This window comes from Embiotoca jacksoni, unplaced genomic scaffold (genome assembly GCF_022577435.1).
Source record: "Embiotoca jacksoni isolate LCO1_2020_lvr unplaced genomic scaffold, fEmbJac1.0.p SCAF_5, whole genome shotgun sequence".
Taxonomy (NCBI): Eukaryota; Metazoa; Chordata; class Actinopteri; family Embiotocidae; genus Embiotoca; species Embiotoca jacksoni.
In genome coordinates, this window is record NW_027185403.1 from 15,437,923 (window position 1) to 15,582,101 (window position 144,179).

Sequence of the window (144,179 nt, forward strand, 5' to 3'; positions counted from 1 at the left end):
TTATCCTCTCCATTGTCTCGGAACCTTGTCGTAGATATGATCTCTCACACTGTTTTTCATTATTCAGATGGTCGTTATTCAAAAGTTTTCTCTCCCACATGTCTCCTAACTTGCTGTCATCCTTTCTTTCAGCAGAAATGTCTGTCTTTTGCTTTTTCTCTGTGACCCCGCTCTGACTTGTTCTCTGTTTTCTTGCACCGCAGGACTTAAAAGCTTCCGTTAGTTGTTAACAAGGAATGTGGTGGAATACTTAAATATTTAAAAATTATTTTGAACACAACACGACTCAAAAATGTGAACAATTGCTTTAAGCATCTGACATGCAGTTTTCACGTTTATTCCCTTGAAGATCGGGCCAGCAGAACAAGCTGTGAACACAACATTCATTCATTCAGTTAGCCAGTTGCTAACTGTCTGATGTCGCTGCTTGGCAGGTAGCATCGAGTTGGTTTTTAAAGTGAATCCTTTCAACAAATCCTTTCTGATAAACTGATTCTAATGATTCAAGACTGAAAAAACCTGCTTTGCTCATCACTCTGTGACACAACTTTCCAGGTATGCATCTTTTCTGTGCAAACCCACTCAATTAAAACTCACCTTGGAGAAAACAGCTGTTCCTGGACACACAGACTCCAAACATCTATTCACACAATACCAAAGGAGAATCAATAATGCACACTCGCGTTGCTACTATTTCCAACTGTTTCCGGGACAGTTTGGCTGTCCTTGTATAACATACACATAGACTGCTTCATACAACTGTGAGGACCTAAAAAAGCAGCCCACAGCCAGGTGTGTCTCTGCAGGCAGTAACTCACAAATCAGTGAGCCAGTTGCATGACATCATGTCTCTCGCCGCGGCCCCCTGCTGCCTGTTTCTCTTGTCCTTCATCTGCCAGCAGGTGATCTTGATCTGCTCCATTTGTTTTTCTATCTTTTTTTTTTCTCCAAGAAATCACCAGAATATAAAGAACAAACTTGTTTTTTACCCCCTGACCCACTTAATGTGCGTCAGAGAGATTTAGTGGAGCTCTAATCCATCTCTTTTTGACGTGATAAACTGTCAATCTTACAACATGGAAGGTCATGTTCTTTTGTTCCCCTCACAAATCACAAGTTTAAGGCTTGAATCATCAAGTGTCTTCTTTGGGGGGGAAAGAAAGAGCTTTGAGAGGAAGACATGAAAGAGTTTTGTTGCTTAATCTGGTAACACAATGCTCCTTTCTGCGCTGGGTCTCGCACTCTTTTTATGCTGTTTTGTTTTTGGGGATTTCTTGTGTGTCTTCATATCAAAGTATTTTATGATGTATGCTAACAGAGGCAGGTGGCCAATATGTTTACCTTGGCTCTCAGAAGCACTGACACACAAGAGCACACTCTTGGGTTTATCATCGTGTTGACACCCAAGGGGATTATACAAAGACAGAACAAGCAAAGTGTATCAGCTTCAGACCCACAAGAGAATGCACACGCATACAGACACGCACAGAAAAAAACTCTAATCTCTAGAAAAAGAGTGGCGTTGAGCACTGCAGAAAACACACACACACACACACACACACACACACACACACACACACACACACACACACACACACACACACACACACACACACAGATTTGGCAACTTGAGCTCTCCCACTATCTCACTCTCCCCTTCACTCTGCTTCAATTCACCACACTTATATCTGCGGGAATTAGCTCCCTGTGTGTTGTCTTTCATGCAGAGTAAGGTAAACAAAATGCTTTTCACTTCAAAGACAAAGTTTCTCAATTTCCTAATTGATAATCTTGCTCTTGACAATGAGGTTTGCCAGACTGGATTTTGTTCCTATGACAACAGAGCTGCATCCATCCTCCGCTGCTCTCTGTGGCTCATTTGCTGTTGTTCTATATTGCACACAGAGCATTCAAGTCTATTTTAGTGGAAGCCCCGGTGAGTTGTTCCATAATTATTGAGGATAATTATTAAGGATTCACACACATACACACACTCATTTGTATGAATATGCTTTTCAGGACTGAAGCCAGTCATCTTAATTTTAGTTCTCTATGCTGTATTGCTCATTGACCCTCAGCTAACATAAATCCTAAACCTAAACTCTCTATAAACTAACCAAATATCAGCTATAAGTGGAGGATTTTCTTCATCTTTCTATCCCTGGGAGGAAATGTGGTCCTCTTAACAGCAGAAATAGAAGAACACACATACACAGAGCCACAGCCGGTTCCCCCTTTGCAATAACTCCTACAAAACGCCTGTCATCCTTACTCAGTCATACACAAGCAGGGAGTCAGCGCAAGCCGATGGATCAATTTAGTACAGAAAAGCTGTGGCATTCTTCAAATGTAATGGGCTTTGATGTAGACGCTGAGCTGCATTACAGAACCCCACTGAAGCCAGTGAAACCTCTTTTTATCTGCCTGCTTCCTATGCAGAGGACGTTGGCGGGAAATTACACCTCACTTCTGATACAGGTTTTTTTTTTTTCTTGATCAAAGAGACATGCAGCTCATGAACACCTACACTCACACGTCCTACTTTACTTTCACCTATTTATTTATTCATGTATTTTATTTCTCTGGCACCCGAAATATTACTGTTGACCCTATTTTGGGACATTAACACAATCGGTTTAAGCCTGAGTAAATGGGAAAAACACTGTTATGAAATTTCCATCTGTGCTGTCACCCTTCCATAGCTATAGACTGCCCCCTGGTGGAAATACTGTTCATAGCATGTGTTTGAGGCCTCTTGCCATTTTTTAGAAAGGTTTGTTCAGTTATTGCTTTTTTGTGCTGTAGTGAAGATCACACATTATAATGGCTTCCTGCCAGATTACATTTTTTCTGGATTAGATAAGTATCAACTGTTACCTCAGAAAGATTCTGTTGTTGGCCTGAGAAATATATTATGAAGGTTGTGAATAATAAGCCAGTGCCATTTGTTTTATGGCTAAGTCTAGGAAGTTTGTCTTAAGGTATCATCCAATTGGGCATTCACTGGGGATACCCATTCTATCTCCTCTGATTCAAATTTCAATCCATACGAGCAAACCGGAGGCTTCTTTCACTCTGCTGCAGCTGCAGCACTTCACAGTTCTCCCAGTAATTATAACTATTTCCATGCCAAAGTGTCTTGTTATCAGTATGAGGCATATTTCACTCCCATCACCCCTCCTATGTACCAGTTTCTGTCATGCTGTGAATTGTAATAGATCCTGCCGCTTCCTTTTCCACGTGTAATGTCACCTTATTAAACCCCCCAAAATTGGAAGCATAATATTCAAATCACACAAGACACACATTAAATGAGGATGATGCAGAGTTTGCTTTGAAAATCTTTTATTTGTAATAACATTGAAAAAGTCATCCAGGGGGCAAGCAAATAAACAATAATCAGATCAAGATCGTTTTCTACTCTTGGCTTGGAGGTGGAGGGATGAATGCAAATCTGCTTCACTTCCAGTGGGTTTAAATGTACTTGTTGCTTACAAAGAGGTATTCAAACACTGTGCAGAGAATAACAGGCATGTCTTTACTTCACACAGCCCACTGACCATCAGACCACAGTCTTTCCTGCAAAGCTGCAGCACATAGCAGGAACACGTCACCATGGTGCTTTTGTGTAAGTGTAAGACTCGCTCTCATGGGGGAATTACTGCCAACAACAGGTCACTTATTATGCTTCACGTTCTGTGTTGGGAGACTGTGGATTCGGTGCAAATTGTGTTGGAGGACATTTTTCTGAGGCTCCAATAACACAGCAGCTGAAGTTAATGGACGTCTGCCAGGGTGTAAGAGGGGCACAAGCTGCAGTCTAAATGAGCTGAAATGAAGCTTGACTGCACTGCAAGGTGTTAGCACAATGTTTCAACCTACTAAATGATTACACGCAAATAATAAATGTAATTTTTTTGCCCCACGACACCACCTTGCTGTGGGTTCTAGTTCTGAGAGAAGTACTCAAGGATGAGGCGGAGGTGTCCCAAATATGTCTATTTTATTGTGGACAAAATCTTACATTTGGGGCAGAATTTATGTTCTCTTCTAACCAAAGTGAACTAAAATGAGACTGATGGCAGTGATCAACATACATCACCATTTTATTCAAAGAAAGGCGGCATCTTTCAGTAATGAACCTGACAAACAAATAGATGCATTATGTGCATAAGAGAGACAACGGTGTGAGGGACTAGAGCAGAAAAAAAAACTGTGTTGGTCTTGGATGTGGCTCAGGGAACTGGAAGTCACCTCATGGACTTGTTGTAGTCATGTACTGCCGTCATGTGTTTAACACAAAGGCTCATTGTCATCATTCAAAAAAATTATGAGAATCTCAGTCCCTTTTTGATTTGAGTTAGCTTTCATCATGTCTGCTGCCAGGAAACTGACCTTCATTTCTCAGTGACAATACGAGCTTTAGAGACGCGCTGTGATAACTGGCACATTTTTAATGTCACCTTTGTTCACTTTATCCCCAGATGGCTTCAAAAAGTGGATCAATGTATATTAAGAAATGGGGAAAACAGAGTCTCAAGTAAAGTGTTCACAGCACAGAGCTCAGAGATGAGCCTTTGCAAAGGAACCAATGCTGCCCCAGTGTCCATCAGTCCACTCATTAGTTTGTAATTTAGTGGGACATTGTGATTACCCCTTTTATTCTAAGCTAAGTCAACATTCTCATTCAAGCAGGGCTATTGCTGTGTCATACAAACTGGATCTATAAGTGTGTTTGTGGGACTAATTCCTATTGTTTAAAGTGATATGTTGGCCATGAAAAAGTGGTAGTAAACTGCCCACCGTACAAAAGGCATAAGAATAGAGGCCTAACTTCAGAGTCCATGATGTAGACAAACAAACACAGTGACAACATGGCTAACTTCCCATCAAGCATTTAACACAGAAAACTCTATGGCACGTTTATCAAAGAAAAAACAAAACCCATTAAGCCTGTGGTTGTTAGTAAATGAACTATAAAGAACTTTGCAGCTGTGACATTCCATGAAATGTAGAACAGTATGAGTACAAATCACACACTCCATCATCTAAGACTTGCAGTACTCCTGATGAGTTGGTCCAGGCACTCAAAGGCACCAAGACAGGTGGTAGAAGGGCCAGATGGACATGGAGATGGAGAGGGGCCCAGAGGTATGTGTCATGGCCTAGGTAGACGCCCCATAGGGGAGGGAGGGAGGGAGGTGGTTGGGGGTGGACTCAGCCCTCATTGGACCACAACCAAACTAATTTAGCCATGTTATTTTCCAGCTGTCCCTCCACACGAACTGTGAACACGGTGCCTTGCAACTCACCAGAGCAAACATTACATTAGCTGTTATCAGTGCTGACAACACGTCATAAAAGAAGAAAAAAACAGCTAGTGAAGATGGCATCTGACAAAAATGTCATTTACACACAACACACATACATACACACAGCGCTGTATAACTCTTGACCATTAACCTACATAATCAGAGGTTCATACTGCAAACACAAACCTCTTACACCTCCCACTGACCGACCCCCATCTTATCATTGTCAGGATTTCACAGAAGTCCACTGGATGGCAACAAACAGCATCCAGAGACAGAAGCTATTATTCATTCAAAGATCCTCTAATTGCCGCTATGTGGGACTATAAATGATTGCAATAGTTACTAATACTCAACAGGGGTTTTTAAGATTATTCAATAGTATAAAATGAGCAGTATTCAATGGATGCCAAGGCCAATAGATGTAACTAAACTGCAAGCGTTACAAGTAGCGCCCTGTAGGAAAGGACACTCAGAATATCCAAAATGGTGACCCACAACACACAAACTTTAGTCCTGAAAAAATATCTACAAATGATGTGCAGTTAATGTTTATTCTCACTCCAAACATAGCTAAGTCAATACAAATAGTCTGATCTTAACAGGCAGCACATGACAGGACAGTATACTGTACAAGCTTGGCTGATTCTATTCCATGTTCTTGCTGATAAAACAGTGACACCCAGTGTCTATTTTCAGCTATATTTTTTGAAAATGAACTGATTTCATTTATCCACAAATAATATTCACTTCTGATGACCCATAAGAAGCATCTTTGGTCAGCCCTGTAATTCTTAATGGTACAGCAAGTAAAATGTGTATTCAGAAAACTATTCTGGTGTAAGAAAAGATAACATTGTGCAAACTCAACAGTAAAAGCCCAACTCTGTACAAATTCATTGTTAAAAATCACCTTCTACTATATTGACCAGACGATCTGGTCTCGCTCTGTAACTTTAAGAGAGGCCCTCCATGACTCAAGGTTTCCCAAACCCGAACCCAAACCCAAACTCTGTGTTGTGTGCACATTAAAGGCTTCACTCCATTTGTCAGTGTGTGCGTATTATTTAACTTTCAGCTAGTTGTGGCCACGACACCTCTGTGCTGTGGGTTCTAGCTCTGAGAGAAGTACTCGAGGATGAGGCGGAGGTGTCCCAAGCGGTCTTTGAGGGAGGTCAGGGACAGGACAGTGGTCTGATAGGCAGGGTCCAGCTGGAGGACAGACAGCAGCCACCAGCACCACGCCGGACCGTTGGACGAGGCCTAAAAGAGGTTCATAAGGTTAGGACCGAGGCACACAGTAGAGCCTTCTTCATTCTGTCACTCCTTTTAGTCCAAGTATACTGTAATGTTTTACATTTCTAAATAGTTTGTTTTTTTCTCAGCTTCCAACCAGACAATGACTAAAACATGAAATATTACTACACCTACTGTAATACTTCTACTACATTGATGTGGTCAATAAGAAAACATTACATTCTACTACTACCACTACTACTACAGCTACTACCACTACTACTACTAGTACTACAGCTACCACCACTAGTACTTCTACAACTACTAAGCTGAATAAGAAAACATTACATTCTACTACCACCACTACTACTACAGCTACTACCACTACTACTACTAGTACTACAGCTACCACCACTAGTACTTCTACAACTACTAAGCTGAATAAGAAAACATTACATTCTACTACTACCACTACCTGAATGTTCTCCTCCTTATCAGGCATTGTGCCATACTGTCTGTTGATGTACTCGCGGCTGCGTCCCCCAAGGCGCTGGTACCAGTCCTGAGCCTGCTGGTACACACTGTCATGGAGACACTGTAAAAGCTCCAGCTCACTACCGTCAACCTGAGTGAGACAGGGTGCACAAACAGTTTGAGAGAGAAAGTGGACCAGTTGTAAAATCCTCAGTGTCTATTGGTATAGTTTGTGAGACCCTAACCTTGAGGTCCTCTAGGTACTCTATATCCGCCGTGTGGTAGCCATCCCTCTGACCTCTTTTCAGCACCCTGAACCTGTTGCCTCCCACTGTTTTCACATACGACCGTCCGTCAGGCAGCAGGTCCAAACCAAGGATCTCCAGCATACAGCCATAGTCTGCAAACCTGAGGCACACAAGACAACACATTAGTGTTAAAATTTTACATATTAAAATATTGAATATATCTTTATGTAATATTGAGAGAAATGTGGTTATTTTTAGTCGGTAATGTATTCAAACTTTGTTATATTTTGTGCCTTTTAAAGGCATCCTTAGTTTGATAATAATACATTAACCTACATTTATAGCTATAATCTTACAAATCTCTAATCTTATTCTTGGTATATTAATAGAATTTCATCATTTGTAAATATATATATATTTTTTAAAAACCTGCTTGCTTAGGGTTGGTCAAAAATGGGGCTGGCTCTACATCAGAATGACTGAGGTCATTGAAGTCCAACATCATCCAACATCATGAGGGAAGCAGGGCTACTTCTTCCATTTTGTTATCCACACTTATCAGAAAAAATACCTCATGTTGGTAGAGCTCATTAAAATTGTCTTGTCACTTACAGTTACTGTATTTGCAATTTTTTTTTTTTCATTTTGACTTAGTTTTGACATCCATAATCTTGCTGGGAAATGTAGTGACATTGCAGCCTGGTCAAAGTTCTAACAGTTTATTTAGTGGGAGCTGAAAATGCGCAGCAGATCTCATGGCAGACTGGTAACCATGCTGCTATTTTCCACCACCTCAGGGTCACAAATGACTGATTTGAACTTTGCCCACTCTTCTGTCTGCTTGCGCTGCCCTGCTGACTATTCCATCAGGCTCCACCTAGCCTGCTGCGAGCTTCACAGTGAGGGAAATGCCAAATTTGTTTTTTCTCCACAGCCACAACAGTCTGGTCATAATAACTGCAAACACCTATGCAAATGCACAGGGCCTGGACCTCAATTTCAATTGGCTTCATTATTATTTAATTGTTGTCTACGCAAACACACAATTAAAAATGTGTTTTTGTTGATAATATGATTTGATATATACTCCAGGTAGAAATATGAAGAGTGTGTAGCATACCTTTTGCCATGCTCATAGCTGCACATGCCAAACTTCTTGGTGCCAGTCTCCATGCAGCGACGCATCATGAGCCGATATCGAGGCTCAAAGATGTGCAGTGGGCAGGGGATTCCAGGGTAAGCCACCGTGCAAACGAATATAGGGATGTCCTTAGTAAGACTGGAGGAGAAAGAGAAGACCAAAACAAAGATGCAGAGAGTTACGACAAAAAGGCAAGACATAAGTTGCTACAGTAAAAAAGTGTGGACTGTTTGAGGTAGGTGTCTACTTGGAGAGCTCAGCCATCTCGGCATCGTGGATCTGCTTCCTGTCCGCCAACTGGGAGGGAAAAAGTCGGGTCATTATATCCTGAAGCAGAACTGTGGGGTTGTACTTCCTGTTTCTGAAGTACTGGGAAGACAGAAAAAAAGAGCAATCAGTTACTATAGCAACATTATGACATTTTTTTTTAAGCAATTATGCATAACTCCATCAGTATTCAAAATAAGCTTCAGTAAAAAATTTGCAGTATTGCAACAAAGAAAAAATTAAACAATTTTACACAATCTTACAATGTTTTAAAGGATATAGAAAATAGATTAATTAATACAGTATTTTATTTAAGCCTAGTATTAGCTGCATCTACATTCAAATAAATTGATACACACAGCTAATACCGCAATTCGTTTTTGTTTTTTTTCTTAGATGATATTAATTGTCACCAGCAAATTATAGAAATGAAGAACCAACACATTATTCTGTTCAGTATCCACATGTCAAATTGATGAGGGATGCATGAAACATCAATTATTATCAAAAGTAAATCCTTTTTACCACACTGTCCAAAGCTAATGTAGACAAATGGTGCATTTCACCCTGCCGGCACTAAACTTGGTGGCACAATGTGGTGGCAGTAACAAAGCTTTAATAAATAAGCAGCTCTTAAAGTGGAGAAGTCTGCGAAATTAAAAAAAAAAAAAGGGGCCTTTTTTATTTTAGACTTAAAAGAAATGTATTATTCACAGTGTCTGTAGGTGGTTACCTCTTGTAGTGGCTGCTTGCAGAGTGGACAGCGGAGGTTGTGGTCCAGACTCCTCTCTATGCAGTTTTTGCAGAAGGTGTGACCACAGGGAGTTGTGACTGGCTCGTAAAACAACCTTCAGAGGACAAAGACAGAGCAGAGACTTATTTTTCTAGTCTGGCTTTTAATTGAAAGTTGTAATTTTATTGTATTGTCTATTTATCCAAACATTCTTACTTATTTTTCTTCTTGGTATATTTACTTTAGTATTTTATTTAAATTTCAATTGAATTTTATGTATTTCATTATCTATTTTTATATTTTTGTTGGTTTTACCTCTTGCCCTTGTACTATTTCACTTTTAATTGAATTTGTATTGATTTATTGATCTATTTATACATTTTAGTTGGTTTTACTAGTTAGCACAACCTTCCAATTGATTTTAGTATTATATTTAACTCTACTTCCTGCCTCTGGTGTTTCCACTTGACAGATCAGTGTGATAGATAGCATTTCATGAGTTCCTCTGCTCCTGTGTTACCAAGTCTGTAATCTACAAAATGGTTGTAAGAGCCACAAGTGTATTTTTAGTTCATTTGAATTTCGGGAATATTAGTAATTTATTTTCTGAATTATGCTCATTGTGCAGGAACTAAGATATGTAAAATATATTGAAAGACGTTTATGCTAATGATTGACGCTCCCTTTTTTTTGTGATTTAATGACTTAATGACGGCAGCAGGTGCCAAACAGAGAGCTGCATTATGGGAGCATATAGTTTTTCTACCTTGTGACAGAGTATATTATTTTGTGTTTTCAGTTAACGCTTTGCTGTGTAAAGTAAAGATAAAAGGAAAAGAGTTCAAAGATCTCCTGTCATTCGGGTAAGAAAAGGAAGTCACTGTGTCTGCAGCTCATTTGCGCCTTAATAATGGACAACGCAGACAGAACGCCGCTTCATTACTAGAAAAACTTTGAGGATTTGGCAAGTGGATGTCGAATGCCAGTTGATCACCGGTGAATTCTGAAAAAAAGTTCGAATCACCTTTCCGAAGAAGCCCTCAGCGCTGCGCTGTGGTGCTTTAGACCGAGCGAAGACGTCAGACAAGGTAAAGAAAGGACCTGAAAACCGTTTACGGTGTCGGATTTATGAAGACGGATCGTCAGTTTCTTTGAAGTTATTAAGATTGACGTAAATGGTAACTGGTCTGTACTTGTATAGCGCTTTATCACCTTTCGGTCTCAAAGCGCTTTAAAATGGTTTTCCCATTCACCCATTCATGAGACAGATCACCATGCAGGGTGCTGCCATCAGGAGAACATTCACACACTGATGGTACACCATCGGGAGCAACTTAGGGTTCAGTGTCTTGCTCAAGGACGCTTGGGCGTGTGGACGGGAGGAGCTGGGGATCGAGCCAACAACCTTCCGATTGGTGTGCAACCCGCTCTGCCGTCTGAGCCACACCCTCCCTTAGACGTAGCTAATTTGATCCAAGATGCTCGCTTCTTTAAGGACTTCTCATGCAAAGCAGACAGCGTTCCTCATTAAAAGTCACTGAAGTCTGCGTGTTGAAGAAGTTGTGATGCACGCCAGATGAGAAAAGTGGAAATACTTTTTAAACGTTTGCACGCAATTTACGCATATCTTTATTGACATGATGGCTGAAGATAAAGAGGTAATTAATGCTGAAAACATGGAATCTAAGAGAACGAGAAAGTTAACAGAGAGCATTGGGGGAGAAGTTGCATAGGCTCATTGGAACCAGGAGAGGAGTATTAGATCAGATAACTGGAAAAAGAAAATCATTTGAAAGTTTGATGAATGATGCTGGCAATCTGCAAAAAGTGCAAGAGTTATTAATGCATAACGATTTCAACACTGGTGTCAGTGAGTTTAAAAAGCTCAGTGGACAAGTAGCAGATCTTCTGTCTGAAGAGGGAAAAGATGCGATGTTAATAACTGGTTGGACGTTTATCTGTCCTGCCCGTCAGATCATCAGTTTGTGCTACTGAAGAAGCAAAGTTAGCCGGATTAGTGGAACGTGCTGCAGCTTTACAGAAGAAGCAGGAGCTTCAATTGGAGGAAGCACGTATTAAAGCCAAGCTGGAAAGGCTGACTTTGGAAGCAGCAATTGCTGAAAAAAAGAGCTCAAGTAAAAGTATTGAAAGACCATGAGAGATCAGAGGGTGGCATGAACAGCTATGTTCGCTCACATTTAGGACGATTACAAGTGAAAGAAGAGGAGCAAAGACCTGTCCCACCCACTAACATGGCTGTACCAGGAGGTATAGTTCCAAACCGGCTAACGCAATTTACAGAACCACAAACTGTGAGGCCAAGACAGACAGACAACAGCATGACAGAAGCAGTGATGATATTTTTTTAAGTAATGCAAAAACAAAATCTGATCACAGAAATATTGGTTATATCATCAGAAACAAGCTCAGCTACCAGTTAAAGAAGTTACAGTTTTCAATGGTGATCCACTTACCTACAGATATTTTATCAGAGCTTTTGAACAAGCTATTGAACAGAAAACTGATAATAGTCAGGAAAAGCTGTTCTACTTGCAGCAGTACAGCAGGAGAACCGCAGGAACTCGTACGTAGCTGTGAGCACATGCCATCACACAGAGGGTTTTAGGAAGCAAAACGACTGCTTCAGAAGAACCATGGAGATGAGATGATGACAGCAAAGTGCTTCCATTGACAAAGCCTTAAAGTGGCCACAAATCAAGTCTGAAGATGGGAAAGCACTGAATGCTTATGCTGTATTTCTGACTGGATATCGTAACACAATGGAAGATGTGGAGTTTATGGATAAAATGGATAACCCCACAAATATGAGAATTGCGGTGTCCAAATTGCCATATAAAATGAGAGAGAGGTGGCGCAGTGTAGCATTTGACCTCAAGGAAAGTAGAGGACACAGAGCAAGATTTGCTGATCTTGTTAGCTTTATTGACCATCAAGGAAAGGTTGCTATGGACCCACTCTTTGGAGACCTCCAAGACAGACGCACATCTACAGTTGGCAAAGAAAAGGAGAAATCTTTCAAAGGTGGAATGAAGCAGCTTCGCAACAAATGTGTAGGTGGAGAGGAAAAAGCCGGATACAACGCCAAGGCAGCCCAACCCAGTTAAAATAGCTAATGCCTTCGAACCACCACGTCTTTTCTGTCAAAAGATTCACACATTGGAGTTTTGCATCAAAATGAAAGGGCTAGCACACAAGGATTGTGTAGAATTCCTGAAAGCAAAGGAAATATGCTTTGGTTGTTTAACACGAGGACATCTTGGCAAAACATGCAAGAAAAGGATGGTGTGCAAACAGTGCTCACAGGAACACCGAGCCATTCTTCACATAGAAAAGGAAGCCAATAATAATAATTAATCTATAGTGACGAGTGAGTACAGCACCTCAAATGAAGAGGTCTCAGGAGCTCAGAGCTTTGTTAAACAGGAAATAGTTGGCTATGCTGGGACAGGGAACACGGAGTGTATGCTATCGATTGGGAGGCACAGTGGTGCAGTGGTTAGCACTGTCACCTCACAGCAAAAAGGTTCCGGGTTCAAATCCGGTCCTGGGCCTTTCTGTGCGGAGTTTGCATGTTCTCCCTGTGCTTGCGTGGGTTCTCTCCGGGTTCTCCGGCTTCCTCCCATCATCCAAAAACATGCACCTCAGGTCAGGTTACCTGGCGCCGCGCTAGTGGCAGCCTGCTGCAGCAGCTCCCCCCTGAGAGCCCCCCTGCTGTAGTGAAGAAATTTCCCCTCGGGGATTAATAAAGTGAATAAAATCAAAATCAAAAATGAAAAAAAAATCGATTGTGCCAGTAAAAGTGCGATTCCGTAAAGGTGGAATGGTTATTTATTGCTTTGAGCTTGAATGGGTGGAGGTGGAGGGGAGAGGAAGGTGGAGGGCTGTGTTTGTGTACGTGTATGGATGGTGGGGGGTTATTGTAATACACCATGGGCCTGATTTACTAAAGGTTTGCATGTGTAAAATCACGCGCAAACTTGACACCACCCACAAAAAAAATGTCCAAGCTGACTTATTAACGACGTGCAGTGAGGATTGCGTCTTTCAAATGTGCAATTTAAACACACCTTGTCCATTTTGCGTGTTTGCCTGAATGTAAATGTAATATTGGCCGTTTCTACTTGAAGGTGCAAAATACTGGGAGGGAACATGCAAATAGATCAATTCAGCACCCGCAATGACATTTACGAAACCTGGAAGTAGAAACAGGAGAAGTGATCATAACAGAAAGATCTGGACCTGCTGGTCGGTGTTTGTTAGAGGATCTCAACCACCGTCCCTCCTCTTTTATTTGCCGACATTTTATTATTAAGCCTTTTTTTGTTTTTCCTACAGTATTGACTTTCTTGCTAATAATCTCCTATATAGCGTATTGTTCTTTATATATTTATATTTCTTAATTTCAATGGGATGAGATTTGCTTTTCCTTTTGAGGTCGCTCTGGTTTCCATTGCTGGAATCACTTTAACACACAAACTCTCATTTAAATACAGCGATTTGCACCTGATTTTAATGACGCAATTACTCTGTAAATCACCCGCATAACGGCTGCAAAAAAATGTGCAAACTTTTGGAAGGAACACGCAGTTTAGTACCCTTTATTTGAGATCTTAGTAAATCAGGCCCACTGTGTTGTATGGTATGCGTGTAAAAAAGTGCAGTCCAAATAAAGTGACTGATTGAGAGGCAGACATCAGTTCAAACAGCCTCGCAGAGGAAGGATATTCATTCTAGTTTTACTGCAGCTGTTAAGTCTGGAAGTGTTTGGGTACATTAACCAGAGAAAAGGTCAGAGAGAATAAAAATCCATCTGATGTACAACTCTGCTGCAGACAAGGAGCACATAGCAATGCATTATGGATCACAGCAGGTAGTCCAGCACACTGACCTGATGCAGAGAGGGCACTCGAAGTCTGATACCGTGAGAACACCCAGAGTTGTTTCCCCGTGGTGATTATTTTCACCTAAAATAGAACCAGAGGAGACAGTCACTTCAAGGATCTGTGAGGAGTTTGCCCTTCTGAGGAAGAAGTTGCAATTATTATGCAATTTCAAACCATCTGCTTGGTGGGTGTTAAGGGAAAGCTGTTTACTAGTGACAATGACAAATGCGATTCATGATGAGGACAATGATGAGGAAGATGACAGTCAAATCATAATAAATCTATGTGTCAGCCTACCCGTGCCATGCCCATCATCCTTCCTCATCATCATCTCCTCATCCTCTTCAGCAGCAGGGAGGAAGGAAACAGCTTGGCAGAGGCTGAGGCAGCACTCGGTGCCCGCATCGTGCTTCACCTTGGAGCCAAAAGTTATGCACTTTCATCAGTTAGGATTTATAGTTACACTCACGCACCTCCCAACCTACAACCCGAGCCTTTCAGTGCATGTTCCCAACCCTGTGTGTACCTGGTGTGCCTCTTTCCTCCTTTTCCCCTCTCCCTTATCTCCATGTGGATGTTTGAGGCCTTCCATATGAGTCGGACCCTGGGAGCCGCTGAGGGTGGTGATGGGGCAGGGCTCTTTCAAGTACTCGGACACCACCTGCAAAATGCAGGGCACCTCCTCTGGCACTGACATTCCCACCGTTTCCAGGATCTCCAATTTGGTGAAAAACACGTTTGTTTTCATAAGTGAAATGAAATTCGATGAAAAAGGTGGTAAAAAAAAAAAAACAATGCAGAAAATGTAGTTTATAACAAAACATACATCTAAACATTGAATACTTTTTTCATACATGTTATGTTGTTGAATCATTTTGCTACCACCGTTACCACTAATAGATCATACCCGTCAACAATAAGGTTTGAATTATGGGAGGTTTATTTTATTTCAGTGGTGAGGTAGGAGGATCAAATTATATTTATTTTATGATGTTACATCAACATGAAATTATCACAGTTCAACACTATGGTACAAAACACATATTGTAAAGTTTTTATGAACATTTATCATTCCAAGAACATAATATTGATAAGCAAGTCTATGTATGCATTTGCATCTGAGGTCACTGTATGTTTGTGTTGTTACTGTATATCAAATCAACCCTACAATCTTTGCAAAAGGTATGGCCACTATGCTGGTGACTAGTAAATATAAATGGAAATTGCTTCAATTTGCAGGTGTATTTGGGTTTCCTGCCCCAGCACTGTGACAACAGCTCAATTCACTTTCTCCTTTCAACCGGTCTACCTGTTCAGAAAGCAGCTGTTTGATTTGGGTTGCCAGGTTACAGTGACAGATGGGTTTAAATCATGTGAAGTGTGGGGATTGTGTTTGTAGCCACTGTTTCACAGATGATGTTGTAACTGGGTCAGAGATCAGACATAAAAAACTTGTTGCTGTATGATGATTATTCATAATCAGGTTTGAGGGCCATGCAAATTGTGGGAGTTTGCCAGGAGAAACCACACAACAGTAGGGTGCCCGGAGATGGCTTTGAAGTACGGGAAATACCCGGGAAAGACGCACGTGTTGACGAGTATGATCCATTAGGAATTAATAAAAAAAAAAAAAAAAAATTAAAATCAAAACTCGACACAAACTAAATCCAAGCTGCAATGAAAAAAAGGAAAAGGAAAGCAAAATATGTATTTATATTAATAATTCGCACCCAAACATACAGTGAAAAAATCTTTAATCAGGGCAAACAATCATGCAAAGTAAGTTCGGCTTCCGAACATATGATGTAACCTAGAATACAAAAATACATATATATAAAAATAAAAAACATTTATAAAATAGCTTCATCATCTCACAGGTCTCTAAGTGATCTTTGCAGCTCTGATACAGCAACCTCTATAAGGCCAAAGTCTTTCATATACCAAGCTGACTCTCTGCAATTTAAACATTTGATATAAATTCTCAGTATTGTGTTTTACCTGACAATCACATAAAACTTCCCTCTGGTGAGAGGTCAGAAATGAACTAACCTTCTTGATCTGGCTCTTTGCGGGAACAAAGTCAGCTTGAAGTTTTAGGCAACGGTGGAACTGGATTAGAGCTTCTTTCTGCTGACCCATTTCCAGCAGTACATTCCCTTTACGAAAGAAGCCCTGCGCAAACGGAAAAGCACAATCAGCACATCACTGTCTGAGCAACAAACTACACCGCATCTCACTGGAGAGAGCACACAACATGTAGGCTGAAACACAAAAGCATTAAAAAGTTAATATCAATGATGTTGTTTGATAATACCATTTATCATACTTTTACACTGACAGTCATTTACATCATGTAGCACTAACAAATACATTGTTAAAGGGTGAAATGTACTGTGGACTTTGAGGTGGAATAAAAAGTCTCTGGACATGAAATAAAACAATACGTAGAAATGATTATATATTGTGCTTTCCTACACTAGTGGTGAGTCACCCGCTGGCACAGAGTGATTAAATGACATTATGACATAAGTAGCTGTTTGCATAACATTGTGAATGACATAACATCAATAAAAGCAGAGGAAAAAAATGGGTCACCTTGGCACACTAAAGAGAAATATAAAAAGAGGCAGGCCCTTCTTAGTGGGGTTACGTGTGTGCCATTATATCGATGTTACAAAACTAACCAATGGCGTGCACGTGAGTTGAAATTCAGCAGTGACTTGCCCTGAAATAGTTTATATTTGGTGTTAAAGTGTATTTTGTGCTGAATAGACAGAAAAAAACAACATTTAAAAGCAAGACATAATTTGCCTGGCCAACGCCATCCGGTCTCTCACCTCTGTCCAGTTAGGACGAAGGCAGCAGAGGTAGTCGAGGTCCGTCAGAGCATCGGAGTAATGCATGAGGCTGCAGTTAGCTTCAGCTCTGTACACCTTCAAACTTTGATCATCTGGGACTGAGGATTCAAAAAACAGCGGAGAATTGGTCAAAAAAAAGGCGAAGGAGAGAGAGAATAACCTTGGAGCATTGTGCTAGTTAAGAAGTGCTGATGCTGTAATGCTTCGGCTCTGTTTACGCACATTTCTATGCAAAAACAAGCATCATGTAACTCGGGCATGAAACAACCTGCATAACAAGTGCTTTCCTTAAAACACAGAAGAAATCCATCCAAAAACTTGTGAAGCTCTGAGTCAGTAAAATTGATTACTTTTGGCACTAATACTGACCTCAAGTACTCCTCCATCATTATTTTCTTAAATGTTGCATAAGATCTGATTTGAAGATCTGAGTTCAAACTCCCAAAGTGAATAGTATGTTAAGTAAAAGTACTAATATCACATTGTGAAAATACTCCACCAAAAGTAAAACTCCAGCATTCAAAACCTTATTTTAATAATAGTATTCAAGTATTTTAGGGAAAATGTACATAAAGTAGCAAAAGTAAAAGTACTCATTGTGCAGAAAATGCTCCATGTAAGTGTTTTCCAGCTTATGTTTTTGGGATTAATGTTGCTGATGCCTTTTACACATACATTTAAGTAAGTACAAAGTTACATTCACATACAAGATATAACTTCCAAATTTCAGCCCATTTATTTAAACTGATGTTCAATATTAAAAACAAATTGAAGTAATTTTACTGGTTTCAAGTATCATCAAAGAAAAAGCTTTCAATACCATTGCTGCACAAACATGTGCATGTGTGCACTCTAACCTCTGTTACCTAAAGCGGTCAAAGTCATGTTTATTGAGAGAATATAAGCCTTTACAAACGCAGACTCAGTCCTTGCCAATGCACACGTCATTAAAAGACGGATACAAATGTCCAAGGCCCGACCACAACGCTCCAGTGAAGCAAAAGACAACACTGCAGAACACAACTCTGCAGCCAGAGGATCGTTACACAAGATCCTGCTGGAGCAAGAGAGGTAGCAGTATTTAATTGGATCATGGCAGGGCCAGCCAGCATGTAGGTAATTCAACGGCTGTGCTGATTCACTGTAACACAAACACTCCTACGACCCCTGAGACGCCTACTGACTAGATAAAATCATCTAGGGCAGGAGTTGTCCCTTTTACTTCCCACATAAAGAAAATTTGGTCAAGTGCACACACAAACGCAAGTGCAGAGGATTAGCAGCTGCACAGATAAGGTAGTAGGAAATATCTGTTTGCAAGGCTGTCTAGTAATTAAATACCTTTTTTTTTAAGCTTTGGACATATTACATAACATCCTCTTTGAATTCCCTCTCTTTTCTGCCCATGGGTTTGGACTGCCAGAACATATAGAAAGCTTGTTGCAAAACACAGAAGCCTGGTGCCCAATCAGTCGACAGCTGTCATTGCACCTCTTACTGGTTGCCATACTGCCTGTGACTGACTAAGACAGATGGGATTTTGTTTGTCTAACTAAATACTTACAGAAGAGGAAAACAAGATTCTTTCTATAAACCTACCACGGACGCATCTGGAGACTGTTTACTGACCCAGTTACACATCGATTTCATCAACAGGCTACAGTGGATGTAATGGCATCCAAATCTGTGCTTTAGACACAGAGAAACCCCCTCTCCTTTCTGTCACTGCACCTCCTGTATCTCACTGCTGTGCACATACTGACTGGGCAGAAGGGGATGCGCTCAGCGCCATCAACACCACTGCGCACCAGCCAAGACTGTGTGCAGTGCGTAAAAGTGGGACTCCAAAAAAAAAAAGTGCCCTTTTCCACACAATCATACCTGCAGGCGTATCTCAAAAGGAGAGGAACCTCTGCCTCTGCGGAGGCACACATGTCTTGCGTGGGTGCCTTACCTAAATGGAGCCCCTCATTTGCCACGCATAAAGCTTCCGTGAACTCGTTGGCTTTGAGCTTCTCCAGTATGTGGCACTTCATCCTCGTCTCGTCGGGGCAGCACTTTTCCACAACGCTGATGAGCAGGACGTTGTTCTTCATGCCTTTCACCTCCTTCTGTTTTAGCCTCTCTTTGCACGACGGGCATTTGGACGGGAGGTGGCCCCCGACGCACCTCCGGCAGAACGTGTGGCCGCACGACATGGTCACCGGCTCGCACATCAGGAAGAGACAGAGCGGACACTCCAGCAGATCCATTGTGAGCGTGTTATGTCACCAGAACAAAGTCCCGCAGAAAGAATTGTTACTTTGTTGGTTAAAGCAAAGCGGAGTGGCGCTTCTCTGTGGTCTCCCTGCTGTTATTAGTATTATTATTCTTGCTGCACGGAGCATTTAAATAACATACTGACAGCAAGCGGTGCGCTGAACGTGTCCCCACATCTGCTCGAACCAGACCTGCTTCTGTCCTGTTAGCTCACTGCTACTCGGAGCCCTCATATGCTCACCTCACACATGTCCTTTTCGTATAAAATGCATTCGGCAACATTGTTCGTCTTCAGCCCTAACTTAGTCTTTGGTTTGAGGCAAATTACATAGTCCCTTTTCAGACCGGTTAGATAAAGACACTCAGCTTCCAGTCCACCACGCCGCTTTCCTCGACGCTCCGGACTCCAGACAGGCCACACGAACCAGACCGGTGTACCGGCAACATTAATATTGTTTCTTTTTTCGCAGTCCCTTCTCGTGTTTAACCCCTGGAGCAACGTATCCACACCGTCACAAAGCCTGGCTGCTGTGTAACACCATTACATTACATTACGTAAATAAAGATCACATGACGCAGCAGCCCGCAATCTGATTGGGTAAAAGAGTGGCTTTCCGCCCTGTTGTGAAACACAAGGATGCCGAGTTTCATAACATCATTCCTGCGATTAAAGTTTTCTTTTTTTTCCTTCCCTTCGGTTTGATTTAAACACCCGGAGGATGAGTTGATAGGCCCTGTGTCTCGCAACATTAGTGGTGATATTTACTTTAGTATTAGGGTACGAAAAGGTCTCGTCACAGACAGTGTAGGGAATCCCAGCTGGGCATAAAAACAGCCAGGGGGGCGGGGTGGAAGGACCATGACATAAACCTCGGTTCATCCTCAGTTTTCAGTTACATACTCAAAATGTAGGCTGGATACGTTTCGAAAACAGCTACAAGTTCTGTGCGTCGGTGAAATATTAATGTAGACATGCACTTCAATGGGTTGCAGGGCAGGTCAGTGTATACCGCTATTCTGGGTCAATGAAATGAGGCTAGAGCAATGGGTTCAGGGGCACCCTCACACCGAGTGACCAACCATGCTTATACCCACGAGTTTTGAAATAAGGTAAAAGGCAGAGATCTCCTCAGCCGTATTTGCAATGGCAGTGTTACTGCAACAATTTGTTTGATGAAGTGTTAATCATCACACAGAAGTCTAAATAATGGACGGTTCACCGTTATCAAACTACAGTGTTGTCTAGTATTGCAGGCTTAATGGTCGTTGACAACAGAAGGATTGGACATTGGTCCAACAACTCTGGTCTCTGGTATGAAAGTATTAGATCGGCATTATTATAGCCAGTTGCCTCAAAGGACCATAAAGAATCCAAGACCCCTTAATGACGGAAAAGCGTGCTTTATATAGCACGTGCATTAACAAAGTAACAAATTAGAAAATAAATCATATTCACAAGTGCCACTCCACAGATGTTGGCACTTGTTTAGCCGTTTAACCTTTGTCAAATCACCCCCTAAAACATTATTTTTGTCACCGTTTTACATAAAAGATTGAGGAAACTCTCCACAATACAAGGACAAAACTTGCCCCAAACTCTGTTAAGTGTTTACTGGTGATTGCGGAGTACACCTACACTGAACCTGACGAGTGTTACAGAAGTAGACTTGGTATATTTCAATATTCAGATTTACCCCGAGGATTTAGCCGCATTCCAATCTGTTTAAGATGTGTGCGTTGAACTTTACATAACTGAACATGTGGATTTGCAGAAGCTTTAACAGGCAGCCTGGTGAAAAGGTTGCATTTCTTTCTCCGGCAGTGATGCCGGAAGAACACCTCTCCATGACCTCTCACTGGGTGATACAATCTGCAAGTCAGTGACAAGAGTTTAATGCTTTGCAGACATAAAGAGTCAATGTTTACACTGAATGTGATTTGACATTGATCGATTTACAACACCTCGGTGCTGTAACAGCCTTGGACTCTACAAATGGAAATGTCTTTATTGATTTTATTACAAAAACTAAGAGGTGACATCCCAGCCGATCTGTGTAATAATTCAACTCTTTGACCGTCTTCACAGGACCTGGGAATAATATATACACGATAGGTTTTAAATAAAACACCATTCAATGTCAAGTAGGATTTAAGCCCCATTGAAAACATAGCAAACATTCTGACTTACACCAAGTACAGCATTCAAAAACACAGTTCAGGTGCACAACAAATGAGACGAAACAACTCTACATATAATCTAAGCTATTTCATCAATAATACTGCACATGGCAGCATCTTTGTCCCATATTTTGTCCCTCTTTAAAGTAGGGATACTCTTGTCCTGGTGACCCGCTGCCATGCAGCTGGCACCTGCTTCCTCTACATCCATAGGTTCCATTTTCAGTCTGGGGGCCTGCCCAGAGGAACAACCAACACTAGCTGCTGCGGACACAGTCTTTGTCCCATCACAAGCACCATCTTGACCCTCCATTTGTGGTAAATCATCAGGTAGAGAGGCGAGGCACCCCTGGATCATCTCCACCACCCTCTCCAGATGTTTCTGGAACCTCTCTGCTGTCTCTAGCCTCTGTCTCTTCTGCACCTCCATCATCACCCTCAGTGTCTCCCTGGCTTGGTGTGGCCTGTACTCATTTATCAGATGGTGCATATGAACAAACAACAGCTTTATGTCCTCCAGCTTCTCTTCGCGCTTTAAACTGCCAGGACTCTTGATAAGGATGTCCAGCAGGTCCAGAAAGTTCACAAGGATGGACATGTTGAGTTTCTTGAGCTCCCGTTTATGGTCAAACTGCACAGGATGGAGCCTCTCGATGCCTTGGCTCTCCAGAGGCCGGATGATGAGGTCATCACACTGGAACTGGTTGCCAAACATCATGTAACTGTCTCTGATGGGTGGCGGTGGCTTGGGGGTCAGACCTTTGCGGATATTTTCATCCGTGTACTCCTTGATGTACTGCATAGGCGGAGGAGGCAGGGCACTGACCTGCTGTGGTTCACCCATGATGCAGACCTGAAAAACACAAGCATGCACAGCAATACATGAATAAAGGGTACAAGAACCCTTATACAGATGTGAAACGGTCAAGAGTTTAGAAAAACGCACTGTTGCAGTGATGCCTCAGTGCACTTTAATCGCTGTGGCCAAATTAAAGCAGCCCTGAGTATTTTAAATGCTTTGTGTGCTTCCAACATGTTTTTTACATATAAAGATATACATTTACAAAGTAACCTGGAATTACAAATATTACAAAACCAAACATAATATCATAAAAACAGTATATTTAACTAAAACATTACGGAGTAAAAGTATTACATAGAACCTGACTGTAAAAGATAGGCAAGATATCCCAATATAGTCATTTGAATTGTGTTTAAACTCGTCACTAATTTTAAAACAACATTTTACGGTTATATATTTTACACTACAAAGCATGTTGGGCCAAAGTTACCCTGCTGGTTGTTTGTACCGACAGTCCAATGTAACAGCAGGCATGTTGTTGAACAAACAGCATCATTATTATTAAAACCTCAAGTTTCTGTTGTCGAATATTTGATGAATTAACTCAGCAGCGTTTTAGGGAACAACCACGCTAACTAGCCGTGCCGCTGCTAACTTCTGTTTACTGGCTAAATCGGGACATCAAACTCGGAGCTAACTAATTCCACCGGGAAGTGAAAAGACAGTCGTGAAATGTCCACATACCTCTCAGATGGCTCTTTATTTGCTGGATGTAGACTTTAGATGTGAAATGTTACTGAGGGGGTGTCTTCGGACAATTAGCTCATGACTAGCTCAGCTCCTTCCCGACACGCTGACGAGACTGTGTCCAATTCTATTGGCTGAACTGTGCTCGTGACCGTTTTTCTTTGCGCGGATTGGACAGCAGCTGAAGCACAAGCTCAACGCTGATTGGCCGTCATTTTTGGACGTACGTATTCAATATATCAAGATTGTTTTAGGAGTATTTAATACAAAATACATAAATCATAAGTTTGTAATTGCAGCATAATTTGAAGATTGATGTCGAGGGAACATGTAAGTCCGCTGTAACAGTAAAAATGGCAGTCAAACACGAACATAAAAAGCGTCGCCGGTTCATAACATTCCGGAATCTCCAATATTATAACTAACTATTTTTTTTTTAAATTTGATTTTATACACTTTATTAATCCCCGAGGGGAAATTTCTTCACTACAGCAGGGGGGGCTCTCAGGGGGGAGCTGCTGCAGCAGGCTGCCACTAGCGCGGCGCCAGGTAACCTGACCTGAGGTATGAGGCAACATAAAGAGTTTAGTTAAAACCGTCTTCTCCTAAAAAAAAACAACTTATATTATTAGGCAAAATTGTAAAAAGGGCTTTTAACGGAACAAAATGTATTTATATTTCCCATTCCACATCAGACATGTTCTCTCATGAAAGTTTTGAGTTTATTTGACATTTTGTCAAAAATAAGAGTTTGATAATAGAAAAATGAGTAACAGATATTGAACATTTGCACAGTTTAAAATCTCAAAACGTTGTAGAAATATTTTTACCTCCACTCAGAGTGAATTAGTTACTTAAAATTGTTTTTTTTTTCTTTCTTTTGACTAAAAAGTGTTTTGCCATGAACTAAAAACCCACCTGCACCAGATGGTAGTCCAGTCTCATCCAAAAAATTTAATTCGGACTAAATTGTAGCAACACTTTTCCTGATGGTGGTGGTATAGTATCAAATAAATCATTTATGTTACGTGAGAATGAATTTTCAGATTTTAACTTGGACAGTCTAACCAACTTTAACCATTTCTGAACATGGCTACTAAAAGTTTAGTCACATTTTTTTTCTGCATGATTACTGCAACCTAACTCTGTTATTATTAGAAGCTAAAATTAACATTGTTTTTCTGACATTCCCAGCAAAATTACAAATGACTCTGTTTTGACTGTGATTATTGTGTGTGTAAGTAAGAGGAAGTCAAGAAAAACAGAAATCATCTCACAAGTATAAAAGCAAAGACAACAATTATGACAATGATTTATCAAAGAAAAAACAAGGCAAATCATAAAAGTATGGCATCATTTAAGTTGAACACAAAACACCCAAATCGGCATCACAACAGAAAAAAATGCATAAATTACTATGAATTCCCTGAAACTTCAGCTTCAGTACAACATACCAAAGTAATTTTAGGTTTTGTTTATGTTAATTATAGTACAGTTTTTGTTCTTACATTAATACACCTGTTTTATGTTTCCATTAATATCAAAACTTTGTGTCATTACAAGGATACAGCCACTTTAAAGGAGCATATTGTGATGGAAAATGTTTAAAAATGCCAAGATCACAGATCCTCCTACTACTGCACACCCCACATAGTGGCTTATTGCAACATTGTAAGTGAAAGTAGTTGAGCGCATGTGTGTGCGCGTGCAGCCATTTGTTGCCGTAAGGATGTGGTTTACTGTCTGCAATAACTTCATACCGGAAGCTCCACAGTATCTATCTCGTTTTCATCCACGGCTTTATTTTTTTTACAGTCACTTAGCCTCCCTCTGTAAAAAAAAAAAATCTAGTGTTTGTCAGTGCGTTGTTCATAGCTGTTACCATGTTCCCCAGGGTGATTCTGAAGGGGACTATGATCAAAAAATCTCAACAAAAGAAAAGAACATCACCATGCAACTACAAGGAGAGATTTTTTGTACTGGACACCAAAGACCTGAAGTATTCTGAACGCCGTCCCGGGGTAAGTGTACGCTTGCCTTTATTTTGAAGTCATAGAGCTCATTATGACATTTTACTTTAAAAATGTGTTCTGTTGGGTCCCAGCTACAATTAAAATCATATGTAAAATAGATTGTTTAACAAATATATAAGTTAAGATCACGTTCTTTCAGAAAAAGCCGATGCTGAAAGGATGTATCGAACTGTCCAGCATTAAGTGTGTGGAGACTGTGTGTTCTGATGTTTCCATACCATGCAACTATAAGTACCCTTTTCAGGTAAGAGTCACAATTTCTCAAATAATACATAGGCTACTTACTGTGAACAAAATTGCATAAATATTGTATTGTTTACTGTATGATTGAGTATGTAGTACAAGTTTGACATAAGACAAAAATAAAAAATAATCATTTCTCAAATACAAATGTCTCTACAGGTTTTCCATGCCAATTATTATCTCTACATTTTTGCCCCAGACAATGATTGTCGTCAGAGATGGGTCCGAGCTCTCAAAGAGGGTCAGCAATGTCAGAACATCGTCCAACAATGATAGCAGCAAAACAAGTAACTGCTAACTCCTGATGCCTGATATTTCAAACTAGATTTCCTTTATTTTGTCTGATACAGAGACGAAGCATAACAATCTGGTTGCCAAATACCACCCAAACTTCTGGATGGATGGTAAATGGAGATGTTGCCAACAAACAGAAAAACTGGCACTAGGCTGTCATGTATATGACTCAGTGTGCTATGGTTTGTATTATTTGTTATTATTTCTCTTTGTTGAAAACACATTTTCATCAAAGCTTTTCCCTCATTTATATATGCTGTTCAGTCTGTACCTGTCTAATCCAAAAAAATAATCTTACCTAAATTATATAGAGTAGTGGGAGTTTTCTAAGCTTTTTGAACATGTGGTTAAGAGTTTAATTGTATTGTGTAACTTTGCATTCTACCAAATCCAACATAAAATTGTTTCTGCTTTGTACGGCTGGATCTGTTAGAAATGTCACCAATATAATATTTCTGATTTCCCTCCAGCTTCTGAAAAGCCTCTTCCTCAACTCCCGGATGAAGAGGTACCACTTTCTAAAGCTTTATTAACATGATATGTGGTGGTCAAAATTACTTTTTATTGCATTTTTTTTTAGCTGCAAGTTGTTTTAAGCCAGTTTATCAAGTCTGCTTCTCGTGACATCTTCAATAGAAGGCTCTGCATTGGCTTTTAACCAATGTGCCTGTGGTTTGGGCGCAGATGAATTTGCGTGTTGGCTGCTCAGTTAACTTGAGTTGCTGGCATCATGTGATTGTAAGACCTCTTTTTTAGCAGAGTCTATGCTTGTTATAAAACATAAAACATACTTATAGTACACTCCAATATCATTCACATAGCATTGTGATGAAGTCTGTTGGGTTACATGTCTTTAAAATGCAATAAAAAAAAATTGACCACTTCTCAATTTAACTTCTGAAAAGACTTATTGAATCAATATTGTGTTTTAAAAAGTATGACACAGTTATTGCTTTCCTTGCATAATATGTTGCTGAAAAAGAAACGTCTTTGATTAAAATGTCTCGATAATGTCCCTGCTTCTGATTTTAGATAATATTTTGTTTTTTATCTCCGGCAGATAGGGCTGCAAGATATGGGACAGAAGATAGTTGTCGCTCTGCAAGACTACACACCACAAGGAGACAACGACTTGCCTCTTCAGAAAGATCTGGAGTATGTCCTAATTAATGGCTCTCAGTCTGACTGGTGGACTGTACAGAATGACAGAGGGTGAGGCACATCGAGGGGGACGATGATCTTCTTATTCTTACTTACTGCTTGCTGTTAAAAATATTAGCGATTTCTATCATTGTAAGAATGAAAAAAGTTAATTTTTTTTTGATGGCCCCTGATCAGGAACATGGGTTTTGTGCCCAGCACGTACGTAGCTGAAAAATCCGGCAACAACTTTGAACGATTTGAGTAAGTTTGACTGCATTTCTCTTCGAATTGTTAACATATGGATTTCTACGAATACAGTCATTTGTTCATTTTTGACCTGATTTAGCTGTTGTTAATTTGTCCTCTCACAGATGGTACAACAAAAACATTAACAGAGGGGAAGCAGAGGATTTGTTAATGAAAGAGGTAAAAACAACATCAGTGTTTAAGAATCCAATAATTATTTATTAATTTCTACTCATCCCCTTAGGTCTGTTTTTACAGAAAAAACAAAAATGCTCCAAACAACTTCTCTGATGATAATGTAAACACGATGTTGCCTCTTGTACAGTTCCATGCTGTCTGTGCCACCTCCAGCCATCTTTCATTTGCAAAATGAATGTACACCTGCACAACGAGAATTTGACATGAGATAGGAGATGAAGAATTTTTCACAACCACAATGTTTCCCCCAGTGTTGAATTTCCTGCTGCAAAGTGCTTTGCTAAAGTTTTGCAAGCAGGAGGGGGTGTGGCAGCTATCCATCATTATCATCTATTACTCAATATGACGACCAGACCTGTGCTAGTATCAGCTGCAGATTAAAGGAATACACTGTTGACATACTGAACATGGAATGTTTTTTAATCTACGCTATCTTATTTGGTTTCAACTCTCTACCTTTAGGGGAAAGAAGGTGCATTCATGGTGCGTGATTCAAGACAGGCAGGAGTCTACACAGTGTCAGTTTTCACCAAAGCGCCAGGGTAAAATTTCTCCTTCCTTTATACTGTTATTTAAACCTAATAAATTCAGTACACAGTTATGTATTTAAAATAATGTCAGCATTAGTAGATAAAATGGTGAAAACTATCTTTATACCTGATACGTCAGGAGATTTGGATATCTTTTTAAGTATAGATGCTGGCACAGTAACTAATGATAGCTTGGCTTGTCTGCTGTATAATTGCTGTATAATAGTGGCATTGTTTTCCTGTAATTTACTCTGTACATTTTATAGTAGGCAAACCTCTACTTTAAGGATGTATGACATTTGTTGCATTAAAAAAAAAGTTTTATAATCTGTAGATCAAACGGGGAGAAGAATCCAAGAGTGAAACATTACCAGATAAGACAGACAGAAAAAGGGCAGGACACATTTTACTTGGCAGAGAAGTACCTGTTCAGCACCATTCCTGAACTAATCCATTACCACCAGCACAATGCTGCCGGTAAGTGTTTCTTTCCGCATGCAGACAAATTTATTAAAAGAGATTAAAGGCAAAAAGGAAGTTCAGCTGAAAAAAACCCAGCTCATGCTTCACAAGGGAAAACACAATTTGCTGCTCTGTCATACTTTATATTTATATGTATTAATATGTGTGATATTTTTACTGGGCAGGTCTGATAACACGCCTGAGACACCCTGTCTCTCAAGATGGAGGCTGCTCCCAGGAAACTGCTGATCTCTCAAAAGGTTACTTTTGCATTAACAGCCTAGCTGGTTGAACTGGAGCTAAAAGTAATCAGAGCCTCATGATGAAAAACCTGTTTTCACTGACCTCTAGTGGTTTTCACAGAATATTCCTCTGGGTGTGTTCACGACTCTCATGCACCCTCATCTGTTTAGTGTGGTACAATAATTAGGAAAGAGAATGTTGTGATCTCTTTGCTAGGGGTTCACTTTGTTTTGAAATTATGTAAATTTAACTTGCATATTTGCATTTCTATATACAAACACTGAACAATATCATAGGTGTTGTTGTTCTCCAACTGTTTGCTGCTCAACAGATCAATGGGAAGTGCACCCCGAGGAGCTGACCCTGGGTCAGGAATTGGGCAGCGGCCAGTTTGGGCTGGTGCTGGAGGGGAGATGGAGGGAGAGGAAGGTGGCGGTGAAGATGATAAGAGAAGAGTGCATGTCAGACGAAGAGTTTAAAGAAGAGGCAACGGTTATGATGTAAGTACAATGAATGGTGAGTACAAGTGAAATTAATTAGAAGCCACTCATCTTTGGCATGTGTGTGTCTGAACAGGAGACTGTCTCACTGTAAGCTGGTACAGCTCTACGGTGTGTGCACCCAGCGCTCTCCCATGTGTCTGGTGTTTGAGTTCATGGAAAATGGCTGCCTATCCGACTACCTTCGAGCCAAGAAAGGCCGTTTGTCTCAGGACATGATGTTAGGAATGTGTCTGGATGTCAGTGAAGGGATGGCTTACCTGGAGACCTCCAACTTCATCCACAGAGATCTGGTAAACCAACATATATAACATTATATTACATTTTAAGGAACACTATTGTATCTCTGCTTTGTTAAGATACTTTATCTGTTTCTACTCCAGGCTGCCAGGAACTGCCTTGTCTCCAAGAACAATGAGGTGAAGGTGTCTGATTTCGGCATGACCAGGTATGCTTTTATAAAAAACTCAGAAAATCCTTTGACGTGTTGCGGTATATGTCTATTATATTGTTTATCTTACTTTTTAAATCATAATACATATTTCCATTGTGGTTAGAAGTCACTTATGTACATTGTTTGATGGCGTGTGGTTTGTGTCCACTGTAGATTTGTCCTCGATGACCAGTACACAAGCTCCCAGTGCTCCAAGTTCCCTGTCAAGTGGTCCGCCCCAGAGGTCATCAAATACTGCAAGTTCAGCAGCAAGTCTGACGTCTGGTCATTCGGTGTGTTCATCTATGTCTCTGCCTTTCAGTGGTTTTCTTTGTATGTCTTGATTCGCTGTCCCTCAAGTCATACAACATGTCTTTTTCAACCATCCAAGTCAGTTTGAAGTTTCATTCACAGCTCTAATAGAACAAGAGCATAGTGAGTTTTGCATGTTGGTTGACTACAAACCAAAATCCTGTGTTTTACTGACAGCATGCTCATTCTAGAGTTTACTCTGTCAGAAACCAAACTGGAAGTTAAATAAGACTGCAATGGTTTAGGATATTTCTTCCCTCTGATGATCACAGGACACATGTTACGTCAAACACGCAAATCAAAGGACTGGGTTATTTATCATGTATTGGAAGTACAGTTATAAAATCAATGTCAAGTCAACAATTTTTTTTTACTTTCTACAGAAAAGCAGTAATGTAAAAGGCTTTGGTTCTGATTAAGACTCTAAGGGCTCTAAGAAAGACCTGATTAACTAAAGGTTTGCGGATTTAAAATCACGTGCAAACTCCACACCACCCGAAGAAAAATGTCCAAGCTGACTTATTAACGACGTGCAGTGAGGATTGTGTCTTTCGAATGTGCAATTTAAACACACGTTGTCCATTTTGTGTGTTTGCCTGAATGCAAATGTAATATTGGGTGTTTCCACTTGAAGGTGCAAAATACTGGGAGGGAACATGCAAATAGATCCATTCAGCACCCGCAATGACATTTACTAAACCTGGAAGTAGAAATAGGAGAAGTGATTGCGGGTGAATTTTAGTTCAACTGAAAGGAACGTGTTAATCAGATGCTTCAGAACTTTTGAGATGACAGAGGGAAAAATTATTCAGACACGTCAACTGTCCAGCGATGACATTTCTGAGTCATTTAATGAACTGAATGATGATTGACAGCCAACAACAAGGAGGAGCCACGAAATACCAGCAATGTCAAAACATCTTATGGCTCAGCATCGTCCTGCCTCTGGGTCGTTCCAGCGTATCTCTGCTTGGATATCCCGCCCGGTCCCGTTATTCAGGTGTGCCGTCACAGGTACTGAACGTGTCCCGCAGAATTCACAGGTAGCTTCATCAGGTTCACGAGCACTCGCGAGGAACTGAATGAAAAGTCACCTGCTCATCACAGAAAGATCTGGACCTGCTGATCGGTGTTTGTTAGAGGATCTCATCCACCGTCCCTCCTCTTTTATTTGCCAACGTTTTAATATAAGCCTTTTTTTGTTTTCCGCTTAATATTTTGCCATCTTCTCATAATTGCATCTATTGATCTTTTTGTTATTCCCACAGCATTGACTTCCTCGCTGATAATCTCCTGCTCCTGCAGCCTGCTTTGGGAAAACAGAATAGAATCAGAATTTATTTATCCAATGAGTGAAACATACAGATGCATATAAATCCAGCTTGTCCCCCTGAGCTGTAACACAGGAGTAAAGCTGGACACCAGAGACAGCAGACAATGAGCTCTCCAACTACTTCTAACGCACCTGCATTACAACAGTGGAGATAACAAGAGCGGAGGAGTTGATTTAGTTCTGTAACGACTGTAACATGAACAACGCTGCATCACATCACATGTCAATTCATTATATTACGTCAATTCAAACTTTGAACCTGCTCAGGTTGAGCCGAAAGTCCCTTGTCCCATGTCCCATGTCCCATGTCCCTCCACCTCTATCTCCAGCTCCACCTCCACCTGCTCTCTGCAGCCTCCTACACATGTAGTCGGGCTCGTTTATCCGGACCGGTACCTGTACATGTAACCGAGAGGGTCGCTGATTGTAACGTTACACCGGAGTACAAAAACAACAACCCTCATTAATCGGGTCTGGTCCATGTTTACCATCACCCCGACATGTGAAATACAGTTACATCCATTATAGTTCCTTATCGTAGCTATATTGAGACGCATAAAAAAATCCGCGGTTATCGGAGCATTTTCCTCTGAACTCTGCTACGAGCTCAATATAAGCTAATTAGCACATTAGCTCCCATTTCATGAAAATAAAGTTATTCTACACCGAGTAAAATCACGTTAGTGGTTTGCACCGCGGACTAAATGTAGCAGAGTTACTGTGGAAAAGTTATCTAGTATAATTATAACAAGCACGCAGAACTTACGCTGAGTGGAAGTTGGTGAAACAATCCGCCGTGAAATGGTCCCTGCACAGGCGGCTGTTGTTGTTGATGCGAAGCTCTCCATCAGTGTGACTGTTGACAAAATCAATCCACCTCTTTTTCCTTTCTTCCTCAGTAGGACATTGAAATAGCGATGCAGCGCTAGTTTGGAGGTTTTTGCATCCAGGAAAGATGCACTTGCAGGTGGAGGGAGACGTCCTGTAGCAGCCAGCTGATGTACAATAACAATCTGACTACAGCAGGAGTAGAACTGAAGTCCAGTGGGATGACCTCTTATGCAAATGAGCTCCAGGCTTTTATAGCGTTTCACCGTGTGAGAGGAGGAGCCATGCAGAAGGTTATATAAACCGTCTGTGATCTGACGTAGATAGGTTGTTGTGACGTAGATAGGTTGGCTTTTAGCTCCGCCTAAACAAAACCTGAGCTGAAGACGGGTGAGAATCTGTTCAACGGTCTAACTCCACATTTCAGTGCGACAAAGTTTTCTAGCTTTGCACATGCTTTCAGCGACTCATTTCATACGTATATAATGTACTGAGAAGCAAATCATGGAATTTGCTTTATAGAATCTTTAAATTTTGGTAGCTATGTTCATGCTGCAATGACAACTAGTGGATTTACAGTAAACTCCAGGAAGTTAATACTGTCGGAACCACAGCCAAAACAGCAGATTAAACAATCAGTAACCTTTTATATTGACATGGACATGTTCCCGGGACGAGATTCTGCATTCAGAAGTTGTGACTTGATTGTGTCCCACAGATGCAGTAATATGGTAAAAATGAGTTGGTTATTACAACTTCTGCTGCAGATGTGGCACAATTTGTTCGTGAATAGTGTTAAAATTAAGAGCTCTTTCGTCATGCATACCTGCCTGCCTTTGGTTTGCCTTAGATTAAAAATAAGAAGCTTAGTTCAGTCTTATTGTAGGAAAATCCTCTGAAATGGCCTGGACAAAATAATTCATACTCCTTACCAGTGGTTAGTGAAGTAACATTTCAAGCATACTATTGACCTCAGTTACTATCACAAGTATCTTCGACCACTTAATCAGTCATTCAGCCTATTAAGGAGGAGAAGAGTGCTCACTGAGCTGTTTGGTATCATTTATCACACTGATTATGGACAAAAGAGAGAGAAGAGGAGAGTTGTCTGAGGAGATAGAGAAGAAAATAATTGCCAAACATGGTCAAGATGAAGACCACCATTTACAAGAAGCTTGAAGTTCTTGAAACCACAGCTGCTAATGTCATCAGGAAGTTGGTACATGAAGCTGCAGCCAACCTCCCTGGCTTTTGGAGGAAATTTGACTCCAAACTGATCAGAGGGACATGTGAATGCTGGAAAAAGAACCAAGGAAAACTTCAAAACAGATACAAGCTGACCCCCATATGGTGCAACAGTGTATGGCTGCACCATATGTCACTTTCTGAATGAAAGTGGGCTCTGTGGAAGTAGACGCAGGCAGAACCAAGTTTTTAAAGTAGGAACATAAAAAAAAGCACAGCTGGTGTTTGATAAAAACGCATATAGACAAGTCACAATGCTTCTGGGAGAACTGGACAGATGAAAGAAAATTAGAGCTTTACGGTGAACGGCTCTGCTCTCAGAACAAAAACTGAAGCTTTCAAAGAAAAGAATACTGACGATGATCAAAGCATTCTGGAGCAAAACATACACCCCAGTATCAGAGAGCTCCGTCTCCGCCGCAGGTCATATCTCCTCCAGAAGCTTGATGACCCAAAACACATCTATAAGCACCTAAGAATGGATGGGAAGACAGCACTGGACCACTCTGAGTGCTGTTCTTAATCCAATTGAATATCTAAAGAGCTGAAACTCAGGTGGGAGGGTACCCATCAAACCTGAGAGAACTGGAGCAGTTTGCTCAGGGAGAGTCAAACAACCAGCTGAGACGTGTAAAAGTCTCATTAAGAGCTTAAAAAAGTAGTTGATTACACTAATTACCTTGGAGGGGTGTACTACAAAATATAAGGTTTGAGGTCCAAATGCTTTTGTCCATGCCATTTTTAATTTTTATACGAGAGTGAAAGTATTATAACACAATGAAAATCAAAGTACCTGTTCTTTTGATTGTGGAACACCTGGTGCCGCTTACTTCTGTCACCACCAACAACAACTTTTTGGCTTTTTTTATTTGACCATGTGTGTCATTTCCATCAAAATCAGGATTACGAGTAAATACCCAAGAAGCATTTTACGCCAAAGTTATCATTCTTGCTTTGAATAATAGTTATCGTAACCATTCAAAACAGCACATGTAAAAGAGCTAACATCGATTAACCACAGACATGCAAATTGTTAACCAACTGTTGAATTTCTGTTTGTTATTATCAGTTAAAGGGATAACTGACCAACATCCTTGTTTATTCTATAATGATTGGTGTCTCCCTGTTCAGGTGTGCTCATGTGGGAGGTGTATAACGAGGGCCGTCTCCCCTATGAGAACCGTTCTAACACAGAGGTGGTGGAGTCCTTGAATGCAGGCATGAGGCTCCTGAAGCCACGCTCGGCCCCGGACTCTGTCCACCTGCTCATGGAGTGGAGCTGGAAGGAGGTGAGGACAGAAATTCAACATATTTCAAAATGAGCAGACAGCAAAGTGTCCTGTAGTAATTATTTTTTTCTCTCTCTCTTCTCATTCCCAGAAACCAGAAGATCGCCCATCTTTTGCTCTACTGCTACACGAGCTGGCCTCCCTCTCAGATCTGTGAGCCAACATAAGATTTGAGGATGACAATTTTAAACACAGCTTGCTTTATTTATTGTATTTATTGATTCAATCACCACAGTTGTTCCATGTGTGTATGAAGTTAATCGGATTACAAAACACAAGACAGTTTTATATGCCTGGATTTTGCACTTTACTCTCAACGCTCTGCTAACAATTCAGGCTCAGACAGTCCAATCACACTGCTTACTGCAGAATTATGCAAAGGTTTCAGTTCTTAAGGGTTTTTACATTAAACAGGTCAGATGGTTGTTGTTGGATCAGCTAATACCTCTGCAACAAGTTTATGTTTTCAGTTTATTTGTTTGTGTCACCAGGATTAAAAACTACTGTACCTTCCAAATTTTCATGAAACTTAATGGAAAGGTGTCGTTTAACATGGTTAATAATACTTCCACTTGCCATTGTATTACAGGTGTGAATATGTATTTTGGTAACGTGTTCTGTCACTTTAAAACACTTGGGTTCATCCCAGTTTAATCTGTCCATACAAGCGGTTGGTCAAATGTGGTACAGATTGTTTGTTCATTTTTGTACATACTGGAATTATTATATCAATGCATATGTACCAAGGAGAGTTTAGACATGGACAAAGACTTATACAACTGTAGTTTTGCATCCTTGTCATGTCTGTTCTACGAACAACGGCATATATACGCTGTGTTGTTGGCTAAGTTAGCCAACTACAAGATGTGCGTGGTAACACAAGTTTTTCTATATTTCTAGCATCATTTCTGGAGATACCTGTTCAAGAACCGTCCAGTTACTGCTCTGTCTGTCGATTATTAGGAACATATTTATGCTGTAAACAATATTGTTTGTCATATGGTCCAGTTTAACCTGTCCATGCAAGCTTATGATTACTAAATATCCATGATCAAGAACAGGCCAGTGACGGCACTGTCTGTCCATCATCATCATGCGTTGTAAATCGACTCTAAGAGGAAATCCTGGTGCCTTTATACAACACAGCACAAAATCCCATTTGTTATAGTAGCAGGGGACAATTAAATACCCAATACATTCAGGAGCGAATCCGAGTCACAGAGCAAATTCACAAATTATTTTTCACTTTCATTAATGTTGCGAGATGCGACATTTGTTTACTTAATGCCAGATACCTTAAAATCCAGCAGATGTTAGTAAAGTTCAGGAGTGGAAAAACATGGGCTGTTCTAGAAATACAGTACAACGATTGTATTTTACGATGCACATTCATGGGTGCCTGTCATCCTCTGGATATACACATGTACTCGCTCCAACCTAATAAACAAGCAGTTGTTATGGAGCGCTTGGGGAGGTGAGTGCTTTCGTAGGAGTGAACTGCAACAGCTAATTTGAGGATTGAGCTAGGTGCGAGGCCATTTTTACATCATTCATGTTTTTTTGAAATATTTCCAGACATATCGTATATGGTGGTTGCAGTTGCAGATTTGCATTTAAGAAGACACTATTAGCCCTGGCAGACATTTGCAATGTTTAAGTGAACTTTTATTTTCCTAAAATAATATCTTGGCTAACAATAAATGTGTCATATCGGCACTACAATAATGGAAGCTTGAGATAAACAAATCTAGGTAATATGTTTCCGTTTCAATAACGGAAAAGGTTACTCTGTTTGGCAGGAATAGAAAGATTTAATCCTTCTGATTAAAAATGTCCCACTATTGAGATAATTAGTTACTTCTATTCTTGAAAAACAACAGTTAAAAGCTTGTTGTTTGTTTCTTCATGGGAAACAGCTTCAATAGTGGCACGTTTTCAAAATGAATACTGGTAACAATAAAAAGAGGATGTTGACCACAGGCGAGTCATCATGCTCCTTCTCTCCTTGTCAGTCAGGAAATCAGTCACCCCACCAAGCTGTGCACTCTGCTCTGCAGGTATAGTGGCCAAAGTTGGAACTGCAGGACCAGCTGCTTGCCTCTCATGCTCCCAAACAACCTATAGTACTATCACGTTGAAAGGTAGGTAGGTAGGTATGGTAGGTAGGTAGGTATTTACTTTATTAATCCCCGAGGGGACATTTTTTTTTTCGCTACAGCAGCATACAGAAGCAATAAGATAATAACAGAAATAATAGAATAAAATAATAGAATAGAATAATATAAAAGCAATACAATAGCAGTAAATAGCAGTAGAAAATATAAATATAAAATATAAAACGCACAGTATATACAGTACATTATATATCTATATATATTATATACAAACAAACCAAGAAACACAGTCAACATATATATATGTATATATATATATATATATATATATATATACAGTACAGTATATATCTATATATATTATATACAACAAACCAAGAAACACAGTCAACAGTGTTATTGTTATGTGATGGATTTTGCCAGAGGTGAGTTATTGTACAGTCTTATTGCAGTGGGCAGGGATGATCTTCTGCATCTGTCCTTGTGACAGCGGAGCTGGAGGAATCTTTTAGAGAAAGTGCTCCGCTGTCCCTGCAGCAGGTGGTGGAGAGGGTGGACAGGATTATCCAATATGGACAATAGTTTGTTCAGCGTCCTCCTCTCCACTACCTTTTCCAGGCTGTCCAGTTTGTAGCCGATGATGGAGCCGGCCTTCTTAACCAGTTTGTTAAGTCTGTTGGTGTCACCGGCTCTAATGCTGCTCCCCCAGCAGACCCCAGCGAAGTACAATGCACTGGCCACAACAGATGGTAGAACATCTCCAACACCTCGCTGCACACATTGAAGGATCGAAGTTTCCTCAAGAAAAAGAGTCGACTCATCACCTTCTTGTAGACAGCATTGATGTTGGTCTTCCAGTTCAGTCTGTTGTCGATGGACACACCCAGGTACTTGTACTCCTCCACCATGTCCACCTCCTCTCCCAGAACTCTCAGCGGTTGTGGAGCCGTCGCCTTCCTCCTGAAGTCGACCACCATCTCTCTGGTCTTGGCCACGTTCAGGAGCAGGTGATTCCTTCCCGCCCACTCCACAAAGCCCTCCACTACTGCCCCGTACTCCTCCTCCCGTCCATCCCTTATACATCCTACCACTGCAGAGTCATCAGAGAACTTCTGCAGATGTCTTGACTCTGAGTTGTACTGGAAGTCAGTTGTGTGTCAGGTGAACAGGAAGGGAGACAGAACAGTTCCCTGAGGAGCTCCAGTACCACTGACCACCGTATCAGACAGCACACTGCCCAGACGGACAAACTGTGGTCTGCCTGTCAGGTAGTCAGTGATCCAGGAGACGGTGGACGCGTCCACCCCCACCACCCGCAGCTTCTCACTCAGCAGCAGTGGTTGGATGGTGTTGAATGCACTGGAGAAATCAAAGAAAGTGATTCTCACAGATTCACCGGTTCCATCCAGGTGAGACTGAGCTCATTGCAGCAGGTAGATGATGGTGTCGTCCACTCCCACACGAGGCTGGTACGCAATGAAAGTGCTAACTCAGGATCTTCATTGTTTAAAAGGGGAAAAAAATGGAAGACATTTTCACATATATCAAAGAGACTTATGACTTATCGAAATTAAACTCAATAAACACAACAAAGCGCGTCTTAAAAGCAGTTTCATGGGCCAGCTGGGGGAGCAATCATTCAGTCTCTGTCTCCTAGAATTTACCTGGCTTGCATAATATGACGACCTCCTTATTTACAATATATAGGCTACCATACATTTACTAGATAGGCTACATTTGAAATATTCAGCAACATAGTTTTAAAAATATACGAAATCCAATTCAGTGTATTTAATCCATGATTTTAATTCATAAATTATAATTATACAACATGTCATTCTGACCCAGCGATCTGATTGGTCAGCGGTGCATTTGGAACGTGCTCAAATCACCATAAAGCATCACATCCTGCTCATCACCAGAAATATCACTCCACCTTCACAATGGTAAAATATTATTGGAATTGAATTTCATATAATATGTAATATAATGTTGTTTTTACTTGTTATAGGCCTACTAATTTCAACCCCTTTGACGAAATCTGGTCAGTTTGAGAAAGGCTCTCTAGAAAGCAATAAAACAGACTAGATCTCCTTTCTGTTTTTACATCCTTACAAGCCCTCGGTCCTGACTGCTTCACTGTCGTGCCAATAATCACATTAAAGCACACCCTCTCCTGTAATATTACTTAAACAGGCCCACTAGAGAAAAGATAAGGTACCTCAATTTAATTGTGTGGAAATATTCACCTGTCTTTATCATGGTTCTTTAAAAGTCATATACAAATCTGAAAAATGAACAAAAAACAGACACATTGTAATTCCAATTGTAGCGATATATCAATGGTCTATTTTGATTCCTTTACCCCTTTTGGAGGAGTAGCCTATATCATTCAAATGTCAAAGATCACAAGATCACTCACTCCCTACACACACACACACACACACACACACACACACACACACACACACACACACACACACACACACACACACACACACAGACCTAGATCTTATATTATAATGTGACTAAATTAAAAGGCTAAAAAGCAGCGTCTATACTCGTACTTACACAAAGTTTGTTGAGAAATGAGCAGAATCAACATGTCGGGGGCCCTTCATCATCATCACCATCGCTCCAACTGTGACTGTCCCTTTAAGAAAATGCACTTGCAGCCATTTTCTGCTCTTTGTGTGGGGTGGATTAGCACTGGGTAGGTACTGGGCGAAACTAGAGCATCAATCGGCACAGAAGACCAGGAAAAAAAAAACAGGAACCACCGGATCGCCGTCGCAGACCGCGACACCGTCCGCCCGCCTTAGTTTGTCGCCGGACGGACATGCAATTTTCAGGTATGTGGCAAATGTAGCGATGGATGCAGCCTCAGCGCTGAAGATGAACGGGGCTGGTGATGTGCGCTGGGTTAGTGATGGTGATGGCTGGAGACCGGAGTGCTGTTTTTTTTTTTTTTTTTTTTTTTTTTCTCCCTTCTCCTCCTCTTCTCGCACTTTGCATCTTTCCCGTCACTTATCTGTCTGCGCACAAACACAATATGAGCTTTGATCGCTGAGAAATCGCCGCCCGTGAAGGGGGATTGAACGCCGCGGTTTTTTTTTTCGCGGATTATTCTGACACATGAATGGGATCCCCGTTAGCCTCCATCGGCATCGTAGCTCGCTGAGATGGGTGGGGTGAGGAGAGGGTTCCTGTGTAGCAAGTGCACCGCTGAATGATGGAGCATGTAAAGCTAAACGATGTTCCAGCCTGATAAAGAGCCTCTCTCGCTGCACACGGAGAAAAAGATGTCCGCTACGATAAGAAGAGGAGCCTCAGATGGCTCCATTTCACACCTTCGCTTTCACTCTCTTTCATCATTTTTTTTTTTTTTTTTTTTTTTTTTTGTGGTGCTTTTCTCTCCCCTGGATCGCCCCCTCCCCCCCTCCCCTCCCTTCCCTCCCCTTGATCCATCCGGCCAACAGGCCACAGCAGACGAGATGCACAGCATTATAGACGCTTTCTCAGCTGTCACACCAGCAGGCCTGTTACTGATGAACAAATGACAGGTTCACCTACTTCCGTTTCAAACAAATGTCTTCTCACTGCTCTCTTTATTTGGTGCACAACTCCCCAATAGATAGACATGAATCCACCCGGTCGCTTTAGAGTAGAAATCTGCCTCTGTTCACTGAGTAGTAAATGTGTATGGCAGACCCCCTCACCAAGAAGCAGTGATGTAATGATTTGTAGTAGATGCTTTAGTGCTGCTAATTCATGTAAAAAAATAAAATAAAAAAAATAAATAAAAACACACACCGCAATATGTTACTATCATTTCTAGTCAAGTTCAACTGACTGTGCATCTCCGTAGGGTGTTGTAGTCTGTACAGTATGATTCAGCTTGGACAAGAAAAATAAACTTTAAAGGTTCTTTATGTGGGATTTAAGTCCTGTCTTGTAATACCACTTTGTATGTTAGGAGGCAACAGTGAGTCACTGTAGCACCCAGTCTGTCTTCAGTCTTGTCTCTGAGTCAGCAGTTTGGTCTAATTTAGCATTTTCTTACCGTCAGTGTATGCAGCCAGTAGTTGACCGACTAAACAACAAACAAGTAAAAGTGTAATCGGTTAAGTCTGCAGTTTAGGTTACTTATCTCCATTTCTCGCAAGACCATAATAGCAAGAAACAAGCCACATCGAAACTACATATTTAGATTTTCCCTGCAGGGTTTGTGTTGTATTTAGCTGCATTAAAGATATATTTTGGAATTTCAAAACAAGGTCAATACACCTGGTTTGTTTGCTCCATTAAAAATGCCTCAGTTTTGTGGATAGCTAGATGACGAGCGGATTCAGCTTGTCACATAGGCCTACGTGTGCTCAAACAGGGATGAACTGTGTGTCATTAAACAGCTGACTTGATATAGTAGCACTGTCAGTAACGTTTTACAGTTAGCTTCTTTTATAAACTAATCTCAGCGAGCCAGCACGAGCATTAACAGCTGTTTATTTACCTGCCTAACATTTTAGTTAACTTTAGAATACTTTAAATTAAACACATTACTTACTGCGAGTTCAGCATCAAACCTCATTTCTTTACACCACCAAGAGCTGTCTCCAGTGGTGGATAACAATGATTATATCAGCTCTGTTGTCCTCCTATTTTGCCCAAAAAAGTTTCCAGCCATTTTTTGCGTTCACTGTTCATTCATTCTAAGAAGAAGCAAAAATTCCCTTTTTCTTCTTCCTCTCATGTCGGGCTGAAGGCAAACTGGATGCCACAGTGACTCACTATCACCTCTTCGGGTGTATGTTGGTATTACATGATCGGATGGGCCGGGGCTGGCTGGTGGCATGCTAATATCTGTAGGCGTCTGTGCAACACAATGCATTGACATCTTTGACCTGTATCAAAACTGCTATTTATTTAGATTCTGTGGAACATTTTAGTTAACTTTAGAATACTTTAAATTAAAAATATTACTTACTGCATTTTTAATGGAGAAGAAACCTCAGATGATTATTTCCTCACGGGCTCATTTCCCTCTGTAATATTATTATTTACATTGAACTAAATTGATTATATTTGCTTTTTAAACTGTTGCTTAGACAAAACAAGGGTTGTGAACATTTCATTTCTTTTCCTCTAAGAAACTATGATGGTTATTTTTCACATGCTTGTTACAGTCTATTGACTACAGTATTGATTACCTTCTCAAAAAAAGCAATGTCATTGATTGAAAGAATTATTAGTTCTTTATAGTTATTAAAAACAGTTTTGTTGTGGCATCTCTACAGTAGCTTTGTAGTTATATATCTGACTATATTACTATTACTATTCCAGGTTAACTTGACACCTTGATCATGAGCAACTGAATAATGCAGCCGAATCATTTGAGAGACAAAGGCAGTTCACACAAGGACACCGGCCTGTTGACATAAATAACCAACTAGCAAAAAGGGAGGTAGAGGTAAAAAAATAAATGCTGGCAAAATATTACAAAGACCTTTAGAAATTACAACGTTTCCCGTAAATACTACAAACAAAAAATAAATTCTGCAAGTAAAAGTGGCTGACAATGTTGGTTTAGATTTTTGTTTACCCTCATCTACCTGTCCAGCTTGGTGAACATCATGTAAGCCAAACTTGTGTTTTGTTTTCCCTACTCCATATTCATGTTATGGTCATTGTTGTTGGTCTCAAAGGAGAGCATGACATCGTGGGGATCATGAGACGACAGCAGTTTTGCATGTGCTGGTCTCTGAACTGACAACCAGCCTGTGAAATACCTCGGCCGGCCCAGTGTCCAACACATGACGACGTGCTTTACGCTGCACCGATGCTACTGGGACACACATTCAACTGTAGCGTTTGTGAAGTGTCAATTCATATTTTGTAAACGATCATGTGCGTGCGTGTCTAAACGCTCAAGACTACCTTTCGTTCACACCGGTCTGATCACGTATTCTTGTGTGGTTGAATATATATATATATATTACAAAGCTAGCCTTGGGGGGAGATCCCACTGAGTGGTGTGACCCTGGAGTTGACACACTTTCTCTCAGTCGCTGTCTTTCTCTCGGGCAAGATGTGTTACACAAACGCCTAATGGCACATACTGGTCATGATTTTCCTTCTACAAGTTATGTATCGTCTCTTCACACCCTCTCTATGTCAGCTAGTGTCCTCCTTCGAGCACTTCTCGACACTCTTGGGTCGTCATGGTTTAATGGTGCCATGAGGACATCTGACCCGAGCTCTTCATGCATAGTAGCTTTAGTTATAATGTTGGATTTGCTGGGGGGAATTTTGCTACGCATATTGTTTATGTCCAACTACTGTGTGAGCGTTTTGAAGAGAGTCGCTGTCTTGTTTGGCCTCCTGTAGTTGTTCCGGTGTAACACAGGCCTACAGCTTTGTTGCCAAGTGCCCAGAAGGGAAAGAAGGGGCCCTTTGCTTTGTAAAGATGCACATACACACAGAGACAGACAGACAGACACACACACACACACACACACACACACACACAGACAGACAGACACACACACACACACACACACACACACACACACACACACACACACACCAACTGTTGAACAGGGTCTGGTATAGGGTGGGAAAGTTTATTTAGCCAGCCCGGGCTTTAGACTGTGTCTGTGTTCCCAAGCACAGATGGGAGTTTAGTAGCACTGAGCATGTTTGTCTGCCTGACAAAACCTGCGTAGCAAAGCTGCATGTTTTATTTTCTGTAAGCTGAACAGTCAAAAATAACCATCTGAGTCTTTAAAGAACCAGAGAGTGTGTGAATCCAGGCTGTGAAGCAGTACCACAGTGCAACGCATACAGGAAACACGGTCTGCAAGACAACAAAATCCTCAAACATTCGAAGGTTTCAGCAGCGCGTCGGAGTAAAAGTAGGCACCGACGCAAAAAAGATCCATCAGTGTACACCAGAAACTCTGAAAACCCGTAAGTCTATATTTATTTAACAGTCACAGAGAAACACCAATAGTATTATGATGAAATACAGAATCTGACGATATAGTTACTTAGCTATTACCATAATGTCAGAAAAGGAGATAGAACAATACAGATTTGGCATCCGGTAAACCAGTCTGGACAGTATGTAGTTGTAGATGTGAGGCAGTGCAGTCAAATGTCACCCACACTGCTGCTAAATGTTGTATGTGACAGGAAACCCCACCTGCTTCTCAGTTCATATGTGATCATCCATCAGCCTACACATGTCGCCATACCCAACAACAATGTGGCTCTGTGTATTTATCATGTAGGCGTTTCATTACATGAAATGACTGTTTCCATTAACATTTTTTTAACCTACTGTTTCTGTAAAGTTCAGTGTGCACTTATGGCGACCAGAGGAGCGTTGTATCAGTCTCCTCTCTCTGTGCTGTTTGGCTCCTGGCCCTCTCAGCTCCACTTGTGCCGTCTCTGGCTGTGAATATTAAGCTGATTATCGGCGCTGTCAGCCCTGTCTGCCAGGTCAGACGTAAAACACACATTTCTGAGAGCCCACATGATATACGGGTGGGCGCCCACACACTGTTTTGCCAGAGCTGGGGTTTATAATGACGATAGAGGTGAATAGGGACAGTAATTGTATGCTCATATAAACCGCCTAGTATTTCTTTTAATTCATAAATTCTTTGAATTTCAGCTCTCAAAGTCTCAAAGAAAAAGTGTACTGCCTTTGAAAGATAGCACATTCCGAGTTTGTCAAAATGTCATTCACCATCAGACCGTTCTTCGCCTTTGTCACATCAATGACAGTTCCAGGTTTTGGCATTTCAAGAATTTTACGCTTCAAATATGCCAAAAAAAAAAGCCAAAAAGGAAACTGCGAGAGGCCTCTGCCCCTCACTTCCCCTGACTGTTGGTCTCTTGCTGTCATCTAGTCAGATGGGATACAGGTGCAGTCACACTGCACCGCACACCCTGAGCAGGGTTTCAGAAGAGGAAATGAAGATGTCTAGACTTGTCAGGGGAATATCTGGTATGTGTCCTTGGGACTGAAAGGCATTATTACTGTATTATCTGAGCATAACATATATTTGAATTCCAATATTGGTGACTCTGTTATTAATTTGTTCTGTTGACCCTGTAGCTTCTAAAATAGTGCTTCCCAAACAGGGCTGAGGAGCACCAGGGCCCCATGAGACAATATTATCACAAAATGTTCGTCACAATTCAATGTTATTGTGCTTTTTGTGATATGCTGAATATTTTGATAAAGTGTTTTAATTCATTCCAGTCTTTTCAACTGCAAATTATGTCCCCAAAGGAAAACATTATCAACATCTGTTTGTATAATAAAATAAAGGTTTCAATCTGTTGATCTCACTTCAAAAATGTTTCTTGCAGCAACACTGTTGTAAAAAACTATCTCAAATGTTGCATGCACCTGATAAATATATTTATATACATGTAATGAAATACTGATAATTGGCGTCCATATACAATATTGCCACGCAAAATAACAAGATACTATGCGTATTCATTTTTTACGTCTGCCCCTATTGTAATACATTTCTGTCAGACATTCCTCTGAACCCTGTCCAGTTTTGTCTCAACTACCCCATCAACACTGCCTATCTTCTTCCAAATGGTTAGATTATTTCAAATGTTGATGATATATTGGTTAAGGTGGTCTGGTTGGATTTTTGCTAAAACTCAAAGTGGCAGAAGATTAGTCATTATATTTACTATATTTTTCTACTCATTACCTTTAGCTAACCATCAATCCATCACTATCTACATCATCTACATTATCCATTTATCCATCTCTTCAGTTTACTGTTTCAGTCTCTCAGCTCGCTTGCTGTTACTTTTTATGCAAACTAGTTTTTTTTCTACCCAACATTCTTTCCCCGTAACCCCCGGAAACTGCTGAGGTACTCCCTGATGTAAAAGTTTCTTTGGTTGGGAATTACTGTTTTAAAGCAGACCCAGTGTCAGCATGCATCTTTTTATTTTATTTAAATTTTTTTGGTAATAACTCCCTATTTCATATCTTTGCTCTCTCCTTCTTCCTGTCTGCCTGTCAGACTGGGGTGTTGTTTGAGTGACGCCTTGTTACCATGACGACCCACGTGACCCTGGAGGATGCTCTGTCCAATGTGGACCTGCTGGAGGAGCTGCCCCTCCCGGACCAGCAGCCATGCATCGAACCCCCTCCCTCCTCTATCATGTACCAGGTACTCACTCAAACACACACACACACACACACACACTGTCACTGCCTTCCACCATTATCCCCGGTTGTTCAGACCTTTTCAATGTACCCTTTTGACTCCTTTGTCTCCCCTCCGGCAGGCTAATTTTGACACCAACTTTGAAGACAGGAATGCATTTGTGACCGGCATCGCCCGCTACATAGAGCAAGCCACAGTCCACTCCAGCATGGTGAGACCAGTGGTCGGGTTTGGAAAAAAAAACCTGGCATCACACTTATTTTTTTTATTTTTTTTTACATTTAAGTAGTTGAATTAATGCTATTGTGGTCTAGTTTCAGTATTTGCTGTTCATCGTTCAGTGAACACAAAGGCGACTGTGGGAAGCAGTCTCATGTCCTTAAAGAAAGCCTTGTTTTATGTGAATTGATTGTCATTTGGCTCTTCGTTAGAATTTGGCGAGGCCTATGGCAGGACTCGCACACACACACACACACACACACACACACACACACACACACACACACACACACACACACACACACACACACACACACACACACACTCGTACAGACACACATTCCACTCACACTGGTGAATCAGGCAGGCAGTGGAGCACTAAACCTCTCTCTTCTGATGGTGAATGAATGGAGAATGTGATTTGACTGGCAAAGAGGGGAAGTAGGGCTTTATTTAACCTTATTAATCAGGAAGTACCATTGAGGTTGAAGCCAATCTATTTGAGGACACTCTTCTGTTGCTCGAGTGATGGAGAAATCTGTCTCACCTACTTCTGAGGGCAATAAATGTGCTCCTGCTAAAATATTTATCAAGTCCTGGAAAGTGTGACTCATCTGAGATGTTTCATATGTTTATTGGTGTTAAGTAGCTTTGCTGAAATTCCATTAATGTACACATATTAAAGAAGAAAGAGATAAAGGAGTAAAGGCATCTACTCAAAGCTTTTATCATTAGAAATATTGCTCCAGATGTGCATTAAGAGTGAATTCTTTCCTTGTTGCATGTTGTCCATTTGTGCAGAACGAGATGCTGGAGGAGGGACATGAGTACGCTGTGATGCTGTACACTTGGAGGAGCTGCTCCAGAGCCATTCCCCAGGTAACACACAAACAAACAAACACATACATACGCACTTAATACGATGCTTAATGCTTTATTTTGCATAGCTTTTATCACGATCTGTTTTTTCTCCAGGAATTAAAAAAAAAAAAAAAAAAGAACCAACTATTAACCATCAAAACTAAAGTTTGTCTGTAAAATACAAATAAGTCAGAACGTGCAGAGGTTGTCGAACATGAAATGTGGATGTTCGGTTGCCCTCAACTTGATTTAATTTGACCCTTGAATTAAAAGCTCAACTATCAATGTTTTGCCGTCATTAATAATAATATCAATACAAATAATAATGTCATACTATATTATTGTTTTTATGTGATGTGCAATAATAAAGTTACTCAAGTAACAACATAGACCTGTTGAAGTTATTTGTGTTGCAATCCAATTATTAGAATAAAATAATAACAATATTAATAATATTATATTAATATTAATGTTAACTAATGTATGATGATTATGATGGTGATGATGATTGTTACATTATTTTCTAATCTAATAGTACCTCAACAGGTCTGTAGTTTTACCTCTGTAACTTTGTTATTTCACATCAGACAATTTCCCCAAACTAGACAATTCCTGCTTGAGGGAGAAAAATACACCTTAACACAGACCTAAGTCATTTTGTAGTTTACATGCAAATACACTATAACTGTGCATGAACTAAGTAAACATACTGTATTGCTGCTACCAGACCAAGCTGTGTGATGGCGCCATCTTGTGTTCACTAGGTGAAATGCAACGAGCAGCCCAACAGAGTGGAGATCTACGAGAAAACAGTGGAGGTGTTAGAACCTGAAGTGACCAAGCTCATGAAGTTCATGTACTTCCAGGTCAGTTTCCTCTCAAAACATTATGATTGATTTAAATGAAAAAGTTCAAGAGACATATATGTCAAAGCAAAAAAAAATGATTTGCAGACATTGCAGACAGTAGTTTTTCTTCTTTATTTGTATTTATTTTTTTTATTTCATTTTAAATGTTTTTCCTTTTTTGATAGAGTTTTTAATAATCAATTCCATATCTCATGTTTTTTACAGCGGAAAGCGATCGAACGCTTCTGTAGTGAAGTGAAGCGTCTGTGCCACGCAGAGAGAAGGAAAGACTTCGTGTCAGAGGCCTATCTGCTCACTCTGGGCAAATTTATCAACATGTTTGCAGTGCTGGACGAACTAAAGAATATGAAGTGTAGCGTCAAGAATGATCACTCTGCCTACAAACGGTAGTGGAGCATAAATAACAGATATCTAAACCTTTGTTCTTTTTCCCCCCCTCTGCAGAGCTAAATTAACATTCCTCTCCTCCTCTGCCTTCAGGGCAGCTCAGTTCTTGAGGAAGATGGCCGACCCGCAGTCCATCCAGGAGTCCCAGAACCTCTCCATGTTTTTAGCGAACCACAACAGGATCACTCAGGTTAGAGTGGTGATTCTTTAACATCTTTACTTCACTGTGTGGGATAAAACTGCCTTAATATGGGAGGGCTGGGTAGATGAATGGTGACTTTACATTACCAACACTTTCTAATGATGTGCAGCAGTTGTGAAGTCATTCAGGGTTGTTTTTTCATGTATCTTTGTTAAAATGGAAGCTCTTAAAATTAACCTTTTGATCAGGGGGTTTCCTGCAAATGCACACACATATTCTGTTCAATCTATAAAAATAATACCACAACTGAACTTCTAACCTTCTAACTGAATACTCCGGGAAATGACTGTCTGCACAGATTGAGCAGATGCAAGACTCACATTTGGAGTCTGTGCTCTACTCAAGGTGCCATGTCGCAAGTGTAGTTGCAAAGGAGAAATTATGCAATTAACCTACAGTTCTTAACTCCAACTGGCATTTGACCTTCCTGAAACAAGCTAATGACTCAGATGTATTCACCTTTCTCACTGAACGTCTGGAGTCAGGTACTGACTGTGTTGTTTCCCATGTTGCACTGAACTTATTGTCAAGATAGCAAGTTGTCTATTTCTCCTTTTCCACTGTCAGTACAGCCTCTATTCTACTTGCCTCTACTTGCTTTTGGTATCAGGGACTTTTCTGGATTTCTGCAAATTGTGCTCCTTAAGTGTGCTTGGAGTCTTGATAGAGGAATACCAAAAATAGTACCAGGTATCCACACCTTTATTCTGATGGAAAACCAAACAAAAGTGAGTAGAGCAGGTATATTGGCAGTGGCCCTGTTGAAATGACAGTTCAGAGTATAAAAGATCAAATGATGGCAAAATTCTTTATAGATTTACAGTTTTTAATGATCAAAGAGACCAGAAGCCCAACTGGGGAGAGTATTTTTTGTTTAAAATGATCAATAGGGGACCATCTTGAGCAGTGGTCATCACACAGTATTGACTACGTTCATATTTATGAATGCTTGTTAGGATTCGTCTGTCAGTCCTTCACTGTTTGTCTGAAGGTGACCTGCTGTCCCCTCTCTGTCTCGGTGTAGTGCCTGCACCAACAGTTGGAGGTGATTCCTGGCTATGAGGAGCTGTTGGCAGATATAGTCAACATCTGTGTAGACTATTATGAGAACAAAATGTATTTGACACCGAGTGAGAAACACATGCTGCTTAAGGTAAACCCACATTTGACATCTTCACCTGCTGCTGACCTGCAACAGTCAAAAACCGGATCTCCTGCTGGTGCAAAATGTAAACAAATCTTTTTCCGTTTGTCAGGTTATGGGCTTCGGCCTGTACCTGATGGATGGGAACGTGAGTAATATCTACAAACTAGATGCCAAAAAGAGGATCAACCTGAGCAAGATTGACAAGTTCTTTAAAGTAAGGCTCTTGTAGCACCGTATTTATCCAGCAGTGTATTTGTGTGAATCAGCAGAGAGTGACGCATTCGTCCCTGATTTTCAGCTTCAAGTAGTGCCACTATTTGGAGACATGCAGATTGAACTGTCACGCTACATTGAGACGAGCGCTCACTACGAAGAAAACAAGTCCAAGTAAGAGAAACCAACCAGACATCTGTACACCTACAAGAGTTTATTTCCAAACGCCCTCAACCCCTCCATCTTCTCCCGCCTGTGCCTCAGGTGGACGTGCACCCAGAGCAGCATCTCGCCGCAGTACAACCTGTGCGAGCAGATGGTGCAGATCAGGGAGGACCACATCCGATTCATCTCCGAGCTGGCGCGCTACAGCAACAGCGAGGTGGTGACGGGCTCGGGCCTGGACAGCCAGAAATCGGACGAGGAGTACAGGGAGCTGTTCGACCTGGCTCTGAGGGGCCTGCAGCTGCTGTCCAAGTGGAGCACGCATGTCATGGAAGTTGTGAGTACCGCGAGGGATCGACTGTGTGGGCAGGGAGAGTTTTGTGTGGCAGTCGATATGCGTGGGCAGAGGAAGTGTGAGAAGTTTATTGGTTTATTTTCTATCGATTGTTCTGGGTTTGATCTATTTATATCTCTCCTTTGTCTCTGGCAGTACTCGTGGAAACTGGTACATCCCACAGATAAATTCTGTAATAAGGACTGTCCGGGCACAGCGGAGGAGTACGAACGAGCCACGCGTTACAATTACACAAGTGAGGAGAAATTTGCCCTGGTGGAGGTCATCGCCATGATCAAAGGGCTGCAGGTAAAACACTGGTGAAATAAAAGTCGCTCTCTTATTGATATTTTCAACAGGTGGTTGATCAAAGAGCAAAGAACATAAAACTGTTTGTATAATTATGAATGGATGCACAAAAGAAATGTATTTTGTCAGAAAATGCTATGAAACCTGATAAACAATGCTCCAAACAGACTTGATATGTTCTGTTGTTAATCATAAAGGAACAGTTCCCCATGTATTTGTTTTCTAGCTGAGGGTTGCTTGCATGCATCCACTGAATATAAAGTTACAACCTGCATATGATAAATTTGAGTGTAGTTTAAAGACTGGAAACAGGTCAAATGTTAGCTCGGTTCTGTCTTATGGTGCTTTAAAACTGCTTGGAAGCTGATTTTGTTCGCTTCTAACAAAGCCTGACTAGATGCTCACCCTCTTTTATGTCTTTGTGTTAAGCTAAGATAACTGTAGGTTCATGTTTCAAGTCAAGTTTTGATTATTGATCACTTCACTCACCATTAGTGTGAGGAAGTGATGTGGAGTGAAGACAGATTTGACTTTTTTTAAATGTCCAGTTTCAAAGATCGAAAATGAGTAGATTTAAAAAAAAAAAAAAAAAAAAAAAAAAAATATATATATATATATATAAACTGACTTCAAGAGTCCTTACAACCTAGATAATGATAAGGATGTTGATGATGATGATTCTGTGTAACATTCTGTGCAGGTTCTGATGGGCCGAATGGAGTCCGTGTTTAACCAGGCCATCAGGAATACCATCTACGCTGCTCTGCAGGACTTTGCCCAGATGACCCTCAGAGAGCCTCTGCGCCAGGCTGTACGCAAGAAGAAGAATGTACTCATTAGGTAACCGTGTACAAAACTCATCTGATCATAAGCACATTAAAATTAATCACACGCTTCTTCTGTGTAAGTCTTAAAGAGCGGAAGTACTTAATGTTATTCCCTTTCAATTTTTCTGTAGTGTTCTCCAGGCCATTCGAAAGACGGTCTGTGACTGGGAGGGGGCGAGGGAACCTCCTAATGACCCCTGTCTGAGGGGAGAGAAGGACCCGAAAGGTGGTTTTGACATCAAGGTGCCTCGTAGAGCTGTGGGACCCTCCAGCACACAGGTAAGACATGTAGGAGACCTGAGTGCATAAGGAAAGAAGATGAAAAACTCATTACTTCTCTAAATTCTTTAGTGAATACATTCCCATCTGCATAGATATTTTTCTAACTGATTAGAGTTAGCTAAAGTAGCGTCACTCATTTAATATTTGATGAATGAAATCTGAAATTTAAATTCTATCTGTAACTGCAGACATTAATATGCACTTGCAACAACTGGAAATAATGCTCATATTTTCTTATGTAATGTGAGGGCAGAGTGAGTTATAGTGGATGGTGTTGCCAACAAACATTCCTAGAGGATGGTGTTAGAGGCACCAGGACAGGTAAAGGAGTAGATTAACACACGAGAGAACAAATGAAACTGTATAACACAGTTTGGAGGCTGATGAATTGTTTCTCTGAAGTCTCTGCACTCAACCTTTTTTTTTTTTTTTGCTTTGGGGTTGCTCTGATCAATAGAAATAAATCATGCTTCCTCCTAAAATACTGCATTTTATTTCACATTTTTTAACAAACTGCATGTGACCTGCAAAGTACAATCAGAAACTGATTGTCAAGTTGAATAATGTTGGTGACAAATAAGTAAGAATGGTTCATTATGCAGGTTTGTATGCGTTCACCTTCATCTGGTGTGAGTACTAAAGGTTTTTTTTTCACATTTTGTCTTCTTCATCTGTGTCTTCTCCAGCTGTACATGGTGCGCACCATGCTGGAGTCGCTGATAGCAGATAAGAGTGGATCGAAGAAGACTCTCCGCAGCAGTCTGGATGGACCCATAGTGGTGGCCATTGAAGACTTCCACAAGCAGTCCTTCTTCTTCACACACTTGCTCAACTTCAGTGGTGAATAGAAATTCTCAACATAGATTTGAAGAAAACCATGCTTTCGAAAAAGTCCTTGCACATCATGTGTCTTGGTAACAGGTGTGTTGGATCAGAAACTCTTAACTAGAAGAGAAGCCATAGAATCCTGCACACTTGAACTCACTTTAAACGTTGCATATTGTATCAATTCCGATTTCCATTTAAAAAAAAATTATAAAGCAGGTTTTAAGTGTCAAAACAATCAGTCCACAGAGAAAAGCACACAGCCAGTATTCAGCAACTCTGCCATTTGTACTTCCCCAAGTTGTGATGTCACAACCCTCAGCACAGTCCCCTGTCCAAACTTTTATCTGGAAGAAAACGCAATACAGCCATTCTGTCACTAACACGTTACAACACAGAAAAGAGCCTGTGGTTGGCCTGGGCATGTGACACTCAGAAGAAAGTCAGCCAATCAGAGGAGATGGTCTTTGAAGACACAGACACAAAACAGCCGGCAAGAGGTCTCAGAGAGTAGATGTAAAACTAAAGTTGTATGTTGAGATGGTTTCGGAGTACTTCAAACCACGAAAAGATCTCCTAACAGATATCAAGACTGCAAATAAAATACCAGAAAAGTGTGAAATATAGGTTTAAAAACACATTTCGGTCCCCAGACCATCAGGCAAATTTAACACAAACAGACCAATATGACAGAAATTGTAGCAGTCATAGATGCCATACTGACAGATCATATTAAAGCTACTCTGACAAAACTGATCTGATGTGTTTTCGAATTAATGGTAAGGCTTGCAAATCTGTAGACATCCAAGTAATTGCTTCCTTTTCTGCCCCCTGCCGCTGTCCTTCTGCTGTCCAGAGGCCCTGCAGCAGTGCTGTGACCTGTCCCAGCTGTGGTTCAGAGAGTTCTTCCTGGAGCTGACCATGGGCCGCAGAATCCAGTTCCCCATTGAGATGTCCATGCCTTGGATCCTCACAGACCACATCCTCGAGACCAAGGAGCCTTCCATGATGGAGTAAGACAAGTCGACTGAGGAACTTGGATTGTGTTTGAACCTTGAAAAACCAAGCAGAATTATAACCTGTCCTCTGTCCTCCAGATATGTGCTGTATCCTCTAGACTTGTATAACGACAGTGGCTACTATGCTCTCACTAAGTTCAAGAAACAGTTCCTCTATGATGAAATCGAGGCTGAGGTAAGGTCTAACGGACACGGCTTGAATTAGCCTTATTTTGCATTTTGAGAAAGATAATTCTCAGCGATGTTCTTTGAAAGTAGTACCTTCATCGTGTTTTCTTTGTTTTCAGGTAAACCTCTGCTTTGATCAGTTTGTCTACAAGTTAGCAGATCAGATATTTGCCTACTACAAAGCAATGGCTGGAAGGTAGAAGGGACTTCCTCTTTATACATTTTGGAGTTATTGGCAGATATTGCAGCAGTCTTTGAAATCTTCTTCTACTAAATCACATACCTTGTGTTCCACAGTGTCCTCCTAGACAAGCGCTTCAGAGCAGAGTGTAAAAACTATGGCGTGATAATCCCGTACCCTCCATCAAACCGCTACGAGACGCTGCTCAAGCAGAGACACGTACAGGTACCTGAAACTGTGTAGTGCGTCTGTTATCTGTAAGGGTGACCATCATTTTATTTCTCTGTTATTTTGTATTTCTGATGCATTCTTCCCGTATCTTGCAGCTGCTCGGTCGCTCGATCGACCTGAACCGCCTGATCACCCAGAGGATCTCGGCAGCTATGTACAAGTCCCTGGACCATGCCATCAGCCGCTTTGAGAGCGAGGACCTCACCTCCATAGTGGTACGATCATACATCGGGGACACTAATCAATACAAGCTCTTTCCTCTGTTTCCTCTCGCCCGTCTCACACTGTGCCTCTCTGCATATCTGAACAGGAGCTGGAGTGGCTGCTGGAGATCAACAGGCTCACCCACCGCCTCCTGTCCAAGCACATGACTCTGGACAGTTTTGACGCCATGTTCCGCGAGGCCAACCACAACGTCTCGGCTCCCTATGGTCGAATCACGCTCCACGTCTTCTGGGAGCTCAACTTCGATTTCCTCCCCAACTACTGCTACAACGGATCCACAAACCGGTCAGTTTGATGCTGTGTGTTTGTAGATATATATTTTTGTTTCTTCTTTGCTTTTAAACATTTTTTTTCCACTCTTTAGCTTTGTACGCACAGCCATTCCTTTCACCCAGGAGCCTCAAAGAGACAAGCCAGCCAATGTGCAGCCTTACTACCTGTATGGGTCCAAGGTATGGTGCCGTCTGTGATTTGTACATTATAGTAAAAGATCTTTGTAAAGCTTTGTGTTTGAAAGAAAGCTGACCTCCCACTGCTCCATGATTAACATCGTCTCTGCTTCTGATCTTTCCTTTCTTCTCAGCCTCTGAACATTGCCTACTCCCACATATACAGCTCCTACAGAAACTTTGTTGGCCCGCCTCACTTTAAGACCATCTGCCGCCTCCTTGGTTACCAAGGCATTGCTGTGGTGATGGAGGAGCTGCTTAAGATTGTCAAGAGCCTGGTATTTATCTTCATTTTCGACCCCTAAAGAACATGCTGCTCTCAGTGTGCTGGAGTCTCACACTTGTGATTCTCTGTCCTCTCGGTGCCCTCTCTTCCTCTTGCCTGCTGTGATTTATCGATCTTCTCTGTCACTTTGCAGTTACAGGGCACCATACTGCAGTATGTAAAAACACTGATAGAAGTCATGCCCAAGATCTGCCGCCTACCGCGCCACGAGTATGGCTCCCCAGGTGAGTTTATAGCCCCCACCGTTGCAATGAGTTGAAAGCATGTGGAGTTACATCTAGTACATTTTCTGACTCCAGTTGTCATGCCATTCAGACACTAGATGTCTTTGTCATCTTTACTTGAGGCTGAAGTCTGTAATTGATTCACATAAATCAGGATGTTGTCAGAATTCCTTGTAAGTCGTTGATTTTTATCCGTGCTAACAACATGGATTGAGGATGACCGTGTCAGTCTGTTGGTTTGTCTGTTGTTTGGTACACCAGTTTGAGCCAGACTGAAATTTTCTCAACAACAATTAGAGGGACATTCATGGGACACCGTAAGGTTGGGTATAATATAAATAGTAAGAAATATCTCAACAACCGTTAGATTGATTGCTGGGAAATTTTATACAAATGTCCTTTAAGAATGATTTGTAGTCACACTTTTAATCTTCAGACTTTTCATCTGGCACCACCATCTATATCATACCACACCATACCATACCATACCATACCATACCATACCATACCATACCATACTATACTATACTGTATTATATACAAGTATAAATAAAAAGAAAACACAAATCAAGCAATTTCTAAATTACACTAAGCATCTTTTTTTGCATTGTGTTATGTAATAAAAGTTTTCATTTCAGACATAGACGCAGTTACATATATATCTGTATACATAAAGGCCAGTATTAGCCGATTAAATCAGCCAATTGATAAACCAGTGGATCTTTGCTAACAACACATGTCAATCACAACGTAACCTTTTTATTGCATGTCATAACTAATTTAGTCCAAATTTATCAGAAAAATTAACACTTGAACAAACATCAGCAATAAAAAGTATTTAATATGACAGAAACAAGATTTGGGAACAAATTATTTGAGGTACACTTTGATTGTTTTATTAGTTTGGCCCATGAAGGGGGTGTAGTTAATGACCTGTACTATAATCAGCCACCAGGGGGCGATCAAGATGTTTCAGCCTCACTTTATTGGACCTGTCATGTCCATATTTATATGAAGTCAATGGTCTTAAGATTGTCATTGTTAGCCTTGATATTGTTATCTATAGTTGAATACAAAGCTGCCTCATAGTCCTGCTAGCACGGCTAGTCTTGTTTAGATTTTTGTTTTCCCATCATTCCACACTCAATTATTTGTCTTGGCTCTTCTTGTGTACAGTTACACTAAAGAGAAGACAATAAAAAGTACAATACCAAAACCCATGCTACAGTCTCCTTTACAGTGGACATAATAGTCATGTGTTCTAATGTACTTTTACGCAACAAGATTTATTACATTACATTTCATTTAGCTGATGCTTTTATCCAAAACGACTTACAATCAGTGCATTCAACCATGAGGGTACAAAACCCAGAACAACAAGAATTAAGAAAGTACAATTTTCTTCAAGATAGCTAAACTACAAAGTGCTATAAGTAAATGCCATTTTAAGTGCTACTATTCAAGGTAAAGTCTGAAGAGGTGTGTTTTTAGTTTGCGGCGGAAGATGTACAGACTTTCTGCTGTCCTGATGTCGTTGGGGAGCTCATTCCACCATTTAGGAGCCAGGACAGCAAACAGTCATGATTTTGTAGAGTGTTTAGCTCGCAGTGAAGGAGCAACAAGCCGATTGGTAGGGAGCGGGCTGGGATGTAGGGTTGGACCATGTCCTGGATGTACACTGGACCCGATCTGTTCACAGCACGGTACGCAAGTTATTCAAACATTGAAGCATACTTGAGCCACATAAATGGTAATGTGTGTATTTTTATGTTTTAATCAATTCAATCCCTGTCCATGCAGTTCCAATCCTATTTTACTACGAGCACAGTCGTCCTCCTTCTCACTTCTGTAGTGAAACATGTAGACAGCCTCTCTGACTGCTGCCAGGGTTTGGGAACATTAAACAGCACTGGAATAAGATTCCGCTGTGACTTTGAGAAGCTGTAAAATACTTTCTGGCAGCACATGAACCACTACAAAATACAGCTGGGAGAGGTGGAAATGAGCGAGAGTAAATGGCTTCTTTTGGTCAATTTGTAATACAGACAACAAAAATGTATATAAATCCAGGCCTTGTGAAATGTCCCTTTAAAGCACCAACAATGCCTTCTTTACATGTGTGCGTTGCACCTTTGTGTATTTCCTCACCTGCCGTCATACATTTTGGCCAGAGCTATGTGCACAGATTAGAGTGAGTCAGATGGAATATCCCTGTAAGGAGGGTTTAGTAATCTGTAGATTACTGATGTTCTGTACCTGGCTTACTGCCTGTGATCTTACCGTCAGCAGCTAATGATCCGCCTGTCCTCTGCTGCAAGGGCCTGATGCTCCGACCATATGTGGGTCAGAGCAGCCGGGCAAACCCATTGACATCATCCTGATTCATCCTGGTAGCAATAGATTATCAATGACATAATGAGGTACTAGAAGGCGCTTAATTCTCAGCTGTACGTTTGACTAAAGGAGATTATAGATTGTGTTGGTGTTTCTTGATAAAATGTGGATTTAGCAGCGCATCACGACTGTATTTTCCCAGGTATCCTGGAGTTCTTCCACCACCAGCTCAAGGATATCATTGAGTATGCTGAGCTGAAGACAGATGTCTTCCAGAGCTTAAGGGAGGTTGGAAACGCTATCCTCTTCTGCCTGCTCATCGAGCAAGCTCTGGTAGGACATTTCATAGATCTCACAATACTGTCATGTTTTTACAGTCCCATCTCCTTTAGCTGGATATATGTATATATTTTTTGCCACATTAAAATTCTCTCCCCTTATTCTACTGCTTTCCCAACTCTGATAATTCGCTCTGTGGTGCCTGAGCATGCTCAGTGAACAGGACCACTGATATGTAGCTGTCTTGACTGCCATGTTTTTAACGGGTGACTAGTAACCTGGGTGCCTGAAAGTTTCCGCCCAATTTATGTTGATGATTCGCCCCCTAAATCAAATATCATGGTCGGAAACGGTCAGGCTCCCGGTCCACGTGCCCCCAAATGTGTTCAGTCTTTGATGTTTTGTTTTTCTTCTGAAATGCAACTCTATTTTTCATTACACGCTGGCAACTACCACAGGTGGTAAGGATTTAGGTTTTTGTCGTTGGTATCAAAATGACACCGAAACCAAATATGTTTGTGTTTTTCCCTCTCTTCTATCTCTTGTTGGTTTGGGCTGCTGTGTTTTCTGTTTTCTCTGTTTCATGTTAGTTTGGCACACACGCAGTTTCACTTTCAATCAACCATGGAAGAAAAGGGACTGAGACCCTCCTTTTATTTTGAAAATATAATTTTTGACACAAAATACATTATTTGTCTTCATGAACAGGCATTTGATCATGATAATTAAAAGTTAAAGAAAACACATTTGGCAGCTCTGTTACAGACTCTGTATGTCCTTGTCTTCCATGGAAGAGGTGATTCTACATTTGTGTTTGGTTCAGTCTTTGTCTCCGTTCTCTTCTAATTCTGGATAACACTGCTCAGCTCTCACACTTGCTACCATTTCTGTCTGACTGCACTGACCTGTGTGTGTCTGTTTTAGGGTATTGTGTGTGTGTGTGTGTGTGTGTGTGTGTGTGTGTGTGTGTGTGTGTGTTGGTTTTTGTGACTGCCTCTAAGTGTATGTTTGGGTGTGTCTTGCTTTTTTCAGCGCATGGCTCTCTTCTCATTGCTATAGCCGAGGTTTCAAGATGCTGCTGCTTTTCTGCATTTAGTTGATTTGTAGCTTGTTGTCTAGACTAACAGTCACCGTGACAACCACTTTGACAAGTTACAGTTTTCCTGATGTACCTTCACTGAGCTAAAATACACACCGACACACCTGACATGCTCAGTTCATTAAGATGGTTGTGAACTTGACATCTTGCTGCTAAAGCAGACTATATAGGATTTTGTACTTAGAGTAAGACAAATTATGGCTTGATACACACAGCGTCATTATCCACACAGATGCATCATTCAGTCTTATCTCCCTCTCTGCGGAAGCTGGAGATAGTAATGCGTAATCCATCAGCCTACTCACCACTGTACAATAGGGAGCTCATTGCAGTTCTCTTATTGTGATAGTCTTTTAAAGTATGTTTAAAAAAAGTTTCCAGTTGCAGCCAAAATCTGTGAAACTGGATTTTGAGACTAAATTCAGCAAAATCTAAATCACCTCTTGGCTATCTGCATGTATGTATGTGAAGGTGTCTATGAGGCAAAGAGAGGGAGCTTCTTGATTGAAATGATTTCTTTTGGGGTTTTTTTGTGTGTTGTGCTTCAATCATAGTCCCAGGAGGAAGTGTGCGACCTGCTTCATGCCGCCCCGTTCCAGAACATCCTGCCCCGAGTTTACATCAAAGGTATACAATAGAAGAAGCATTTAATGAAAGGGAAAAAGGTTCACATCAGATTACTCACAGTTTGGAATTTGGGGAATTTTTGGGAGGTTTATCATGCTGAAATTTGTGTGTAACTGTAACATTTGGTGTTATACAGAGGGAGAGCGTCTGGAGGTGAGGATGAAGAGGCTGGAAGCGAAGTACGCCCCTCTCCACCTTGTGCCTCTCATCGAGAGGTTGGGAACCCCACAAGTGAGTTCAACACCGATCTGTCTTCAGGAAGACCGACAGGCATGAAAGCAGACAGGCATCTGATCCTTTGTTTCTTCTACTTTATAGTCTATTTCGTGTCTATGTTGCTTATATAAAAGTAAACAAATGAAACTGCATTTGTGCTGTATTTTATTCAAATGTCTGTTCTTTTTTTACCAGCAAATCGCCATTGCCCGGGAGGGAGACCTGCTGACCAAAGAGCGTCTGTGCTGCGGCCTCTCCATGTTTGAAGTCATCCTAACGCGCATCCGCAGCTTCCTGCAGGACGGCGTGTGGCGCGGGCCTCCGCCTACCAACGGCGTGATGCACGTTGATGAGTGTATGGAGTTCCACCGCCTGTGGAGCGCCATGCAGTTTGTCTACTGTATTCCCGTGGGCACGCACGAGTTCACAGCAGAGTAAGTAACGTCTAGCTGGCGTCTGTGCTATAGATGTCAGGTATCAGCTGCATATGCAGCTTACCATGATAATGGAAGACACGTTGCGTTGTAGTGATATAAAGACAAAGCAAGTTGTCAGTATTTTGGTCACATTCGTAACATGAATCCGCTGCCACTTTAGTGATTTTATCAACAAGGGAAAACTAAATACTTGAAGCAAATGCACAGCACGAACAGAATAATTCATAAACTGTAAGTAAATTATTTAATCAAGTGCTTTCCAGCCAGGATTTGACTTAGCATAACAAGTTCATACATAATGTGGTTAAAGCAGGAACGCTGGTAAATCAGTCTGTACTTATTTGTAATCTGATGAGTGAGTCTCACACTATCTGTTATCATCAGCTGCTTCTTTATGAATGAAACGTTTCTCAGGTGTGCAGATGTCTAAAGGCAGAAACTGCCGTCCACTGTGTTTTTAAATATTTGCTCTGTTTGAACATATTCTGTATTTCCTGCAAGAGATAACTCAATATAACAGCAGACCCTGTGTCATTGCCTCCTTTCTAACTTTCTCATTTGCAAAAAGTGGGATTTCATGTTTTATTTTTAAAATACATTATGGGGCAGATTCTGTTCTGAACATTTCTGATATATGATGTGACCATTTATGACATGTGATGCAATATAATTTACTGAAACCCCCCAGTTTTGTCTTTTACAAAGAGATTATACTGCAGGAACCTTTTCTTTTTTTTCTTGTAAATGCCTAAAATTTGGTGGGAAAAAGGCCACAAACTATTGCTAAAATATGTTGTGCCTTGGCTGCGGTGAAAAGTTGGCATATCTTTGAAGAAACACATTTTGTCTGTACTCGTGGATGTTGCAGTCACTGCTTTTGCTCTTTCTTCTGTAAGAAAAAAAAGAAAAGTCCCATCATGTCGCCACTCTTCCTTTACATGGCTCTCCTTCACTGGCAGAGTTGAAAATAAATAAGTAAATATTGGATTTGTGTGACCAAACTTTGGATCCAGAGAGACTTTACCGTGTCATGTTGCCTTTTTCTGTCACCGTGGCAGCCGATAAAACACGACAGGGCGTTCTTGCATCAGAAGAGACGCGCTGCTGTTGCACAGCTGATATGCAGTCTTGTCACATCTTCTCAACTCTTGCGCCTCGCTCATTGGAAACATAACTCCTCGTGTTGTACGTGCTTTGCCTTCCAGACAGTGCTTTGGCGATGGGCTGAACTGGGCCGGCTGTGCCATCATCGTCCTGTTAGGACAGCAGCGCCGCTTCGACCTCTTTGACTTTTGCTACCACCTGCTCAAAGTCCAAAGGCAGGACGGCAAGGATGAGATCATCAAAAATGTGGTGGGTATATTTTATGCATTATTACTCACACTTGTATAGGCATTTTTCTCTATTTAGCTTGTCTTCACAGAAAAAGGCTTTAAATATATCCCTGCTTTTCTTGTTTTCCTCGACAGCCCCTGAAGAAGATGGCAGACCGCATCAGGAAGTACCAGATCCTAAACAACGAGATATTTGCCATCCTCAACAAATACATGAAGGCAGTGGAGACGGACAGTTCCACTGTGGAGCATGTTCGCTGCTTCCAGCCTCCTATACACCAATCCTTGGCCACCACCTGTTGAAAAAGACCCTTGACAAATAGCTCTCACACACACACACACACACACACACACACACACACACACACACACACACATACAGTCTCAAACACACATTCCCCCTAGCTGTGATGCTAATTTCTGCCTCTTGGTGGTCTTTTGAGAGGTATACATTACCACAGTGGCTCCACACTGGCTGCAAGAATCCAAAGACAAAATCCTCTCAAACTGTTCTTCTATTTAAAGTGTCTTTGGATTCTTCAAACAGGTGGACCAGACCAGAGGTGGAGGTGTATATTCACACCTTATCTTTTTATTTTACTATCTGTGTGGCTCTCACTCAGACTCATGCATGCCTTCTCTTATTCCTTCAGCTGCACACCTGTGCGTTGGACCACTGACAAAAATGCCAAAAGAGAATCTCTCTATCTTATAATCTGAAGCCATAGTTGGCTGCACATAATTGAAATTAAAGCCATCCAGCGTCAGAAACGCCTGAATTTGAATTTCAGAATTCAAGAACTGAGACAAAACTCCTTCTAACTAGGTTTAATCCATCCTAAACCATCCTAAATAATGCAACAAATAACTAATTTTCTAAGTTATATGATGATCTTTTAAGTGCAACATGGTGCTCTAACAGCTACTAACAGTACTAGCGCAGGCGCCTGTGAACCTGTGCTATCGCTGTGCGTGTCCTCTATTAAGACCCAAATCTGTTTGTCGTGATCCATTTCAATCTCTTCACTTATTTGTATAATAATCTGGTCTGCCCATGTCCATGATACATAGTGTCTATCATGATGAATACTTACTCATTACTTCTACACCCAGCTTGCTTTCAGAGGAAAAGAGGTACTTTGCATTTTTTATTTGCTTTTATTTATCTCACGGCCCCGTCTGGTTTTCCCACATCCTAACACATTTTTATTTGGTACCAGCGCCACTGTATATTTCACTGTTGAACAAAGTGAAGTGTTGAGTGTTGTAATTGTTCTTGCTTTTAATTATTAATATTTTATTTTACACATCCTTGGTATACTTGCCTCTCTACTATTGACTGGAAACCTCATCAACTGTTTTGTCACCCTTCCCCCCTTCTTTTGTCTGTTGGAAAGATTTTTATATTCTGTACATGGATACAGTGTTATTATTTACAATTTGGAAAAGACACATCTTCATCGGAGTAAATGTGTTTTCTTTTTCAAGAGTTAGAAAAAAGAAACATGAGTAGAAAATACCTCTAGGTTGTATAAAGACAGTGCTGTACTAGATTAACCTGTTTTGAGTGTGAATGGATGATGTTGGTCTAGCACACCTATGAAATACTCTCCACATACAGTAAAGGACAAAAAAAAAAAAAAATCATAACTAAAATGTCAATTATATCCAAAGGGCAGTTTCCTAAATATAGTCAGTATTTACTATTGTTGGATTTTTGCTTTAGATTTAGCAGTGTTATCAAAATATGCAAAATTTGTCCCTATTTCTTTTCATATGAAGGAAAACAAATGAATTATTTAAGCCTCTCCAAACAGCCCTGTGATCTTTTTTCTGCTCTGTTTTCAACAAGGAAAGTTTCTTTTGTAACTCCAGTGTCTTTTTATCATATTTATTCAACTCCGACTTGTTGTTCATTTAAAGGTTAATCTAGTGAAAATGAAGGTACCAATGTATCATCTTGAAACCTTAGCATGGCAAATGTAATTTATTGTCATCAATGGCTCCATTTGTGACATGAGGCTTTGTTTATGATATTGTTGTACAAGTGACCATGTTTTGAAGTACAAAATAAAAAGGAGAAAAGACTATAAAATGTACAACAATGGTCCTGCAAAGGATTTGAAGTTATGTTGTATTTCCATGAAATAAAAAACGTTTAACTGAAAAAATAAAATTGTATTTAGAATATTGGTCTTTAGTGGGTTCTACCTTGAGGTGCAGTTTTGTGTGTTGGAGGGTTCATTGACAGAACAATGTCATATGAGTTTAAAATCTATGATTACACATACACATTGTTTTAAGACTCATTGTTAAACTCATTTTCTTATAATTCCACAGTTTGGTAAAAAAGTTATTAAAGTGAAAGGAGATAGAGAGGATATTCTCTACCAGAGTTACATACTGGGTCAATTCATAGAGACGGACGGAAACAAAGACCATACACGCTCTCATTCACACCTACGGGCAATTTGTAGAATCACCAATTATCCTGAGATGCATGTTTTTGGACGGTGGGAGGAAGCCGGAGTACCCAGAGACCCACGCAGGCACAGGGAGAACATGAAAACACTTTTAACAAATATAATGTACATATTCTGTGATTTAAAAAAAAAAAAAAAAAAAAAAAAAAAATCATGTAACCTTGATGGGTGCACATAAAAAAAAAAAAAAAATAAAAAAAAAAAAAGATGTGGGGTGTATAAAAAGCATACATACTTTATAATACTACACATATATAAATGTACACATAAAGTGAACTTACTGGAGGGTCTAAATATGAAAATGCGAGACCATATAAGGAAGGACGCGCTGCGTAGCGTCAGCCCGGACTGGATTCCTATTGGCTGTACGTACATAAACGTGCGTATGACGTTTTTTGAAATTTCAGCGGCGGAGCGTTTGTTGTTGTTGTGTATGCGTCTTCAGGAGCTGCGCTGCAGCCTTAGCTATATTGTCAGAAATCAAATTTAGTCACACACACTGGATAACAAAAATGTCCTTTTCAAGAGCGCCTTTGAAGAGGTTCAACGAGCACGCAGGTAAGTGACGTTAAAAAGCTGTGAGCAGCGAGTAGGAAGTTGACGCGTAAGTTATTCAACGGTAAGTAGCTTATGTTAGCTGACGGACGCAGCTAATTGCTGAGCCAACAAGTCACTTTTCGTCAGCGGGGGATGTTTTAGGTTTGCGGAGTTTAATGAAATCCAGTCAAGCAAAGCAAGCTGGCAAATGTAACATTATTTCAACGAAAAAGAAGATAGTCGATTGACGCTGTGGATGCCGATAATCGACATTGCAGCAGCTGACATTGTGTTGTTGTTGGCCGAAGGTTGTGCGCCTCCACCCGGTTCCTATGAAATCAAACCTGATGACTTGAGGGGAGCTGCGTCCTTCGACAGGTCGGATCGGTTCAGACCCGTTAAAGCTGGTGGGTAGATGTGATGTGATGAGTTACAGTGCTGCGAGGACCAGTGTTGTATAAAACATGAAGCTTCATGCCACTTGTATTCACTGTCTGTGTGTCCAGCTGCTGGGACTGCTATGCCACCTCCGTCCCCTTCCAGAGGTGTCCTGGTGTCTCCTGTCCGGAGGTCTCTTTCAGTTGATGGTCTTGTAAGTATACAGGTATTTCAACATAGATGACTGCTAATCCTACAACTGCTTCCACCATAACACCTTGTGTCTTGTTTGAACCTAGGCTGATGGGTCGAGCGTAAAGAAAGAGAGGAATGGCATGACTGTGGAAAGGAAGCAGCAGAAACTCTTGGAGAAAGAGGTACGCCTCATCAGTGTGCTATAGGCTAATCTCGAAAATGCTCTTCTTAGTTGTTTGTAATCAGTGTCTTGAGTCCTTCAATTATAACCATGAACAGCTGGGAAACCAGAAAGTGTTTACATTGTCATTGTACCTTCCTTTGACTGCCTATTGTCAGAGCGATAACTTTCGATTTATGTCTTTCCAGATCCGCTCCCTGGTGCAGCAGCGAGGGGATCAGGGCCGTCGGTTGCTGGTCCTGGAAGAGGAGCTGAACAAGGTGGAAGCCAAGCTGCTGGCTGCAGTCAGGGAGAAGACGGGCCTCGCTGCCAATGTTACCACACTTGAAAGACAGAGAGCCGAGCTCAAGAAAGTCAACGAGTTCCTAAAAAACAAGGTGTGCTTGGTTTTGATGTTTGTATCTAGGCTTCAGTGTATTTAGAAATCAAGTCTATATTCCACCAGAATCAGGTGTGTCTTTGGTAATAGGTTAGGTTAAGTCAGGTAGTTACTTTATTAATCCCCGAGGGGAAATTTTTTCGTTACAGCAGCATACAGAAGTAATAAGATAATAATAGAATAATAAAAAGCAATAAAATAGCAGTAAAAAAAATATTAAATATAAAATGCACAGTATATACAGTACAGTATATATCTATATATATTATACATATATTATATACAAACAATCAAGAAACACAGACAACAGTGTTATTCTTGTGTGATGGATTTTGCCAGAGGTGAGTTATTGTACAGTCTTATTGCGGTCGGCAGGAATGATCTCCTGTATCGGGAATGATCTCCTGTATCGGGAATGATCTCCTGTATCAGGAATGATCTCCTGTATCGGGAATGATCTCCTGTATCGGGAATGATCTCCTGTATCGGGAATGATCTCCTGTATCTGTCCTTGTGACAGCGGAGCTGGAGGAGTCTTTTGGAGAAAGTGCTCCGCTGTCCCTGCAGCAAAACATTTTATGTTTATTAACATTACTGCATAAATATGTGACTTAAAACTTTCTAGGTTTCTGCTGATACCACAAAAAAGAGAATTAATTCTCTCACAATGGAGCTGATGGAGGCCAGGAACAATTTGGATGTTAAAAACAAGGTATGACTATTCCTTCATTGGGTTAAGAGTCTATGAGCACCTTTTGAGCCGCAGTAGATTGTCTTGTGCTTATATATAATGTATGTGTTTGTATCCAGGAGTTAAGTATCCTTCAGGTTAACAGTGAGGGCCAACTAAAGGTGTTAGAAACTGACCTCCAAGCTGCCAGGGTGACTGTCACAGCTTTAAAGGACAGGAACAAAGACTTGGGTAAGATTTATAAGTATATATATATATATATATATATATAGTGTTAACAGGCAGACAAATGTGGTAGTCAGCATGTGTCGTAGAACTAATCAGGGCTTTTACCTTTTATAGAGGAGCTCCATCAAGTGATAAAAACCCAGAACGAAGAGCTGGGGAGTGAAAATGCAAGGCTACACGGTGAGTGCTGCATACGGCCTGCTATTAACTTTACACTCAGTTGGTTGAATTGACTCATGACTCAATCTTAAGCCTCATTCCAAGATTTCTCCCTGCCTGTCTCCTGCACACAAAGATGCACATATGTCCTTACTGTTGCTCATGATATACAAATCACGCCAGCGTTACAGGTAACACTGTTCCCACCTCTGTTTGTTGGTTTGCTTGTGGAAACTATCAACTTTAAATCTGTGTCATTTTCCAGCTGTGATACGGGAGCTACGGGAGGAGATCAAAGTACTGCAGGAATACCTTGATGCAGCCAATGACCAGATCCAGGTATAAACTACAGTATGGCTATAAGATCAAACTTACTAAACAGACTTTTTTCATCTTTTGGGTATACTCTTTGAAAGTCAAAGACATCCTTGATCTATTTGTGTGGTTTTAGGATCTCCGCCTGAAGATTCAAGAGAAGACGGAGGAGGACACTGCTGCTGGTGTTCAAGTGGAGAAAATAAAGTAAGCAAACGCTTCAGGTTTACTCCCAGCGGGTTCTAGCTAAACTGAATGCCACACGCACTCATTTGTCACTTTTCCACAGGCAACTAGAGACTGAACTTGAGCAGCACACTTCTGCACTCGAAAAAAAAGAGGAGGAGGCACACAAATTCCAGCAAGAGCTGCAGGCATCAAAGGATGCCTTATGGGAAATGGAGAAGAAGTTGGAGGATCAAGAGCTAGAGCTTTATTCTTTACAAAAGTCTGCGAGTGACATGAAGGAGCAAATGAAGTTGGCCAACCAAGAAGTTCAAAACTCTCAAGCAATGGTCTGTCAGCAGGAGGCAGAGCTTGTTAGACTCAAGGAGGTGCTCAGGAGAACGGAGAAGGAGCTGGATGAGAGAGTGGCACATCTTGAACAGAGGTGTCTGTTCTCTGAGGAGGAGAGAAGTATGTTCTACTAGATCCAACAAGTCTTTTTTGTTTCAGGTCATATAAAGTTTGTGATGCATGTATGGTGTATGTTTTGTTTGGTTTTAGGTAAGACTCAGGAAGAAGGGCTGAGGAGAGTAGAGGAGCTGAGGGTGGAGCTGAACTCACTGAAGGAGACTAAAAGAGAAGAGAAAATGAGGCAGATCCAGCTGCGGGAAGAACATGCTGCGCTTACCGAGGAACTGACGAAAGAAAAGGTTGCACAAAATGAATTGTCTCAATTTGCTGCAGTTACAGATGTTCAGGATGTTGCTGACGCTTTTTCTGTTTCCATTACAGGCACTTGTGGACTCCCTGTCTGTGCTGGTGGAGCAGGAGAGGGAAGAGTCTGAGCAGCGGCTGAGACAGCTGAAGGAGGAGATGGAGGAGGTGCTGGGAGAGCTGGCTGTCATGGAGGAAGAGGAGCTGAGGAGGCAGGAGGTGGCGGAGGAGAGTCAGGAGGCCGTCCAGAGGCTGCAGGAGGAAAACAAGGAGCTAGAGAGGCAGCTGAGTGAAACTAGGGCACTTTTGGAGAGGTGAGCTATCAAAGGTCAAATGTCTGAGGCTGGACACACCGGCATTAACACGACTCCGGGGTGATCTGATGTGATCACACAACCAGGATGTGTATTATTGTATTTTTCCCTCGGTTGATTTGTTTAACGTCATACTTAAATATCAAAATATTTTTGTTCACACACCATAAAGCTACAATAATGTCGGAGTTACATACTCGTCTCCTTTGTCATCGGTGCTGTGTTCTTCTCAGCCTCAACAATGTAAGGTACTGCCAACTGTCGCAGGAATTTTGTCTTATTTGCTCTCCTTGCTCTTTCAACGGCATAAGTCGCGCATCTCATTTCAAACTGGCTTACAAATAAACGTTACGAATAGAAAACACACAAAAGGCCCACAGCTCTGATCACAGCGTCCTCCGCCACGTTGTTGTTGTTGTTGAAGTTGTGGCGCGCAGAAGTGATGACCCCGGACCAAAAGTCGCTCCATTGACGTCGTGGTACGACATTTCAGAGTTCATATTGACAGTGTAAACTGCAAAAGGCCTTACAACCTATTTGGTTCTGGGGGAAACTCTCTGGTTGGTAGAACTGTTTGGTCTGAAAACACCTATTGAGATCCGATCTATTCAGACCTCTCATGCTTTGTAAAGCATGAACATTGTCTGCCCTGCTGTTTGTAGATACGTCATCAGTGAAAGTTTTTAGATTTGGCATATGGTCCCATTCTGTAAGCAGTGTGAACGCAAACACACGTCCTGGACCACATTGAAGGACCAACTTCGCAACTGACATCCTCTGAATAAGCAGTAGAGATATTGAATGCAGCTCTCGGTGCCTTATTCCTGTGTTCGTATCTGACTCGATGTGTTACCGTCCCGTTACAGCAGGTTTGTTTGTTTCGGGGGGGGGGGGGGGGGGGGGGGGTCTTTTTCCTCCTTTCAAACGGGTATTACACCAGAAGATCTGTGCCAGCTCTTCTTTTATTTTTTATTTTTTTTAAATGTCCTATGTGATTCCAAGCACAGTTGAGCTGTGCAGGAAGCAGGAGGGATTTACCTGCAAACTGGTGGCATCTGTTTAGGGATTTAAAAACATGAGCTGTTTCACCAAAACCTCTATTTTTATTTTATTTATATATATATATATATATATATGTATTATTTTTTATTTCTAGCACACCCTCAAACCTGCTGCAATAGATAAATCCCTGTTGACGTCGTCGGGTCAATTGACAAACTCAAGCGTTCAGACATTTACAAATACGTCAAAAATTTCAAATAATCGGCACATTAAAATGAAGCCACAGTGAGTAAGGATGACTCATTCTGTTAAATGCCGGTGGCTTCGACTCCTCCCTCCTCTTGTTTCTGTACAGGTTCACATGTTTGTTTAACTGTATATTACATGATTTACATGTAGAGCAGTGAAGTGAGATGTAATCACAAGTGGTCACTCAAGAGGCATGCGGAGATGCTCGTTAATGCCAGGTGTGTCCATCCCCTTTGAAGATTGAGTCATCCATCGGCCTTTGATATTTTTCTGGCCCCGACTGAATTACTGTGATACTATCTACTATTGAAAGTGCCTCATCATTCGGTACCAAACTTGGATATCTAAGGCTGCATCCAAACTATTCTGGCTACCATCTGTGAGGTGTTTAAGGATCATTGGTCAAATGTAACATCTTCTGATCATTTACATGTGTGGCATTTAGGACGCATTTCTAAATTCTAGTTACAGAAAATAACCTGGGTTACACTCTCCCCCTCTAAACTGCATGGAAACTAAAGATTTGTGCAGTCATGTGATTTTTGTTTTCATAAAATGAATTTTTATTAAATAGGTGATTAAAAAAAAGTATTTTTCATTAACTGGTTTTGAAGTCAAGATAACTACCCAGCCCTCGTCATCCATGTCATGTTGTTAATGTTCTTCAAAGGTAACAGGATTTTTTTTTTTTTTTTAGGTTACTGATGATATTTTACAAATATTTATGACTATATATCTTCAGTCCTGAAGCCTTGCAGCCATTCTCAGATTAAATAACTTCCCACTGTACTGGCAAAACAACACCTTTTTTTGGATTTGTCCTCGCTGCCCTCGAGTTACTGTTTAGGTCCACAGGCATCTGGCAGCATGTCCCAGCATACACCAAACACAGTGTAGAGAAAAGTAATTGCGCTCGGCAGTCCATCACGGGTATGTTGCAGGCACTGGGTCACTGTCTATCTCTGTTTATGGCCAATTTAAAGTTTGTAAGACACCTCACTACTTCATCCTCTGTATGTAAGGCCAACAGGGCCCATGGAGAGGAACATGTTCTCTGCATTTATTACACAGACTGACAGTTCACAAATTTTGTTGAGTTTCATGCCACTATTTTCTGATGAAGGCAATTTTGTTTCTGTTTACTTTACAACCAAGGCTCCAACTAATGATTAAGTCATTGTCTTTTTATCTGTCAATTATTGTCTGCATTCCTCAATTCATTGTTCATTTGTAGTTGTGTTGTTATTTGGTTAAAATAGTGCGCCACGTCCATCACTGTTTGGTCCAACCAACAATCCAAAGATATTAATTTTGCAATCCTATGTGAGAAACAAAGAGACAAATTGTCATATTTGAGAAGGTCGGATGAAGGTCATGTTTGGTACTTTTGTTTGTAAAGTAATTTAGATTATTTATTAGCTGCCAACATTGTTGCAGATTAATCTCTCTCCTGTTTGATTAATCCGGCAGTTGTTTCAGGTCTAAGGTGTTGTTGAAGCTCTGTTGTGCACTTCACTGTCAATGGAACACTACGAATTTGTATGGATGTTTACCCGACTAATACTTCAGAAATCGGAGAGGATACAAAATATAGAAAATTTATGATGGTGCTGTCAATCCTTTGACACAAGCAAATTATTTATTTTAGGACTGTAAAGCAATGATAGCAATTTTAACACATCCAATCTGTGTGCTTGTCATTTCTAGGAAGAGCAATGATGTGACAGCTTTGAAAGAGGAACATTTAGCTGCTGTGAGAGAGCTCCAAGAGGCATGCACAAACTCACTGAGCAAGATGGGAGATATTGTCACTGAGCTGGAAAGGTGAGCGCTTGGATGTCAGTATTTCTTGATGTATTTCTTGAAAGGCAGTTTGATTCGTGTTGGCTTTAAAATAAAAATTCTGTCGGCGCGTGAGCTTCACAGAGTGCTTGTCTTACTTTTCAGCACCAAAGAGGCTCTAAAGGGAGCTGAGGGGAGACGGAGCAACCTGGAAGCAAAGGTGGACATAGTGACCCAGCAAGTAAAGGAGGAGATGGATAAACTGGTCAAACAGAAAGAGGACGAGATCAGGAGAGTGAGGGAGGAATTAGAGGAGCACCAGGGGAGACAGTTAGCTGAAGCCAAAGCCAGGGAGGAGAATTCAAGGTATGCTTAAAATTCACCATTGGTCTGTGTTGAAATAATTTTCATTGCTCTATTTTATTTATATTCTCTTTTTTTCCCCTTGACTTGGTAGAGTGTTGCTGGAGGCCCAGACTCTTCTCACACAAAAAGATGAGGAGTTGAAGGGCACAGAGGCAGGCCACGCCGCTCAAATCAGTCAGCTACAGCAGGAGCTGCAGCTGCAGACAAAAGAGAAAGAAAAGGCACTGGGACTACTCGAGGAACAGACGGGTCCGATTTTAGCTCGACTCCAAGATGAGAGGGAAAAAGCCCAGGAACTGTTGGAGGAGGTCAACCAGGAAATAAAGGAAATAATGGAGCAGCTCCAACAAGAAAGAGAGGCGAGAGTTAAAATTCAGACGGCCCTTCAGGAGGAAAAAGGAGTGTTAGAGGCCGAAAGGAAAGACCACCAGCAGGTCAGGTCAGAGGTGATCAGCCTAAAGGAGGAGCTCGAGAGAGAAGACGAGAAAAGGAAGAGTCTGCTGTCTCAAGTGGAACTCAAAGACCAGTCCAGGAGTGCTCTTGAAAGTCAACTAAGCACGGCCGAGCAGGACAGAAATGTGCTTCAGTCTCGCCTCAATGAGCTCGAGCAAGAGGGTGCGAGCTTCCAGGCCCAATTAGATCTTGTGGAGGAGAAGACGCGGGCTCTGCAGCAGCAGTTGGAAGAACACCGGCAAGACAAAGGAGCTATGAAAGAACAGGTAGAAGTGCTGACTCAGGAGAAGGTTACACTACAGTGGGAGATGGAGGAGCAGCGACGGGAGCTCCAAAGACAAATAAATGAAGCACAAGAGAACAGGTGAGATTTGTGTGCGATCTGGAGATTTTTTTTTGTCTTTTTTCACAATTTGGTGATTTTATCGTATAATTTCTTTCTTTGAAGCTCCCCAAGATCAGAGACGGAGCTCTGGAGGAAACAATATGAGGAGCTGTTTGCAAAAGTTCGCCCATTTCAGGTCAGTCATGTTCACATATGAAATCTCCAGAATAGCCCAGAACTGCTTTCATTAAAGCTGCACTAATCAATTTTCTTATGTTAATGGGAAATGTGCTAATACCGATGAACCAACAGATACTTTTCCCCTATCTGTACTATTCAGCTCTGCTTTGTGAAGTGTCTTGGAGCTCATTGTTTTGGTTTTCAGGTCTTCATCAATCTTGTTTTGAGCCCCACAGCTCTGATAAATCCGCTTTACACAACCTGCCTGGCATCAAATGGCTGGCTGACAGTTAGAGACCCAGTAGTAAAAAAAACAGTGCAGATGTTACCCTCAAATGTTTCTGGAGAATATAGACTTAATCAGGTGGCCAGAAACTACTTAAATGAAGGCTAATGTTACCAACACCTTCATCATATTCATAATATGTTGACTGTGTTTCTTGGTTTGTTTGTATATAATATATATAGATATATAATGTACTGTATATACTGTGCATTTTATATTTTATATTTTTTACTGCTATTTACTGCTATTTTATTGCTTTTCTATTATTCTATTCTATTCTATTCTATTATTTTATTCTATTATTTCTATTATTATCTTATTGCTTCTGTATGCTGCTGTAGCGAAAAAATTTCCCCTCGGGGATTAATACAGTAAATACCTACCTACCTACCTAGGTCAACAATGTGTCAGTGTTGTGTTCACAGCTTCAATGTTCACTGTTCAGTGTTCAATCCATGCTAGTTGAAGTCAAACTAAACGGGTGAATTAAAAGCTTCTTAATGTTTACGTCGGTGTGTGTGTGTGTGTGTGTGTGTGTGTGTGTGTGTGTGTGTGTGTGTGTGTGTGTGTGTGTGTGTGTGTGTGTGTGTGTGTGTGTGTGTGTGTGTCCCCGCAGGAACAACTCAATGCGTTTGCAGCAGAGCGAAATGTACTGCTTAACGAGAATGGGGCGAACCAGGAGGAATTAAACAAATTAGCTGACGCTTACGCTCGTCTCCTGGGACACCAGAACCAGAAGCAGAAGATTAAACACGTGACGAAGCTGAAAGATGAGAACATCTCCCTGAGACAGGTGAAATGTGAGAGCAGCGCTGTCTGCTTTCTAAAACACATTTTTGGTCTCTAGCTCATGAGCGTGGATTTCATCCCCCTTCCCTTTGTGTGTGTCTGTGTAGGAGGTGTCTAAGCTTCGCTCCCAGGTGAGCCGGCAGAAGAGCGATCTGGAGCAGCTGAAGTCAAAGCTTCCTGGCACTCCTCGCCGCAGGTTTGACCCCAGAAAAGCTTTCCAACACGACAAGGAGAACAGGCAAACTGAAACCACCGAACCTCTTAAAGAAGGTGAGCACTAACCCGACTTTGCAATACAACACCTTGAATCTATACACATTCCACGACTTTGAAGAAATAATAAGAATTTAACATTTAAAAAAAAAAATTCTGATTCTGTGTTTTGTTAGGAAGCCATTATTTCTAGTGGAGCTTCTTCTAATGGACAAGATCTGAGAGCTAATGGGCCAACTAATATCACTTGAGGTTTGGTGTGTTTGGTGATGTTTTATCAGTTCGTGTAAACTTTATTCATGCTGGTGTTTTACAGCCTTTAGGTCAAATTGTGACATAGATCCTATGAGGACTAACTATCTGCTTTGATTTTAAAAAGAAATGTTAGGAGCAAATGTGTGTTTACAGGAGCAGTGTTTAAAAATAACGAAGAAGTGGATGGATGCATAGATTGTAGTGGAAGACGAAATTTATTAAATTAATTTAGAATTTTGGTCCTTGTAACCTCTTTAGCAGTTTTTAAGGGTAGCAGGACCAGTAACTTTTTAACGTGGGATAGCTCTTTCTAAATCTTTCTTCTTTTGTAAATAAAGACAGATTAAATCATCTTTTTAAACAGAAGTGTTACTGAGGTTTAATCATTTCCTCCAGTGTAAAAGCGCTGTGCACAGAGCCTCTTTTCAGACCATGTCTGTCATCAGCCAGTAGAGAGCACTCTAAGACTGCAGCCACAGGTTGAAGCAGAGCAAAAAGCCTGCCGCAACCCACATTTCATCCACACACACACATACCGGCTACAAAGAACACAAATTCACATACTTGCAGAGAGGAGCCTTGGGTTATGGGTCATGAAGCTTTATTTCCTTCAGTTGATAAGACATATCCAGCAAGTATCGGGTCAGAAATGGACTTCGGGACCTTCTTTTTTGTATTATTTATTTATTTTTTACAAGCTATGAGTGGTGCTAGTCATGGAGTGGCGAGTCAGTCGCAGTAGCCCTCCAGGTGGTAAATGCTGCACGGCTTGTGGCAGCACTGCTCCACGATGCCTCTCTTCACCTTGGGCTCATTACGGCCAGACAGAGCCCTCCACAGCCGCTGCTCCTGTCTGGCCCTTTTAGACCGGAACCCTTTGAAGTGAAGAAAGTTTCCATAGCCCCATGTTAAATCCTGCCACTGCTGTGCAAACCTAAAAAAAAATACCATTTACTTTTCACACTTAATGCAGACTTAATGGCTAGTTAATCTGATCTCCCCAATCCATTTAGTCTCGTTAGTCTCTACATCAAGAGGAGATATGGTGGAGCTCCAGCAGAGGCATATCGTAGCTTACTTACACCCCTAATGTTAACTTCAAAATATCAACAGATTGTTTGAGGTGGAAGATCCAAATAATGCGTGTTGGGAACAACATAATGAGGAATTTGGGGATTTCACAAGACTTGTGATGCATGGATTTGTCACATCGTAGATGTTGAAGGCAACAATATGGAGCCAAAACCCTGGCCACAGCACTGAAATCAAAAGAGGCTGGGGAGAGGCTACGCACACTAATGATGGCTCGGACAAAGACGTAGATTTAGTTCAGTAAAGTTTTCGGCTTGGTGTCCCAAAACATTCTTCCTCCAGCCAGCATCTAATTTGGCATTTTCATTGGACTGAGTCTGGACTTTGAACAGGGTGGACAGAGACTGAAGTCACAAAGCCAGACTGGGGTCTCGGGGCGATGCCATACTGTTCCTCTCTGAACTCCCACCATCGAGAGGATGGTTAAACATATGTTACACAAATCAAACAAAAAGTCCAAAGCGTTTCCAGAGTTGAAGCGGTCTTACCCAGCAGATGTTCCAGATCCCGCTTGTGGTGTCGGTTTGTATTGTAGAAAAATCCCCGTTCGCCACATACAAAGTAGAGGGCGTCCACCAGGTGGGAGCCGCACAGGTGCTGGACGGGGGCCAAGGACCCCCCCGGGGAGCAGAGCGCCAGCAGCAACAGCACTGACACCATCCATGGTACCCTGGCCATGGGAGGGAGACCGCTTGGACAGAGCACAAAAGCGAAAGCTTCACGCATAAAATAGCACCCATCAGATCGAATTTTCATCGTTGGGTTTCAAAGACAAAGTGTAAAACTGAATCCACCCATCAATACTTAATGCCATCATGAAAGTTGGAGGATGATGTGATGTTGAAATGTGATCAGACCTCTCTTGATGGCACTCTGGCATTACAAAACCACTTTCTTTCAATAACTTTTAGTTACTTTGATACTTTGCTACGTTTTTGTGAGATTCCATCAGATAGCTGCAAGCCGAGTATAATAGCACAGAGGCAACATGGAAGGCACGCAGAGATACCCCTACTCTAAAATAAGGGCTTTGAAGTAAGCAGAAAACTGAATAATTAATTTTTCCATTGGAAATCAAAGGGCAGGATGAAACGCCACAGTGGAACAAGGTCTGCAGGAGAGTCAATGCTTGACATTTGTCTCGAATCTACCAAATTAGCACAAGCCAAAGCAGACTATTACAGACAACTGACGAACGGCAAGATTAAGAAAAGTTATAAATTACGTTTTAATGACCAGAGTGGTCTTCATGATGTTCTTCAGGAAGGGGGGGGGGGGTTGATGTGGTAATAAGGCTTCATATGATGATAATGATGTTACCAAAAGAGCAGTTTTCAAGTTCGCATTAAACTCAGAACTTTATTTTCATGCTTCATACTTAATATTTGCAAACAGAATTTTTCTCGATCAGCCATCCAAAGTTATGTTTAATGTCGTTCCTACACAGCACCTTTTGAAGTAAATAGAAAATTGATTTTTATTTTGATTCCCTTTGCTTCACTTTTATCCCCTGCTGAGCCTTATTTTATAACGGCACCATCTAAACTAGAAATAATCCCAATTTCCCAGAATCACCACTGTGAATACAATCAGTGTGTCCCCAATGTCAGTCCCCACCTTGTTGTCCAGCTCAGTAGTTCTAGTGCTCAAGAGTGGGAATGATTTGTCCAGCAGTACAGAACTGTTAGTGTTATTAGTTAAATCCCATTGTGATGGATGTTCTCCCAGGTTTAAAGTTCAGCTCCTGTTTCAAGGTGAAAAACATATTTAGCAGTCATTTAGAAACTATATAGACCTTTTGTGGACATCTTGCACTGTACGGCAGATTATTGGACTGAAGATGAATCATTTTAACTGTGTCTTTAACAATGCACCTGTGCCAGGCATTACAACATTGGCAGAGCGCTCTGTCGAGCCCCGCCACTCTTCTATCCCTCTTGGCTGTGTGCCAGGCTCCTTGGCAAAGTAGATTAGTTGAATTATAGATCCTGGCCATGCTACACTTTATTTTCATCCTGGTTATTATACACATAAATTTTAACAGTTAAAAGACTGAGTGAATATAGGGAAAGTTTCTTACCTGCGTTTCAGGCCTGTGTGCAGCGGAGCAGCTGGTGCTTACAGATGAAAAGGGCCGAGGCCTGTAGGGCTATACAGGTACAGAGAACATCTCCACTTGGCTACCTTTTCCCTTTTATAACCACCCTCCACCTGGCCTTTGTCAGCCTCAGCGGAAAACGCTAAGGTCCTCTCATTAACACCCTGCACCGTAAGCATGCTGATCTGTTCTTGAGTGGCACTAAGTCATTTAAGTGAGTGTGGACCAATAGCACTGGGATAAAGTTGAGATGGCAGTCAGCCACAGTGATACCCAGTTCAACACCTGCTGTGTGGAGGCCTTACTGGCACCGTTCACGGGCTGACAGACACCTATGTCACGTTCTGATCACGTAGTATAAATTAGAGGACTTCCCAGCTAATCACTGACCACTAGTGGTGTGTTTAAGGCACCGTCTACTCCTGAGACTAAGAAGTTAAGACGTTTATTTATTGCATAGGTTTGGACTCGTCTCACATGTAGCAGATGTTTTTTTTTTTGTTGTTTTTTTTTTATCATGCAACTACGAGGGTAAACCAGATTATATGAGGTGACACACTGTAAATGTATATCAAATGATGACTTCATTGTCAGGTCCTGGAGATGCAGCACAACTATGTAGTATCACCCCTTTGTCATTGTAATTTATTTAAACGTTACCCACATGACTTCTAGATAAATATCTAGGTAAATTAAATTTTACTTTATCTATTGGGCATAAACATATTTCCTACTTATTTCTTGTTTTTATATTTTACCATAAAACTTTGAAGTGTTTTTTTGTTCAAGGCTAGTCGAGTCTAGAAATAACAATCAAAGTAAAAATATTTACAGCCTTAAATTTAAAGTTAAAACCTCCTATCTTGTCAAATCATTCTTTATTTATCAGGTTCCCAGAACGGCCTGTAAATAATTGTGCAAGGGGGATTTTTTTTTTTAAAGACTACCAAATATCTAAGCCCTTCACTTTAGCTCTAACATAGACCGTATAACATCATATTTGTTTATCTTGTTAAATAGGCTGATATTTCCTCCATTTGCGTCTTTGGCCAAAAATGCACAGCTGTATGAGAAGCTGAGGTCACTTAACTATTTATTCGCCTGCATTTTCTGAGCCAAAATGTTTGTTAGAAATTATTGGTCAGCATAACACACTAATTGGTTTATATCTGTCATACAAAGCCATTTCTGCACCTTCCTGCAAAAACAGAAATTATTGCCTCAGCCCACGTTTTCATGGAGAGTCTGATAAAGCATGAAAGTATAATGACTTGCAAAAGCCGCTTGGATAATTACCTCAAAAATGTGTGTGTATTATTCCAGAAATAAATAGTTTGTATGTCTTCAGTATTAAACATCATCTGTCATCTTTTTTCGGGGCATAAACATTTAAGTGGGCATGGACATGACAGTATCTCCTATATAGAGCCTGTACATCTACATCTTTCTCTTCGGGGTTAATTCTCCAGATTGAATTATCCATGTTCACGAATATCTGCTGATCTAGCTGGAAATCCGTGGTCCTCTATGTATGACTTGTAGATTGATATTTGTGTGCTGCTTCTGCATGTCTCTCCCCTCTTTGTACTACAAGTGTCTCGTGGGCCGTGCTCCATTTGATATGTACAGTATATAACACTTTGGTAAAAGCATGAGCTTCATAGAGAGCTCGGCCTTTTCTACATATTTCTTCATACTGAGATTAAAATGTAATCCATCCCAGACATAAAACTACAATATGAAAAACTCTGAAATATCAACGACGATCCGACATCAGCAGAAATGTTTGATCTGAGAGAGCTCCCATCAGTGTTTGTATTTCTGATGAAGCTGCTTGTCTGTACAAATCTGATCAAGTCAAGTTGGGAAAATCTGACGTTGGTAATCAGTTTGGACCCTGAAGCAGCACGTGTTCAATTTAGATTTAGTTTTTGTTTTGATTATTTCTAGTGCAAAGGAGCTACATGTCGCTTTTCTCTTTTGGATCTCCGAGGGAGTCGACGCTACTTATGGAAATGATAAAAACACAACAATGACTGAAGTCAAGGAAAGCAGATTTGAAAACCATTCACATAGTAGAATTATTTTGATGTGAATGCCTTTTTACAGCATAAAGTTATTTTCATTCCGACAGGCTCTCATAAATTTTGCTTCCTCTTGACCATTGATTCAGTTATTGGTATCTCTGGGTACTTTCTGTGGTAAAGTGAGAGGGAAACAAACCAGAAAGCCAGTGCCAGAAAATGTTCCCAGAAGTGCCAGAGCCTAATTAACCCAAAGTTCAACTTGTTCATTTATTTTCCACAAAGGAAATAAAAGCTGTTTCTCGTAAGTAGACGGAGTAGAAATCTTGTAAATGTTTTGCATTTTCAATGTGTAATATAATTTGTTCTCCCTGACATTATCTAGTATTTTTTTTTTTTTTTTTTTTTTTTTTTTTAAGGAACACCACATTAGTTCTGGTTTGTTAAACAAATTTTTGCAGAAATAATTTGCAGCAGATTCTTACAAAGGAAATATTATAACTAAATGACAGTAGAAAGAAGGCAGGTCTTTCAAAATGCATCTAATGAAAGGGGGTCTTTGGAGGAATGATAAAAGAAAAAGGTGGGAAGGAAGTTATCCAGCACCAGGGCACTGTGATTTGAGAAGGTGTTAAGTGTAGAACCAGGAAAGGTCCAACTTTGCCACGCTTTGAAACTCTTCCCCCGAGGGAGAGGAGCAAAGCAGCGAAGAGCTGCGAACAACAGGCACATCCTCTCCGCCCCGGTTGCAGGGCTGCTTCAAACATGCACATCAAATAGCAGAGGACGAGCAGACACCCTAGACATGCAGAGACAGACAGAAGTTGGGTGGAAAGTCGGCTGGGTCCCTAAGGTGCACAGTTGCGTAACACCTCTTCTCTTCTGCTGCTTTTGAGGAGATAAAAGGGAGCGAGGAGTTCAGCCGTGTGAGATGTTGTTAATCTGCTCTGATAGCGAGCCTTTTTACTCCCATAATTATCCCCGACTTTCTGAGGATAGAAACCGAAGAGACTTAGAACATCAAAAAAATCATTGACTGACGCAGCAGACAACAGAAACAGCTTGGATCGTTATGTTTTTATGTGAGAGTCTGAACTGAAAAGAAGGCAGAAGTAATGAGACACATTTCCATAAGTCAACTTTGAGAAGTGGATACTGATACAAAGGCTCCATCTGTGCTTAGATGGAGCAAATCTTTGAATATGGAGCTGAAAAATAGGAAAAATCTAAAAAGTGTCAAAATAAGTTGAAAACTTCTTATTTTTTATTGTGAATCTTTGGCAAGGACAAACAGTTTGGATGGTGGCAGGTCAGGCTCCCCTGTCATATGTGAACATTGTGTCATGCATGTGTGTGCATACACACCAAAAGACAGACTGGACACGTCCTCCTGTTCCAGACACTGCCCTCCATGTGTGTCACGGCCTTCTGGCTCAGATCCATGACAGAAAGCTGCGGAGTTTCAGAAAATCGCTGGTGTGTGTGTTTGTGCGTGCGTGTGTGTGTGTGTGTGTGTGTGTGTGTGAGAGAGAGAGACTGTGAGTGAAAGGGAGAGGGCTGCCCTGGTGTCTGCACTCTCCTGTCCTGCCAGTGACAGTCACTAATACAGTACTAACCTCTGTCATGACCTATATGCTGTGTCACCTCTGTCCAGACCCTTACCGAACACACACTGGAATTATAAGGAGATTCATTCCTCTTCATTATCAAAGACATTTTTGAAAAACTGTACTTGAATCAACACACACAGACAGCTTTAGCAGATTAGAATTAGAAGCTGACAGGATGGGTTGGGGAGCATGGCTTGGTAAGAGCATGATTTGACAGCTGAGAAAATGACTACATGTTATAAATGTGACAAGTCCCCAAGAGAGAGGTGAGGCAGGACAGCATGATGGCCAGTTTGATTTTCATCCCAGAAAATAGATTTTTATTTAAACCCACATGTGACCGGCCTTTTCAAGTTGAGCTCTGCCACAAGACAAGAGAATTTCATTTAGAAGTGGCATTTTTTGGACTTCTCCGTTTGATGGATTGATATGAGAGCTCCTTGCTTCCTCTCTGAAGGGATTTCTATTTTCTCGCTACATCTGAAGGGAAAAGGATGTTTGAATTGTGACCTTCCACACTGTATTATCCCCTCAATGCACCAATAAGATGTCGTATCAGCTTGAAATGTGCTTGATCGCTTCCATTTCTCACCAAAACAGGGTGAGAGGCTTTAGCTTGTGACGGAATACAGTCTTTATCTTGTTGATGTTGACAGCAGTCGAGTTCAGCTTTACTGTTGCATCCGTCTTAAGACCAACTCTCGACAGCCATGCTAGTAACTGTGGAAAACTGGAATTGCACACAGTTCGGCTTTGAGCTAAATGCTAACATCGCTGATGCTCGCAATGAGAATGCCAACATGCTACTGTTAAGCAAGTAGCTAATTTGAGGGGGGGCACCTCCTTACTGTTGGTAAATGCATCCCGCCTCGTTAACCTGCCGCCGCAGAGGGAGTGCATATTCACTGAATATTTAGTCTACTCTGCCTTCACTCATTGATCCTTTATCTCCCTGAGGTTTGTGCCAGTTAGAATCTATAATGGAAATATATGCCTCCTGATAAATCACATTGTATTGATGAATGCTCCCATTAACCCCCCTCTCCCGCCCCCCCCTGTTCGAAATAACAAATCACCTACTAGGTAGTCTAATTGCCATGTTAGGGTGGTAGCATGCCGACATTTGCCCTTGAGAATAAAACAGAATGTGCACTTGAAACTCATGCAGTTCATTACTTTTAAAAGACACTGTCAAAAACCTGAATACATTTTTCACCTGATAGTGTCACTCAAAAGTTTAAGGGAACAGCAAAGTGATTTGTATTCAGTGGATTTCAAATCTAGGGGAGAACGGGGTAAGTTATATGTAAAAGTATTTCAACATGTAGTGAAATAAACTGTTTGAAAACATGAGTTTCCAAAAAAGAAAGTGGTCCCTTATCCCTAATGAGGGGCAAATTGAGCTACATGGGAGTAAGTTGTGCTACTGATCATGTTACAGTTTGTTGAACTTAAATATGCTTGCCATTTATTCCCCGGACCCGTGTCCATCACAGGGTGAGTAAAATGGATGACACTTCAAAGATGTTTTCACATGACAAATTGTGTCTATAGTTAACAAGAAACAAGGGGAAACAAGAACCTTCCCCAAAGGCTGAACTTTCTTCCTCCACCAAATTTCATGACAAGCCATCATCAGTAGTTGTTTGAGTTGTCTCCCTCAGAACTACGAGTGTGAACCTCATGATGACACAACAGGAAAACTCAGAAGATCACCATCCATCATGTGGAAACCTGTCAGACTGTCAAAATAATTGACACTGCATTCAACTGTGCTGCTGGCATGGATAATATAACAGCATCTTTCAAAATACGAGTTTTATACTGTACGTTACAATTATACATCGTTATTGTGTTGTTGTTATTGCATTATTAATGTGAGAAACACCAGTCATTCTCATCACGGATCACCGTGTAGTTGTAGCGTGGGATAAATGGAGTTAAATCTTGAGGATTATAGCAAAGCTTTCCACAACGAATGGTTAAGTGTGTGCCTACAGTATGTGTGTGTGTGTGTGTGTGTGTGTGTGTGTGTGTGTGTGTGTGTGTGTGTGTGTGTGTGTTTGCACAAATCGATATGGCTGGTATCACCCCCCTGAGTCTGTCTCCCCCTGCTTTTAGAGATAAAGTAGAGAGAGCAGACCTGCAGCCAGACATATGAGTGGGATTAACAACAGGTGCTTATTTGGGGAGAAGAAAAGAGGCAGAACCTAAAGATATAAGGACTTCAACACTTTTCATTATTTTGTGGAGAATGTGTACAGCAGGTACTGTCAGGCAAAAAGGTCAAAATCAATCAATCCAATGTTTTCTGTCAACCTGCCTCAAATTGCATATTGACTTGGTGCAACGGTTCCTCACACTGGTGGATTAGATGCACGTTGACAACCATAATGCTGGAGTGGAGCTTGTCTGCGATCTATACGCTGTTATTGGGTATCTCAGTCAGAGTTGACGTTACTAAGCCAGAGTTGTTCATTTCACTCATTCCTACGCTATCTCCTCCTTAAAACACTCTCGCATACATTGTGAGGGTGTAAATGTGAGAGCGTGAGAGAGAGGGGCTGGTGGTGGTGGAGCAGAATGCCAAACATGTCCGTGTTTGTGTGTGCGTGCATGTATATCTGACACCTGAGAGTTATCTCGATCTGTAACTGTCTGCTTTCTGCAGGAGCTGTCAGAGCGATATATATAAATGGTGTGTAGTTGCAGAAACGGGCTGTAAGTTACCTCGTTGGCATCCACTGGGTTCACATATAGCATGTTGAACAGGAAGTTTCAGCTTTGATATGTTGATGAGAACCTTTCATGTTGTCTGTTCTCATCTCTGAGAGAATGTGTGTCTGTGTATGTTTCTTTTACTCGTTTGCTGGAGAGCAGAAGGCAGATGCTTCAGATGTGTTGTCCTTTCATTCCAGTATGCTCCTTTGAGGTAAGAGGATCCCATGGAAACTTAAGATTTCATTGTGTCTTGCCGCAGATAAAGATTGAATTATCTGTGTTCTCCTTAAGTCCCCATTCAATTTTTTTTTAACAGGGATGAAAGATTTTGTCTGCGGTGCCTGGGGAGCTGTGTATCCCACTGTTTGGTAATATCTGAAATTAATTCCTCCAACACCGTCCCAGTTGGGCCTAAACAATTCAAGGGCAGTGTTAGATCCTCAAATTGAGAATTTACTGAAAGGCCTTTGTACCACAGCCAGTGATAGCGTTTTTGTTAAGCATAATTCCATTTATCATTACTGTGTCCTCCCGTGAACTGGTTTGTATTGCCCAAACAACAAATTATATGTGACGCTCAATCACAAGGGTTGTTACCTGTTAATGTAAGCAGAGTTTTGCCCAGCGTTGCACGAGAATAAATAACAAGATAATTCTTTCAAGTGAAAGCAGAGCTCTCATCTCCACAAAGAAGAATTTTAAGTAACAGACAGCACGGTGGGAACGGAAAAAGGTGAAAACAGAAGACTCTGGTTTTGTTTTTTGTTGAAACCACGCAAGAATAACTAATTCTTTCCAGGCAGGGGTTGCTCCATAATTCAACAGTATCTGGACCTCAGTTTCTCATCCGCCAATGTTTCCACTATAGGCACGTGCACAATCAACTTGTACACTGTGTGCTTGGCCTTTGGCCTGGCTCGGAAGATGGTTACCTCGTGATGGGAATCGTCCTGAATGCAGATTCTTTGTCTTGGTCTTTATTTAATGTGCAAATATAATAGAATGTAGACATGGCTAATAGATTCTGGCAGTTATGCCTTTGGATGAGGTTAAAAGGCCTTCCTTTTCAACATTTATATTATATTTGATGGGTCTCTGGCGATTGAGACAGTAGTTCATAGCAAGGTTGGTAGAAATACAAGTTTTCAACAATTCTGACTGAAATGAAAGTGATACTAGTTCTCCTTTAGTTTCCTTTTAAAAAAAACAAACAGAAAAAAATAACTATGCAAATAGAAACATCTAAAAAGAGCTTCTGACCTCTTGTTTTTTTTCTTTGTCTCGTGTGTGCAAAACATTTCACATGCATGTGGGTGATTTCTTCCACAGTCCACCCAGTGGTTGAACACTGTTGCAGTGATTGACAGTTGGCGGTTTTCTCCGAGATACACAAAAAAGCAGGATTAAAACATTGAGAAAAATTTGCTTTGCAAATGTTTTTTGGGGACGAAAATGCTCTTGAAACATTTGTTAAACCCCAAAGATACAGTCAACCCATTTCACTGTATTACACTCATAGACTGTATATAAAAGTGGATGCCAATGCGGAAGTGCCTTAAAGTGCAATACCACTGAGGGCAGCTAGGGGTTGGCTCCAAAAAGCCTCTGGTTCCGTAGACTCCCATTCAACTTCTCATGAAATACGAAGACGATAAATTTTTTCTCAAGTCAATATGGTGGCATTCGCTAAATTCACTCCATCTGATTTATGTTCTGCCTGTCCTTCTGAAAATAATTTCATACTTAATTAGATATTAAGTCTCAAAAAGCGGTATATTTGGGGCCGTGTCTAGTTTGATTGGCACTACTATTGGCTCTATTTGATGATTTTTTTTTTTATATTCACTCACCTTTTAGCTGTTTTACACTCTACCACCTAAGCAAAAATAAGTGCTCTTTAGCTGCTTAATGCGATATGTTCACCAGGTATCCATCAACTTACCCCGTCTGCAGTTTCCTATTTGTATAGCCTATTAGTATAGTGTTTTGGGGTTTTATATTTTTTTTCTGAACAAAAAACATTTCAGATGAAAATGTAACCACGCATGGGAGTGGACCAAAATAGTCACGGGCTGCTAGTATCCCAATTATATTGAGTTGAGGGGACCTGCTGAATTGTGAAATAACCCCGAATAAAGTTCACATGCATATACTCATTATGTATTGTAATGTAAAAACTGATTAGAAGAGCTTTAAGTTGTCAGTTAAAATATACCTGCCATGTTTCGACTTGATGAGTGTCATCCCTGTGTGTGGTTGGACCTCTTCGACAGACAATAATAAAGTGTGTTTGGAGACAATTGTAAAGGAGGTACTTTTTGTAGTTTTACACATTAATATCAACAGTAGAAAATGAGTAGAAAATAAAACACTGTGGAAGATTCAATGCGATTCAGTCTTGTAATACTCACTAAAAGGGTAAATATTAGTCCGAGATCTGCGCATGAGCAACTGAAGTGCCAAAAAGGATCAAACTGTGTGGAAAGTTAAAGTTTCCAGCTTTTAGCATTAAAACGAGCAAAAGGGTGCTTTGATAAAGCAAACAGCACTGATGATTTAGTGTGGCCAATTTGACTTGTCACAGAGGCAATCCTTCTAATAGAACTACTCTGATTTATCACTGAGACTCTCCACAATAGAGACTGTAATGGGCTTTATTCATATTTTTATTTTATGAAACACGATGAAAGGGGTCATGGTGGCCGTTAAGTGGATTAATGGTATGTGTTGGGTAAAGAAGATGCTATAAAGCCTTAAAAGTTAATGCTGTCATCTGCAGACTGCTGTCCTGATGGAGTGGGAGGGGCCACATGCAGCTAATAGACATAATTCAGCCAGGTAATGTTGAATCACTGGGGGGCAAGATGGATATCACTTGGCAATGTTATGGGGTGTGTCGTGGTGTGCCGGCACATTTACGCAGGTTATTTATGTGCCATAATGAAGAGCATAATGAAAATTGGACACAACTATAAATATGAGCAGGGAAAGCGTAATGTGGAGGGATAATCATTGATGCAATTAAGATGTCGTACACATGCAGTGTGAGCCTGGCCTCCCCTGACTTTCTCCTCTTCCTTTCACCAAGGCTGTATTTTACCCTGAAACATCACATTTAATCAACCGGGGGATGTCGGCATAAATCCACTGCTCTTGCACAAGGAGGCTGGCATTTTAAATATGTTAATGCCAAAGCAATAAAGTCTGTGGTCCATCTATCGCTGAGGTTATTGACAACTATTATTAGATTGTTAGTGGTATTTCTTTGTCTTAATTGTTCCCCCGATGTGTCTTTGTGACCACTGTGCTCGCTGTGTGTGCAACCCAAAGCCGTACAGTTGCAAATTTTTTTGTGGTTCAGCAAATGCCAAGTCTAGGGCTTTAATTTGTGTTGGCTTACATCAATAGTGAAAGCACTGTGTGTGATGCCCTTTTAACATGCAGTGACCAAACTGCAAGGGTTCAGCAGTAATTAGACAGCATTTCAGGAGCTCACACATGGCTCTGAGTGATTAAATGAAGAAGATTATTCTGAGGCTGTAAAGAAACTAGAATTATTAACTAGAGGTTGTATCATTCTGCCAACCAGTAAAGAGGTGGTTTACATCCATGTCTCTCCAGACTTATATAATCTATATATTGAAGACGTTTAGGGTTTTCTTATGTGTTCACATACTTGACCAGCAAAGGGGGTTGCCTTTGACAAATGCTTCAAATATAGATGTTTTGGCAAAGAAACTACAAATTCTGTCTCTGACACGCATCGCCTAGCCGACAGCACAGAAGATCTATACAGTGACCACAGTTTGAAGGTGGACAACCAAGATTCGTGTCACCAATTCATTATCTAACCAAATAAGAAATACGGTCACAATCTCCCCTTTTGTTCCTGAGTTATGGTGTTGAATAAGGGCCAGGGATGGGTTTTTGCAGAACATTATGAAGCCGCAGTGCAGTTGACATTTGACCTTTCAGATATAAAATCTCATTGCTACACTATTTTATCCAACTTGACATTTGTGTAAAATGTCATGATTACAGATTGAATTCTGGAGTTATGTCCACAAGCATGTTTTGTGAGGTCACAATTACCTGTGTCTAATCACAATCTGATTAGTTCATGTTTGAGCCCAAGTCAATGTTTGTTCCACATTAGAGGAAATTCCCTCAAGGCGTTCCGCAAACAGTGTTCCTAAGGATGCTCAAATGGGACAGACATGATGTCACAGTGATCTTGACCTTCGACTTTCAACATCGAATCAGCACATCCTTGAGTCCAAGTTAACATTTGTGCCAAAGCTTAAGACATTTTCTCAAAGCATTCTTGAGACATTGCGTTAACAAGAATGAAAAGTGCAGACAGACGGACAAGCCGCGAACATTCCGGACAACAGAATCTATTCAACGAATTAGTGCACAGCATTCGGGTTCAGGAGATCAGTAACTATGTCCAGCCAGACATATGCAGTCTGAAAGCAGTAATTAGAGTGTAATTTTAACTAAAAGTTAACATTGAATGAAACTGAACAGCCTGTAATATTATCTCCATTAAGGTGTGAAGAAGAAAAAGAAGAAGGCTGATAAAAGGATAGTCTGTGTGATGAGGGAAAAGTTGCCTTAACTGTGTTTACACACAGTTATCTCTCTCTCTATGTAGAGAAAGTTTGTCAGGGAGGCTCTGATAAAGTAGGTGCTTTATTCTGCACCCTAACTGATGCCTGAAATACTGAGACCTTTGAAATTCTGAATGCCGCAAAACACTAAATATCACAAACATGTGGGTAGCACAAAGTAAAATAAACAGTGGCAATCATTCTGTCAATATAAGTCCGTTTTACCGCGAGGTTGGCACCTCAAATATGTAAGTTAGCTCGCAAAGTCTGCAGGTTAAAACACTGGCACATTCATGCTAGTTTCTTTAGTCTGTCTGGGATTTCCTAATTTGACTATGAATTAAAGGGCGGCTTTCAGCATTTTACCAACTTGTTTTTTGTTAAATAGTGTGTTAAATACTGCAAGAAATCCGTGACCTTTATACAGAACTGTAGTGTGTCTGAAACATTAGTTGTGAATTTGCTGTGAAAAAAAAAGAAAAAAGAAACGGTTAGAGTTGTCCGCTTTTGTCAAAAAAAGCAACCTTTAATTTAAAAATGTTATGTTACGTGTACTGCTTTTACTTTACCAATTTGGACTAACAGTTTTGTTGATGTTTGGAAAATCAGCAGCCTGGTAAAGAAAAAGTAATTTGTGACTGCACAGCAATCCTCTCCAGGATGTAGGCGTACGTGTAGCCTCATTACTGATCAAGAAAGACTTCATGGCAATAACATTGAAGGATTCACCACAAGATGCAAAACCCTGATAAGCCTTAAAAACAGGTCAGTTCACAGTTCACATACAAAAAGAAAGTGGCAGAACAAAGTTCTACGGACGGATTAAAAAAAAAAAAACTCCACTTCTATCAAAATGTTGGCAAGAGGAAAGTGTGGAGAAAAAAAGAATCAGCTCATGAGCCAAAGCACACCACCACCATCTGTCAAACACGGCGGTTGCTCTGTTATGGCTTGGGCATGTATGGCTGCCAATGGAGTGGCACGCTGGTGTTTATTGATGACCCAAGCAGCAGGTTGAATGCAGAGGTATACAGGGGCGTTCTGTGTGCTCACACTCAGCCAAATGCATCAAAACTCATTGGACAACGTTTCACCATTCAACAGGACAAACATCCTAAAACATACTGCCAAAGCAACCAAAGAGCTTTTTAGGGGTGAAGAGGTGGAACATCGTCGACTGGCCGAGTCAATAACCGGATCTCAGTCGGACTGAGCGGCATTTTTATTTGACCTTATGTGTCCTCTTACTTTTAAACCCCGAAGTTTTGGGTTATGTGTTAAACAGGTAAATTCCCACATATGTTGTTCCTATACAAGGCAGTACACTATGTGTATATTCTACCTTTTCACCTTCGAGTCATAGCCTATTCTATGTATCTTTATTTGCCTTTACTGAAATGTTCAAAAACTACATTTTGTATTAAAAATAAACACAATATTTGTTCTGCGTATTACTTTGGCCCATTTAATTGTGGTTGCTTTGTTCTCTGAAGTTTCAAAGACAGAAGGCTTCCTGAGAAATGCTAATTTGTCTATCCTGTCTTTGCTCCCTTTCATTTGTGATAACTCGTGTTGACATTGTGAATATTTTTTTCTCAAAAGTTCCACCTTCTAGCAAGAAGCTCTTCAGCAAATGGACAAGACGAAATGTATGCCCACACACACGTGCACTTACAATTATGTTACATTGCAGAGTAAATGTACTCGAATTAAAGCTGAGGCTTGACACTTTAATGAAACATCAAATATGTTATTTCAAACTAAATGTGCTGAAGCTCAGAGCCTGAAGAACAAAAATGTGTAAGTCTACTGTATGTGTGGGAGCATGAGAAATCAAGAGAAGAACATTTGCCTGGACATTTTAGTGCTCTGTCACAACTGTCACTTTATGATGGAGGGTGGTACGAAGAGGAAGTGGGGTCAGAAGATACGAGAGGAAGACAGATGAGAAAGAGAATCCAGGAGCTGAGGTGACCCTGCGGACCAGATGCTGATAAACTGCCATCACTGATCAATCTGTCACCGTCCTCTTCCCGCATTTTACCTTTCCTGCTTATTTCTCCCCCTCCACCTGTTTCCTATGTATTTACCTTTTGTTCTCTTTCATCTTACTTGCACACATCTACAGCATGTGTCAGCATCATTTGAATCTTCACATCCACACAGCTTCATTCTCCCAGGAAAGATTTCCTGACTCACCCTTGCTCCTGTTCTTTATGCCTTCGATTCAATGTTTCACGGTAAGCATGTTCAGCTCTTGGGAGATGACTCACAGCTGTAGCCATTATTTTGATTGACCCTGACGGGCAGCAGAGTGGAGTGGAGGCTTAGCGCTGAATATTTATAAATTCCCCACTGTGTAGAAGCACCACAGTGGTTGCTGTGTGCCAAGCAATAGTTTCTTCTGTCTTCATACAAGAAACTTGTAGTGGAGATTTCAGTTTAAACAGGATACAAGTTGTTATGGGTTGCGGTGTTGGGCAAAGGAGATCTACATACATGTTCCAAACAAATTATGTATTGACAACAAAATACAGTGATATTTGTATGTTGTCTTGTGGTAAAGAGTTTTAGTGCAGTTGTGGCCAAATATACAGATACATGCAGAGCTGGAAGGAAAGTTATTTTACTCCTTTATCCCCTGATGATCTTTTACTTTTGAAAGTATGAGGTGAATGCTTGTTGAATGTAAAGCAGCCTTTCCACTTAACAAATCTTCTTCGAAATAATGATATATTGTTAAGGTTGGGAACTGAACTTTTTTGGCACCGGCCAAAATGCTTTCATACTATATAGTATTGTCATTTGGTACCAAATTTTGATACCCAGGCTACATCCACATTTTCATTTTAAAACGCATAACTTTTTCTATATTTACTCAGGAGTAACTCTCATCAGGATCTGCGAGCCAATATGCTTCCCAAACGTAGCCTCTACTTGGGCGGTTCTCCCAGGTTGATAAAATCTTTGGGTTGCAACGGAGGTAAATCTTGTCACAACCTGCATCTGACGTTCAGTTATGTTAGCTGTTTTTTGGGGGGATTTAGTATTTAATTTCCTGTTTTATTGTGGTTAATTACTCGCCTCTCATTTCAGGTGTCTTGACTTTATGTCCTCGTGTTGGATCAGTTGCCCTGCCCTGATTCCATTTGCGTCCATCTGTCTTCCTGCCCTCCTGTGTATATGGCTTGTTTGTTCCTGTTGGTCTCTGTCTGTTCATTGTGATACTCTGTGGTCTTTGTTCCAGCCATTTATTCTCCCAGTTGTTCCGCCTGCTCTCTGTGCAAGTCTTCCAGATAAATTGTTCCTTGCATGTCTCCTGACTGATGTTTTTCACCTGGCCTCCTTTGTACTCTTCCCAGTTTTTGCCTGCCTGGTTTTGATCCTGGCCTGTGTTCTTTGGAACTTGTTCTCTGGTTTTCCCTTTTATGTATTCACACCTGAGTTGTGCATTTGGGTCCAGTTTGTTTTTGCTATGGGAATTACAGCACTGCAGTAACTGAAAGCCTCTGTGCACAAATGTATAGCGAGCACCTATTGAAAGTATATGAGGCATTTCAGGGACATCTGTAAATTGTAGCTCAAGAAAATAACCTGGGTTACAGTCTCCCTCTCTAAACTGCCGACTGACCTCCTGTAATGTGTAATGTAATTTTATTTTTCTTAAAATAGATTTCATTAAGTTGCTTTCATAAAGTGTACAGGAACCAATGTCAAAGTCAAGGTATTGGTATCGGTACTGGTCGTGTTAAAAGGTACCCATCCTTAGTCATGACAGAAAATAACAGATTAGATACTTTTTTTTCTTCATTTTATTTATAACGTAACCTGTGGTTGTATTGCATTTTTAAGATGTCAAGACAAGTCAAATATTTGACATATTTAATACACCACTAGTTATAAAATACAAAGACTATGAGCATGTAAATGTCCATGTTGTTTATAGATTCATGCCCCTAAAGGTCCAGATAATGGGGTGTCCTTCCTTGACAGTCGGGGTTGGGCAGAAATCCCTCAGGTTAATCTGTCTAATAGCAACTATTGTGGCTGTCACAACCAGGCGGAAAAGTCACTCACTGGTTCAGATGACTTTGTTTTTTCCCTGTCTGAGTGAGGACCAATTTGAATTTTAAACCTTGAGACAGGGTATTTGTAGGAAAAGTGAGGACATTTTTGTAAAAGTGCTTTAAAGGTCTGTTCAGGGATTCAAGTTTTGATTTAGGATTCAGGTCAGAGTCAGGTTTAGATTAGATTCACAGTAAGGATTGGGGTTATGCATCTTGTTGTGATAGTTAGGGTAAGAGGATAGAAAAAGCATTATGTCAATGAGGGTCCTCGCAAAGATAGGAGTACAAAGGTATGTGTGTGTTTTGAAAATGGAGCCACATAGACATTGATTTGTGTTTGGTGGAACAGATCAAATTGTCCCCTCATGCTTGTACCCACTTTTCCATGGCAGAGTGTGTATATGTGTGTGCGTTTGGAGCTCGTCTGCAGATTGTATGTGTGTGTATGTGTGTGTGTGCACGCAAGATGGCATCCTGATTCCCGGGCCAAACCCTTTCATTTTGTGCCTGTCACATTCTGTTAAGTGTAGCTCACACTCCTTCCTTAATTCCCCACATTCCCCTGTCGCCTCCAACGTCGATCCAGACGCTCATAAACAGCATCTCTCAAAATGGCATCTGATTCATTACACCCCACCGCACACAAAGAGGGTAGAATACACACCCACACGCATACAGCCATTTCTGGTACATTACCAAATCTTCGGCTTAATTCCTCTCACAACCAACCTGACTTTCCAATATTTTATTTTGCTGCTGTATACCAGGCCCCTCAGCATGATATCAGATATTATTATATTTTAGTGTACATCTTTCTACGATTGGTTGCCTATTGCTGGAAAGTGAACAAATTTCTCACTGAGCTACATAGTACAAACAGTTCAGACAGACAGACAGTAGTACTCAGCCCTGAAATTATGCACAGACAATGAATGAGTGAATTAATTGTTTCAGGTGCTGCTTTAACTGGACAGTCCAGTCAAGTTTGTTTTACCCACCCATCATGTATATCCTCTTGTCCTTTGCAGAGACCCAGGTGGCTCAAGTCTATCAAATTGGGTGTGAGGTAAGGTCAACTTTATATATATCGAACATAATCACACAGGGCTTTTCAATCTCTGCAACTATAAGACCTTCTATTCTGGGGCACGGCACACTCTGTAAACTGGGTCAAGAGAATGAGGCTCCACGTACTTTTTAGAAGTTCAGAGGCCCTGGGAAAAGTCGATCAGTAGGCAGAAGGAATGGTAAAGCAGCTTTACATCCTCTGCTGAGAAGCTTCTATACAATTTATCAGTGCAAGAGATAGAAGACTGATGTAAAGGTAAAATGCAGGGCTGGTACAAAAATAAAAAAAAAGTTCAATGGCAGTCTTAGCCCAATAACTGTATGTCCACAAGTACTCCAGCGGCAGGAAGGAAAGTGCTTAGCCCCTTTATGGACACTAAATATCCAGCTCCCCTGACCTTTTATAAACCATTTAAACTGGCACAACAGTAATCCTCCACCAAGCAGTGTTTAATTTCTCCCCATCTCATAATGTCACTTTCTGTTGGTCTTGATAAATAATATTTCAAGTGGGGGAAATGAGAAAAAAAAAATCACTAATCACTCTTAAGCAAAGCAAGCAAAAACACAGGTCCTCTCACCAATTAACCCTTGTTGACACATACATGCAAACACACATACTATAAGACGGGGCCACAATTTGTTGAGCCGCTTGCAATACACGTGTCTCCACAGCCAGTGGTTCAGCAGATGGAGGGCATCAAGACACAATGATTATTTTGTTGAGAGGAGCTTCAGCTCACTGCTAGGCAAAGTTATTTGACAGAACATTTGCACACCAGTGCCTCGAGCCAGAGGAGATAAAGGGGGGTGGAGTGGCCTCGGGAGATCTGTCTGGAATCATTCTGGGTGGTTTCTGTCTTACCAACAGGGAAGTGGGACAATGATTACTATAAAACACTGTCATCACTATACTGTGAGAAAAAGGTGCCAGAAGAAGTCCTGAAGCTGTTCTCATGGCAAGGAGTGCTGCAGTTATGGCAGTCTAGTCTTGAGTTGGGTTGCAACAGCTACTTATAAATCCACTGTGGAGTTAGTTTGTGTGTAAAGTCTTTTGTAAGTAACTACTAAGTAGTTTAATACAAGTGATTTATTGAATGACGTTGCATCATTAAAGCTCGGGCAATGTGTCAGATAGCAAATACTTCAGTAAAGTATAAATTGGTTGATAAGAAACATCTGTAGCACTGTAAACTATAAACACAAAATCCCTCCTGTCAATCATTTGTAAATATAGATATGCAGTTGTCACATTTATACACACCTACATGGAGAAATAATTGTGGTTAATATTTAGTATGAACAAATACTGTAGCTGATGCGGCATACAGGATCTATAGCATGTACTCCTGCTTTTCCACTGTGTCACCAATTTCCAAATGAAGACGCATGGTCTCTAATTATTGTACTTTCATTACTACACTTACATGTAGGACACTTCATTGCATAGTGCGTGAATTTCAACTGGGTAGTGTTGTCTCAAAACGACATCTTGTATTTGTATGAGGACTGTTGAGGGTGAGAAGTGTCCAGCATTTTTTACTTAATTTGTGGACCAATATGAGCACACCATCTCGGTGATCGTAGTGCATGCTTTTTTTTTTCCCTTGTGAACGGACTCATGCACTCAAAATAGCAAGTGCAAGTATGTGATTTGAGACGTAGCCTTAGTTATGTGAGGGTCACCGCTGCACTTTTTTAAGGTGCTTGCACTATGGTTAGCTTTAAACAAATAAATTCATACCAATGAGTGACCTGAACTATGAGGAGAGCAGAAATATAAATGTATGGCAACACGTACACCTGGATTAAATGATACATTTCCCACTTGGGACAGGTGCAGGTCTGTGTGTTTGTGTAGGGGCAGCTCTGTGACTGCGTACTTAACACTAACTAGTAGTGACTATACTTACGTACAAATTATTACAATCTATATATAAGTATGTAAGCTGAAGTGACCTTGAAACATTAAATGAGAGTGACTTGCCACTTAATCACTGCTGGATGCTGGAGGATATAAACTCCTTCCAATGGCCTGTGTGTTGTGATAGTGCTCCATGAACCTATGCCAGGACTCAAGATAAGCTACACATATTTTTGTGGTTTGTTAGTATTATGATGACACACCGCTGTAAACATCAACAAATGCTTTGAGGATTTGGAAGTCATCACATCATCATTGTCGATAAAGATGTGTGACATTTGCTGAAGTTCCCCCCAAACCTTGAGAGGCACATGAAGTACACATAAAGTTCCCACTGATCTTTAATCAATTTATCCTGCAATACGCTGTAGAAATAGGTGGAGGATGGTGCTGCATTAAAATTCAGTTTCATTTCACTTCAAAAGGGGCTTTTAATGTTTGACATATTTACCTTTGAAAATGGACCTCTCTGAATGATTCCTTCATTGGGATTTCCTGCCATATGGTCCCCTGAAATACGAAGGGGAATACTGAGTAGTTATCACAGTGTTAGAAGAGAGCTTTTGTTTCATAATGCTTCAATCCGGTTTGAATTTGATCAAGAATACAATTATACAAATCTCAAGTACAACACTTTGCCAACATAAAACTTTAAAAAAAAAAAAATTATTTAGCAATTTTTTTCTAGTTCCATGTCACCATGAGTGTTTATACCATGCAGGGCATGAGGAATATTTCTATAAATAATAGTCACAGCAGAATATGATAGCAACAAATAAAAACATCAATAATGAGAGATAGAAAACAACACATTGAAACCTTTTTCCTTGTGCATTTATTTATTTATAGCACCTAAAACTGACAAATAAGGACAGCTCAATGTATGTTAAGTATGTTACATATCTGTTTGTTGAGATTGGTTTTATATATTTCTTCATGGGGAAAAATAATACGCCTCTCTCCTGTTGTAATTCCACGAACAGATTGCTCTAAAAGCTGCTGGCAATTTATTCTAGCATTACCAACAACAGGATTTAATCCATGTATCCTGCATAAATCATACACTAACCTTGAATGTTGCTCAAGCCAAACATTCCATCTCTATTAAATCTGTAAATTATAATTAACATTGCCGGCAAGTCCTGTTTTAGTTACTACGGCCATATGCTCATCTCCCTCAGCCTCACAACAGCTGAGTCAGTGGTCGTCTCTTTTAACCAGAAAACACAATATGACAGTATTTGGCAAAGCCTTACTTTCTCATCTTAATGCCACTGTGAGTGCCAAAGCTCTCCCTTACTTTATGATGAAGTGGAGCAGAGTCGCAGTAGGTGGCAGTGTTGCTCTTCTGCAGTTCTCCCGCAGGCTTCTTGGCCTTTGCTACGGCCCAACATTGATTAATTAGTTTATAAAATGTTGTGTAGACTTTGGTGTATTGGTTCTCGTCCGTTTTGGCTCTCCACCTCTGGTCTCAGACAGATTAACAGATAAATGGATCACCATCGAGAACTCCAATGATGCAGCAGGGATCAATATCTATTGTCCAGTAATGGCTTCAGAAAAGAGACAAGAATCTCTCTTTCTCCTTATATTCCAAATCCTCCAACCTTAAACCTCAAAGTATTATACTCTCCCACAACAATGGATCATTTAAGGAATTTTAATTTTTTAATTTTTTATTATTCTCTTGTATATCTAAAATATGGGTTGTTGTGCACAAAAAACACTGCAATCAAATCAAAGCTTCTTCCCTGTCTACAATAATCAAGGAATATATATTCTAGTGTGAATAAGTCTATTGTGTCTTCAAAATATTCATACATAAGGTGATGGAAAACCTTTCAAGCTTTGCTAAATTGCCATTGGTTGTTAAGCATATTGTTCATTTCAATGAAAATTAATTTCCTTTCATTTCAATTTTGTAAGGTCAGCTAACTTTGAATAGCTTAGCGAGAGTCCACCATTATCTTTAAATGTGTCCTGATTGGGACTGGCCTCGACTGAACAGTTTATATGCTTGAAATAGAACAGGAAATTGTGGGTGCAAACCTTCTGGGAAAACGATAAGGAGAATCCTCTCTTTTTAATGAATCAATTGTGTTTCCAGCAAAAGAAATTAATTACATACCTAAATATCGCTTATTGAAATAGACAAAGAAGTTAAACACTTGGCAATCAGTCGAGACAGCACGACACTTCATTTGTCACTTAAATGAAATACTGAATGAAACATCATTAATTAGCAAGAACAATAAGAGCAGTTGTTTGAAGGATACAGTGAAGGGTAAAGGCATATGCCAGTGATCAAAGGTCTTGCGCTGAATGAAACTTTGGTCTTTGAGATCAAAAGAAAACACACAACAGCTCCATCAATAATACTGGGCAACACAATTGTACCTTTTCTGTCCTTCAAGTCAATAGATGTGGATTTTATATTACTTTGTGTGCTGAATTTGAATCTGTTTTTATAATTGTTCTATCAGGTTTAGAAGTGACAGAGTGTATATGAAGTATTCATATATAAGGCTGTTACTCTTAAAATATGTACAATATTAACCCTAAAATGTAAATTCTTTTGACTATATTTGGCCTCAGGAACATCCATGTTTAGTTTTCAGTAATAGCATGCCAACATAGAGAGGCTCCACTTACCTTCGTCCCTGTTTTCATGTGACTATACTTGAAAAAAAAAAAAAAAAAACTACAGGTGATGGGAAATTCTTAAAACTTAATGGATTCAGGGTTCAAAAATACACAGGGAGTGTACTTATTTTCATTGCACAAAATCTTTGTTAACAATTGCCATGGATTGAAAACTCTACAATTATTCCGATTCATATGCACTCATGCAGTTGTCTAGGAGACATGGCCACACAAATACTGTAGGTGCACTGTGTGCTTGTAAATTTTAATCAGCTTGTCGAATAATTTCTTTGTCATTTCACTGGATGGTGGGAGCGCTGGAGTATCAGCTACTGTGACTGTGTTTTCCTTCTTTGCTGACAGCACGCTATGCATTTTTATATATAAAACCCTCCTGAAGTGCAACAGCGAGACTGGAGAGTCTACAAATCTGTTCAAATCTGGTTCTTCAACTGGATTGTTGAATAATTGCTGAAGCACAATTTATAATAGCAGCACAGAGTGCCCTCTTAAACCTAGGCTCTGACTTTTAGACAGCCTCTCTTACAGTGTCGTGCCATGAAGGCCATCACTAATTCAACACCAAGCACCCCTGACCAAGCAATGCAAACGTTCCCAGGAAAGAAGAGAAAGCCTCTGTTTAACATATTTAATACCAGCCGTGTGTGAATCGAATCATACCCATTCTCTTTGAAACTCTAGAAAATGGTAATACATTTTTCATAGTGTGAATTAGAACCCTAATTTGGAAATGTGAGATCAAAAGAAACCATTTCAATGGCCGGCGAGTAGAAGTAATCCTTAGTGGCCAAGGACAAGAGGCTGCAGTGTAAAAGATATTTCCAATGGCAGCTTCACAGCAGAATGCAAAGACGGATTTACTTTTCTTTTTTTTTTTTTTTTTTTTGCTGAAACACATTAATAAACCGTGTAACTATTAAACCATAAAAAAAAATACTCATGAGAAATGAGTCATGCTTGTTTCTTTTTCCTTTTTATTTATTTTTAGAATATCTTGCTCTTTTGAATAGCATGAAATGCCTTCTCCATGATGAAGCCATGCTGACTGTATGCCCCATAGATTGGACAAAACATGTTTGACAAGCACCTAAATGAGCTTCATACACATTTAATGCATAAACCAGGAACACTTGCTTTACTGTAGGTCGGGATTGGTTCTGCAGGTGGGATGGAAAGGATGCTGGGGTTGTGAACCACAGAGGAATCCTGATCAGACCTTGTTGCTGCTCTAATTAATTACAGCCCAGAGGGCAAGAGATCATACCGAGCCCTACAAGCGAGCGCACTTGCAAACACTGACACACAAAGGAAAATTGTATCCTTGGATTGTCTTACATCGCTGTACACATATCAGTCTGTGAAGAGTGGTGTATACTACCTCTCTCCTTGTTGCCTCAGTTAGACCCCAAGAGTCGCTGCTATTTTATAGACAGAACTAAATTCAGGAATCAGCGTCAGTATCTTTCACCATGATTTTCCTTGGGCTAAATAGAGTCTGGAGGAAAACATTTCTGATCCATTTTGAGGAACTGACACTGAAACTTGTATTAGGTTGACGCCTGTCATGGCTCGATATCACATCATCAGCAAAGAAAATATACACAAAATAACAAAGTGGGTTCAGAGACAGCTGCACTTAAAGGATAGTGTGATATAGTTGGGAATACACTTGCTCAATTTGTTTCATGCTGCCTTCAAATGGAACTCGTGAGCTCATGGTTACGACATAGGAAGGCGTGTGTACACTCTTCATGCTAACAGAGGCGTGACATAATGCAGGCAATGCAAAGGTGGAATGACAGAAGGAAAAGTTGAGGCCATTGTGAACATTTTCCTCAAACATATCAATAAATCATGGAAAAAAATGTATTAACTTACCAGAAATGAACCTCTACGACAACCATTTCTGAAAACGCTGGCAAACATGTCACAACTCGTGGACTCTGAGCTTTCAGAGAATTTGGAGGTCTGAGGTCATGAATACCAGAATAGAGGGGGGTTCATATACACTCTAAACATTTGATGGCAGCACCAGTTCAATGATGTGATTGACACCACTCACACAGGCCTGTCTGCTAAAGATACAGCCAGCGGTGGGTCAGCTCAGCGTTAAGAGTGGAATCGGAGAAGCAGTTTGCTTGGCTCTGTGAGATGGCACCTCTAAAAATCATCAATGAAACAACAATTAGAATTATATATATATATATAAAAAAAAAAAAACATGGTATGTGGGTTTTATATGGATTATGTGTTTGTTTTTCTGTGATGAGAGTCAGGAAGGCTGTTTCCTGTATTCATGCTAAACTGAAAGTCTCCTGTCTGCAGCTTAATTAACGTACTGATTTTTCTTACCAAATACGTTTATTTCTTGAAATGCTGAACTACTTTAGCACTGGGTAGTTTATAGTATATGACTTTATCCATTCATATCCTAGCAATGGATAAAAGACTGAAATGATGGGACATAACACATTAAGCACATTTTTAAAAAGGCTCTTTGGAAAGGTTGTCGTCTGCTTTAAGATTGGATACTGCACGTGTGTTTATGGCAGCTGCAGCATTAGAGGGGCCGGTGTGTGGGAGCTCTGATTAGCGGTGAAGAGGCCAGCCAGAGGCTTCCAGGGCAGCTCTGTTTGCAAACAGCGAGAGAAGGCGAGAACAATCCAAAGCAGGAGATCACAGGGTTGTGTGTGGCTGCGAACAAGCACGTGTGCATGCATAATGGCGCCTCTCTAAATTTGACAGTGACGAGGGAAACTTTGCTGATTCATGTTCCGGAAGTTACTTCCAGATGATCATTTGCTGTAAAATATCGTGATCTTTGACAGGTGTGAGATCAAAATAGACTGATCCAAAAAATAAGGTGATAAATCATTGACTACCAAAAAGGATGGCCAACATGAATATGTTAACCTTGTGATTAACATTTTTGCTAATGTGCTGAGTAGGTGAAAAACACTGCCTTAACTTCAATAATGTCAAGTTCTCAAACTCAAACTGATGCAGAGTACATATTTTCCTAATCGATTTGGGAGCAAATCCTCCACTGAAGGCAAACAGGACTTTAGTATTCATAGGGGCATGTGTGCCTCTCTCTATGTTAATAATGCTGTCCTCAGACAGGCTCAGGCTGTAATGAGGATTTGCAAATTCAAATCACAGTCTGCTACATATGTCAATGCCATCAATACTGTATATCACGGCTGCAGCTCCATCGTTTCCTCTCCATTTCTGACACAGGCTGACTTCTTGACCCTTCCCACCTCAACAAGGAAGCAGTAAGGAAGTTATCGGTGCTCCCATCAGATAATGACAAGATGATGACTGGCCTCTGGCCCCAGCTTCACTGCGCCATGGTTTACAGGAGAGCTGTTGGCAAGCAAAGGGCGTAAAAGGAGAGAAATAGAGTGAAAATGGAGAGGTCTAAGAACTACTGCTATTTACTACTTGTCAACATATCAGCAAGTGTGATGTAAGCGGAGGCTGGTAGAATTCAATTCCCCCCACTTTTCGAAAATAGACTTGCAATCTTTAGATTATTTTCTTTTATTTCGATTCCACTTTGTCTGTTTGGCTTTTTAACTCTGTTTGCCTACAATTGGAACCAATCTCTGCTTTAACTATGTTTAATAAATGTTTAATAGGATGGGTACATGAGAGTCAATCTACTTTAGCCAGGCTGCTCTCGCTGTATTGAACGGTAAGTGTTTATGTAAATGAGAGCTGGCTAGCAACTCTGCCTCTGGTCTGGTCTCAATGGATGCTATTTATTCACTTGAAAAAGAGAGTTTAAGAAGGCATTGTTTTTATTTCAAGCTAAAATGATAGCATGTTGAGTTGATGAGCAGCTGGTAGCTTAAATCTTCATTTTTACACCATCACCATAGAAAAGATTATCTGCGGAGTTTATTGTTTATTAAGTCTGTCTTTAAGCTTCCCAAGCCACTCTTTTTTGTTAAACATTCACTTCGAAATAATTACTTTGAAGAATGAACTCCAGGTCATTATAGCCAAAGTACTTTATTAATTAAGCAGTTAAAAGAGCAAGCACAAAACAATGATTTGCTGCTGTTTATTAAAAAGAATCCTTTGGGTGAGTAGACCTCTTAAGTGGTGTTAGAGCTTGTTGAAAGCAAGATTTCATGGCGAATAATTGAATTGCAGCTTTGAGCATGTGTGTGTTTAAATGTTGGGATCGAACATCGCCTGGGGTGTGTTTACCTGTGAAGGCTTAACCCCCCTTCCTCCCTCCTACCGTCCATCCCTCCACTCCTCCACTCCGATCAGTCTGATAAAGGATATCCTCTGCAGTCCCCCCTTCCCTCCCGCCCATAGCTTTGCAGCAACAGATTAGGCAGCCTCTGAATACGCACACGCATTATGTGCTGCAGGTAGATTCTGGGCCACCGGAAATGGACCAACCAGAAAGACACAATTACACGTGGACAAAGGTACAAGCACATAGCTACAGATGTAGAGTGTGCCCACAGGGACACGCAGATTGGTGGATTTTGTTTCCCCTTCACACATACAACAACAAAAAAACAACAACACACGTGGGTTCTCCAGCTGACACATACACACTCGCATGCGTATACACACACACGTGAAGTCAGTTGGCACACACACACAGAAGAGTTGGCAAACTCTCAGACATGAAGTACACTGCTAGCAAGCGGAAGTGAGTGGCTCTGACAAATTGGTGTGCGCTGATGAATCGGTGCGTGTACACTTTGTGTAACAACACTTGGAGTAATGAGCAGGTTGCCCCCAAGGTAACCTCTGCATACTGAGTTACAGAGATGGATGCTGCTTTAGACAGCTGCCGGAGCGCCTAGGCTTACACACCTGGGTGTGTATGCACATGCATGCATGTACACACATGTCTTTAAGAAGTTTGCGAGAGAAGTATAGGAGGAGAAATCTTCTTTTTATTTGAATTCATGGCCAGGTTTCTCTCAGGGTCAACACAAATGTCCGGGACTTTTATGTGATCACTCCAGGTGCAGACTATTTGTGTGCCTATAAATACCGAGTGGAGCAAAAGAGCCTGTTTGATGGCTTTTACTATTCTAGGGATGGTGTATGGAGACTGTTTGCTCATCTGCAATTGGCGCACTAGGTGCCTAGTCAGAAACATTAGTAGATGGCGTTGCTGATTTCAGACACGTTTTTGTTTACTCTGAGCACGAAATTACACCACTCAAGCTGTTTGTGGCACTAGAAAGCTTCTGATTTTGTAACCTCTCGGTGCCACTTGGAGGTCTTAAAAAAAAAACGCTCCAAAAATACACATGCCAACACTGCAGCCTCAGCGACAGACCTATCATTCTTTACTTAAAATGGCTTTTGTAACTTCATGGAACAGGGCAGGCGAGAATACTCAACAACTGTCTGTCTGAGGTCGTATGTTCATTAAATACACCCACTTGCCAGTTTGTGTGATTCTTTATCAAAACAATGAATGCAGCCATATTCGTTGTGAGGTATTTATATTGGAAAATGTTTTTTCTTCGCTGTCTTAAAATGCACTATTTCTGGGTGGGCTTCCAAGTGAGAGAAGACTTTCTCTGTGGTTCTGCTTGTGCATCATTGTGCCCTCATTTAGCCTCCCTGATGCTGAATAGAAGCTGTTACAAGCCCAGATTCTAACAACCTTGACAGTTGTGGCAGTCGGCTTAAATCACGCACATTTATAACCAACAGCTTCCCGCCCTGACACACCAGACTGAATAAGATGGCAGCTTTTATAATTGGAGAAATGCAGCACCTGAATCAACTCTCGGCAGTGTTGTTACTGGACTTGGTTTTGGATTTACAGTTGATGGAGTTATTAAAGCACAAGGCACTGGTGCCTTTTATGTATATGGATGTTGTGTGAGGCTGCTCTTACAACACGACACAGGGGAGTAAACACACTGATTCACAGTGCTGGCGATGTAATGGTCACCTTGACCACACGTTTATTCAAGCAATAAAAAAATGTACCACAACCATTAAAAGTCAAAGATTGTCATGTTTATAAAGTTACCTTGAAACAAAGAACAGGCACACAGTGTAACAGAGCTAAGGATTAAAATTGTTGTCTGATGCTGGAAAAATGCGGAAATATATGATTTTGGATTCATGTGGAGAAAAGTTGTAATCCTTTAAACTATCATCCCGGCATCACGAGGCAGTTTTTCCTCTCCCTGTATTTAAACATGCATGCAAATTCACTTCAATAAGGTCCTGAACTTCATCAAGACACACGGCATGGTGCTATTATCTGCACCCAGAGAGCCATGCAGGACCCCAGTGGCTGATGGGATTAAGGAACAAAGAGAATCATGGGATTAGCTGGGTACGGTAGAGGTGCCAGAGTCTGGAAGGCAACCATTTTGTTTACCTTTGTCTTTATTCTTTTATTCCATTTCCTCAACGTTGTGTTGTGACTCCCTGTCAGGGAGGGTGGGTGGAGAGTGATATCTTGTTTGGCTGCTGACAGCATCACTTGGAGAGGAAAATGAAAAGAGATGGTGATAACACAAAGACTCATGCATTCGCACACACCTCCTGCTGGCCTGTCCGCCCCACACTGTTCATAGGGCAATTCAGGCCTGGCAATTTAGGGCTGAGTTAAAGTGGAGGGAAAAGCCTAAAATAGTGAGGAAAGGCGAAAGAGGTTACGACGGGGAAAAAAGGAGACCCAGGGAGTGATTGGTGGAATGGTGGGGGACCGATGTAATTTTCAGAGAGCGGCAGGGAAGTGATGTAATTTTCTGGATGCAATTTGTGTGTGTGAGTGTTTGTGTGCATGCATGCATTTGTCTGTGTACCGTGTAATGCGAGACAATGCAGATGCTTTAGTGGCACTTGGATGGAGGACTCATCAACTGAGAGAAAGAAAATGTCTCATTTTGGGCACTTTGATGTTTTGGGGGACAAACATTGATGCGAGTTTTCATGACATGATGACCACCTTCAAAATAAAAGGGGAGTTTTCATTTGTGTCGGCCTTCACGACTAGTTTGGTCAACACCACATTCATCTTCAGACTATATTAAATTAAATTTCACCGTAAAACTGATGATTATCAAGCAGATTGTATTTTTCTTTTCATTTTAAGAGTCGAGTAATAAAACAGCAAGAGTGATCTCCAGCAAATGAGCTTTCAAATTTAGAAAGGACACAATTGATATCCCTATCAGTGTAAATTGTGACTTATTTTTAGCCCTCTCTGTTGGACTTGCCAAACTAATGTTGTGCAGGGACAAAATTGTCTGATGCATTATGCTCCTGGCTGTCTTGGTAGACAATTAGTCTGACAGATGAATTAAAGAATACGAGGCCATTTCCCGCAGGAAATGGACCCCTCCTGCAGAAACAAATATCCATTTATGGGGATGGGGTGGGAGGGCTTTTTTCATATCATAGTAAGGAGAAACATTAAATGTTTAGCGTTTGGTAATTGAATGGTTTAATGGCAACTCTCTCAAAGTGAAGCAAGGGCATCATCATTATTTTTTTCAATTTGAACTTTAAATGCAAACTTATGATGCAATGACACTGGAAGAAAAGTCAGTTTTAACGATGAGGCAGACAACAATTTTCTAATTGTCAAACCCCATTAAAAGACTGAATCCAATTGTCATTTTATTCTGACCAGTATTTCATATGAAGCCTGATATAGTTTACTCCGGTGTGTGACAGACCTTCATTATTGTCCAGTCAGGTTTTGTGTCCATCAGGTTAAAAAGTGTGTAATAGTCTAAAATAAATACATTTTAATATTATTTAAACCTGCTCTCAATTATTTTTTGGAACAATTTTTTCACATGATTTCTGCTAAGTTTAAAGATATAAGCTAACATATAGATACACTACTGTGTAGAGCTTGTAGAGCTGGGTGATCATTTTCTGTTGTTTTGTCACTATAAGCAACACCATTTACACTACACATAATTTTTGTCAAGTGCTTTATGTAGCAATTGCAGAAAACTATAATGTCTTAATTTTGAAGTTGAAACTATTGTAACCTGTGTATTGTGCCTTACATTGAAAGTACGTGGTGTAACCATCCCCATGACAAAATCTTTACAAACAACTATGACATCAGTGGTTTCGGTCACCATGAACATGACAGAGGTGGCTTGGTAAACTTCTTAACTCATCCTTCTCTCATTTTGATGACAGTGGGACACACATGAGGATCGAAGGTGTTAAAAGGAAAAGATTCTGCTTGTCACACCTCCTGGTCATCTGTGCATTCAATGGGCTTGGTTAGCTTTATTGGGCTGTGATCATGTGACTGAGTAGTTGATTTAGTTAATCCTGTAGTCAGAGGTCATGGTGAAAGGCAGATGTATTACAAAACCTCTATATAATCTGCCCAGATAATTGGGTAGTTTAAAATATAGCCTATAACCAATAAGGGATATGAACCAGTTTTTAAAGGTGTAAACACTGAGGTCATGCCCTCATGAAATCACAAAATCTATGCAGCTGAGCAGATTTTATTTGAGCATTCACCTGAAGATAAGACACTGTTTATTGGCTCATCTTGTGACCTGCTCGTCCTTGTGATTCTCGGTGGGACTGTTAGCGTGTTGATGGAAGGTTACCTCCGAGTATAAAACACTCAGCCTCTGCAACAACAACTTTATAGAACACCTGTGGGAGCGGGATTTTATGAGCTCATCGGCTGCATGATTTTACATTTTCCAGTTGACAAAGTGACATATGCTGCCGGAAACAAATAGGGAGTCCTGAAGAACCCCGCCCATGTAGATGGCTGGTCCATACCAGAACGCTGTGTCCGTTATTGTCCCGCTGACAATATATGACTGATGGTTCTGCATTAAACACAAAAGTGTCGTTACATTTTACCTTCATTACAGTCAAAATGATGAGTCAACATCCGTTGTTGAAAAGTGTTAATGCTCAATTAGCAATCTTTTTTTAAGATCCTCCAGTAACTACACCTATTTGCATGCATTTTGCATAACCAAGCTGGCAGAGGCTGTCTCGGAAGAGTCGGGGTTATATATCTCCTTGCGGCAGAGCACCTCGAATCTTTTGGGGGCAGTTGAAATTCTGCAGAAGCCCAGTTTTCATTTTCATGGCTACATTTACATGCTGTCCTACAGTCTGCCCCTTTGAGTTATATCACGGGGCTTTATCACCTGAAATAAAGCAGAGATAAATGTTGCTGAGAAAATGTAAAACACAGCCCCCTCAACAGTAGGCATGTGTATTATGTGTGTGTGTACACAGACGGGCATGTGTGTGTGTGTGTTATTTAATGCTCTAAATCTTGAGCCCGTATGTGTGTGTAAACTATAAGCATTCTGCAGACTCGGCTTCTCACGGCATTCTTGGGGTTCTGCTGAGGATGCACTTTCTGCTCAGGGCTGCAGGAGGTCACTGTCTTACAGAGCACACACACATACATACAACACACACACACACACACACACACACACACACACACACACACACACACACACACACACACACACACACACACACACACACACACACACACACACACACACACACATTTACCCACGTGTGCACGGTTGTACCGCTCCTGACATTTAACACCAATATGGATCCAGCTGCCGCTGAAAGAAGTCCATTCCCTGGTGACATTTACTTGGGGTTACCAGAAATCATTAGTTGAGGCCAGTTTCATAACTTCTGAATGGGGCGGGGGATAACAGACTTGACTCTATACTACTACACTGGGCTGTATAGCTTGACAGCCATGTGGGTGGGTGTACTGAGAAAAAATGCTCCCTGAAATATATCAAGCATATTTTGATGAACACTGTCTGTGGAAAAGATCCCTAGAAATTCAGCTGTTATCCTCCGACAGATGTATGCTTATACTGGGATTCGAAAACCCACTCTCATTGTAGTTTTTCCCCAATGCCCCAGAGTCTATTTTCTTGCACCTGTGGTGCCTCTTTTATTTTGTTTGTACTTAAGCAGTTTTCCAAGACTTGAGATCCTTTATTTGGGGATGTTTTGGTGAACTTTTGAGCTCTCGTGAGAGGCTTACTGCGCTCCCGCTTAAAATGCAACTCAAGAGAATAACAGCTAAAAATCAAAGTGCTGTGCAGAGAAATATACGGTAAATATAAACACAAATGCTTCTGTGTATGCATTGTGTGTGTGTGTGTGTGTGTGTGTGTGTGTGTGTGTGTGTGTGTGTGTGTGTGTGTGTGTTTCTTTATGTTGGCAGCTGACAGGTAATGAGTGTCAGTGGAGATATTTAGAACAGACTAATGTACATGGACCTTGCTGGATAATTATTTTCTCACTAATTTGCTATATTCCTTATTGAAAGGATAAACTTAACATGCCCCCTTCGCCCCTTTTCAATCTCTATATAAACTTGATTTCTCACAATACTTCTACTTAGAGCATCCGCTGGCTTGGTTTTAGTTTCCTACAGTATGATGCATAATAATAAGGAAATCGCTGGACAAAAGACGATTCAACCTTTACAGCTAAGATGCAAATGGATTCATGCGAAAGCAACCTCATTGGCTGACTCAGAAACACTAGACAGGAAGGGACAAAAATATTCTGATCATGTAGCACTGGCGTAAAGTTATTTATTTTTGCCTCTCCCTCTTTTCCAGTGATCCATGTCTCAGCTGACCAGACTTGAGGGTTCTGTGCAGACTCATAAGTGGTTAACTAAGGACTGCGGAGGATCACCAATCATTAGATGCAACACGAAACGACGCCCGGACATAGTGCAATATCACAGCGCAATCCAATTTAATCATACCTGGGGGGTAACGGATGGAGGAGGCAGAGAAACAGTGACACAATTTAAAATCAATAAAGACAAAGAAAAGTAATATATTTTGTTGATATAGTCATATAAACTGCTGTTCTTAACAACCTTATTTACTTTACTGTACCTTCTGCCCACACATATACACACATATTATCACCTGCATGTAGCTACAACTGCATGCAGCTGAGAAGAACAGAGAAGTACCACAAGAAACCTTTCTACTCATATACACCATTTTAACTCTTCTCATCTGATGCAAAAATATTGTATTCTGACCCATTGAATACAGCATTGCTGAGACAGAGTGAGAGAGCACAAGTTGCCATTCACTTGCCAAGCTGTGTAGAGCTGAGCAGAGTGTGGACCCTTTGCCAAGCCACTGCGAAGCAGGACTGGACCACACTGGACTGGATTCCTCCGTGGAGTGTCGCAGTGATTCCACATGTATTGTTTGGGAAAGGAGGAATGGATGCAGACAGGTAGGACGCTGGCTATGCATGCTCCAGGCTGTGTATGGAAGCTTCTCTTTTTTTCTGAACTCAGCAATTCCCGATGCAATGTGGAAACAAACTTTGTTCCAGTCCAACACAAAAGAGATTTTCTTTCTGTCAGCATAAATTCTCTTTGTAGGGTCTGAAATAGCCCTTCAGTGGTGGATACACACACACTGACACACACACTGACACACACACACACACACACACACACACACACACACACACACACACACACACACACACACACACACACACACACACTGACACCCCCCCCCCCCCACACACACACACACACATAGTGGAATTCTATTATATATCATGCTACCCGGCACACATTTGTGCTCATGTCATTGTAAGTGTACACACGGAGAGATGTGGAGATATGTTCCAGAAAATGAAACTACATTCTCAATTGAGAAACAACAAACAGCAACATTGTGGGGATCCTGCTCTTTGCACAGAGAAGAAACATTACAGGCTCAGGGAGGTGATGGAAAGGATGATTGAGGAATTTAAGGGATTTTCTCTGTGTGTACCTGTCTGAACCCTCATAGAGTGAGTGGAATAAAACACTACTCCAAATGATACATTTAAATGATTTGATCATTATACGCTTAGACATCTAATTAAGACGTTAATGTCAAAAGTTAACTCAAACACGCTTGGTGAACATTAAATGCTGTGATGTTACCTCATAATTGGTGCTTTCAATATTATGAGTTACAATAAACCTGTTGCCTGATAGGTTTAGATTTTAAATAAGGCATCGAAATTATGTCGGAAACTTGTGCTCACTTCCAGAAAAAACACAATTTTCCCATGTTTTCCACATGAGACCATTGTGATCACATGTATGACACATGTTTGCCACATGTTGCAACATATGATAACGTGGGGGAAATATGTGGAAAGGTTTTTACATGGCAATCTATCCGGGCTTCACACATTATACCGTGAAAATGTACTCAAACCATGTTTCCCAGACAGAAAACACGTTTCACATGTGCACACTGACGTGTGTATTAGTTTTTGCATGTGAAATTCACTTGTTTTTTTCTCCAAGGGCTGTTCCACTGATCAGACATCACATTGGACATTTTGACCTGCTGATGGCGCTAAATGTTTTCTTAAAAGTTATTTAAATTCATCTTGAAAGGGACATGGATATCTGTCGTGATAATGCATTTAAAAGGTAATTCAGTGGTGGACCCAGCCACTGGCATTACAATCCCCAGAGTCAGCTGCTCCCATAAATGCAAAATCACTCATACAACTTAAACTTTAAACAGTTATGTATCACTATATGTACCCACTCTATGCCATTTGTCCCCTGGATTCATCTAAAATGATAAGCATCCACATTGCACTTTGAAAGCAAAGAGCATCATAAACACATATTCACCATGTACTATAGACACCAGGACATGAAATACTGTATGGAAACTCCAAGTGCGTTCTTCCTAAAACGGATCCAAACAGAATTAAACAATATGGAGGTTATTGTGAGGACATTGGAAAGTTCAACACGTTTATTTTGGTTTTAGAGGCTCATGTCATTGGTTTTGTACAGATATCCCAGCAAGTAGTTTGACCAGGGGAGTTCTCATATTTTATTCACCACAATAAAACACTGTCTGCTGCTGTTTTCTGGCAGGAGGGAATCAGAAATGAATATGTTGCAAACTATGTTAGAATGCATCTGGAGAATTGAAGTGTCTGCACGCATTTATCAAGTTTGTCAAACTTGCCAGAGCACTCCACATGGTTAGTTTTCCTTTGTGTTCTCACTGAGTTACAATGTCACCCTGATAAATTAATTGTCTGAATTTCTTATGCAGAGAAGTGGATGAGTACAGTGAACAGTAGGGGACAGTAATTGAATCTCAGAGTTATTGATTTAGTCAGAGTATCACGACGGGAGACCTACGGCCAAGATAAGTTGTATGAAAAACTCCCATTAGCATTTATTGTAATAGCAGGCTTACTGTAATTATGTTTTAGTTTCTCTCACTATCTTTCCATACTTTTACTCCCTCTCTCCTCATTTCATTTCCTTCACTGTGTTTCACAACACCTTCAACCAACATAATATACTGTACTGTTCTTCTTCCTCACGTTCTTCTGCCTCCCACCTCACGTTCTCTCTTTGCCCTTTGTCTTGACACGCTGTAGAGCCTATCTGCTCTCCTTACTCTCTCTCTCTGTTTGTATGTGTGTGTGTATTTCCTTCCAGTAAAGTCCTGTTTCTTTCCCTGGGCCTCAAGCCAAAGGCCAGGGCTGACGTTTTACAACAAGTGGAATGAGCGGAGTGAGCGGAACCGAAACGATGGCACTTTTCCTGCCTCAGTCCCTGGCCTCCTCGCCACTCCCCTTCAGCCCCATCAGCCCCTTCAGCCCCTGGGGATCTGTGTAGATAAGGATTGAACATCTCCGGATGCCACTTTGCATAAATGTTTAATAGCAGGGAAAACATTAGCATCAGTAATTAAAGCAGTAATTTAAGCTGAGACGCCATCAACAGGCGAGCTACTTCCACGCTGGAATAACACCACTGAAACACAGTAATTAGCTTTGCTTTGATTGGACGGGAGACTGGGTTAAGGGAATGTGTGTGTGTGTGTGTGTGTGTGTGTGTGTGTGTGTATGTATGTGAGTGTGCACTTTTGCACATCTGCATGCATGCTACAAAAGTAAACTTGTGTTTGCCTACCTTCCATGCAGGATAGTTTGTGCAAATTGCTAATGCTCGCGCTTGATTGATCTGCTCCTGCTTGCATGATCGTGCTCGAGATCGATCGCATGCGAATGTGTGTACACACACCCAGTATGTGCATGTGTGTTGAATGGCATTTGACATTGGTTTGGACAGTGTCAAACATTGGCCTGAGGAGGTCAAATATTGTCTTGGACTTCCCTGAGGAAGCTGATGTTGTCCTATTTCATCATCAGTGTCCTACGAGCCTTTCTCTCTCTCCCTCTAATTCCCCCTAAACTCTAGACTCTAACCTTTCTATCTGTCTGGGACCTCTGGGACAGTACCCTGCATTCTTTTTCATTAAAGTGCTATGATAGCAATATGGGTGTGAGGGGAGATGATATGTTTTGCTTTTTTCCACTGGCATCAAAAATCGTTATGAGTGCAGGGAGGTCACTCTGGCTTGTATCTGGCTTTTAATGGCTCCTTAAAGCTAGGCCCCAGGGATGGGTGTACACGAGGTGCGAATACACACACACACACACACACACACACGCACACACGCACGCACGCACACAAAAGAATAAAGCTGCAGGGTGTCTGAAACCAAGCCAAGACCTTGCTCTCATCTCATCTCTCCTCTCTTTATTTCACTTTTTTTTGCTCATTCTCCCCCTTTCTCTAGCCAAATAGCTGCAGCCTTTGATGTATTGCAAAAGACTATTGCTGGAGCATCAGCGTTATTCTATGATTCTAACTCATCCTTGGCTCTAGTGGAATCTGCACTCGTGGTGGTTTCTTTTCTCTATTCAGTCGTATTCTTGATATTTCAAAGCAGGCATTCGAGGTGTATTTTGTCTGATATTTTTTTGTATTTGTTAACACACTTAAACTCGTCACCCCTTTGACCTTTCCACATAAAACACTTTTCACTCATGGTGGCACCCTGCTGCTACCTCTCAGTATGCTGATAGAGTTTCTGTGCAGTTTAATTAAGCGTATTGAGTTTGCATCAGCAGTGGGTTGTTATATGGCCAGCTGGATACGCACACACTCAAATAAACATGTGTGTAAACACACATCCCCACACTGCCATGCTAACTCCTATCCATCCCAGCTGACAGCTTGTTAATTGCCAGGGGGTTAACTGGAAGTGGGGGTGTAATTGCATCAGAGTTTTAATTTACCTTGGCCCCTTATTTATTTACCTAGCTGTAGATTTTAAAACGGTATTAATCGTCTGGACAAAATGGGGATCGACAGGCTGGGCGTTTGAGTCCACACAACCTGTAGATTGTTCAGTTGGATGTAGTGAGAAGAAAGTGCCTGCCTTGTGAGGAAATCTAATAGAAGTCTGCATACTTTTGAGGAAAAATATTTAGAACATAGTCAAAGAAATAAGATCATAATTGTCTCACAGCGATGTTATTTAAAGCTTCAGGTTTTTTTTTTATTATTCCTGAACAGCTACAGTGTTTTATAATCTATGGCAGTGATGAACGACTAGCCTCTGCATAGCTGTCTTATTATCAGCACTTTGTGCTGCTAGACTATTCTGAAAAGTACGGAGTATCGCATCTTATGAGGCCTTGATGCATGAATGCGTGGCATTTTATGACTGCATTGACTTTTTTTTACCTAGCGTTTTTTTCCCCACTCATGACCTCGGGGAAACAACAAAGCAGGAGGGCCTTGGTAATCATATTTATTTGACAGGGAAGCAACTTAAAAGCTCTGCTGCAGACTAGCCTTTAGTTCAAGGCTTTGAGAGAGGAAGAGGGAGAGACACTCGAATACCCATGAAACACACTTTAGAAAAATGTCATCTCCTTGATCTATCTGACCACAGCGGCTTTGAAAAATGACAAGATTAATTGGAAAATTATAAAATCTGTTTAAGTTAGGACTTCTTTTTGATGTTGAAGGGCTTCTTTGTATCAGTGTTTATGTGTGTGAGTGTATCTGTTTGTGTTTGTTCACATTGCACAGCAGAATGACACAGGGTGAAGAGGGTTGGGAGATGCAATAAATTCCCAGAAGCAATCCACATCTGCAGCTTGATGCCTCTTGCCTTTATCTATCCAACTGCCCACCACCAACACACCCACAAACACACACACTCTTTCACTCACTCCTGTGAGTCCATCCATCCATCTCCCTGACATGATTGTTCCTCTCTTGTTACTTTATGTTCTAATCCATCAGCTCTGACTAAAACGGCAATTACACCCAGCCATCGATGCAGCCAGCAGACAGAGTTAGAATTACGGCATGGTGCATTACTGCAAATTGCTATTAAAGTTCCTTTTTTCTACTGGAGCAAGGAGAGCAAGTGGAGAGTAATGGACACTCATAATAAGGCACATCATGAGGATAGATTTAGTCAACTCACGCTATTAATTGCAGGCTACAAATGTACCATACATGTAAAAGGATCAGAGTTTGACTCTTTTTGACACTTTGCTCTTAAAGTCAGAGTTTGTCTGAACTGACCTTGCTGCTTCGGCTGACTTCAATCACTACTGTCTCATTTTTTTTCTCCCCCTCATCATTTTAAGTTATTTGCAGTGAACCAACACCAGCTGGAATGCAACATTGTTTATTTACAAGCAGATTGTTCATGAGCTCATCTGGACTAATGTACACTGAAAGGTGAAGCTGCACGATGAAATATGGCTTTTCTTCTTGATATGTCAGACTGATACATGAAACCGAGCAAGAACAGCGCTGAATTCAATTACTTAATGAGCAACAGAATATCCTGCTAGCATCATGCATAGACGGGAAAAAGAGTAGGAAAAAGAAAGCGAGTGATCGAGGATAGACGGAGGGAAAGGTGAAGTGATGAGTGGCGTCCTATAAGCCAGTGCTTGAGGAGATGGATGAAGTGTGTGTGTGTGTGTGGGTGTGGGTGGGGTTGTCCTTGGTGTGGTGCTGATTGTGTATGAGGCGGTGCTCAGCAGGACAGATGGTGCTAGTGGGCAGATGAGTGAATAATGATGTTTCACCACAGTGCAGTAATTACCTGCTCCCAGGCCCTCTGCAGTCCGCATGGCCGCATGCATGCGTGCATATGGATGCTTGTGCACACAAATTTATGCATGCCCTCATGAAACTTAACATACAGCATGTGCATGCAGGCATGTACACATAAATACTAACATATACTAATACAGACAGCGCTGTTCCTCCACTCTCTGGATTGATGGAGCAGCATATCTTTTGCGTGTGTGAGAGGTCTGAGCACACGGCTTTAAATCACGCTAAATCTATGCACCTGCATAGATTTGCACCCGACTAAAATACAAGATTATGGTGATTTTATACCACCAGCACAAGAGAATGTAGGTGGACTCAATGAATCCCACAGTTCTTTGCTGTCTGGAAACATAATTTGTAATGCAAACGTATGAATCAAACTTATACTGTAAACCTCACTCTTTACTTTCTCTGAGTCTACGTTACATTACCCAGACTGAACCCCCTGACATGAGTGTGGCTCTGTTGCCACACAATTCTATTTGTTTTTATAACACGGTGACTTTCATTTTAATGATGTTGATGCAATTTCTATTTTTGATTAAATCTCATTCTAATAAATCTTAATATACTTTCGGGTTGGGATTGGTGCCTCGTCAAGTACCACTGACAAGAGTTTGCAGTTGGGAAGTCAGTGATGGATCATGTATTTATTACTGCACCAAGTGACTCCTACGACTTGGCTGGGGCAAATTGAAATAAATTTGGACCTTTAAGTTGAATTTAATGGGCTACATGTCAAGACATTGGGCTGCATTACATTTGCTGGTGTGGGGCCTGTGACCTTTGCATCTGAGTCACCACGTTAAATTAATGAATGCACTGCAAACCATGCATAAAGCCAATGAACAGAAAATATTGAAACCCCAGATCACAAATGTATTACATAGAATGAGGGGTATTGCAACCAAACGCTTCTGACAAATATGACTCTTTCCCTGTGTCTCTCATCAAGAGCAGCAAGCAAAAAAAAAAAGCTCCCATGAAACCAATTTTGTTTATTTTGTTGTATTTGTTGTGTCTGCTACATATGTAAGTAAGTAGCCCAAGTATTCCTAAGTAAATAAACATTAGGCTATACGGAAAATTCGATCGCAAGTTAAACCATTTCATCAAGACAGTTTTGGAAAAATTGTAATTGACTTTTAGCAACTACAACTGAAAATCATAAAAGCCTCGTGGTCAGTCTGAGAGTTTGTCAGGGTTAGGGTTAAACCGGTTACATCGTCAGGCGGTGAACTTACCTAATGCTACTAACTAGTGTGCGCATGTGGAACATAACTCCAACATGGCAAAGTTAAATGTGTTGGATATCTGTGTAAAAGGCCGCAGACTTCAACGGAGACAGACAAGCCTGGCTGTCCACATCACGAAAGAGCAGAGCAACATGGAAGCCCAGTAGCGTGCTTGCTGCAATGAGGACGGGCCTCTATCTGCGCCTGGCAGGGGAACCAGCGCTGCCAGTCAACCGGTGATTGACCACGGCTCCCTTGTGCTAAAAAACAAAACAAAACAAAAACACCCTGGCAAGAGGTTCGGACTGCACATCGCAGATGGAACTTACAATATGCGTGATGCATTTTGTTACGCAAGGGAACACTTTGGTCACGTGGGCTGCCGCTTCCACAAAGAAACCACGTTTACCTGTGACAGTTCTTTTAGCACCTGGATTAAAGCTCCATGCCACACGTCATACGTCTGTGGAAACAGGGACTACGTGCAGTGCTCGATGAGGAGGACAACAATGATGCTTTCGCAAAGAACAACAACAACAACAACATCGTCCTGTTGTCACAGATGTGACATCCAAGGTGAGTGGGCTGCTTTCACTCTTATGTGTGTGTTTGTGCTGTAATGTGGAGGTGAAATGCCACAGCATACCTGGTTCAAAAAAGTCAACACTTGCCCCTGTGTATGTGCAGGCCGAGGCTTTAGTAACGCTATCATCTGTTGTGTGGACGATGACAATATCAACACGGCACGCTGCTTGGCTCACTGCTATTGTAGGGTGTTTATTTATTTTGAAAACTGACAAGCAACTCAAGAGTTGTCGTATAGCAACTACTAAGGTACTGCAGTGAAAACATGCTGGCGCCGACAATGGACTTGAGATGTTTCTTATATTTTTGTGGTTGTGCGTATGTATGATCATTTTACCATTAGTTTTTTTTTTTTTTTTTTTTTTTTTTTTTTACAAAGTTTTCATTTTCACTCACAATTCAAAATCCCTTTGAAGGCCAGTTTTGCTCAAGTTAGAGATTGGATCGTAAAAAAAAAAAAAAAAAAAAAAAAAAAAAAAGCTGAACTGGTGGAGTAGAAAGACGGTCACTAAGTGTGTGATGAATTTATGACCCTGCCACACACACTGGAGCTGGCAGGTCAGTCTGTGACAAGACTCCTCAGTGTTTCAGATGTTCAGTCGTGCCCTGCTACTGCCAGTTCTCTCTACCCTGTGCCTCAGCCTGCCTGCAGATCAGTAAGAATATTATTTCAGCTTCAAGTGAATTCTGTCCTTAAGATATAGAAATATAAAAAAATGTTTTAACATACGCTTGTTTTCACACTGTCAGATTGTTAAGTGCAGGCTGCACTAATGGCTTCTTGTGACTACTGTTGGTGCTTTTTTTTTTTTTTTTTTTTTTTTTTTGTAGGAAATCCAGCTTGCTGTCAGCTCATTTGCACAGAGGTAAGGTTATTGGTGTAGCTGAACACACTTGGGATTTGTTGGTATTTTGGTATATCAACTACGGTGTATAGAATGTTTCTTAACTGTACTTCTCTTATTTAGAAAAACCCTGTCATATTTGAAAAAAAGGGGTCCTTAAAAGTTTAGTTTGATTTTGTGTGTTTTCTTATGATCAATCCTTTGGGTTTAAGAAAATAAATACATATACAAGCTTGTATTCACACAGTCACATTGTTTACCATAGTGCAGGCTGCACTAATGGCTTCTTTTGGCTACTTGTATTTTGTTCACATTTTCTCTCAGAAAATTCAGCTTGCTGTCAGCTCATTTGCATAGTTAGTGTTCTTGGTCTCGCTCGACACACTCGGGATTTATTGGTATCTTTTGACATGTACACCCATGTTTATACAATATTTCTCAGTTTATATGTTGAACAAAAAAAAACACAGGCAAATAATGAAAAGCTGTCCCTTAAAGTCTAGTCTTGTTTTTAATCTTAGTTTTTTTATGATCAATTCTTAAGGCTATTTTCCACCGGCTCCGTGTCCGATGCGGCTGCTGGAGTGAACCGCTGTCATTAAAGTTGATGGTTCATATCCCACCGGCTGCACCGCGGTCCGTCTCACCGGCGTCCCAGAATCAGATCACCGCGCTGCTCAGCTTTCTGACGGAAGCCGCTCAGAGACCGCGGCAATCTCAAGTAGAGCAGATCGGCCGGGCAGGAAGTGTGTCGAGAAAACAAAATAAAACTCCGGTAAAATATTCAAAATAAAACCTGCATGTGCAAACTCCCAGTCGTAAAAACGTTACTACATCACTGGTTTCACAGAGGCTGTTCAAAGCGTTATTGTCTCAAACAATTCTTCGCATTTTGTTGTTACAAGCGCCACAAGATGGATGTAGCTAAATTTCCGTATAGAAACCCTGAAAGTCATTGAATGTTCTACAACACGTTCTGACAAACATTTCAAAAATAAAAGCTTTGTTATGAAATGAAGGGTTTCTATCCCCTAAAATGCTGGAAGGCTTTTTAATTTGAAACAAATACAGAACCTGCTCAGTATGTTTTGACAACGTAATGAAGTAACTTTAACAAAGCAAACAGGAGCGATCAACATTAGGCTTTGTACTCATCAGCTACAACCACTACTTATAGAACAAGAGGGAATCAGAAATAAAGGCCAGTTACCTTCAACTGTTGAGGTAAATCGAGGCCAGTCACAATTATTGAAAAAACAGGAACATTAATGTCTTATCATCATCATCATCGAGGCTAGTTTTAGTTACTGTAACACTAGTAGAAAGCTTGCTCATCGTGGGCCTGGTGCCAAGTAATGTTTTATCATTTTTAAACAACATCAAACATCTCTAGTTACCTTTTAATCTGTACCAAAAAAATGAAAGGCCAAGATTGTTTTACTGTCTTGAAGCTCAATAGTTTGGCTTTACAGACAAAAGCTTTATTGTTTTTAGTTCATGCTTACAGTTGTCATCTGCCTCATTTTAATGAGGCGACTATTTTCTGTTAAAAAAACTGAAATACAATCAGTGCATGACAACTGCTGCGCACCGTGCCACACACACACAGTTGTGTCTTGCTTAGGAACATAGCAGCGGGATATTTTCCTTTGGAGTTAGTGGAGGCACAGTACAAAGGTTGTGAAGTTGAATTGCCATTTAATAAAATGACAATTTGTTAGTACTCTTTTTACAGCTTGTTGTACTGCCTACAACTGGCCAAAGTTATAATGAAGATTTCAAATGAAATATTTGATTTGATTTATATGTCAAGTAAATATGATAGAAAATAGGATGAACTATGTTCTGTGTCATGTAACTATTGGAAGATGGTGATTAAAAAGCAAGAAAAAAACAACAACGTGTAACTACAGCATCAAATGCCTGGACTGGGTCGTGTTAATCGCTCTACACATCAATTAGGGACTAGTTTGCGCTACTTCATTAAATAAAGGTTCACATCTACAGTGTCTATGGGAGGAGGTGCATCACTCGCAGGTCACCAGTTAGCTCTTCTATATTCCGCAGCTGTCGTTCTCCAGTCCAGACAGAAAGCACTTCATCAAAATCAGCTGCTGGAAAGTCACACAAATTACCCACAAGAAACTACTACAGAGCTTGTAATAGCAATCAATTTCACTGCTATCACAGCTGATGACATACGCAGTAAACACTGCTGTGCATAGCTTATGCTAATGACTGAGAGTGGGAGGAGGGGCGGCAGAGAGAAGGTCCTTAGATGATAACATCCTATATTGTGGTTGGTTAAGTGATAAGTACTGGTGGAAGATGCCAAGTAAATACAATGGCAGACTACACTGAGTGACTGTAGATCATAACAGGATTGTGTTGCAATGCATAGAAAAAAAAGAAAAGAAGGATATTTCCCTAAAAATATCTTACAGCATAGAGGATCATGTTAATAATTTAATATGCCTTTGTGGATTTCTAACAACAGCGGTGATTGCCATCATGTACTTTGTGCATTCCAAGGAAACTGTTGTTTTTTTGAATCTCTCCTCATTATGATTAAATAGTACTACAATCTCACATCAGTAATGAGGTCTCTCGCTTTCATGGCTCTTTACAAGTTTTTTTGGCTGGAGCTATTCTAATAGGATTTTCAGTCGATGCTAGTTGGGGCTCTGGATAGGAAAAGAGGAAGATAAAAATTAAAATCAGGCTTTGTTTCTCTCCCAACATTTTTGGAAATGAGGAAATTAAATCGTCCGTCAGGATCTTTGTGATTAGGTTTAAATAGGGATGAAACAATGTGCAAATCTGAGCCTGCCAAGGCAATGACCTTTCAACAAGCAAGGCTGCAGAGCACAAGTGCATCCTCCTCTGCTTCCTCCCCTCCACCTCCATCCCTGTCTCCTCTCGCTCTCAGGAGGGATGGATCCACATCTCAAAGGCCACTATGTCACTCACTCGACACATGCTATTTTCAGACAGAAGCAAAGTTGCAAAACTCACTCCTCCTTCTGGTTTCCACTTCTTTTCATCTCTGCTCTCTCATCCCCCCGTAGGCTATGTAGTGTTGGAAGACTTGTTGCAGATATACCATACTCTCTCGTCAACACAACAGACCCAACTTATATCTCCGAGGAGCATCACAGAAAGCTCCCTGGAAGATACCTCAAAGCAGAGTGCTTCTGTAGCTGCAAAGCTGTTGAGAGATGCTTGAGCAAAGTGGTGTGCTGGATAAAAGTGAGTGTACCATCTTCGTTGAAGGCAAAAGTCTTCTCAGCATGACATTTATCTGCTCTTGACAGTGTGGTTCTTCCTAACAGTTCCGAAGTACAAGTGCAGGAACTCAGTTCAATTCAATTAACTGCAAAATCGCTTGCTAAAAACAAATCCATAACTATTCTAGCATTAATATCTTTTGCAAGTTACTGCTTTTAAAATCATGAAGTGGCCAGTTAGAGTACTTAAAAGCAAACGCATACACACTAACAGGAGGGACATGTACTGGAGAACAGAGGGATACAAGGTGGAATATACACACGTGTGTGTGTGTGTGTGTGTGTGTGTGTGTGTGTGTCTGTGTGTGCGTGCGTGCGTGCGTGCGTGCGCGTCTTCCTGGACTGGTCTCTAACGAAAGTGGCAGGTCTGATCTTCTAAAGGTCATCCATGACATCAGGATTTGGCTGCTTTAGGTTTGATGCGTATTGGTGCTGATAGCTTCACCGCAGGTGAAAAGTGTCCTCTCTCCCTCATTTTCTTTCACTGCACTCACACAAATAAGGGCATGAGCACGTGCATAGGCAAGCATCAGTCAGGTATTTAGTGTGTCTGAAAAGGTCAGTGCCCCCTCCTTCACTCTTTTTACTGCTGACCTGTGGGAGTGTGCGATAAAAGCTTTCATGATGTCCCGCCATGCAGGAGGAAATATGTGTGTGTGTGTGTGTGTGTGTGTGTGTGTGTGCGTGTGCGTGTGCGTGTGCGTGCGTGCGTGTCCGACTCCCCTCACCTGAACAAGAGTTAGTAGAGGGACAAGTCAGGTCAAAGTCAAAACAACAAGAACTATTTCATAAATAGAGCATTCATACATTGTAGCTGACTCCTACACTGTCAGTCAGTCGAACAGGGATAGTTGGAAAATTAAGAATGTGCTTATTCTCTTTTTGAGACTGATACCACTCTTGCGTAATGAATTCTTAAATAGTGACTATTGCTGTCATTATTATAAAATTGTAGTTCACAACTAACTGTCTGACAAATAATTGCGATTAAAGATTGAATTGTCTTTTTCTGGATATTTTATGATATTTTATAGTATAAGTCTAATATTTTAAGAATATACAGACACCATATAAGGAGGAATACTTTTTTGGCATTGAATATTGGAATGTACAAATACAAAATCCATATCAGTTTGCCTTAAATTGCACATAACTTAAATACTGAACTGTTTCTACAAAGAAATGACTAAGAATTCCACGTACAAATAATGAACATAAGCAATGTACTATGGTGGCGCTAATTCTCCACGTACAGCATGTGCCATTAAACCACAGCAGAATAAGAGGGTGCAATGACATGATGTCATTAAAAGCGTCTTTTTTTTTTCTTATGACGGATGAAAACTTGGTCGACTATGGTTTTTCTTGTTATAACGTTTAGTCGACTGTTTGGGCGCCGCCCTCGTGGCTTAATAGGACTGGAACATCAGCTATGTACAACAGAAAGGGAACACTAACATGCAACAGACAATTTCAGTCTCTGGTCTTCTCTTTACGCCGGCCAAACGGCTCGCTCGCCGTGACACAGGAAGTTTATGTTTAAGGTCAAGGGATGCTTGAAACCTCACGAAACGTGTGACATACATCCGGCGTGGTGAGACAATACATGTGATATGTGTTTTGCCAGTCGGTGTGGCCAAACGGCTCGCCAGCGCCCCCTGCTGGAGACAGGAAACGAGACAAAAATAGCAACTTTAAGCGGGTATACACGGTCGGGGAGACGGCTTCGGGGAGACGGCTTTGGGGAGGCGGCGCGCCGGAGTGCGAGGGCCCGTACATCACTGCTTGCAGTTTTAATTATTCTGTGTGCTTTCTGTGGTTAGATGATGAGAGAGGTTATTTAATTAGTCAGTTGATATTTGACATGACAACATGATAGCTTACCATGACAATGACCTTGGCCAGTCAGCTTCTTGTTTGGGTCACCAAGCAGGAACAAAACCTAGAACATAGTCCTTTTTTAGGCAGCCAACTGCTTCAAGGTTCTTTGCCAAGAACACAAGTCTGTCAACATTTCCAGGCTTCAGTGATCATTTTCCTAAAATCCCCTGTTATGCAGAGTGTTGATTGGAGCCATACATTTGAGTGATTGCCTCTGTCTTGTCTTTGTGTCTATAGGAGCTCGACGGATGTGGTGATGCACCATAAGGTTCCTGTTATTGATGTCTGTATGTTCGGCCAGCAGGGATCTTCAGCTGTTGTTATCTTGGCCTTTACAGCTTCGTCATAGTTTGTGGTAACGTGTACAAGATTTTGACTTCCATTGTCTTGTCTGAATCCGAAAAACTTCCATACCTCATAATGTGAACTTTCTTTCGGTATGACAAGTGTGGTTGCTTTGATCCTTATCTTCTACTCACCACCATCAGTGAGGTTTTCTTCTGGATTCATTGGGTTGTTTTTATTTGTCCTCAAACAACTTTTCTCTCCCACTTTCACTTGCATGTGTCTCCCTTGCTGTGTGTATGGCGCTCACTGGTTTGATTCCTTCCTTAATGCTGTTTTTCTGCTGCTCTGCATCACAATGTGTTATGTCACTTTGTCATTTTTTTTTTTATTGATAATTTAGGAGCGCTTGTTTTGTTGCAGCCTATGTCCCAAAAAACAAATGCGACAGAATCATTTTCATTTAATACTGAGATTACGTTGATGTATGAATCAGGCCGTAGACAACTGTCTGAACGATGTATATAGTTCTTTACATTCTTATCTACTCATAATTTGTGTCCACTCGAGGATCAAACAAGAGGGCACACCGGTGAACTCAGAATATCAATCTCCTCATTTGAAAGATGTAAACAATAAAAATGGCGACATTACTGTATTATTTTGGGAAGAATTTGTTTCAGTCAAGCGGTGACAGACAGGATTGCTCAGCCAGTACAGGTGTCTGATGACTGTGGGACAAAATTCATTCCACTTTTCCAACATTTTCCGCTGTGTATGGTCATAGCGGTCTAAGGCTTGTTGCCATTTCTTTTTGCAGTTTTCCACATCAATGTTTAAGATGGAACTGATCTCAGGCCTGCTGTTGTGATGAGCACATTTATCACTGTGCAGCGGCATTGACACATTGTAAAGATACTCTTCCGGCAGAGTTTTTAAATTAAAGTTTTCCAGCATGTCACTTATTGGTAGATATTTTAATTGAAAAAAAATTATAAAGTTTCAGCCAACTTAACATAAATCTGTAAAAAATAAATTTTGGAACAACTGAAATTAAGAAACAGGTGTTTCAGGTAAACAGAACAACAGAGTAGTGAAGTGGTGAGTATAACATGACTGCTGTAGTGCTGATGGAATTAGCTCTATGGAAAAAAGACATTATACAAAATGTACTAGGTGAGAGCTTTCGTTGTAGGCTACAGGTTGGAAAGAGTATGGCTTGCTGTTTCCATGCTAAGCTAACTGTATCCAGCTTCACTTCAAATAACAGTTAATGACCAGCTATTTCTTTAATGCACATACAAAGTAAACTCTATTATTAATTAAATGCGCATCATGTCAGGATATGGTTTGGTGTATTGGTAGTCATGCTCGCTAATAATCCTAAACAGGAATTGTAATAAGACAATGTTATATGTCGTGAGTTCACTTCTTTTCCTCTACTGGATCATTGACAGAAGGCCTTAAGAAGGGATATACAAGCGCTTTGTTTGCTTTAAGTACCCTCATGCTCACTGCTCCTCCCCACCGGTCTCTACTATATTTCACACTATATTTCTTCTGTGCATTTCAACAAAAAGCAGGACGCAGCTGTCAAATTAAGGTGAAAAGGAGAGTGGTAAAGTTGAGGGCCTTCTCTCAATGTTGAGAAGCTTTTTTTTTTTTCCTCTTGGAGACGTTTGCTGCTGAAACAGAATGGACTGACTCGACTTCTCCATCACAACTAGTGCTCATCAAAAATTACCCAGGATGCTCAGTGCTGTGGTGTGACTTTTCACAAGCTTCCAGCTGCTGAGAGGTTTATTTCTCTTTGTTTTGTCCTCCTGCGCTTTTGCTGAGAATGATGAAATTTTGAGACATTTTTGCTTAACCTTCATAAACTGTGATGCAGGGACTGCTGCTGCCACCCATTCTCAAGAAAGCCACGCACACATACCCTCACATCTCCCCACATACCCACAGTCTATCTCCCTTTCCCTCACTGTCGACTCGTGTCATTATGAAGGCTCTGTCACTCTATCCTTATTACCAGAAGAGAGGTCAGTGCGAGTTCACCCTTACATCACTCAGACTCTGACAGCAGCAGCACTCTCCGCTAACGGAGAAAAAGGAACAGACGTAAGGAGAGAGGCGACGAGAGAAGGGAAGAAATTATTCCAGTTTTATGGGGGGGGCTGTATCCATAGAAGCGGCTCTGTTTATCCCACCACAAAGCCATGGTTGGTGTGAAAGAGTCAGTCATCTAGCTGAGTCTCGACTTTGTTTGCCTGCCATTTAGCGAGATGTGGAGGCATGGAGAGAAAGAGCAATGAGCAGTACAGCACATATCACAGGAGGAAGCTCGGGCCGGAGTGTTTCTGTTTCCAGACTCCAAAAAAAACACCCACATTAAGAAAGGAATCACAGAACAGAGACAGAAGGATCTCCCATATGCTTTCATAGCAGACTATACTATTTGTTGTTAGCCAAACATGAGAGCTTTGATTCCGAGGAACTGGCTGTGGAAAGCCATATTTCTCCACTTACCTTTTCAAGTGTTTGTTTGAAGGGTAGGTATTGAAATGCTTCCTCTGCTGCACTATTTCCAGCACACCTGGAGGGCATCCAACCAGCTTTGCTGCTGAACTTGCGTACATAAGCTGCAAACCAAGTTTCTCATGCTTCCATTTTTTTTATTTTTTTTATTTTTTATTTTTTTTTTTTTTTTTTTTTACTACCCACATTTGATCAATCCCTTCTCTATTCAACATGACCTCTGTTTTGAGCTTGTATTTCACTTCTCTCTCCAGGACCATGCTCTCCAGCCTTCTTTACTTTTGACTTTCTCCGTTCAGGTACTCTGCTGCTTCCCCGCCACTCTTTCACACCTTGTAGGAGACAGGTTATCTCCGCTGAGATACCTGGGCTTAGGTTTCTATCGGAATTATTTTATCTCCCCAGGTAACCACACCTTCTTCTTCCTCTCCTCTCTTCTCCTCGTCCTCTTCTCTCTTTTTGAAAGGTATATATAAGCCACAAAGAGAGTCATAGTGCAACACAGAGGTCCTCCGCTTGCCTGAAGAGAAATGCAGGATGGGGGAAAGGCCAAACTTTGTTTTATTATTGACATAATCCTAAAAGCTTACGCCTGTGAAGCCAGATCAATTTTCTGCACCTTATCCTATTATTAAAAGCTGGCCTGAGGGCTAAAGAGACCAGATCTTACAAGAAGAAACCGAAGGAGAGGAAAAACATGCAGAAAGACAGACGGAGACACACAAACACCAACCGTCTGTGCAGCAAGCTCTCGCTGATAAAACATGTATCTAGTATGAATTTGATTTTCCAATACTGTCATTAATAGATGAGGTAGCTGGGGCTGAGGCCTGTGGAGCGGGCAGGCCCGCTGTAATACCCACGGACAGGAGCGAAGATAGAGACAATCACAGCTGCTATGAACAACACTTCATCACTGTCACATTTGGGCAGAATTCAATTTGCAGATGTCGAACTCCAACCCCTCCCTCCCCTGCCATCTCAGCATCACGTCTGCATTGTGAAGCAGATGCACATAGACACACGTGTGTGTGTGCGCACAAACCCCTACACACATACACAAATTGTGCATGGTTGTTTATTATGAGCTGCTTTCAGTGAAAGCCATATCAGGTGAAGATAACTGTGATGCTCAGAGTAGTCCGGGAAAAGGGGGGTTGAAGAGGAGAAGAGATACTCAGAACCCTTTCCAGTCCGTACATATGATCAGTGTGCTGTCTTAACGCTGTGACAGTATATACAGTATGTTGTTAGTAAAATGGAATTGCCAATTGAATGCTCTGCCCTAAAGCAGTAAAAAAATATACACATAAAGTGAGGGGAACTTGCTTCTTTTAAATGGTGTGATGCACAATGTGTAATCAGTAATCAGCGGGATCTTTCACTTCGAGCTGTGGAATCTGAAAGCACTTTAGGGTGCTTTTTTCTCACCAACAATAAAAGAAAGATTTTGTGATTCTCTTAATAGGTTGATTTAGTAGACTCCAGAAAATTGCAGACCAGGAACCAGTCGAGGATAAAAGGAAATCGCCCATCCTGCAATTAAAATAAATGATGGAAAGTTTCATCAGGCAACAGAAAATTATGATGTGACACCAGACGAGCATCAGCGTCAGTTCAAATTGTGTTGTAGCGCATAGACATGTCCCGTATAGTCTGTGATAATAATACAGAACCTGTCAACTGGATGATGTGTATGCTGAGAAGTGCATCGATGTTTATGGATCATTTCAGCAAACTGACAAGGTTGTTTGTGCATCATCATTAGTGCTTGTAGTGATTACTGCTCTCTGCTGACAGTAGCTGCATTTTATATTAAATAGTCTACCTATGCGCTCCATGTGCTAAGTGATTACCTCCAGACTAACACGTGTAAGAAATATTTGAGAGGGAGAAAAATAAATATTAACAATATTAACATTAAGTCAGCAGTTTATCTTGGCATTGACCACGAATGAACAGTGGTGGAAGGCAACTGCATATATTTACTTAAGAACTGTACTTAAGTACAATTCTGAGGTACGCGTACTTTACTTTAGCATTTCCACTTGATGCTACTTTCTATTTCACCTCCACCACATTTCAGAGGAAAATATTGTACTTTGTATTCCACCAGATGTATTTGACAGCTTTAGATACTTTCAGATGAAGATTTGACAATAAGGATGATACGGCAAGAGTTTTAAATACAATTTATTTTAAATGTAAACCAGTGGTTTCCAACCTCTGATGTCTTGTGTGTAGTCGGGGTCACATTTCACATGTCTGTGAGATGTGTTGTTGTGATTTTTCCCTCTGAACTTCTCTCATGGTTTAATTTTAATACTTTTTTTAAATGATCCAATATCTCAGCAAAAATCTAAAAACAAGTCCAGAAACTGAAAACAGGCCTGTATACCAGAACTTTGCTTTAGAGCCCAACTCGTACTGAATTTGTTAGGCTGATGCCGATATTGGGGAGTAAAACTAATATGGTGACAAAGATATGTAATGGGGGCAGAAACTGTTCCAGTTTAACATTAAACTTTATTGTCCAAAATGAGAACTGTTAATTGAAACGGCAAACTTTACGAGAAATATCATAATTATATAAAAAACTGTACATGATAAACCACAAAGAGAACCATTTCTGAATTACCCCAAGCATGTTTTTTGCATTATGGTTTGTAAAAAAAAGTTTTCATACTGTACAACATGTATGCAGATATCAATATATCAGTGATTACTAATTTGGGTAACTGATAAATTGGCTATATTGACTACAGAGTACTTTCAACAAAAAATATTGCCCATTACCTGAGCTGAACTTCGCTAATGCCTAAAAATGACAGAGAAAATTAATATGCCATTTATTTACATTAGTAAATAGGCCACTACACTCCTCTTTATAGTGTATGTTCTTCAATAAACCGCTGTTAAATCTTTCTGAGAGTAATATGACAGGACATAAAAGCTCATCTTCCTCTCTAACATCAGTTTTAATTATAAGATTGATCTTACGTTGGATCCCAAAACTACATTATTGTTCCCCAGTATTTTCTCATCATTTTAACTGTTCATCTGTTTATAGCTGAGCCTTTATAGCAGCAGCTATAAAAGTTGTTGTTTATTCATCTGCATGTTTTTTTTTATTTTTTTTTTATCACAAGTGCAAAAATTCCTTTTGTGTAAGTCCCTGTAAGAAAGCTCAAGAGGTGTGTTTATGTCTATATTATTCATGTTAAAATTCAAATGATGTGGCCAAATTCAAAGTCATGCAACTTGAAATAAACAGGCCCTCTTTGCTCTCATTACACGGATGATAAAAGTGGAAAGGCCGTCTAACTTTACAAAAAAAACCAACCCTCTCATAATTGTAAAGTATCCTCTCCCTCGGCTTGTTTGCCTTTTACAACACCTGGGTTTGAAGAACAGACTGGGCAGAAAAACACCAGGTTGTAATTCTGATATGACAATGTACCATTTCCCTATTAAACCAGAAGCCATTCTTCCCACCTGCCTCATGTCTCCACTGAGGGTGTAAAATCAACACGCCGAGAAACCTTCCCGTTGCTTAGTGCACGTTTCTAATTTATTGCATACAATGAATTGTTTTTCCATCTGTGAATTGACACAATAATGGCCGTCTGTGATGCATTTGACCACTTTGCTTCTTACTTTCAAATCAGCCCACATAATAGGCTGTGATTACGCCAGCCAAGCTGCACTGCTACAGCAAATATTTCCTCTAAAGAATGGGACTGTTTGCACCTCTTTCAGCCCTGCTCAAATGGAATCGATTAATAATTGCCTTTTCCCCCCCCAACAATGATTAGTTATTTCATGTTCCCATTTGTGTACTGTTTGATTTGTGCGACTGGTGAGGCAAAGTTTATGTGTGTGTGTGCTTATCCAGGGACTGAAGCCTGTGATTTGTTTTGTTGCTACCTGGGAAATGTATTCTTAATTGCGCCAAAACCTTGTTACACCCGCAGACTGGCAGGTCACAAATAACTAGCCAGCTGCTCCGTGGCTGTGGGCACGCGGGGAGCGAGAAATCCAAGATGGATGGATGAGAGAATGTGAGAGAGAGTATAAAGGGGAGGAGTATTTCATCCCCTCATCAGTGAGGCTGCAGGTGTCCTGCTGTCGGGTCTGGATGGGCAGGTGTGTGATTTGAATGTCTGATCTGCAGCCCTTTTATTGAGATGAGAGGCCATCTTCAGGTGTTCTCTAGATTCATATTTATTGCATCTGGAGAATGATAGCGTGTTGTGGAGTCTAAATAATACAGTAGATTATCACAGTACAATGGTAGGATGCTAATAACTAATAACTATAGAATATTTGTTTTTATGTCTTGCTGATGGAACCTGTAAGGGTTGGTCATTATTGTTGTTGATTTGTTAATGTTGCTGCATATGTTTAGAGGACAAAAACCGCCCCTTCTCTTACTTGATAAGGTAAGATCGAACACTAAAAAGGAGGCTCCCTTGTGAAATGTACCATTGATTCCCAGCCCTATTCATGTCTTAGTGATTATGAACAAGATCGCAGTGTTAGCTTAAATGGAAATGACTGATATTTATTGGCTGCTAATAAGCTATTACCTCAACCTTGCTGCAAGCTAGAAGTCAATCCATGCTCATTTTACTTGTAAGGAGATGGGAGGGGTGGGAAGAAGGATGGGAAGGTGGCAGCAAGGTTTGGAAGTATTAAGGAAACAGAGGGCAGAGCGAGATAAAAAGGGGAGAACATCCGTGTTTGTATTTCAATGTGCTGAGAGTAAGCCGCAGCTTAAAGCAATTTATATACCTGTGAAAAATGGGACAACCATTTAATGGCTGCGAAATTAGCTGGGAATGGAACAGCACCTATTTCAAGGGCAGGGACTACTTGCAGATAAGAATCACCATTTACTGTAATATTGGAGCCAGAGGATAGAGTCCTGTTACAGAAGAGATTAATGAGGCCCATGTGTGTGTGGGAAGGAGGTGCTTGTATATGTGTGTGTGTGTGTGTGTGTGTGTGTGTGTGTGTCAGTGTGGATATTGTATTTATATCTTTCCTGGAAATGTTAAGGTTTACAGGAGCAAAGAAATTAATATTTCCTCGTTTTTGACACAGTATACCACAAATGAATTGATTGTTGCCTCTGCTTTGAAAAAAATAAAATCAAAACTCCTAACAGTGCCATCCAGTGGACAGAGCTCTCCTGTGCACCTGTGTGTGCCAGCACTCAGGACTGAGCCAGCACTTTTTGACTGACCGTACTTTGGCTGATTTGCAGTATTTGTGCCTGAACACAGATATACTCATAAATGCATGCACTCACACATGCACAGACACACAGTGTTCTTTATTTTCTTTTTTTTTTTCAAAAAATGATAGATGAGTACAGTTTCTGGTGTATTGATTGCATGCTTTTATGGAATTACATCTTTGGAGCAGGTTGGGCTTTAGACGGAAGACAAATAGGCCTGACTAAATGAGAGTAAGCACAGCCCACTGTGAGCTGGCTAGAAAGATTGGGCAAGGGGGCACCCGAGGGCCAGGACTGGTTCCAACACCGCAGACAGGCATCCATTCTTCCTCGCCTCCTGCTCGTCATCACTCAGGAAAGAAAGATAGCAGTCCCCAAGTGGAGATTCTTGAAATCCACTCCACTTCTGCTCTCCATGCTCGACTCACTGATGTGGCAACACACTGCAACCCTTAAAGCAGCAGTTCAGCTTGATGCGTTTCTCCTATTGCTACAACATTTAAATGGACCCGCTCTATTTCCTTCATTGATTATTGTGAAAGCATTTCATTATGCAGGAAATTATATGGCCAACAAGCAATTATGAATTCAATACCGCAAATGTAAACTGAAATGTGTCTTCAAGGCACGTGAGGGAGGTGAAAACGTTATTAAGCACACACGTACATACAATAACTGCACATACACACACATTAAGTCCAGACGTGGGAAATACCACCTATTTTGGACATTAGCTAATTCATTCACTTGACTGCCAGTGTGGTGTTGGTGTAAATTGATGATAGCAAAGTAGTCCATTACAGAAATTGGCACTTATTTTAAGCTGTTTCACATGGAGAGGCTGTAAACATGAAGTGTGCAAAAAGTAACTGGAGGTTTATCTGTGTGCAGCCAGCGAGCTAGCATTTATCGATAACATGAGACACGTCGAAATAACCTCAGTACATTGTAGTGTTTAGTAGGGCTGCAGAATTAATCCTACTGTAATCGCAATCTTCATTCACGGCTCTGTGTGATCTCATTTTTAAATTACAATAACTCTTCTGCATTTTCATTCAGCACATCAGCTACGTCAAAACAAGCACTCCCACTCTCCCTCTACCGATAATAATGCAGGATTACACCATGTGATGCGTAGCAGCAGAAACCAGCGGCAAAGTGAACTGAGTCAGAGCGAGTGACACCGACACAAAGACAACACTCAGAAAAATGTTGGTTCAAAGGGTAAGTAATAGACAACAAGAGACTGAAGCTGATTGTTTTCATGTTCAGTGGTTTTTTCAGTTTAAAACAGAGCGTTAACTTGGTGTTTTCTGCAGTTGATATGAAGGTATCAAGGCAGGTATTGCCGAGTACTGCCTGGCCGCTGATAATTACATTTCACCTCACAGCACCGCGAGGGAAGCTGAGGGGAAAACTACCAGACATTGTAGTGATTGGTCTGCTTTTTTAAATACGACGTAATCTTTGTCAGCTGCATCAATGAGAATAAATCATCTGAAGTCTTTTATTAGTCAGTGGTGGCTTTTCATTGATATAATTGATCTGAAATTTACAAGTTTTCCTTGATTAATCTCATTATTTATATTCAAAATATAATATCTTATATCAAATATCAGGCACCATTATATTGTTTTAGTTGTTTTCCTTATCATGGAAATGGAAACAATAAACATTTACAATGAAAAAAAAAAAGTGAGAGAATCATGATCTCAATTCTTAGCAAAAAGATAGTGATTCTCATTTTATCCAGAATCATGAAAGCTTAGCATTGAGCTGTTTTTGGAACATCGATAAATTGTAGCATCCACCTATAGTCTGCATATGAGGCATTTAGGGGACTAAATAGTTACAGAAAATAGCTACACTCTTCCCGTCTAATCTGCATGAATACTAAACATTTGTATTGTAATGTGTCATGTAATTTTCTTTTTCTTAAAATGGATTTTAAAATATTTAAAAAAAAATCTGTAACATTTTGAACGATACCCAGCCCTAACTGTTATTAATGAAAACTCTAAGATAAGTGTGTTAGTATAATTTTTAAAAGGTAAGGACTGGGTGCATGCTGTGTATTACTGCCTGTCTATGAAGCTACCTGTATATTGTAAATATGTCTTATACTTATATTTCAGAATATATAGCCACATATGACTTACTGTTGTCTTCATTACTATATGTTGCTGCAGTTAGAAATAGTGATATCCGTCAGTGTCCTTTGAGACAAATCTATGCACTGAAGTTCCTGCCTACTCTTGCGTCCTTCAACACAAAGTGCAACATTAATTGTGGCTGCATTACGGTCTACTGAGGCTTCTGTCAGTGGAGAAATCCCCCTCTTGTCTGCCTCTTTCATGTGACCAATTATCCACATGAAAAAGGAAAATACATCATTAAACAAATTTGACCCATGAATGCAAGTTAAATTCCCAAGAGCAGTTTCTGCCTAGCCTTATTAAATGTTTTGGCTTTTCTTTCATCATACTTTTAGGTAAATTTAGGGGAAAGCTACACCCTCACTGACTTCACATGATTTTAGTGAATTCACTGCAGTCATGGGGAGATGTAGATGAGGGAGATGGGACTCATTGGGTAATTAACCTTTGAGTCTTTTCAGACATGGATTATGCAAAAACTGGAATTACTAATGTGTGTGTATATGTATATGTGTATGTATGTATATATATATATATATACATACATACACATATATATATATATACATACATACATACATACAAACACACACACACACACATATATGTATATGTATATATACATATATGTGTGTATGTATATATATATATATATATATATATATATATACATATATATGATATATATATAATGTATATATATATTATATGTATGTGTATATATATATATTATATTTATACATATATATATACATACATATATTTACATATATATACATAATATATATATACATATATATATATTAGAATATACTGAAAACTGCAATCAATTTAATAGAAGATATAATGTAAGTTTTTCTCAATCTTGAGGAGAGGAAAAGCAGAGGTAGATGCAAGGCAAAGAAGGAAGTGAAGATTTGTTCTGTATTCTTAGCGCTTCAATCCCCTCGAGTGCTCCTGGTGAGCGAGAGCAGAGAGAAAAGAGAGAGATGTTCCTTGCTGCAATTTCTCTGCCTGATTTGTAACAGGCCGATAAGCTTGGCAGCCATCCCTGCAGGACAGCTGACCAGCGGTGGCACAGTTCCTCAGGCTGAGAGGGACATGGGGTGAAAAACATGGGCCACATCACACAGACAGTTGTCCCTATCTCTCAAAGTCTCTGATTGTCATACATGAAGCACCTCCGAGGACATTCATTTTTCACGTACGCTGTGCCGATGTTATTTGTTTGCAATGATTTGATATTTCTGCATATGAAAGTCTTGTCAGCTGGTGGGTGTCTGCGAGTGGCATGGGGCTATCACATGCATTACATAAATATAAACATAAAAAAAATAAAGCAGGGCAAAACTAAGGAAAATGATAGCTATTGAATGTTTTTCTCTCCAATGTAAACAATACAGTTGGTGGTAGTTAATGCAAAGGCTGAAAAATGATGCCCGCAGATATCTTGTGAAAATGGAAATGGGTTTAAGTTGTGACTGTTGTACTGCCAAACCAAATGCAGGACCGCTGTGACCTAAATTGTGTACTGGCTGAAGTCCCGTTGTTCTGGACGTAATTGTATTTACCAGTAATCATTTCGAATCCCCACGGGCTTTTGCTGGTAAGAATATCTATTGGACAATAATATTGATATTCGATTTGCCTAACTGGAGTTGCTCTTCTTAAATAACACACGCACCGCCTTTCACTTGGTGTGGGAGAGTGTGTCTGTGAGCTGCAAGAATGATTTGAGAGCCTGGTCCTTTATCAGATATATCACCGGAAGCAAATTAAAGCACGTGGAGTCGAATAGCCTCAATAAGAGGTTTGAAATGACTCAACACAATATTCTCCTTCCACCAAGAATCTATAAATGGCCCATTTAGCATCTGTGACCCTAACGCCTGCTACTGGAAGAGAGTTATGGCCTTTCAAAATGAAACTATCATAGATTTTAGTGAAGTAAGAAAATGTCCCCAGGTACCGCTAGAGCAAATGAAATTATGCATGACCTCCTCATTACTTGGCTTAATAAGTGATCTATGGACTGGGAACAATAAAGATCCAGATGTCATGCAGACATATGAACTGGGAAGATAAAAGAAGAGGATGAAAATACATCCATAAAGCTACGTATTCAGTGCAGTAAGAATGCATCAAAGTGGAAGCGCCCCTTCTTTCTCTTTGTCATTCACACACACATACCACACACCCACGTACCAAAGAGTGGGATATCTGTCTCTCATTGGTATTCATTGACCCTGGGATGGAGAAATGGGCATCACACTATTCATTTAATCAGACTCTTACAGGGATCAGGTGTGTGTGTGTGTGTGTGTGTGTGTGTGTGTGTGTGTGTGTGTGTGTGTGTGTGTGTGTGTGTGTGTGTGTGTGTGTGTGTGACTGACGAACATAGGCTGGCAGCAGATATTAACGCAGACTCGTCAAGGTGGAGGAGCGCACTGCGATGAAACCTGCAGTGCAGAACCTTTGTCTCCCCCTGCTGCCAGTGAACGTAATTACAAAACGCTGCCCATACATGCTTAAGTCATAGGATCTGCCGTAGCCCACTCCGTTGCTACTGTTGCTGCTGGAAAATGGTGGATACATTTTTTTGAGTGTCACAACTACCACAAAATGACGCGATCAGAATTTCATCCATTCAGGTAGATAACATTTGGGACGTCTGAGTTATTTTATCACCATTCAAGATAGCATGCTGCTAAACCGGAAGTTAGCCGGCTCTGTGCGTGCTTCGCCCATCGAGCATGCCCAGTATGCATTCATCCGGCCAGCACGGGAATGTCGCACCAGATGTTCACTTATAGTCCTGCACTAATAGCTTTAAATCATTTTATTCTTCTTAAATAAAAGTTGGGCCGATGCGATGGTGTGTTTGCACGTGTGTATGAGGTTGAGGTGACCAAGCATGGACATGATGTATATGCAGATGAAAGGATTTAATTGTTTTTGCAGATAGGTGCATGCAGATGTTCTGAACCCAGCAGTATGTTAGTTATTTTAGTTTGGCCCACTGATTTCACCCACTTCTCAACATGCATGGTCAATAGTTGGAACAGCAGCTGTGACACAGTGAGTGCAGGCAGTTAAGGTTTTGTAAAAAGCCTTAGCCACCATTTGCCCCAATCTACATCTAAAGTCGTGCTCATTCTTTGAGTTCTAACTCAAATGTGAAAACAAAGAAATGATGGATGTAGTTTTACACTCGGTGTGACTTTTACTTGACAATGATATAATCTTTACTGCAGAACTTGCATGAGAATCATCCAATTTTGTTTCTTTTTTTTCTAGTATCATAGTGATTGTGCATCCATTCCAAACAAAGCAGAAAAAAGCAGCTGCAAACTGTTCTACACTCTTTAACATCTACGTGATTCTCAGTTCAGTAGCAGCAGTGAAATCCTCCACTGATCCATCTGCTTTCTCACCCTCATTTATGTCAGGACGATAACAGCACAAACTTGTTTCAGCTGCTCTCGGGGACGCCCCGCACACTCCTACGCCAGATGGAACATGCAGTTCCTGGAGCATGTCCTGGTTCTTCCACGGGGCATCGCTTCCCAGCAGTTACCCATGGCCTGCTCGCCCCCGAAGCAACAGTCCCTGGAGGTGTCTTTACCAGGTCCCTGATTCACCTCACCTGCTGCTACTGGTGTGAGGGACTTGCGGCCTGACCCTAAGGCCCTCTAAAATCCACATGCTGTTGTGGAGGATGAGGCCATTTGCCCCGTGGATAAAACTCATTTTGGTTCCACGTGTCCAGGATCTTATTCTTTCAGTTAGTGTCCAAAAGGGTGAGGGTCAGAGCACAGAATTGAGTGGGAAAATTAAAGTTTGGCTTTGTGGCTCTGCTCTCTCTTCACTGCGGTCCAATTCAGCTGCTGCATCACTGCAGCCCTTGCACCAAAATGAACGTCAATTTCATCATCTATTTCAAGGAGACAATCATAGTGTCAGATATCAAAGTATGGGGCATCATCCCCAAATAGACTGAGACATCCTGTTGGGTCCGCAGAAAGGTTCAGTTTTGGTTTCACTGAAGTTATCTGGGCTCAGGAGGTTGCTGTCCTTTTTCTTACATTAGTCGGAGGATTCAGTGATGTCACCCCCTTCAAATTAAAGGTGCAGCAGGGAGATCATAGAAACACTCACGCTCTGAAAAAAGGCAAGAAAAGCATGAGTGTGAACAAGACATACATGAAAATAGAGAGCACTTCAGCATTCACAAAATTATTGTTACTCTTAAAAAAAAAATACGAAAAAAAATTAGTGATTCACACAAACACTTGACAGAACAATGACAGCACAACAACCATTCACTGTGTTCTCTAACTTTTAAACATATGACACGTTCTTCCCTGACAGATGGAATTTACAGCTGTCGTGGACTACTGATGTTAAAAAAATATTTTTTTCTGACCACGCTCATGACTTCTCATACACTTTACCTTACGATTTGAGATTTATTCTTTTTGTCTTTCCTGACATTGGAAACGGTAAAAAAATAATTTTGAAACTCACCCAAAAAGTGTTAAAAGTGTGGACTCTGTGGTTAGATTAGACATTTAAAGATATGTTGGTGATTACCAAGGGGGTCTATCTGAATAGGCTCTTTTTGGTAAAAAAAAGTTTTCTATCTTTTTGCCATGCTGGAATGTCTTCTGTCAACATCTAGACAGAGTCCATTCATTTTGCATAATGTATTCAAGTTTTTAGCATTGTTTTTGATTGGTTCTCTTATAATTCACACCTCTCTGTTAATCTGTATGTCAGCCTGTCAATCAAATCAGTGTTTTAAGCAACATTATTTGATTTAAATAATGCATTTCTTCCTCTACTTGTTACTGCCAAAGTCACTAGTTATTTTGTAATGCATTACTCCCAACACTGCTGGTGGATCATAGGTATCCTCATGTTTGGCTCAGTAATTGAGTTAGCTCAATAATAACAGAGGCGCTTTGATTAATTTTATCCAGTGATATTCCTCTGCCAAAAACAGAGAACTGGCAGCCCTGTTGTTTGAGAGGGATGATGGTGTGGAGGAATAGGACTGACTTTACTGAAAATTGTGTTCTGAAATTGCTTGGGGTACATAAGAGTAAGAACATAATTAGATTTTGAACAAATTATCCACAAAATATCTTAGGAAAAAAAAAGTTTTTATATTATTATTTTTAATATTATTCCAATTACTAATTAATAGGCTAGACTGTATATTTACATTTCCACAGCAGATATTTTGGTACAGTAGTAATAGCACAGGTGCAAAAACAAAACTGAAATGAATTAATAGCAGACATTCAGTAAGGTGTTTCAGTTTCAGGGGCCCGGTCTTTCACCAAGTTTCCTGCTGCTAATCAACAAAGTAAATTTTTATGCTATAAAAAACTATAGATAATATATCCATTATATTCCAGGCATTGTAGTGCTGTTTTTTTTGGCTCGGCACAGTGCAACACTCGGTCTTTATTACTGGAGGAGCAGCGGTGTTTGACTCGAGCCAGAGAAGCTCAAGGTAGCATCATAGATTTGACCAGTCAGTCGTGTAGAGCACCAAGTCCTTCATTTACTCCTCATATTTCCCTGCCTGCCAACCTCACACCACTGACCTGTGTACACAAACACTCGCCCAAACACACAACTACATACGCACAACTACATACACTAAACACAAACGAGCAAAGCACACTGACATGTTTTATATAGACAGGTCTGCTCATTCTCTTTCTCTCCCTATCTGTCACACACACACACACACACACACACACACACACACACACACACACACACACACAAGCCTTGTTTCGCAGCTCACTCACCCCACCTCTTCACACACACTATTTTAGCAGCCTTGAAAAGCTAAATGGTGTGAAGTTGAGTGTCGGTCCATCTGTCTCCTGGGTATTTGGAAGGGATGAGAAAGAGAGGGAGCAGTGGGAGGAGCAGGGGGGAGAAAGACTGGAGGAAGAAAAAGGAGAGGAGGGATTGGGGTCAGATCCATTAATATGAATCACCGGCAGAACCCCACAGCGGATCCATCTGTGGCTGTACACTGCCCAGAAACAATTCACAGCCTAGACAACGGGACATTAATAGGTGAAGGGGCTAGAAAATACGTACGCATGAATTCCTGACAGTTTCTGCACAAGGTTCAAGGTTTGCACTGCATTTCTCCATCACTGTGTTGAAGGTAGTCGGAAATGCAATGCGAAAATCAAATGTTACCATGTGCCTTTTGTGATGTCAGACCTAAATTTACAGAATGACGACTCTTTAAACGTGTTTGTTTTATGGGAAAATAATTATTCGGAACTTGCTGGATGTAGTTTCTTCAGTTGTATCCAACAAAGACACCTGAAGCAGCACTTTATGGTGTAAATGTATTCAGCACAACAGAAGGGCCAGACTGCCGGTGCTGGAATCAATATTCTCCTTTCATGGATACTTTAAACAGTAAATGCCCCTTTTTGAGGATGAGATACAGAGCTAGTGGCCAGTGTGTGTCATACAGACACACACACACACACACACACACACACACACACACACACACACACGTGAATGCATAATATCGGTCTACTATGGATATTTTACATAGCAGAGATTTTTATGTGGAGGATTCTGCATTACAAGTCTAGTTTTAGTAATAGAGGTCTCAGGGTTTTGTTGAAATGATGCGTCTATTGGTTGTTGGGCTTAAGCAGTGACTCAAAAATGAATAGAACTGTTGAAGCGCAACTGGTGTATAAGTTTACATCACATTCAAATAGGGCTGAGTACCAAACTTCAGTACTTTTTTTGGTTCTGATAGAATTGCTTAGATACTTTATATAAAATTTCGATACGTATGACACCAACACGTTTTCATTTTAGAACGCATTACGTTTACAAAGGAGTAAATCTCATCAGTGTCAGTGAGCCGATAAAGCATTTACCATACAGCAGCACACCTTAGGCAGACCATCCAGGTTGATAGGATGAAGTATATCCTACATTAGAACGCCATATTTCACTCTTTAAACTCATTTTTGGCCAAATACCTGTCGGCCTGCATTTGAAGCCTTTAGGGAACATCAGTACATTTTGGCTACAGAAAATAACCTAGATTAGACTCTCCCCCTCTAAACTGCATGAAAACAAAAAAAAATTGTCCCGTGATGTATAATGTAATTTTTTTTTTTTTTTTTTAATTAGAATGGAATTTATAAAATTGGTATGGAAAAAAAGTATTGTTCAGGAACTGGTATTGAAGTCAAGGTATTGGTACCAGTATCAAATAATTTTGAAGGATACAAAGCCCTAAACACAAACAGATGAGAGGAAGAAATTTCTGCCATAGAATTTGAATAAATATGTTTTTAATATCAGAAAAACCTTAAGATTTAAGTGTTTCTTTTGCCAGGTGTCCCAGGTGACTCTATCTACCATACAGGAAATGGGTAAGGAGGTTTTAGTTGCCTGACTGTCAAGACAGGGCTTCTTGGACCCTTGAAATCAGGACAAGGTGAAATTGAGTTGGGTCTCATTTCTGCCCCCCAAAATCTGCAACAGCCACCCTGCAAGATCATCGTTTCTCATGCTAACACCTTTAATTCACAAAAAAACAAAAACAATGCTGTACTTGCAAGCCATGCATGAGGATAGGTAAGGAGTGCAGAACTTGCACATTTATTTGCAATTTGAAAGTGATCTGCATGTAAGTAGAATTGGCAAACTGCTTTTGTGAAACCGGCCCCTGGCTGAGATCCCACTAGACCTTGCAGGAGGGAAGACAACTGGAAGAGTGAATATTTAAAATTAGGGCAGGGCAATATGTCAATTCTATATCAATATTGAGATATTAAAATAGTTATTGTCTTTAGATTCTGGATATTGTAATATCATGTTATGGCATAATTGTTGTCTTTCCTGGTTTTAAAGGCTGCATTACTGTAAAGTGATGTCGTTTCTGAACTTACCAAACTTATAACTGTTCTATCATTGGCCTTTACCGACATTATATCCACTTCATTGATGATTAATTATCCAAAATCTCACTGTGTAAGTATTTTCTAAAAGGCCCAACACTCATCCCTATACAATATTGTTGCAATATCAATATTTGGTCCGTATGGCCCAGACCTACTTAGAATGGTATTGTCCAACATATAAATTAGGGGTTGACTGATAAGACTTTTTCAGGGCTGATATTGATACAGATTATTGGTAATCAAGGAGACCGATGAAACTATATACATTCACAGTAAAAATAACAATCTTTGTGTCAAAATTTGGAATAACAAATTCTAACACAATACTTAATTCAAATGACTTTAAATAAATAATTGCTATGTAATCTTATTATGAAAGTAATGTGGGGGTATTTATTGTAAAAACAAAAAATCCTTTATTAAAGCACCAGCCGAATGTTTGATACATGATTTTAAAATATGTTTGGGGTTTGTTCATTGATAGCTTAACGTTGGGCTTTTATTGCATTTTTATTACAGTCATGTAACACATGTAGTTGTTATAAACTGGAGTAACGTTCACCTGTGTCCTCTCTGTTCTGCCTCTTGTGCTCTGCTGCACTGTGTGTCTGTGTGAGCGACACACCGCCCGTCCTTCATGACACACAGAGAGCGAACTGAAGAGCAGCAGCACAGAAATTGGCATGACTTTCAGTGCCAGAAAAATGCATGAGCGACTCTCGGACTGAGCTGAAATGAAGCGGGAGCGCAGGGACTAAGTAAATAACACAATACAGCGGGTAAAATAAGTATTGAACACGTCACCATTTTTCTCAGTAAATATATTTCCAAAGGTGCTATTGGCATGACATTTTCACCAGATGTTGGTAACAACCCAAGTAATCCATACATATAAAGAAAGAAATAAGTTCAGAAATTAAATTATGTGTAATAATGTGAAATGACACAGGGAAAAAGTATTGAACACGCTTACTGATATTTCTTTAATACTTTGTACAAAAGCCTTTGTTGGTAACGACAGCTTCAAGACGCCTCCTGTATGGATAAACTAGTCGTATGCATTGCTCAGGTGTGATTTTGGCCGATTCTTCCACACAAACAGTCTTCAAATCCTGAAGGTTCCGTGGGCCTCTTCTATGAACTCTGTTCTTCAGTTCTTTCCATAGATTTTCAATTGGATTGAAGCTGGGCCATTCTAGCAGCTTTATTTTCTTTCTCTGAAACCAATTGAGAGTTTCCTTGGCTGTGTGTTTGGCTGTGATCATTGTCTTGCTGAAATGTCCAACCTCATTTCATCTTCATCATCCTGGTAGATGGCAGCAGATTTTTATCAAGAATGTCTCGGTACATTTTTCCATTCGTCCTTCCTTCAATTATGTGAAGTTTGCCAGTACCGTATGCTAAAAAGCAGCCCCACACCATGATGTTCCCACCTCTAAACTTCACTGTTGGTCTGGTGTTTTTAGGGTGATGTGCAGTGTTGTCCTCCAAACATGGTGTGTATTATGGCATCCAAAGAGTTCAATTTTGCTCTCATCTGACCAGGCTATATTCTGCTAGTATTTCACAGGCTTGTCCAAATGTTGTGCAGCAAACTTTAAACGAGGTTCAACATGCTTTTTCTTCAGCAATGGAGTCTTGCGTGGTGAGCGTGCATGCAGGCCATGGCGGTTGAGTGCATTACTTATTGTTTTCTTGGAAATAATTATACCTGCTAATTCCAGGTCTTTCTGAAGTTATCCACGAGTGGTTCTTAGCTCTTGGACAACTCTTCTGATAATTATTTTCACTGCTCTGTTAGAAATCTTGTGAGGAGCACCTGGTCGTGGCCAGTTTATGGTGAAATTATGTTCTTTCCACTTCCGGATTATGGCGCCAACAGTGCTCACTGAAACATTCAGAAGTTTAGAAATGCATCCGTAACCAATGCCATCAGCATGTTTTGCAACAATAAGGTTGCGAAGGTCTTCAGAGAGCTCTTTGCTTTTACCCATCATGAGATGTTTCTTGCGTGACACCTTGGTAATGAGACACCTTTTTATAGGCCATCAGTTGGGAATGAACCAGCTGATGTTAATTTGCACTGACAAGGTGCCGGATTGTTTTCTATTTACTGATAGATTTCAGCTGTTGTCTTGGCGTTGGATGCCTTTTTGCACCTCCCTTTCTTTATGTGTTCAATACTTTTTCCCTGTCTCATTTTACATTATCACACATAACTTAATTTCTGAACTTATTTGTTTTGGTTTCTTTGTATGTATGGATTACTTGGGTTATTACCAACATCTGGTGAAAATGTCATGTCAATAGCACCTTTGGAAATATATTTACTGAGAAAAATGGTGACGTGTTCAATACTTATTTTACCCACTGTATGTTGTTTGGTTATGGTGGGGCAGGAGGTCCCGTTGGCAGGTCCACCCCCCCAAGACAGTGATAGGAGAAACACTGACGAGTCACTACAGTGTGAGACGAACTTTTACAAGGTGTGTCGTTAAAGTGTTAAAAAGAGTAAGTAAATATGACATGATTGTGGTGTTTTTGCAACTTAAGCTGAGAAGACTGTCGTGTTTTTAACTTCTGCCGTGTCGGCTGTTTTACCTTTTGAAACAGTCCTCTGGGCTGCTGAAGACTTTTCTGCCACTGAAGCTAACTGAGCTTCTTCTGTGTCAGAGAAGTTCTCAGCGTTGATTGGCCATTACTTATGAGGTGTAACCAATCAGATAAAGTTGTGGACGGGACATTGCTCAACACAGAGTGGTGACTGCAGACTGAGAGACGCTGCACCGGTGCCAAAGCAGTGCAATTTAAATTTGTTTAATTTTATCGGTGATTGAATAAAAAATAAATACTGATACTGATAATCGTAAAAATGCTAAATATCGGCCAGGCCGATAATCGGTCGAGCCCGACTAAAGCTCCTTCCAACTAGTTTTTCCTCATAAATGAACTCGCTATTGCAATGCAATCATTTATTTCTGCTCTGCAGGCTCTCTGTGAGAAAGTACCATGGTGAAACTTTTGGTCTTAAGGTGATGATCAT

The 144,179-nt window shown here is 40.7% G+C and overlaps 6 protein-coding genes across 7 annotated transcripts; 3 read left to right on the plus strand and 3 right to left on the minus strand.

Annotated features, from left to right (window-relative positions):
- Positions 1-5,852: 5,852 nt before the first annotated feature.
- Positions 5,853-19,983, minus strand: lonrf4 (LON peptidase N-terminal domain and ring finger 4). The gene is made up of 12 exons (XM_069170773.1): positions 19,128-19,983; positions 17,153-17,271; positions 16,365-16,487; positions 14,842-15,030; positions 14,613-14,730; positions 14,321-14,396; positions 9,412-9,526; positions 8,659-8,780; positions 8,391-8,549; positions 7,268-7,430; positions 7,024-7,173; positions 5,853-6,575 (listed from the first exon to the last, which is right to left on the minus strand). The coding sequence occupies exons 1-12, from the start codon at positions 19,423-19,425 to the stop codon at positions 6,426-6,428; spliced, it is 1,782 nt and encodes a 593-aa protein (XP_069026874.1). The 5' UTR covers positions 19,426-19,983; the 3' UTR covers positions 5,853-6,425.
- A 1,320-nt stretch (positions 19,984-21,303) lies between these two features.
- med7 (mediator complex subunit 7) lies at positions 21,304-23,271 on the minus strand. Its single transcript, XM_069170873.1, has 2 exons — positions 23,157-23,271; positions 21,304-22,463 (listed from the first exon to the last, which is right to left on the minus strand). The coding sequence occupies exon 2, from the start codon at positions 22,452-22,454 to the stop codon at positions 21,690-21,692; it is 765 nt and encodes a 254-aa protein (XP_069026974.1). The 5' UTR covers positions 22,455-22,463; positions 23,157-23,271; the 3' UTR covers positions 21,304-21,689.
- A 1,745-nt stretch (positions 23,272-25,016) lies between these two features.
- Positions 25,017-35,942, plus strand: itk (IL2 inducible T cell kinase). The gene is made up of 17 exons (XM_069171800.1): positions 25,017-25,180; positions 25,332-25,436; positions 25,595-25,676; positions 25,786-25,911; positions 26,200-26,237; positions 26,790-26,941; positions 27,068-27,133; positions 27,244-27,298; positions 27,779-27,858; positions 28,181-28,323; positions 28,494-28,568; positions 28,883-29,051; positions 29,128-29,344; positions 29,435-29,499; positions 29,659-29,777; positions 34,334-34,491; positions 34,583-35,942. The coding sequence occupies exons 1-17, from the start codon at positions 25,043-25,045 to the stop codon at positions 34,646-34,648; spliced, it is 1,854 nt and encodes a 617-aa protein (XP_069027901.1). The 5' UTR covers positions 25,017-25,042; the 3' UTR covers positions 34,649-35,942.
- Positions 35,943-39,332: 3,390 nt separating this feature from the next.
- On the plus strand, positions 39,333-63,751 carry cyfip2 (cytoplasmic FMR1 interacting protein 2). Of its 2 annotated transcripts, XM_069170406.1 has the most exons (30): positions 39,336-39,457; positions 45,668-45,817; positions 45,936-46,025; positions 46,835-46,912; positions 47,659-47,760; positions 47,968-48,149; positions 48,244-48,340; positions 49,377-49,505; positions 49,609-49,713; positions 49,798-49,886; positions 49,977-50,214; positions 50,368-50,520; positions 51,221-51,360; positions 51,479-51,626; positions 52,316-52,469; positions 53,311-53,467; positions 53,552-53,648; positions 53,761-53,837; positions 53,939-54,047; positions 54,149-54,268; positions 54,364-54,563; positions 54,643-54,730; positions 54,862-55,005; positions 55,147-55,237; positions 57,774-57,904; positions 59,504-59,576; positions 59,713-59,807; positions 59,988-60,226; positions 61,435-61,582; positions 61,699-63,751. In XM_069170406.1, the coding sequence occupies exons 2-30, from the start codon at positions 45,701-45,703 to the stop codon at positions 61,864-61,866; spliced, it is 3,759 nt and encodes a 1,252-aa protein (XP_069026507.1). In that variant the 5' UTR covers positions 39,336-39,457; positions 45,668-45,700; the 3' UTR covers positions 61,867-63,751. The 2 variants fall into 2 exon arrangements, 1 of the variants encoding a protein (XP_069026507.1); XR_011179302.1 differs by lacking the exons at positions 59,988-60,226; positions 61,435-61,582; positions 61,699-63,751 and having other exon boundaries at positions 39,333-39,457; positions 58,309-59,576; positions 59,713-59,737.
- Positions 63,752-64,528: 777 nt separating this feature from the next.
- hmmr (hyaluronan-mediated motility receptor (RHAMM)) lies at positions 64,529-74,568 on the plus strand. The gene is made up of 20 exons (XM_069170918.1): positions 64,529-64,604; positions 64,892-64,990; positions 65,090-65,175; positions 65,261-65,338; positions 65,526-65,714; positions 66,342-66,428; positions 66,527-66,638; positions 66,750-66,815; positions 67,060-67,133; positions 67,246-67,316; positions 67,399-67,745; positions 67,836-67,984; positions 68,067-68,302; positions 71,261-71,377; positions 71,501-71,701; positions 71,793-72,518; positions 72,603-72,675; positions 73,562-73,738; positions 73,842-74,004; positions 74,124-74,568. The coding sequence occupies exons 1-20, from the start codon at positions 64,559-64,561 to the stop codon at positions 74,138-74,140; spliced, it is 3,114 nt and encodes a 1,037-aa protein (XP_069027019.1). The 5' UTR covers positions 64,529-64,558; the 3' UTR covers positions 74,141-74,568.
- Positions 74,569-74,931: 363 nt separating this feature from the next.
- On the minus strand, positions 74,932-75,972 carry insb (preproinsulin b). The gene is made up of 2 exons (XM_069171131.1): positions 75,783-75,972; positions 74,932-75,077 (listed from the first exon to the last, which is right to left on the minus strand). Exons 1-2 carry the CDS (start codon positions 75,970-75,972, stop codon positions 74,932-74,934), a joined length of 336 nt encoding a protein of 111 aa, XP_069027232.1.
- Between the last annotated feature and the right edge of the window lie 68,207 nt (positions 75,973-144,179).

Bases quoted from the DNA above. Each gene is read 5' to 3' on its own strand.
- hmmr (XM_069170918.1), top strand. From the start codon at position 64,559: ATGTCCTTTTCAAGAGCGCCTTTGAAGAGGTTCAACGAGCACGCAG. The intron at 71,378-71,500 runs GTGAGCGCTTGG...CTTACTTTTCAG, and splicing joins ATTGTCACTGAGCTGGAAAG to CACCAAAGAGGCTCTAAAGG. The intron at 73,739-73,841 runs GTGAAATGTGAG...GTGTCTGTGTAG, and splicing joins AGAACATCTCCCTGAGACAG to GAGGTGTCTAAGCTTCGCTC.
- med7 (XM_069170873.1), bottom strand. From the start codon at position 22,454: ATGGGTGAACCACAGCAGGTCAGTGCCCTGCCTCCTCCGCCTATGCAG.
- cyfip2 (XM_069170406.1), top strand. From the start codon at position 45,701: ATGACGACCCACGTGACCCTGGAGGATGCTCTGTCCAATGTGGACCTG. The intron at 46,913-47,658 runs GTAACACACAAA...TGTGTTCACTAG, and splicing joins GCTCCAGAGCCATTCCCCAG to GTGAAATGCAACGAGCAGCC. The intron at 54,269-54,363 runs GTACGATCATAC...ATATCTGAACAG, and splicing joins AGGACCTCACCTCCATAGTG to GAGCTGGAGTGGCTGCTGGA.
- lonrf4 (XM_069170773.1), bottom strand. From the start codon at position 19,425: ATGGATCTGCTGGAGTGTCCGCTCTGTCTCTTCCTGATGTGCGAGCCG. The intron at 16,488-17,152 runs GTGAGAGACCGG...CCGTTTGCGCAG, and splicing joins TTCGTCCTAACTGGACAGAG to GGCTTCTTTCGTAAAGGGAA. The intron at 14,397-14,612 runs GTAGGCTGACAC...GTTCTATTTTAG, and splicing joins GGATGATGGGCATGGCACGG to GTGAAAATAATCACCACGGG.
- itk (XM_069171800.1), top strand. From the start codon at position 25,043: ATGTTCCCCAGGGTGATTCTGAAGGGGACTATGATCAAAAAATCTCAA. The intron at 26,238-26,789 runs GTACCACTTTCT...TATCTCCGGCAG, and splicing joins CTCAACTCCCGGATGAAGAG to ATAGGGCTGCAAGATATGGG. The intron at 29,345-29,434 runs GTAAACCAACAT...TTTCTACTCCAG, and splicing joins ACTTCATCCACAGAGATCTG to GCTGCCAGGAACTGCCTTGT.
- insb (XM_069171131.1), bottom strand. From the start codon at position 75,972: ATGGCCAGGGTACCATGGATGGTGTCAGTGCTGTTGCTGCTGGCGCTC. The intron at 75,078-75,782 runs GTAAGACCGCTT...TTCACTTCAAAG, and splicing joins GGATCTGGAACATCTGCTGG to GGTTCCGGTCTAAAAGGGCC.